Source organism: Eimeria tenella, genomic scaffold, assembly GCF_000499545.2.
Source record: "Eimeria tenella Houghton genomic scaffold, Eth_scaff25, whole genome shotgun sequence".
NCBI classification, from domain to species: domain Eukaryota; phylum Apicomplexa; class Conoidasida; order Eucoccidiorida; family Eimeriidae; genus Eimeria; species Eimeria tenella.
This window is the reverse complement of record NW_013542365.1, coordinates 161,417-279,769: the sequence shown is the minus strand read 5'-3', so window position 1 is coordinate 279,769 and position 118,353 is coordinate 161,417. Positions and strand designations below refer to the sequence as shown.

Sequence of the window (118,353 nt, the reverse complement as noted above, 5' to 3'; positions counted from 1 at the left end):
CGCCTTCCGAGGAGTTGGCACGAGAGCTGATCAAGTGTATTTTTCTCGTGCGTCATGTTCCTAAGGCCTTATTTGTGCCTCATTTAATATCAGAAACGTCCTGTTGTTCGTTGCCACAAAGAAGTTCAGAAGATGGTAAAGGCAGCGAGCGTGCTACTCCTCCCCCTCGTGGCCGGCCATGTCTCGGCCGTGTCAATGGAGCATGAACACACGGCGAAGCGGCTGCATCACCATTCTACTCGACTAGGAAGTAATCTTGACTACATAAGTGAAACGTAGATTCGTGGCGCCCATGAGATTGTGGACAGGATATGTTGGTGCTTTCCTCGAGCTCCTGAATCCAGTTCCTCAACTGTCGAGGAACCCAGAGAGGCTGCTGACGGAAGAGCAGCGCGCTTTCCTTGAGACTACAGCAGGTATGTGTAGTTTGTTTTATTCTAGTTGCCCCGAATCTCACCACCAGCTTTTGCACAGATCCCCGCAACACTTACCTGGTGTGGCAAGGCGCAATGAAAGTCGCAAAGGAAGCCGGAACTCACGCAGACTATGTAAACCCCGAAGTACTCCTGCCGCGCGCACTCCATCAAATTGTAAGGCTGCAGTAGCTTCTCGAACAATGAAACAGAGCTTTAACTTTTGGCACTTTAGGAATCAGCCACAAGGGCAGGCAAGTTGAGAGACGCTGTGCACTCGATGCCAGACAAACTGTCAGTCGACCACAGAGCAGTCCGGCGACTTCCAGAGAGCTCGCGACCTTCGCCAAGAAGCTGCAGTTGACATGTCATTAGCTATGAAAACTATGGGGTAAACAGCTTCACGCCAAAATTCAAATCTAAGTGGCTTTCAACGAAATACCTTTGCAGAAATCTACTTGGCATTGAGAATCAAGATCGTTTTTGGAAGAAGTGCATCACTAATGTAAGGGCGACAATACGCCTTAGTACACAGGACGCCACCCTACTTTGAAATATTCTCAGGGAAAGTCAATGTGGGATGGTCGTGACGACAGTGTGAGCAAGCGCAGCCTGTCTTTGCTTGAGACTGTTGAATCCCTGTAAGTTCCTACCGGCCTGAGTACGCTTGCATCCCAGTGGAAAATGCAATCTTCTCTCAGGTTTCACGGCTCGGGAGCCCGCCTGCTTCAAACTCGCAGCCAACGCGAACAAGTGAAGAGAAAACTAGACAAGATTTCCGCTGTTCACACAAAAATCGACGAGCTTCGTGGCCACGCACCCGATACCGAGGAATTCCGCACTGCCCTTGGGAATGTGTCTCAACTGCTTCAAGAGGCCGAACAGGTGTGTCATATTGCAAAGAGTCTTGAAATTTCGTAGCGTGAGCAACACTGTCTCAGGTGACGGCGTGAGCACTATCGTTAACAACAGCTTCGGCAGTGCAAAGCGGCATCTTTCCCAAAACTCCAAGTACACATTTGTGAACTTTTCCAATGCCTCACTATCGAATGCGAAAGTTCTTGGTAATAGAAGTTCGTGAATCTATAGCGTACAGTTAATACTTAAACAAACGCGTTGGTAGGCATGGTCATCATTATTTGTAGTGTACAATTAAACAATCCTGAACAGATGCTGGTCACCACGATGACCGCATCATACTTGTCCTCATCACATGTTAACACAAGCGACCCAGACACCGCTGAAAAAAGCCTGTAATAACGTCGCTGTCATCAAAGCATGCGCAGTAGTTCATGGGAGGTCTTCAGCAAGACCAACTCCACTATCTCGTAGAGCTCGGTACATGCTGCTATTCCCCTGAATAACAAGCAGACAATCCATCAGGCGGGGCGTTCTGTTCAAAAAAAATTCAAAGGCATAACGTTGACCACAGGGTCTTCCTCGTCGTCACTGAATTCCCCTGTGTCTTCGCTCTCATAACCGCCTGAGAAATGAAACCAAACAATTCGTTAGCAAACGTGATACATCTTTTTCCTGGGGCTTGATCTTGATCGAAAAGGATTGAGCAGCGAGCGTGACCTACATGGAGTATCATAAATTAGGATAGAGCCATCCAACGCGCCAGAATATGCTTCGTTCCTGTTGTCGTTCCACGTCACGCACACAATATCATCTGTGTAGTCGGATGAAATATGCTGCAGTGCTCCCGAAAAGATATCAGACGCGCAAAGTACCCGGCCTCTTCCGTGAATTAAAAAATCGCCACTTTTGGGTATCGCAGCCTGAATCCCCCAAATTGAGCAGCTTGCCTTCGTAGCTTGCATTTTAGGCTGCCTCCCTGGTCTTGACAGCTGCTGGAGAGGAATCCCTGGAGACGAACGGCTGCCCGCTGAAGCAGATACGCGGCAGTTTCCGAATGGGATATCTACATTCATGTGTACAAAACAGTGACAGCCACTACCAGCATTCCACAACCGGATGCGTCCATCGCTTCCAGAAGAAATAAGGTATGATCCGTCCGGGCTTTGGAGGAGGCAAATCACTGCTCCGTCGTGCGCGTTGGTTTCTGAGCATTCAATTGGGCAGTGTGCGGGGGAGCGGTCTGCGCCTGTTGAACTGTCCCTTTGCACCCCCATGAATCCGCTCATATTCTCCGTCAACGCGCTCCCCATCTCCCGACCGTTTTCCAGCGTACACAGCAGCTGGCCCGAGAGTGATGAAGCCTGGCTTCCACTCCCGGGTGAGTCAGTATGCACTCCTAATACGCCTTGCATGGAAGTTTCGGAGGACAATGGATCACTGTATGATACTGACATGCCCCTCGCATTCAACGTTTCGCTAGCAATTTTGAATGCCTGAAGAGATCCAGACGCTGACTTTCGCATTGTGGCATACGGGTTGCGGGCTTCACCGTGTCCTCGGACACTGCAATATTCCCTGACATTTTTTCCGTATTCTTCCAGCAAATCTGTTGAAGACCCCAGCTGTGCGGGCATATGCACTGGGTCCCAGTTACAACAGCGCATGTCCCCTGGACATAGTTGGAGGCTGGAAGGAGCGCCCGCTGCCAGGCAGTGAGATGCAGGAGGCTCCGTTGGATCATGTTGCCTTCTTGTTTTCCTCCTGTGCATGTCATCACTTGTCTCATGAGTGTGCTTGTTGGAGACATGACTATCATTAGCCGCGTCAGGTTGTGTCACGCTCCCCTTGTCATTTCGACTAGATGCAGGAAACTCGCTGGAACGGGCGCACTCAAACGCCGCTGATGGCGGTTTTGACTGCAGATCCTGCCTTGTACCTTCCTCCTCACAACAAAGAGTGCTAATGTTTCTCTCAAGGCCGCTCGTATGGCCGCCAAACGACCGTCTTGTTCCACTGACTGACGACGGATGCCGTTCGCGCGTTGTCTTCATACGTTTCGCTTTCTTTACTTCAAGTCCAAAGTCAGCCACCTCACTGGCAAAATGCGAAGTGCGTTTTGTCATAAGAGCCTGAACTGGAGAATGGGAGTTGGTTGGAGTGTGCGCTGCTGTTCTGTCGCGAGAAAATGGCAAACTGGTCAACTCGAAATTTCTTAATGAGAATGAAGGCTCTTGAGTAAATGTGGCGCGTGCTGCTGCATCCATCACGCTTTCCATGGTGACGCCCTTTCTATCGGATGCATTGACAGTGCGCCACAAGAATGGCTTAGGTATTTTAGCTTCGCGTAGCAATGCTGGCTCGACGGAATAACCTCGCCCCAGGATTTCTTCACTGTATAATAGCTGGCGGAACGCTGACGACTGTGAACACCGATTACCTGACGCGCAGCCCGCACATATTCATATTCAGCAATTCCAATGGCCGTTTCTGCATGGCAACTTGCTGCCTTTTCGAATCTAAAGTAGGTGAAAATGCCATGAGATATGAATGCAAACAATCCATCAAATAACTAACTGGACCACGGTGGCTGTGTCGCTAAAATCGTCCCTGGAAAAAGATAACTGCGCGCACGCGATATAGCGTTGTATTGCTGCAAGAGCGTGCAGCAGAGCCACCACTTTTCAAAAAGGTTGCAGCTCACGCAAGAAGTCAAGGTCTGGTTTGTCCTTGTCAAACATCATCATGCATGCATCGTTTCGTCGAATATCCCATTTCCTGATTGACCTACACAACAATGAACAAAAAGACAGGAATTGACCTGAGTACAGATCCTCAGTACGTTACTTTACATCAGCCTACTCACAGTTGCGCTCACCCGTCGCAAGAGCCTGAAAAGAGTTGATGTGGGGTACATGAATCCCATACTACCGACACCACCGCCCCTGAAAGATAGTCGCAAACATTGTCTCAGTGGTGCCCAACATCTCTGTTCGAAGTTCGCATTACGTTTCGAACGAAAATGCAACTGTGGTGGACAAAATGCCTGCCAGTGCATTCGTTGCCATGAAGGTATACACAGTGTTTCACCTACCAGTATGGCCCAACAGGGCTTGCTGCGCAACCCCGCACCTCATGTCAAATATCCGAATACTACCGTCTTGGCATCCCGCTGCAAGTGCCAGATCTGCGGGTATCTCTGCAGAACGGGCCACTGGTCCTCGACTGGAGTGTTTTGAGGGGTTCAACGTCTTCGACTGGAATGCCACTCGGTCAAAAGCACAACAAAGTATGGGGCTTTCGACGGGTATATCGAGAACGCATTCCCATGCTCGTGTATCCCATACCTGATCATTTGGCAACGCACAGCAATATCTGAACGTTTCAGCGGCGTGAACAACACGGCGCATTTTAGGGCAAGCTAATGGCACCCAACCAATATGCAGCGTTCACGCACTAGCCAGACGCCACGAGTATGAGAACTTAAAGGCCCGTATGTGCAGTGGACAGTGGCACGAAGTTCTTGTAGTAGTACCTTCAAGACCTTGTCAAGCCCTGTAGAAACGAACAAACCGTTGTCTCCTGGCATGAATTCGACGCTTGTAATGGATCGTGAATGACCTGCATGAGCCCTTCTAGAGCCGTTATACCCGGACTCTGAAGATACACTGTTCCTCATGACCTGGCCTGTCACACATGCTTTCGGTGATGTTCTAGGTGCCGCTGGCTGGAAGCGCAAAGGGAGTAAGTTGCGCCTGGGAGGCCTGTTGGAGGCGAAACAACAACGAACAGTGAAGAGGGAGACTGCAGATGTCGCTCGCTTTCCATCAAGCACCGTGCCGTCAAAAGCTTCGTAGACTCGATTTTCCGTTGCGGCCAGTTACCGTGGTTGAGGCGCCTACTTGTCAGGCTTTCTCTGGACGTAACCAACGGGGTGGACCTTTGGCTCTGGGCCAAACCCCCCATTTAGGTTCCATGCGTCATCTGCCTCGAGGTCGAACAACGCGATTGTGCCATCCCTGCTGCTACTTAGCATGTAACGCCTGCACCACACACAGCATTCTACATGCGGCTGGCCCTCGACAGAAAGCTGGTGCTTGGTTTGGCTGTGCTGTTGCAAGAGCTGATTGAAGGCTTATACAAAAACCTTGCCCTGTATGATCCAGTGAAAGGCGAGAAATTGGCGCAGAGTGACAGCGTGACAGAGTTCGCCGGGGAGCAAGCGACAACGACAAGATTCCTGCCGCCTGAAGAGACCGTAAGGAAACCTCAAACCTCACAGAAATATGGCACTCGCTGAATGAGGCTCACGGATGTAGTATATGCTTAGAGCTGCCGGATTTGCACGTCCTCTACACGATGACTCAGAATTTTTTCTCTGCAAAACTGGCGGGTGCATAACGACAGGCTTGCCTCACGAGAGCGCTTCAACTCTTGGAAGTCTTGAAGCCTCCGAACGCCGTAACGTCGGTAGTCAACAAAAAGATTGCCCGTAAGCTTAGAATTCCGCGTCCCCCATGAGGGGACTGATCTGTCATGAAGTGGTGGTCCCAACAAGCTCAGCTGAGAATAATGTCCCGGCAAACAGCCCGTTGGGAGCGCCCAATCCTCTCCCCCCATACAAAATTGAAGACTTGGCACAAGTGACGTTTCTACATCCGAATATAACTTGGGCGCGACTTTGCAGGAAATCAATTTCTTCCTATTGTGTCTGCCTCGTTCAGCTATCCAATTGTAGGCTGTCACAGGCGGCATGACTGAAGTTTCTGACGCTTTCGCTAGGCAGTGGCAATGTGGAGTGTGGGAATTTGCCACAGGCTACAAGACAGGGTTCTCCTTATGATTAGTATAAGCAACGGAGTGAAAAGGCTCTTATCTGCGGAAGATGTCCGGGTGCATACGCGAACACAGGAAGATCCAATCGACAACGTGAGGCAACTCGAAAGCCAGCACATTGTGAGTTTAACACATTGCCTAGGAGCTTACTTTACCTACTGCATACATATACTGAGCGAAAAATTAAGCTACTTCACAGGGGAGCAGTAGATATTATGTTTTTGTCTCGGCTACACCGCTCTGCAGCCGTGAAAGCTGATAACAGAGCCCCTTGGTGGCCTTGCGGAAAATAATTTGCTTCGTGGTAGTTCACCCTAAAAATATCAACAGCTTATCTTTATTTGCATTGCTATGAAATTTGACGCTGTGGTTTAGACGCTTTCATTCAGGCAGGCGTGTAAAAGCTTATCCCCTAGAAGAGAACACGGGCGAAACTGCCGCCGTGTGTTTGCGAGGTGACAGAAATGAAGCGCTACGCATTCTTAGCAAGTAGTGACCTCACATGACGACAAAAACAGTTGGTCTTTGGATAAGGAAACGTGTGAAGGAACATAAGGACTTTATTTCCCCTGGGGTTGCTTACAGTCAAGAGGAACTTGCAATGGAACGCGCAGCCCAAGCACAATGCCAGAAATGCCCTCCGAACGAGGTTAATCTGTACATTCTTATCAATAGAAAGTTTTTTATCAGCAGTGATAACGTCTAGTCATGACAGCTTTGGAGGATACAAAGCTTCATTCTTATTTCAATACTAGCAGTCTGGCGGATTCGCCTCATTGTTTTCCCTTGATACCTGTTACGAGGGATGACGACACAGTCTTCCACGAACAAGTAGCTTGCGTCTAAATTCGACGTCCCAAAGCAAGTTCAGCTGATGGCGCCTGTTGTTTCCCTTGGTTCCTCTGATTTACAAAGACAGACTCCTCTTGTGCACTTGTGAAGCTACGACAGCCGCTGCGTGCGCGAGACCTTGACCAGTAACTGCTCTCTGGCAGCTAATCAATGCCAGTGAGAACGCTTAGGCACATAAATTGGCATCCCGTCTCACGGACCGAAAATACTGTAGCAGGAACCTGCTATTTCCGAGACACTGTTCGTTTTCAGGAACTGGGCTAGAGAGTCATCAAGTTTTCACAGCCTCCGTCTTAACATTCAGTTAAGGCTTGGAAATTATGGCTTCCCAAAAAAGTAGAAAGCTATCCGGCAGCTACGCTACATACAGAAAGGACTGCTTCCACGATATCTTGAACTCGGCTATGACGTTCCACACTTGGTCATTTCCATCTACCGAATCTGCGTTAACTACGCTCACTGGGTCACCCGAATGTAGAGAAAGATTTCTCACTGTTACGCAGTGGCAGAACGGATTTGCCTGTTCTGTCCAGAGCAAACACAAGTTTCACGGCACACCAAAGTACAAAACCTAGTTAGACACCTGTAGCTCCAGTCCCAGCGGCAAGGCTGCCCTCGCGTGACTTAATACGTCGCCAAGGCCCCAACCTTGGAGTCTCACTCGCTGAGTGGCTCATTGGGTGCTACATTGTGTCCTGAAAAGTGAAGGCGCGTGTTGTGTGTGGAGTGTTGTGCCGGGTTGCCACACTTTCGAAAATAACACGGAGTTCAGCTGCTAACAGTTGCCACCTATACTGCCGTTAAATTGCGGAACCGACCGCCCTTCTTGGCTGGTCAAATGCTATTATTCTTCTGCAACAGACAGAAGGCCATGAAAAGTTGGAAGTCTCACGGATCGACTCCACGCTCTGCGTAACTACGCAGAATGGCGACCTTTTTAGCGCCGATAACAATGTCTACGTCTAAGACTTTGCGGCTGATGAAATCAAGTACTCCGTCCTTGTTTGCCACGTAGTCCTTTTTGATAATTTCAATCTCCGCTTTTGTCCTATCTGCGAGTTCGTTTGTCAGGGAGTCATCCTGACCCAGGCGCTGAGTGTGCGCACACACGCTGCTCAAGACCCGAAATGAAGAAAACAAGCGGTTGAATCCTTGTCCAGTTTTGCATTTTGTTGGCAAGATTAGCTCCATAGCAATCAACTCAGGCAATAAGGTGCGGCTTCTCCCTCACCTGTTCTACTTCGACCTTGAATCTTTCTTCCTCCTTAAGGCGAAAGGCCCTGAGCTCCTCCTCCGCTGAGGCACGAGCATCCTTCAGCATCTTTACACGATCTGCACAGGCAAAAGAAGAAAAGAAGCTGTTGATAGCAATAGCGAATACGTCAAGTAATTCGAAGTCGCGGACTCAAGCTGCAAGGTAGACAGTAGCGTGCATATTTCTAGCTAAGCAGTTCAGGAATCACCATAATGCAGGACCATTCGAAAGGTGAGATATATACAAAAAAGCAAAGTGTTCCACTTCCACTGACAGTTTGCTGTGAATCTAAGTCCGTTTAAACCTTACTTTCTCTTGCTTTGTGTACTATCTGCTCGGCTTCCTCCTCCGCCCTCAGCAATTGTTGAATCAGCGCGTTGGAAGTCTTCATGTTGTTTGAACTTCAGCTATCGCGAAGAAACCGAAACCCTGGCTACGGGGCCAGATACCACGGGCGATTCGGCTGGAGCAACTCCAAGTCTTCAGCAATGAAGAGGCGCCCGTATATCTGTAAAGAAATGTAAATGGATAGAACAACCTCTGTAAGACGCACGTCGGCCGCTGCATGGGGTTCCGTCATGATTGTGACAATACGCCCCACAGGAAGGCACAAAGCTTCGGGATACCAGTGTCTACAGCACGCATATCTCTTCTATAGACCTCCAACAGTTTATTTCTTGTTTATTTCCAGTGAAATAAAACAGCGGTAAACGCCCTCAGGAGGCCTTCTACCCAGGTGTGTGTCCTCCGTGGGAGCTACGGCCCTAGCTGGTCCGCGTGATAGATTCCAGAAACGCTTCATGAGGAAGGCCCTACTGAAATGTACCTTAAATGGTATTCACGGCAAGTTGATGCCGGTTTCTGAACGTCAGGTTGTAACGGATGGCTCCGCAGAAAGTGCTAGCGCAGTGGCGTATGGAGCTACGCCTCACAGCCGAAATTACCGTCAAAATGCGCTATATAACACAGCAGGTCTGATGCAAAACATGTATGCATAGTAACGGAACACTATCAAAAGTTCTAAGCGGCGGTGCACTCCAAAGGTGGCCCTCTAGGGAGCGCATGCATCTGTGGGCTCCAAACTACGCCGCCTGAACATCAGTATCCTGCGTGTTATATTGAATTTGCGACGTTAGCATAAGCTTCCCTATTCAACTTGTAGCCGCGTCTCTTGCCGCTGGACGCCCTCGATCGCTGCATCAGTGTGTAACTGCTTGACTGCTTATTGTTCACACTACGTCCAGGCCCAGACGCTTTTCCGGAGCCTCACTAGCAACAAGCCCTCAAGGTAACGGCCATTTATTGGCTGCTGCAACATTTGTTCGAAGCTTAGACATAGTTTGTGGGAGCGCTGCTGCTCGCAGCCACGGAACAGTGCGACTAAACACGTTGTCTCAAGCTTGGCGCTATCTTGCGGCTGGTGGCACTTTCTTCTCGCTACGCCACTCTACAATGGCCCTGGGGAGCCAACAAGGGCCAACGACTTACTGTGAAACGCAAGCGGACAGGGACGATGCCAAGGGGACAAGCCAAAGCCACGACGATTTCGATTCCCTCTTGGAGCCTCTCCACTTTTCGCGCCAATCAAAAGTATCTGGAGAGGCAGAATATGCTTGCGCTAAGGGTGACAGCAAGGAAAGGCCTTTTGTCGCTCGCATAGGAGAGCAGCTGTTTTCGTTGGCTCAACTCGTCCAATCGATTGGAGTTAGGGCCGAAAGGCAAGCGAATGAGGGATCTAGTGAAAGCCAGTCAGCCCCAGACCCGCAAACAGCACACCCGCTGAAGTATTTGCCGCTAGCAGCCGGCGTCCTGACGTGCATCTGGGGATGGCGGGTGGCTAGGTCAATAGAACGTGTGGTAGCACTCCGTTACTCGGACATCGCCTACCAGATTCGCCGGCCTGATGCTCTAACTTCCCGCATAAGTGCTTTCAAGTTCCTCGTGCTAGGTGGACTCGTGCTGCCGAGTTCGGCAGTTGCGTTTGCCAGCTGGCAGTCCCGCATGAAACCTGTAGAGCCAGCTGGCCTCTCGAAAGCGTCAGAAGACATGCACACGACATCTCAAGAGCTGCCGTCTCCTAGACGATTGCTTCTTGGGGACATGTTGCCCGTAGCAACGCAGGCTGAGCTGCGTCGACTGGTAAGTATTTGGCGCATATTTCCACTTCAAGTATCTGGTTCTGGGCAGGCGCTTGTAGCTAGGCGAAAGGATGGCAAGTGCGTTTCAGTCATTTGATTATTGTGTGTTGCGAGGCTGTTTCGACATATAGGCGCAGTCTTTCCATAGGGGCTTCTCGGAGTTCGTAGAAGCTGTCGCCCCGTCCAAGGAAAAATGGGCAAAGTGGGCGGCTGGGGCTAGGGCGTCGCACACGACAGGGCTGCACAATCCATCGGCGTGGACTTCACGCATACCAACATTTACTTTGCCAGATTCAAAAGCTGCCGACTGAATTGTTTGAAGGGTTGACTACATGTGGCAGATGCACTTGTGGCCTTAGCAGGTCACCGAAACAATATGGACAGAACCGATTTATTGCATTTGCACTGAGTGCAAATTGCACAGCGTCGAATGAGTTGCACTGCTCATCCACGCGCAGTGTTGAAGATGAGTTGCCTGCCGTAGTAAATCCACCGTTTTTTTTTTTTGTGAACGCTGCATGCAATTTTGAAGAGTACTTCGATGGCTTTTCTTTATTGGAGCATGGTTACATCGGCGCCCCCAAGAGCTGCATTTGGTAGGAGGGGGGAAACTCAGGACAATTCGAGCTCCCGGTGGCTAGTTGCATGTAGCTTAATTAACTCCAGCGGAGTTTGCATGTGTGCGTGTAAGCAAGAGTTTGCTGGGAGAAGGTCTACAAGGCAGTGGCGCCCCCTTTAGGCGAAGCGTTGAACAGCTCGGGATGATTACTACGTGCACGCGGCAGTGGCGCCATGTGTAAGAAATCTGAAGTGTTGAACAATGCAATTTAGGATGGTTCGTGTTGTAGCTAGTCGTACGCACTGGAACACGTAGAGACACCGTACAAGGACTGCCCAAGTCGTGCTTCAGCGTTCTACAGGGAGTCGCATACACACTAACCTGCGGGGAGATACGTGGAGGTGACTCCAGGGCTAAGACGCCACGAAACGTATCTTCAATAAAATTTTTAGCTTTGCCGAGACAGAGGAAGCTTGATGAGCACTATTGTAGACGAGTGCTTATTGTATCTGCGCTCTGAGAGTAGCTGGTTATGTAGTCTGGCACTGCATGCGTCGGGTCCTAGGGACCCTTCATTGTCTGCGTCTTTAAAGAGTCAGCATTAATCAATTACGACTTATGTTTCATTTTTCACTTTTGAATTTATTTAACGGCTGTTGGCGTGACTCGGTTTCCCTGAGCACTGTGGTGAGTAGGGCACCACGACAGTTTACTTCGTGGAACATCCACTGCTTGTAGAGGAGCTGGGGATCTGCTGGGCTTATGATGCATGAAGCTTTATAAGGAGAGGTGGGTAGCCACTTCGTCCTCCACCTTGTCTAGGGAGCTGAGAGGCTGCCGGTCATGTATATCCAAGTTTTGCCATGCCGGTGCTAGCGAGGTACACAAGACACTCCCGAGGGTCCATGTCGGACATGTTTGGAAATGAATTAGCTGCTGTTTGCGCATATGAAGGCGCAGACAGCTTGACATCGTGATTTACGTCAAAGAAAGCAGTAGCGCCCTCACATTGGAGCTTCAACGCAACTTGTTATTTCGAGTTACTCAGGCCCGACAGCTCAGCGCAGCACGCTACGATATTGATGCTTTTATTTTGTTTTTCTGATGCCCGGTATGTCGAAAACTAAGACAGAACCCATTTTTCCTACCTCCACTGCAGTGGATGCCGAAGCTTCGTCTGAAAGTACTGCGCCTCCGGCCTCGGGCACATCCAAACAACACGCGCTTGCGGTTCGTAAGTCGGGCAGTTCAAACGCTATCAGCGAGCCAACTCGTGAGACCAAATTTGAGGGAAGTAAGCAACGAAAGGGAAAGCAGCATGGGGGGTCCGCGGTTGCTGTAGGTAGTGCACCACCGCAGCCAGCGAATCGTAGACGCCCACGGGGGAGCTCAGTGACGTTCGCTGCTGATTATTCAACGCCATGCGTGGCAGCATCCACAATTTCCCGCCCTTCCTCGCCGTCAAATGATGGCAGTCGCTACAAGAAGGCTTCCGTAGGCCTCCAAAATGCTCCGTTACCTACTGGAACCTCTATGAGCAAGGAGGAGAAAATCAATTTGCCTTCTGCAATGGGGAAGTCCTCAGCGGGCGTGCCCACAACCTCGCTGCGCGTGAGCCATCGAAACTGGCAGAGCAACTGCATGTTGCTGTACAAGCACATCATGTCGCACATCCTGGAGTGGCCAACATTATCTGTCCAGTGGCTTCATTCGTGCAATCCGTACGTCATCCAGGGAGCTCAGCGGATACTCACGGACGCAAATTGGACTAGCTCATTATGGCTGAAAGGAGAGGGCTGTATGTTACTTGCTCGTTTTATTTCGAGTCTAGAAAGGCACCACGTGCGCTCCATTTGGAAATGTGCACACAGCCGGGGTTCTTGATTATTTCAGGCGCTCTAACGGCGAGATAGGGCAGACATTGCTTCTGTCGACGTATACGAGTGGCGGCGCTGCAAATTACCTACTGCTCATGGAGGTGAGTTCATGTCGATTAGCATTTCGCTTCTTCCTTGGGCCGTTGCCAGCGCGTTGGGGCGTGCTGTAGGTGCGTTTAACTTCCTCTGTACCCCTTTCTTTGCAGGTTAGCCTCCCATCCGAGCCCATTGACGCCTCTGGGCTCCACTATGAACAGAGACAAGGTGAGTCCTCACAACTTCCATTTCCAACGCACCTCTTTATACCGTTGCATGTAATATTGAACCAAAGGCGGCCGTGGCCAGAGGCTGCGGTCGTTCTTTACATCGACAGGACATTGCTGTCTGGAACTGAACTAGTGATGTCGAGCAGACTACCAAGGTTTTGAATTCGGCGATGAGGACACGCGAAAATTCACCATAACTGCGCGCATTCCGCATGAAGGAGAGAGCAACAGGTACTTTTCACGAAGCTTCTCAAGTTCGCTTGATTGCCTGTAGGTGCCAGTTGGTGGTGGCACAGTGAAGGCTGGTGTAGGGTGTGCCGTCGTGCAGTTCGGCTTGCCGATTGTCAGCATTTTTTCTCAGGGCTCGCGTTTTTCAGGGCAATGACACACTCATCGCAAGCAAAGCGAACGATGGCTGTGGTGGGTTACGTTGACTGAAGTCATGTTTACTGACGAAGGATGTTGCCTTCCCTATAGTGGCAATGCTCTGCGTGTACATAAGATTGCATCTACGCCCGCATGAATGTACCTTGCCGTGGTAACTTGTCGCAAACCCATGATCGAGGAAGTGGCGTTCTGTGCTGTTTTCAACTGTGCAGTTTACCTGTTTGACTCTTGCAAGTTTGGCCCCGAACTATGCGCAGCCGATGTGGAATCTGACGAGAGCCAAATCACCTCAAAACGAGGCCAGATGGCTGCAAACGCAGAAGCTGTCCTCACGGGCCACACAGCGCAAGGGTGAGGCAATTCTGCAGAAAGGCAAGCCGTTTCCTCTGATAGTTTAGAGCTGGACCGAAAGGTTTCCTGCCAGATTCAATGTACTTGCGGCATTCTCCTCAGTTGGGGCTTGGAGTGGAGCCCAACAAGGGAGGGATGGCTTGCCTCCTCGGGTGACGATGGACTTGTTTGTATTTGGGACACGAGGTCGTCTTGTGAGTCTTTCGAGTAGCTACGCCTCTTGTGTGCTTTTTGCACATGTTGAATGTAGTTTTGTGCGGCGATTGCCCTACATTAGGAGCTACACGGCCGATGGGTACTCCACACTCCAGGTAGGCACAGATCTTTTTGTACGGGGATTTTCTCTGCTTCATTGAACATCACTCTAATATCATGTTGCATTTGTTTCAGGTGGAAAAGAGAAACGTTTGGGTCCTGTTCACTGCTTGATGGCCTCGAGTGACCGCAGACCGTTGCAGGTGCAGATTGAATAGGGTGCTGAATCCGGCGGAGCTGCAACACTTGCTCTGCGCAGGCCGGACGCGCCACATTTCTATACGCGGGAGTGTTGCTGCGTGAGTGTGAACGATTTTGTTGGTAGGACGTGGCATGGAAACGCGGGGATGGCGCGGGAGAAGTCATCGTGGCCGTCGGTGACGATGGGCAGCTGAACATGTAAGATGCCAGAAGGCGTTCCTCCCCTCTACTGTAGTCACAGTTGGAAAGCCCAAGTCTTCGTTTTGTGGAGTTATTGCTCTGGATGTGGGCATTCGAATTCGTTTTTGTTTGCTGCTGCCTTCAAGCTGGGACTTACGTGCGGGCGCGTCGCCTGTTCACCGAGTAAGCAGTTTTGGATGGGAGGCAAAAGCAGTTGTTTAGGATATTTATCTAGTATTCAAATATGCTATTCTTCGTAGTGAAAGTGCACTCTTCAGCATATCAGCTGTCCACACGCCATCCCATGCGCATCAGTCCTGTCCCAGCTGTATGCGTTTTGCAGCAATGCTGCAACAACGCGTGTGCGAACGTTTTGGCTTTGAACCCCGTGGCCCCAAATGTTTTTGCGACTGGAGGAGCTGACGCGGTTCGTATGCCCTCACGAGGGACTTCTTTACGTGTTCGAAGTGGTCATTGCTTACGTGTCTCCATCTACTTGTTTCTGACAAGACTGAGACAATTCATTCATCACTGTGTCTAAGACATATTGGACGATGGGGCTCTTTTTGGTGTGCTCAGGGACTCAGTGTCTGGGACTTTCGAGACCTCCGCCGACCAGCTCACCGGCTTTTATATCTAGAGGATGAGGCACTAACAAGTCTCAAGTGGCATCCACAAAACAAGGCCGTGCTCGCAGCAGGTACACTTGTATGTCACTTTCCAGTGCTTCTCTGCTTCTGAAATCTGTGCCTTGTGTACCAGTAGCAGGGGAGTGTGGACTCATGACACCTTGCCTGAGAATAAGAACTTCCTTTGACTACAATTGTTTTAGGTGCAACTGACCGTTACGTCCGCATTTTTGACTGTTCACTGATTGGCGCCGAGCAGTCGCCAGAGGAAGCGGAAGAAGGAGCTCCAGAAGTAATTTTTGTTCATGGGGGCCACGTCGCGGGCATCACGGAGATTGACTGGAACCCAATCGAGGATAAGTTCCCATGGGTAGGAGCACTCCATAGGCCAAAGCTCTTATTGCGCCTTGTTTAGAAGAGGCTGCCAACTGCAGCTTGTCGGTCAGTGTGGCTCTGTGGCTGATTCTTGTAGGCTATCGCGTCCGCTTCCGAAGACAACGTACTGCAAATTTGGCAGCCGGTAAGCTGCAGCTGGGATAAATGTACTCAAAGGCTCCAGAGCGTGGCTGATTACACGAAACCTAGATTATGTAGCTAGAGATGCCATGCGTGGCCATCATCCGTGAAGGCTACATCGTGCCCGTGACTAAACCATTCATAGGAAAATGCGGCTTGCGATGGAATAGATTCACATGCAGCTGTACGAGCCTTCACGAAGCTCAAAAGCCATCAGTAACATGCTTATGAAACAAGTTTTTGCCTTGCTTCGCGGTCGGCGTTCGCTGCAGTCGGTAAAGACATTTGAGCCGGAAGAGGCAAACTTTTTGTACGAGGAGGGAAGCATGGACGAAGAAATTCTCGATTAATGCTCTCCGCCATTTCTCATCAAGTGCACGCACCAGTTTAGAAAAAGCGGAAAGACAGCGCCTCTATGTTGCCTCCAAGTACGCGCGCAGCGTGGCACTGCGCCGACGCAGTAGCAAACTGTAACTACCTGCGTTGCATGGACCTGTCGTGTCAAGTGATTTTACGGCTGCAGTGGCGTCCCGTAGGTATATGTTCCTCAGTGAGGGGCCTGCTGTCAGTCAGGAAAAACTGCAGTTAACGAAGTCAGCGTTGGGCCGCTACAGCTGGCACAAAAACGCGTAAAGTTCTAAAGTTCTCAACTAATCCCACGGCGGGTATGTAGCCCTAAGAGTTTGGCGTCCGCAGTAGCACACGCATAGGGGAGAGCAGGCCATGAGATGCATCGAAGCATAGAGGGCCTCTGCGTTGGGGCGTCTTGGGAAAGCTATGGCCCGCGTTGCCCAGACGTTGAAACCCGCGAACCAGTGGCCTCTGGGCGCCAAATAGGGCTGGGAGGGCGTAGCTTAACTTGTACTAGGCCTCCGGGCGTCTACGCAAGAATGAATCGATCCAGATGGCGTCCTGAGACCATGAAGCACATGGCAGCGACCGATATCAGTAGGCGCCTACAGCAGTAGTTGTTGCGTAAGGCAATAGCGGTGCTCCATAACTTTGTGGAAGGCCATATTCATATGTTTTCTACTAAGTCCCCAAATACTTGTACTCCGTCTGTGTGTCTCTAAATCTTCACTCCGTCATTCACGAAAAACATAAGGAGAGGCAGTTCCACCAAAGGCAGTCGAGATCAACATTGTAGCTGCAGCACGCAGTTGTGTACTTTACCTGCAGCACGTTCGTTTCTTTTCTGTGCTCCACAGGTTGCCATGAGACGTCCGTGCCAATGTCCAGTTCTGCGTGCCTCATAGGAGGAAGTAGCCCTTGCTTCCGTCGGCTTCTTAGCGCCAGCTTGTTGGGCCTCCGTGCTCGTTTGTTGCTCCCTGGCTCTGGTAGAGCTTTATTGCTGTGAGGGCTGTCAGGGGAGGCTGGCGATGCTAGCCTCGATGCTGGGCTAGCGGAGGCCTCGCTTCCGGCAGCTCTGTTCAGACGGGCACAAACTATTCGGTCATCGGCAGGTAGTTGTCTTAGTTTTCCCATTCCTGCAGCACCGCAGCCGCTGAGCTCACATACGGGGCGCTCTACGACTCGACCGTTCGCGCCATCTTTCGCATGCGTAACGGAGGCTAGACTCGAAACGCGGGCGCGCTGTGATTGCGGGGAGTGCATAGAGGCATGGGGTGTATGTAACCCGCGCAAAGTCCGGAAAAGCCAGGTGTCCTCCTCCGCGTCATCGGCGTCCCCAGCAACGGTGACAGCTTGGGCAGCCTCCCGGCTGAATCGCAGCTGCCCTTCTGTCTGCGGTTGGTTTGGCTGTTGCTGCATCAGCTGCGCCAAGCTAGCCTGTAGGCGTAGTGCACAAACTACAAATGAGCAAAACCCGTATCTGTGTAGCTGTCAGTCTTCGACAAGATACCTCCAAGCGCTACATGGCAGCAGCACCGAACTTCCGAGGAAGGGTGCTCACCAGTTTACTGCATTTATCGGCAATGAAACTCAGGCATTCTTTGCCTGTCGATAAGAGGCTGTCAGGAGATGCGGATGGTGGCTGCCGCTGTGCGCTTTCCATGATCCTGAAAGTTGGGTCTCGGCGAACCGTTTCGAGGGCCTTAACCCTTTCAGTAGCGAGGAGCAGCTGCTGCTGCTTCTTCACCAGTTCTATTGAAAGCTGAACGCAGGCATTGAGCACAGGGCTGAAGCGCGTAATATTCCAATTGTGCATGGAATGTAGCAAATGGACCGAACGGTGGCAACGGCTCAATGACAGCCTCTGGCGTACGCTCCTGGCCTCGGAGACAACGGATTCTTCCTCCTGGTGCGCTTTGCGTGACTCTTCGCGCTGTTGAACAACTCGACCTCTGAGCTCTTCGATTGCAGCCTTTGCGTCGACTTCCTCATCTGTTCATTAGACAGCCACAGGCCCGATGCAGTTTGAACACAACTACCCGCCGTGGCCTCAAACTTCGCCTCAAATATACTGCAACAGCCGCCAGTAGAAACTCAATTTACCATGTACGCTGGTAACTTCTGATGCCATCTGAGTCAAATTTACATCTGCTGCCTCGGCGCTGCCGCATGTGCAGTGGTAGCCCCGCGAGAGAACCTGCCAACGGTCTAGCCATATCTGCCACACACAAGGAAGTCCACACTAGAAGAGTCGATGGCACTTTTCGCAGCAAAAGAAGCATAGGCAGGAGTTGCTGGCACATATAATGCGGAACAGTCACTCTGCGCACTGTCCTACCCGTCTCGAAATCGACGCCAGCTGAAGGGCAGAGGCACTGAGCAGCGAAAGAACTAACCTCGAAAACTGCCATCCGGCGCTCGTGTACACTCATAAACGCAACTGCCTGTAGTGCAGGATGCTTAAGGAGTTGTTGTGTCACTTCCGCTGAATTCTGCTGTTGGTCGCCGCAGTCTGGCCCATATGCTGCTGCAGCATTGGCGGCGGAGGTCTTGACGGCCTGAATAAGGTGGGAAATTTCCTCCTCAACTGCCATCTTTGCTCCTGCGCGGAGTTTGCTCAGCAGTGCCGATATCATTGCCGACGGGCCCCCTAGGGCACGAGACAGGCAGAATGCGCATGTGGCATTGACAGATGCGCAGAATGCCTCTCCTGCTTTGAGGGCCGCCCAGTCGCAACTGAAAGATCCGTCGGATTGCCAGAAATGCGAGCTTGATGCGTCTTGGCTGGGTACAGCCGGAGGCCACCGAACACCTTTTGGCAGAGAGAGTAGCCCTACGAATGAGTCCGATAAGCCTGATGCATCTACACCATTGGAATGTGGCCGTTCAGTCTCACTGGGTGGGCGAAGATGCGCAGGAGGCCTGTGGAGACGATCAGTTGGCATAGAAGGGTTTGGGAAGCGTTGCTCCGGCTGCTGGGCTGCATTTGCTTCCGCTAGTTTGCTGAATAACCCTGAGGAATGGAGGGAGGAAGCGTCCACGCTGCTACGAAGATCATCAACGGGTACTGTTTCTGCTGGAGTCGTCGCCATTGCTGCTCCCTCGTCCCGGTCGTGGGGTACAAAATTCACTGACGTCTGGGACTAGCTCAGAGATGGCGCAGGGACTTCAACCTTCTCTTCAAAATGTGTGAGAAACGTGGAATCCCGGCGGATTTGTTACTTTCGTCCTTTCTTGAATCTCAGCGAATGCCAAGCATTCGCGATGCATCCTCCGCATTACTCCGTAAGGACTGGGTGTGCACGAACCCTGGCAGCCGGTATTATTCACGTGCCTGCACTGTTTAACCTCGAGGCCTAGAGATAAAGTGAACCACGGGCACTGAATGCCACATCAGAAGTCCGGGTGCACTCATGAGGGGCTTCGATATTGCGGTAGAACAGCAACGTATATTGCTTCCGATTGATATGCTATGAAAGACAGAGTTACACCTGGCTATGTTCACTGGGGCTCCTTCGGCTCCCCTCCTGAGGAAAACTGAAGCACGGGTCTTGGAGCAGCAGTCCAATTTCTGGTAGTCAGTGTAACCGGTAAGAAATGTCGTTCATCTACGAAAAAGAATTAAATTGATGCAAAAAAGTGGAGGGCATGTGAAAATTGGTTTTTTGCTCTGTCCCCCACCCCCGGACGCGAAGCACCAACCGTCAGAGGTACAGGGTCAGGTGTTGCTAGCTGCCGCTTGGGAGGGGCCCAGGGGCCCAGGGCCCTGCGTGCAGCCTGTGGCGGATCATAGTCTCTACTGGTACCAAGCAGAGTTTCAGAGAAATGGATATATATGTATTTGCATCCAGAAAAGTATCTCAATAAAGGCCATGATCTTTTGCCGAAGCCGCGCGTTCCACAGTGGCGAAGTCTCATGCCTGCCCACGAGCCCTGGCCCATTGGTTCACGGTTCTCCTATCACCTGTTTCAAGGCACTTGCAATCACAGAAGTTTATTGTGTGAGTTACAGTCATTAATCTTGTGTTGCTGCCGAGAGGGCCTAATGGGGTTCTCTCTGGGGTGCTGTCAGCCAACACATCATCATTGCTGTGGGCTTTCGGCCAGTCGAGGAGGGACGTCGTGCACATGAGTATATCAGGCAGCAATGCAGCGGCACTTCTGTGACTTGTTCTCAACCCACGTCCTATATTGAAACTTTCTGGATAGTGAAGGCTTAAAGGATGCGTGCTTCTGTGAAGCCAGCTTCGATGAATGCTGCAGCAAACAGAAACCTTCAAGCAGTCTAACTGATGAAAATTTGGCTGGGTTGGAGGCATGGAATGCAGATACTACGGGCTCTAGGAGTGCTGAATTGCCGTCTTTCGTGTCCGATACCCACAAGCTCTTTGGTCAACACCACACACTGTATCTCTTGCCGTGCAGCATGCGAGGGACACTCATATTTGTGGACCTCGTGCGCTCTTGCTCTCAGGACATTTTCTTGACCGACTTCAGGAAGATCGTCCTGCCCGTCTACAACAAGCCTTAGGATCACGCTTCTCCAGCGACCCAGAGGTAGACCATAAAGTCCACAAGCGAGAATGGGAGACGCTCCAGAGAAAATCCATATAAAGAATTGCTACGGTCAGCTGAGTCAGAAGTAATTACCGCTGATGTTTAACAAGTTCCCAGTTTTATATCAAATTTATTATCAAAGACCTTCTGCAGGTCAGGAGACGCTGCGCATTTTTAATAATTGTCCTCTTTGTAAGCTTACTAGCAACCAGAACGATCCTTCTCTTTGGGTGATCACAGCTGAGCCATGGAAGGTCCCGTATTCGGATATTCGCTTGGCAAGCAAACAGACTGAATCGGTCGGACTCGCCTGCAGCTACCGATATGTTGCTGTGAGCCACGGCCTGGCCCAAAACAATTTTTCTAGCTAGAGCACGGGACATCCCTGTATGTGTATCATGTAGAATACGAAGCCGAGACATGACGGAGTGGTAGTACGCCTGTGTTGCAGTGGGCAGACTGCTGCAGATGTGTCCTGAAGCACGAGGGACTGTAGAACTGAGGAACAATGCATTGCAATGGGACAGCTAGCAGGCTGTGCTAAAACACTGTTTTCGCAGGCTCCGTGGGATGTCGGTGGGGGTGGCATGATGGGTTTGATCAACCTGTCGGATTGTGGTCGGAACCCGCCTGTGACAAAGATAAAGGGACACACAGGGTCTATCCAAGATTTGGCATTCAGTCCATTCTACGAGTCGATTCTCGCATCAGGATCAGAGGGTATGCGGCGTACCCTGAATTCACATTTGCACACCACGCACTGTCGTGTATTGAATCGCTCCGCATCCGTGTACGGCGTTTCACAGCTCACTTCTTCGAAGGCGACAACTCGCCTTTGAACAAGCGAGCTGTACAGATGTGCTGGGCTTTTATATGAATGCGATATTGGCTGCGGCTGCTAAAGAGAGGGCCTGAGCTTCCTTGGTAGCTCGTGTGGTGCCACTAACTGGCTCTAAAGCAAGTTAGGGAACTACCAGTGGAGCAGGTTAGGCTTATTGCGTGGGGACAATTCTGTGTGTCTGCAGACATGACAATACGCATATGGGATGTTCCCAGCGATCCACCCCCTGGACACGAGCTGAAGGACCCTGTAGCCATTCTTACAGGGTCTGCCAAGAAATTGATTGCAACAGAGTGGAACCCGGTAGCGGACTTCATTCTCGCCTCCGGTTGTTTTGATGGAACTGTTGCACTTTGGTGAGAATTCTGTTGAGGCCAGAGAAGTCTTTTAGAGCTCGTTGTTGCAGCACGGCTATGCAGACGGCCTGCTTGATTCTGTTTTTGAACTTTTATATTGGAGAATAGCCACCAAAAGTTCCTGATTGCAGGAGTTAGGCGTGAAATGAGTTGGGATTTTTCCCCAGTGGCCTGGCGTAAGCATCAGAAACCCGAGGTCGCTTGCTTACTGGAGCAGACTTGTTGTTTTGATTCTTTTGAACGTTCCAGGGATGTCGACTCGGCTTCGTTAGTCAGTTCTATCTCACTGAGCGATGCAGTTCTATCTGTTAAATGGAGCAATTCAGGGTGAGAATTTCAACATCGAGTCCGACCTTTCCGCAGTGTGTATAGTCCATAAGACTCAATGCCTCTGTAAATTTCTGTGTCGAGCAACACCAGGCACTGCTGGCACATTCTTGCTTGTTTTTCGTGCGGTTGTATTGGCCAGGGATACGCTTGCAAGCACAAGTAAAGACAAAGCCCTTAGCATCATTGACCCCCGAGCAAAGAAGATTGTGGCCTCAGTTAATTGTCATGAGGGCCCCAAAGCAACAAAGTGCTGTTGGGTTGATGGGTTTGCCGGCTCCCCTGGTCACATCCTTACAACAGGTTCCAGCAAGTCTAATGAAAGAGAGTTGCACCTGTGGGATATCAAGAGTTTTACTAAACCGTAAGAAGGCAGATTCAGTTTGCTCCGTCATAATCCGCGATGCATTTCCACGTTTGTGTGCGTATTCTGCTTGTGCTTCCATTTGCACTTCTGATGTTTAAACAACTCCTGCTTAGCTGCGCGTGGGGTTCAGTAAACGTACATGCTGGTGACTGATAGTTTGGTGGAGTCATGTTATACTGTGGTTGGGTGAGGAAGGTGTTGGAATTTCCGTAATGCTTTGGCTTGTCTTCAGATTGCTTCGTGTGGAGATCGATCGCGGCTCGCAGCCTCTCTACCCAATTTTTGATGAAACGCTTGGAATGCTTTATGTGGCAGGCAAGGTATGGAGCGTCATTGCTATCATCTGACGGCTATTCAGTTTAGTAGGCAGCAATTACCTGATCGGATATTCCCTTCCTGTGATGCAATTTGTGAACCCGACGAAAGAAGACACACAGTTGTCTCATCAGAATCCTAAATTCTACATTGCCCTATTTGAGCTGTACGTGAAGATTATGAGCTACATATGAGCATGCTCGTCTGGTTGATCGCATGGATATTCAGGGAGACGGGAACCTACGATATTTCCAGTTTTACGGGGGTGAACTGAGACGTGTCGACGACTACAGGTCAAATGTACCAATCAAGTCCTTTTGTTTCGTCCCGAAGCTGTAAGCCGCTTTTAGTGTTCTGTTGGTTGCATCTGGAGTACGCTGCTTCCTTCGTGAGAGACCTTAATAGCAGTGCTGCCAGTAGGTTGTCGACCTATTTAGTCTCTTGATCTATAGACGAGCAAGTACTAAAATTTGCAGAACAACCTGAGGTGAGTGTGGGGAGAAATATTTCGCTGGAATAGTGCAAATTGCTGGGAATAGTGCAAATTGCTGCGTTTCTGAAGCGTGGTCGACCAGAAGCGAGCAGAGATTGGCAGAATGCTTAAGAACGAAAATGGAAAAGTGCTTCTTCCAGTATCCTTTATTGTTCCCCGGAAGAACCAGGACGTTTTCCAAGCAGACCTCTACCCGCCTACACCGGGCGTTGATGCAGCCTTGGTAACTCTAGCCATATTGCAAGATAAGAGTCATCTGGACGTCAACGGCGTTAAAGAAAGTAGCTTAACAAAGTAGCAACTTTGCAGGGTGCTCAGATGACACCGTCTTCTCAGTTTCCCATTCAACTTAATACCTAAAAGCAATGCTTGCAATATGAGTTCACAGACCGCAAGTGAGTGGATCTCAGGGAAGAATGGAGTGGTCAAGCGCATAGCGCACCAACCCGGTAGGTGTCCACTACGTGGCAACCACGCACTTTACTGAGTACGAGGCCCTCTCCTTTATGAAACGTAGCGTCTTGAGAGTTTTCTAAGTCGCTTGTTCTATTAACAGCGCTACTTGATAGTGCGTTAACTGCACAGGGAATATTCCACAGTTCAAAGGGGCTGCTAAGAGTCAGACACCCCAAGCAGGAGGCATGCGACGGCTTGAATCAACTCGAGTCGTTTCAGAGCAGGCACCTTCTGTGCTTCAGAAAACCGTAGAGAAAGCTCAAGATGAGACAAGGAGGGTAAGGCATTTTGTGCAAGCTTAGACCTCATGATCACATGCATAAGGCTCACGAGGCAACCAGGAAGTATACTCACTCGCGACACGGATAAGCGCCGGTGAAATTGTTCGTGTGATTCCCTGTCGCAGCTTGATGCAATTAACAAGTCCCAGGAAACGAAGATTAAAGAGTTGGAGGCCCGTGTCAGAGGACTTGAGCCCGTACAGCACACAACAACATGCCCTTCCCACTTCGTTCAAAATACTCTGCTTTCGCTTTGTGTTTCTTGTGTAAAGTCTCAGGCGTTTTTGTATTACAGATGCCGCCTAATCAAATGTCTGCACGTGTTTATCCATTTTGTCAAGGAGAGCAACTGATTAGTGTTATTTTTTTCGCAGCTGGAAGCAAAAGTAAAGCAGCAGGAGGAAAAAATAAAATTTCTCGAGGTAATTGTGAAACCTCTGTTTCTTCCGTATGCAGCTTTAGTTGGCATGTTCATCTGTATATTTATGCTTGTAGTACCCAAGAAAGAGCCATGTGCACGTCTTTTGGCCTCGTACCCATGGAAGTTTGACTCTGCGGCGGAAAGTATAGAATCTTTGAGCTGGATTCAGGCGTTAGCAGTGACTCCCTTAGTGTCGAGCGTACAACAGCCGTGACGTGGCTTTTCTGCCTTTGTCTAACTCAGAGCAAGGCGCAAAATACAGTGCAGCAGGCCGCCAACAGCAAAGTAAGTTGGCCATCCTAATACTTAGCTTTTAGCCAGGTTGCATTGAGGGTTGCAGTTGCTCATCACTCACGCACATAGCGTAGGGGTGTTTGGCTGATGTTATATTGCTGAGTGTACTGCACTGTAGAGTAAGAAAAGACTTGGGTTAAAGAGTGCTGGGCGTGCGTGATTGTTCCAATGTTTGCTTACTGCAGCCTGGGGAGTTGGAGGAGAAGATTAAACAACTTGAAGCAGACAACGTTTCGCTGCGCGCCCAGCTTGAGGATAGTGCCTCGAAAGTGGTCCAGGCGCTTAAAGAGGCCAAGGCAAAAGATGCAGAACTGCAGAAGATTCAGAGCCAGTTAGAAGCAAAGGAAAAGCAACTTGTTGAGCTGACGAAAGCCCACCAAGAACTTAGCAGTAGCATGGCAAGGGCAGAGGGCACACTACAGCGAGCAGCTACTCTCTCCGGATTGGATGAAGGTGTTCGCCAGGAGTTCAACGAGGTCTAGCTTTTATGTTCGAATACATTTTGGCGTGCAGAACTGCTCTCGTGTGTTATGTGCTTTTTCGTACTCTGTCCCAGGCATTGGCATTATTTTGCCGAACCTCCTTCTGATGCTGTGATTCGGCTCGCAGATGAGGGATTTCTTTCGAGAGATTTTAGATGGGACCCTAACAGAACTCGCCAAGGAGTGACAAGCGATGGCCCTCCATATTTCAGAAGCACGCCGAGTGATAACCCGACAAGACATCCAAAAGAGGCACTAGTAAATGGCACATTGCCCGCGATACTCTTCTGAGACTCTATGTCACGCACTTGGCGAGAAGATTTTTCTGCAACGGCCATCTAGACGCACTTCGTCTCAAATTCAGGAAACAATGTGTTCCCATTAGAACGAGACTTAGTGGCACCCACCTAGACCAGAGGATCGCGAGCTTGAATATGGGATGCCTGTGGCAGTTGGCGTACCTTTGGCCTAAGACTCGTGCAAATGTGCAGACCAGTACACTGCTATTTGCAGATTTACTAGTTAATTCTTGATGTCGAAGTCTTCATGGTACGCGCTTCTTAGGCAAAATAGCAGTCACTGCTTGGTAAGAGGACTCGCCATTTTCCGAATACGTAGGAGCACTCTCCATGCAAGTTATTGAAAGCCAGTAAGAAGTTTGTCTGTAGCTATACGGTTTTCACAACGCTTTTACATCCCCACATGCAGCAGGAGAATAGTGCCTTTCAAAGTTCCTACAGGAACTTGACTGATTTCAGAATATTCATAACCATAAACCGGTCGTTTGACTGAGGCTGTGATCCTGCGTAAAGCACGCAGCTAAACAGGACCCAGAAGCCCAGGCAGAGTTTTGAAATCTTACGCGAATGTAAGATTGGATTCAACGCCGTCAGCTAAAAGTCACTCTGAGGTATGCAAAAAGTGTCTCAGAAGTGCCGACCTCAAAAGTAAAAATATCTTGAAAATTCTCAGTTTTTGCGTCGACCTGCGTCATATGCTGTTGCTCGATGCAAGGACCTACAAGCCGCTCGTGCCGGCATGCGTGGAAGTGAGGAGATTGCGTGAAGAGGCGCGTTGGGTCTTTGCTTAACGATTCTTTAGGTTCATAGCTGCCTGCAGTTCCTCGTCTTCGATGAAGAGAGGCGTTGAGAGCTAAACGTATTTGCTTCCGTTGAAGTTACACTCTCCCTGCACGCATCAGAAACTTTCTTGGACCTCGTAGTACGCTGCATCTGACTCGGCTCATCGCTGAAGCCCTTCGGCGCCTGTACATTTTATTGGTGGCACCAACAATGCGGCATTTTAGTCGCCTGCAGAGGGCTTGTATAATTATTGATGATGCACTCTGTAATTTCACCTCAGTCGTACTTCTGCCAAAATTTTCTTGCCACACAGGCCTTCTTAGAATGTATGCGACAGTACTGAGCCGGCCAAAGCATCCCCTGTGGGAACCTTCAGTTGAGACAATTGGAGTGCACTAATGAGGTGCAAATGGGCTTTTGAAGTGCTTTTTGAAAATTGTCGGACAGGAGAAACGGCTATACACACAGAAATGAGCGTGGTTAATTGCGTACTCCTTACTAGCATTCGGCTAGTTCTAGGTACAAAAGCAACGCGGGCTTGCCAACTCATTTATTCCATAATAGACTGGGTTTTCAGTCTGAATTTGTAAAGCTAACTTCGGTGTAAAGGCCTCAGACGAAGCTGCCGTGAAGCGGCATGCAGATGCTCACTTCACGGGTCACCGCTAAATACGGCGAAACATGTGTTTCGAAAGCTGTAACTGTGTCAGCTCCTGTAGATCCTCAAACGAACATTTAGCGCCGCGGACACAAATAGGTTCCTGAAGGTGGTGTGTTGTACTTCTGTGTGTGGATTAGCCTCTCAACTTGAGGTGCGAGCGTAATGAGGTCACACACTTATTCCCCGAGCGAAGTTCCCTTTTGCCTGCAGGAAAAACCGTGTTCTCGTCTTGTGTTCTGTGCCATAGGCTGAGTTCGGAAATATTCTTCCTAAATTTACTTATTGATTGTCAAACAGCACTAGCTGGAGTCGAAGTCAGAATCACATATTTCATTATGCATCCTGTATTACACAACCTGGGCGGACGGTCCTGGCTATCGCAGAGATAGGCTTGTGGTTAAATGCAGTCCCCACTTGCTTCTTCCTACCGACAGAAAATTTGCTTGTGCGAAGAAGGGGCATAACATATTTCACAGAAGCTCGGTGACGTGCATAATTGGAGCCTGGTGCCCTGATGCCATTGAAGGCATGGGGAAAGCTAAGAAACTTTCGCTTACCGTTTCGCGGGCTTTCTAGTGAACTCCTGTAGGATCTACAGCGCATGGCCTTGCATATACTCGTTTGCTTTGATAATGCGTATTCTCTGGGGGTTTTCGGGCTAGCTCTTGATGAAGTGTGGCATCCTTTCGTGGGTTTTCTCAAGAGTCAATTCGGCGCCTTGCTCAAATAAACAAGACGCCATATGCTGATGGTCCTGATTTTCTCGGAGATAGTGCATCGGTGTGAAAGAGTCTTGAGTAAGGGGACAAGTTGCGCGTAACTGCACTACCCTCTGTTTTTCAACTGTTTGCGAGAAGTAAACTTGCGTTAGATACGGTGACCGTGCCATCCACCTCGTTTCCTGCAAGCGCCCAGCGCTGCGGCTACAATTTTATAGTCATCCTAGCAAACACCTCAGTCCAAAGTTGTGCAGCGGCACATATTTTGTTTCATTCCTCTCCCATGTAACCTAACGCTGCTGTCAATTTGATATCCTCTGTACAGAAAAGCTTGCACACGTGTACTTTGTCTTGAATGCGTAACACAGTATCGCAACTCTTGCAACGCCAAATTGGCCGAGCGTATCAGTAAAAGTCGCGCTTGGTTCTTTAAACTAAATACAATGTTTAGCTATCGCGAGGGTGGTGCTGCCTTCGCCCGCTCTCATCCGTGATGCCGAGATTGCGACACGCCAAGATGAGGTGGGGTTTACGCTTCATAGCAAGTTAATCAATTCAAAATGAGCCTACTATTAGTGCACGCGCCTGAATTCACGCCTATATCTTTGGTCTCTGTTGCAAACTTTACTCATTCTGGGGAGCTCAGCTTGTGGTTCTCGCAGCAGGCACCCGCTTTGTGCTTGTGCCTGGAACTGGCTTTTGCTCCCAAAGTAATACGAAGAATTGCCTGAAAGATGCTTAGAAACAACCCTCAGTATCTGCATGGATTTCACGCAGAACAGACGTAATGACGATGAAGAAGCAGTGGAGGCGTGTCGGTGTCTGAAGACAGCATGTTTTTCTGAAGGCATTGTAGTTTAATTTTGCTCATCTTAACTCAGTACTATTGATACCTGCTACGCCAACTTGTTGATTAGAGGAGATAATTTCGTGTTTTAGAGTAGGACACTGCCAATGACTGAATGGGCTGGGGCTCCGAGGCCGCCAACGCCCAGCCGCCCGCCGGCTCCTCCGTGTCGCCAGCGTCCAGTTGAGGGCATTTGCAGCTTAACAATTTTAATGGCCACTCTTTAGATCCCATTTACGGAGCCTTCGAGCACATTAGCAAGTTGAAGGACCAGTTTATTCTGTCCTGCGGGGATAGCTGCATGTGCAGGGGCGTCCATCCTCTGGGCCCCTGGTGGACGAAGCGCTCGCCCTCTCGGTGGCTATACATTTCAAGAAATTAGGAGGCTTTAAGAGCGTCTCTTAAAGAGTCACGGCTGAAACACCACGAAGCGCAGGGAGGGCTTGACGGGGGGTAGCATCAGTGCCCACTTGCGGTAGAAACAGGGTTCGCGTCACTGCTATTAGGCGAAAGTATAAGGTTGCGTGCCTACCAGGTCCTACGGCACGTGCCTGTGACTTAGAAATTGAGTGCGCAGCGGTTTTTATGCACTTCGAGACAGCATGGCTGCAGCATGGCAACCGCATCGGTGTTCCATCAAGCTTCTCGTCTCGTGACATCTTGATTCGACGCAGTCTGCGCACATGCCATGGTTCGTCTTTCTCTTCTGCAGCCGGATAAGAGCTTTTGGTGGGCGAATTTATCTGCGCTTCGGCTTCTGTCGCATCCAGCTGACAGATTCTCCGTCAAGTCTTGACGTAGCTTCCGAGGTGCCACCATAGGTCATTCAACAGAGCAAAGGAGCTAAGGCCCAAAACTGTGAGCTGACTTCATTTCCCCCGACGTATGGCTTTGGGGATGGAGGAAGAACGTTGCAGCATCGGGGCTATCCGTGCAGAGATCACGGAGGTGCCTCTGGTGCCGACAGCGCATGCTGCTAGCCAGCATCCAGCGGATCAGGTAGACCCAGTGGTTGCTTCGCACTCGAAAGGATCTGAAGAAGACCAGAAAAACTTTGAATCTTCGCTGTCCCAAGAGAAGAAACCGCAAGACAACGGCAAGGAAGCCCAGGGAGGCGGCTCCCCCGCAACTATACTGCAAGAACAGGTATCTGCGGCACCAATGGACTCCGAAGCCAAGCAAGACAGTGGAGCCCGAGAGGCCAGTCAAGCGGGCTGTTTTGGATCAGGGACTGAGGCGGTTGCAGCCACATCGGGGGACACGGCAATGGATGTTGAAGGGGATGCGGGAGACGGCGCCACGCCACCTGAGTCATCGGATATGGGATCTCTGCCGAACGGAACGGCAGAAGCAGCAACGGAGATTGCTACTGTAGAAGCAGACGCCATGGCAACCGAAACAGGCGATATGGGCACTGTTGCGATGGACGAAGCAGGAGATACGGTGGAGGCGGAGAGCGACGGCAAAGAGAGCAATGACAGCGTTTGTAATGAATGCGGTGGTGGTGGCGAAGTTGTGTGTTGTGATGGATGTGTTAAGTCGTACCATACAGACTGTCTGCCTGTGGTCGCAAGGCCGCGACTTCGAGCAAGTGCAGATGATTGGTTTTGCCCAGAGTGCACTGCAGCCAACGCAGCGCCTCCTCCAACGGCCGCTGTTCCGTCAACTGCTTCCGCCAAGCTACCTCAGGCGCCGTCAGACCACCGTAGCTCGAGGCAGAGCACTGCTGTAGCCCCTCCTCCGGTGTGTCCTCCTTCCGCCCCAACCGCTCACTGGTCCGCTGTGCCATCTTGCGTCCCTTCAAGGCGGAGAAAGGCGAAAGTGACGGAGGATTATGAGACCAGAATAAACGTGGGACCAAACCACCAGGTCAGTCAGCTATTTGGCTAGGTTACGCAGCTCACGGCCTCCATCACCGCTCCTCAATTTCACTGACATGGGGCAACTTCGCAGAAGGCTACAGAATCATGGAATTCCTGCAAGATGATACTTCCTGAGCGGCGGGGTAACAGTGAAGCATAACATGTCCTCTGCATCTCAGGTGCCGCATCTGCCGGATTTTTTTTTGGCTCGGGGAGATAGTGACTGTTTGTCCACGCTTGCTGAACACTCGCTTAACGATGGTGCACAAAGTCAGGCACTGGGGCCGCTGCTTGTCTATTCGCCCTACCTAATGGAGCGTTCAAAACAGCAATGCCTGGCAGAAAGAGCGACGAAGTCATGCATCACGTCACAGAAGGACCTGGCGGAGTTTCTAATCAAGTTAGCGCCACATTTCTTTGTAGCAAAGTTCCGAAGCCTCACCGAGAGAGCTGAAGATGCATTTCTGCATGCGCCGCGCTCGTTCTCGTTAGCAGAGCTAACAAAATTGCCGGTTCGACTTACTGTCCTGTTGCAGGTGCTCAAAGAGGTGGAAGGTTCGCCCTGGATGGCAGCCATTCTCCCCTGAATTTGCTTACAAGCTACTACATCGTGCAAACTACGACCCCGAGAGAGCTTTGAGAATGATGGACGACTCCGCATTTTGGTGAATCGGATTGCACTTGACTCATGTGTTCAAAAGTGTAATTTGCTGGACATCAGCCTACATAGCACCAGGTAGCCACATGAGTTTCGAACTACCTGTGAGGTGGGGGGTCTACATCAGAAATCGTTGCACCATGCAAAGGTGTCGTTGTGCACTTGCTCCAATCAGTAGCGAACACTCCTCCGGAGAGCACTTTAGCTTAATATTTCTTTTATTTAAGCGGTGAGGTGTGTTGTGTTTTCAGCTTCCAAAGCGTCTGCGATCCGCCACTACGAAAATACGAAAACAAATGGAAGCGCAGGGACAAGCGAGGGACGTTCCCGAGCTCGCCGTATCCTCCTCCAGTGGTGGTGCGTGGCTATTTGAATGAGAAGCAGAAGCAGTTGCGTATGGGCCGATGAAAACAACGAAAATGAGTCTCGACGGAGTGACGCCGTGAATGGTGGGCGTAATCAAAGGGAGATCGGCGCTGTAGCTGTAACCGCAGTGTGGCACCAAGGGAGCAGTGGAGGACTGTTTTATTTTACGATATCAGCTTTTAAGCGGGTAGTCCCCCGCCGTCGTAGGAAGTAGACTTTTCAATCTCAGAGGCGTCTGATGCGGAAGCGCTCATGGGACAGCGCTACATGCAGCTCGGCGTTAGGTTGTCTGCTAGCACTCTGCCTGCCCACCGTGCAAACCACGCGACACTGGCCACTTGATTTTGCTCGTGTTTCCACGGAACTAACCTCTAGCAAAAACGCTCTCCAGTATCTCAACCCTCGGTTTAGCTCTAGCAGCCGGTTGCCGCACACACTTTCCCGCTAGGGACTCGTGCGGTGACTACCTAGGGAGCACTCCATTTTCTCGAAGTTTTTGGCTTTGGGCGAAATAATTGGCTCTACCTATGTCGCACTCTCATGCTCAACCCGAACACTCAAACCCAAAAAACTTCAACTCGCACTAGCGTGACTAAGCATCTTAGCGAGTCTTCCCAGCAATTAGCCGTTTCGAACAACTTCTGCAGCAGCAGTAACAGGACTAGATCACAATGTTCGTGAAAAAGCGACCTCTGTAGGCACCCAAATGGGCTCCACATCAGGGGTTTTGACTGCCACCAGCTGTTCAGCGCGCCCTTAGAAGAGGCGGAACTGTTTGCGCACGTTACCAAATACTTGATTGCTCTCAACCTTCAGCACGTTGAAGCGAATCGTCTTCGAGAGGGGCCTGCGCGCACGCACATCAAAAAGCCATTAGACGCAAATGGCCCACACAATTTGTGAGCATGCGTGCATTACACGCTGATGCAGGGTCCTCAAATGGAACTAGAGAACGCACATAACCCACCTGCACTGCCCAGCGGTGACAATGTCGCCTTCCTTGACTTGTTCGAAGCAGGGGGAAAGGTGGCAAGTCACGTTCTTATGGCGCTTCTCCACACGGGAGTACTTCCTGACGAAGTGCAGGTATGTGCGACGGATGACCACGCAGCGCTTCATTTTGGCGGAAATCACCATACCCCTGTAAATCATGAAGCGGCGAACCCAGCCAATTTCAACATGCACCAATACTCCACAAACACTTCTGAGACAGCGCAACTACAGTAACCAAACTAACCAGAGTGGTAACAAACGTGCACTGTCACCGCAAACAATCTCACATGCTTTGATTGAGAAGCGAGCCCCAACCATGCCTCCAACTATGTAAAAATAGGAACAGTATGCAGTGCTCACTTGATGATGCGGCCACGAATCGAGACGTTGCCAGTAAATGGGCACTTCTTATCAATGTAGGTGCCTTCCTTTGCAAGACGAGGCGTAGCAAAACCTAAGCCTACCTCCTGAGGGCCAAGCAATCCCACACGGCAGTAAAGGGGAGTAGCCAATCTGAAAATTTCTAGTAGTGGCGTGCTACGTTGTTGTAGGAGAAGCATCTTCATGTCCAATCAAGTGCCAATCCAGTGCTTTCGACAAGCGCCTACCCTCCAGTATCTCGCCTTCCCCCTTTTCTTCGAAGACTGGGCCAATGCCAGCTGAGACGCCCCGTGCTGGCGCTGAAAAGCCTTCTCTGTCTGCATCCATAACACAGACATGCTGAGTCAACACAGTCCGCCGCCCACCATCCGTCGTTGGTGCGACGCACAATGCAGCGCCTTAAGCCCGTGCATCATCCGGCCATTGATGATACTCAACGAATGCATACAAGGCACTCAGTAGATGTGCTCGAAATGCAACGCTAAGAAAGCCAATGACCCCACTTCAAAAGCACAGTCATGACTTCGCATCTAAAACAAACGCTACAGCAATTATAAATGCAGATAATTTGTCAACGATGGCCACATAAAAGCTACATTGGGGCGCTTTGCCACTTCTCCAAGCCCGTCGGCGGCCTCTGCTTCGACAATGTCCGCTGAGGTACACAGGATATACGCTAAACCCAGAATTTAGGGCCTAATGAAGAGCATCTCCGATCTTCTCCAAAAGGTTAAAGGGCGAATCGTCCAAAATACAGCGATTTCACGGAGCCTCGAGAAGGGCATGGCCTAGATTGAACGCACCTGGACATCCTGCTGTGTTGCCGACATCGTCTGTTGCACAAATTCACTCTACTCCTGGTAGCTGAGCCCAGCTTGAACCAATACCAAACGAAAACAACGGCAACTTTCAGGGTCCCACAGCCTCACTTTCCAACCTGTGTTGTGGCAGCCCCCACAGCCTGGGGTGCGCTATGCAGCCCCAAGCCAGCCTACGTATCACATGCGCCGGTGCGATGTGCGGAGGCAGTTGACTACTCGAAATAGGGGGTCTAAGGCAACTAGGCAATACGGGAGGGAGACTGAATTCCCAAAAGAAACTTGGCTTCCCGTGGCTGTACTAGTAACGTGATATCCGGCTGCCGTTGGTATCTCCGAAGCTGATCTACCGTTTTCGATACCGTTTCGCTACGGGCATTAAACTGCACTATGTAACTCACAGTCGATGCTTTGACATAATCAGAGTGCCTGACAACGACTTTTGTAAACGTTTCAACTACGAATCTAGCGACTAAATCGAAGAACACGTCTCATGAAAAAGTACCGCGGGGAGCAAGGGCACGAACAGTGGATCGTAGAGCTGCCACAGCATGTTGAATAAATCAAGTTTAAAATTTCACTATGTCTCATTCGAACGCGATGCTTGCGTCTAGAGGTGGACTGAAGGCCAGCAAAACAAAACTAAGATTCGGCACCAATAGCATCCGTGAGCATGAAGAGGAGCATCAGTAAACAGTAGCCTTGCTCTCAGAAAAACGTGTCCCACCGGATACAGAATCAGACTCCTTAAAATACAGACAGATATAGCTAAGGAGAAAAAGGCGCACACAACACCAGGACGAAATGCCTCTGCTCACGATAGCTCAATGCCAAGCGGCGAAAAGCAAAATGAACCTCGTTAAGAAACCGAGTCGTGTGGCCCTATCGTATTGCATGCAAAGATCTGAATAACCATGGATGGTCGGGCAGTCAAACGACTCCACGAGCCTGAGCGGTGGTAACACAAGATTCCCTGGCGGAGCCCAACATGATGAGGCACCATAAAGCAGCCAACACAATGGTAGACCATGCTCATCCAGCTGCAGCAACCAGAATAGCATGCAAACTCATGCCCTCAGCATGCCCCTGGAAGAACTAGACTTATACGCCTTGGCGCGCTACATCAAGCTCGCTTTGGCCCAATGGCCTAGAAACGTATCAAATGCCAATTGAGTTACTGAGTGTAACACAACAACTCTCCTCATCTGGACTTCAGTGGCTCTTGGCCTTGAGGATTCGCTGCCCTAGCTTGTCGTCGAAAAGATAGGATGCGGAAAGACCTAGTTATTCAGAAAAACACACCAAAAACGCTATTTCCACGGTAGAAGATTCTGCCGTTTTTTTCAAGAGACACCTTGATCACCGATGCGAAATCTACCTTGAACAGGATCGTTGCATACAGTTCAGCTTCTTACTAAACTATTTGAGTGCAGCAATGCATGAGCGCAAACAAAAAGGATAGCTACACGAGCAGCAGCTGCTGCTGCTGCTTTAGCGCCCTCGAGCATAGCAACTCATCAGTAACCGCTGCAGCAGCGGCTTTAGATACTGCTGCGAATACTGACGCAGATGATGCCTCTGGCCAAGATACAGCTGCTGCTGCAGCATCGCCGATGCAGCAAGGACAGCTCATGGTCTTCAAGTAAAAGGCGTCTCACTGCGACGCGAACTATTCCCTCTGCTACTTCGTGCATTTGAGACCCCGCACATGCTTTTTGGAAGTGCTTTTGCGTGCGTTTTGCTGAAGGTGTTGAAGATCACGGAACTGCGTGGGCCCTCAGAAACCTTCAGAGAAACTCCACCATTGGCTGGCAAACATAACGATGCTCTTGCTGCTTTGTATTCTTCTTGCTGAAGGAAAAACAGCACCACAGAGAGCAAGCAACAAAAGTAGGGTCAGCTGCCACCGTTGGGCTCTGGGCACACCGTATCGGCTTGCCGACGCTCTTACTCCAGCAGTCTCCCGTATCGTTGACGACAGAAGCAGCAATGGCAGCGGTGGTGCAGCAAGGATGCAACAGCAGAAGGAAGAAGCAACGCAGCTGGAGTCCTATACAGCGAATATATTTCTCAAGTGGCCATGTTGAATACCTGCTGTCTCATCGGCACCTGCATTTCACTGCCTACGTTATTGTCGTGCAAATTGCTGTCCGTGTAAGCTCAAATTCTTTTGATTTTGCATCTGTATCTTCCTTTCATTTTACCGCTGCGCGTGCCTCTTTGCCCGTTCCTTTTCGTTCCCCTTCCTGCCTTTCAACTTATCTCTTTATCAATCATTTGCTGTTGCTGCCTGTGTGTTTTCCTTCATTTGATTTTGTCTTTATCATGTTGTACTCTACCAGGGAAGCTTGTGCTGCCGCCGCTTTGGCTCTGGGAGTCATTTGATTGCCCGACCATCCATGGCCATTCCAGCTAGGAACGTTGAGCACGGTGCTGCTGATTTCGTTATTGCTAATCCTACAGGGGCTTTTAATATTGCTTCTGCTGCCAGTAGTGCTACTGCTACTGGTGGTAGCGCTGCTACAACTGGTGCTGCTGCTGCTGCCACTGGCGCTGCTACCGTTGCTGCTGCGTGTTAATGGCTGCTTACAAGCTTTTGTGTGTCTAGCTGCGCATCTACAACCGCTTGAGGCTGGTAGTCTGGCCTGAATGGCCTCTGCATGCGCCGTTGCTCCTGCTTATGATGCTTTGTGGCATCGACCAACGGCGACGCCTCTGCCCATAACGCAGACCCCAAGACCCTCATCCAAGCTGCTGCCTTGAGAGCTGTTCATACAACAAAACCAGAGTTCTGCATGACTCAATTGCATGCGAGGCTCATTTCACTCGTAGGCACTTGCGTGTATTCGAGCTGTCGCGAACAGCTATGTATTCAGACTGGAGTTGTCTGTCCTTAGCTATCACTGTTCCTGTCTCAACGGGTCTTTTCTGTATCTGTCTTCACGTGCGTCTCTAGGCTTTTCCTGCATCTGCCGCTAGATATAATTTTGTGTTTTTCTGCAGGGCATAAGTTGTTCTATCCTAGCGTACAGTTAGCTTCCTTGGTGCCAAACATATTTTTGAGGTTCGTAAGGGCGGCTTCTCTGTCCATAACCTGACAAAGATACATTCGCCCTATAGAGCCTCAGCCCAAGAGTGTGAACTCAACAATCTGTCTAGAAGCACTTAGATGCAACGAATATCAGTGACACCTTGATACAAACTTTGCTAGCCTCCTAATACACTCTGAACATACACACAGGCATGCATGTTTCTTCGAATACATCATTGTTCAATGAAACTCGTGTAGGTATTAGTTCTATTTTGACCTGGCAGAGGTACATCAAGGCATCATCGTAGCGAATGAATCCCCTGTGAGAGCCAGGAGGAACCATGAGGCGATATAAGACGTAATGCTGCAGCAACTGCGCCTCGCGAGCCAAACCCATTGTTTTCCCTCGGGCGTACAGACACAAAAAATCTAGAAGATCTAGATTGCCGTCCCCGTCAGAGTCCGCCTCCCTGAAGGCATAAACTAACACTAACTACTGCAACGGGTGCAAAACCAGCTGCAGTACAAGAACGACTCAGCGGTGGTTATTGAAACACGAGTTCGAGGACAAATGGCAACTGCGTTCACTGCAGCAATACTATGGCCGATTGCAGCGCCCCCAAGTGCTGCAGCAGAACCGGTAGTATTAGTAACGCCAACACATAACGCAACACCTATATCAGCGTCTACAGCGCACGCTGCAGCAACGGCAGCAACAGTTACTGAAAGGACTCTAAAATGGCAGCTGTCCGAATGCCTTTGGAACTAATTTCGAAAGCTGCCAGCCATCCCATGGATTAGGGGTCTGGCATGCTGCGTTTGTGTTTAGTTGATATTGCCCTAACTTGATTGCTTCGAGAAAGGAGGAATTGATCTCACAGTCTACAATAGCTCCTGCAGCTGGTGGTCGAATAGATTCTACTGGTACTACCGCTGCAGCTGCCACTGCTATTATGCCCCTTAGACGAGCGTTACAAGAGCTACTGAAACAGCTGCTGCTAATGCAAGCGCAGCGGCCGTTGATATTGGTCATTCCGGAAACGCCGTTGGTATTGCTTTCTCTTGGACAGAAGAGAACTGTCGGCACCTCACCACACACATTCTTGAAGTTGCGCAAGGGGCAGCACTATGCCATCTTGACGCATTTCTCTGGCTATGTCACGGGCATCAAGTCGCCCGTCTTTGTCTCTGTCAAATTCATTGAAGAGCAACCGCAGGCGAGCTATCTCAGCCGGCAGCAACTGTGAGGTCAGCGAAAGGCCTGTTTCCTCAGGCAGCAGTTGAGCGGGGCCACCGGAGCGCCGCGGCATTATAACTGACCGAAAAAAAGATGCAAGAGAGGAGCCCACGGGTCTTCCACAGAATTTAATACTGATTGATGCAGAATGCGCAAAAGCAAAGTTGGTGGCAGGAAAAAGCTTCAGTATAACACGAGCTGGAGCAGCACAGCAAAGTGTCGCTGGAGATAGTGGGCTGAGGCAGCAGCAGCAAGCGCCGAGTCGGCTATTGATTGGGAATGAAAAGTAAAATAAATGATCCGATAAAAAGATAAAAGAAGCGCACAAACGATGCGGAGATAATCCCACAGGGTTGTCGTGATTCAGGTGCAACGCCGAGTTGCTGTGCGTCCCTCTGGTTCTATGGCTTTCCGTCGATATCTCCACAGCGCATGTAAAAAAACACAATAGAAAAAGAGTATCAAGAGGTTGAAAAAATGGATGACCGGACCAAAGGATTCCGTCTGAACGCTGCAAACAGGGGCTCATCGAATCAAATACAACACGAGCCATGTGGTGGGGCTTCCAGGGGTCACTTGCTGCTGCCCTTCTTGGCCGGGGGACAACGACGCTGTTCGAGTTCAAGAACAGTTCACCAGTGCAACAGACATTATGTGCGAGATTTCATTTTTTCTCGAGACGAAATGGCTACCGAGTCATGATTTCGAGGCACACTACTGCGGTCGACCGTGTGGCCCTCCCTTATCAGCAGAGTGATCGTCTTTCCCCGGTGATCTCATCGTAACTGACCGATTTCGGCTTCTATGGAATGTGACACTTATTGAAATACTTTACTGGGCCATTCATCCCCTCGTGCAAAAGCCAGCCCACGCAACGACGAGCAAATTGACCTCGGAAGTGCGAAGACTACGAGGGAGTAAGTTCGCAAACGCTGGCCCCAGGAATTAACAACTTCATGCAGTGAGAATTTGCTCCTCTTAGAAAATAAGGATAGGAGGCGAGGCCGTCATCGCATCCCCGTCAAACAGTAACCGCCGAATAGCAAAGGATACTTAATTTCTGTATATCGGCAAGCACTGCCTTTCAGAAGTGGTCACTTCCCAACGGAAGGCCGGAAGAGAGCCTATGCTCCTACAGGTTTGTCCGATACAGATTTGGATCGATTCCCTTGGGAGACGGCAACTGCTATACGATAGGCCGTGGCTCCCTAGGACACTACATGAGAGTAACACTGCCATGCAATGCGATGTCATTCCCCACGAAACTAACTGCGATGCTCTTCTTGGCTACCCAAGTCCTCGTGCTCAAAGCAGTACTGATTATTTTGGCCAACCTACCCAATGGTAGGAAAATTGAACTTGCGTGGTTGGGTTGTGACCTGCGGGCAAACAGACTTGGAAAGGTTAGATCAGGAGAGCAACACTTCCATGCAGTGTGCCATTACTCCTCTCAGGAAGTACGGATATGGCACGCCATCTGGCAGCTTGACACTGTTTGCTGTCGTCCCACTGGAAATACTATGCAGGGTTTTCGTCTTCACTTCATTTTGGTGGGTATACTTTGCGCCATACTCCCCCAGGCTACTGACCCCAATATCCGCTTCATTGCACGATGCCGAGCTGTCCAGTTCATCTATGAATTGACGAAAGGAAACTTACCAGGCCTTGTCCATCGACTAATTTTCGCCTAATTGCCCAGGCAACTGATTCCCAAAACTAGTACAGATAAAATTAGGCCAACTTACAGCGACTCCCTGCAGGATTGCTTTCCACCACTAATCCCAACTAACGGTGCCTTGGCAGAAACCTAACCGCATGCTGCCACCGTGCGAGTGGCGTGGGCGACTTTTGCCCCGGTCTTGCAGGCTTTGCAGTGGTTTGTTGCAGGGAAGCATACACTGCAATAGCCTACGTCGTGAAAAGAGCAGCCACAGAGCGACAAAAGACCCTGACCCTGTCCCTGCCGTCGCTTCGAGCGAATGTAGGAGATCTGCTGTGCAGTTTTACAGCTGAAACCCTAAATCCAACGTTTTGCTTTGTCTTACGTTCAGCCGCTTTCCATGTTTAGGCTGCTGCTCTTCTTGCCTGCACCTGCTTACGTTTGAATATATAAAATTCCTTCGTTTCCTATGCTTGCTCACGGGCTGCTATGCGCCCCATCAGCAAGCATTGGAAACACCTGGATGTACTAAAGAGATGCTGCAAATAAGCTGCAGTTACCCTAAGTCCGTCCAGATGCCCATACTGCGGCTGCACTCACACAAGAATACGTCAGATAAGATGCGGCTAAGGATCTTGTGTCTCAATGCAAATGCACGACCTGAACACCCCAACATAAATGCAACACTAATTACAGCCGCAACCGTTCCTGTTCCCAGTGCTGCTACTGCAGTCACAATGACCTCCAGCTGGTGAATTTACTGCTTCCAAGTCCACTGGGTACTAATGTTATTTTGCACCAAAGCAGCTGCACAGGAAAACGAGAACGAAGCTAATACGCACCGTACCCTCCAGGCAACACTTCCGCAGCCTCAGTAGCAGTCGCAGCAGTAGCAGCATGTAGAATCTAGGTAAGAATGCTGGTACACCGGGGGAGTCCTGAAAGGCTACGGCCAAGAGAACCCTCACCCGACATTTGCCCCAAACAGTGGCGATAGCCCACTCCGTAAATTTCGTCTGGAGAGACCGCAAGCTTCCAGAGCTGATATCGCAGCAGCTCCTCCCCAAGCTGCTGTTCTTGCTGCATTGTGCTGCTGCTAGTGCTAAGTCTGGTCGTCGCCTTGCTGCTGTTGGTTGTGCTGTTACTACTGTTGTTTCTGCTTCTGCTGCTGCCACTGTTAAGGCTTCTAAGGGCTGCAGCCAAAGCCCTCGCTGCTGCGACGTTGCACCAGCCCTCCTCGATTTGTTTGGAACCAGGACTAAGCTGATTTATAGCGATAAAAGCATGCAGCAGCTCGTGTGCCGCATGCTGCTGCAAAAGAAGAGCCGGGAGACCTCTGACGAGACGAATGCATTTAGCAAAACGGAGCTGAAGGACATGAGGCACCTGCTCCTCCTGCTGTCTTTGCTCTTTGCTGTCAAGTCGCCTAGTGCTACCGAAATTAATATAGCTCAGCATTTTGCTTAAGCGTCGAGCCTCAGGAAGAGGGCCCCCCACGCGCTCCTGCTGCCGTTGCTGAGGCTTCACCTGCAGTGACTGCTGCCGCTGCTGCAGCAACTGTAGTTGCTGCTCCTGCTGCAGAGAAGGAAGCGACACAGCCCCTGTGACTTCTGCGGCAAGCAAAACCAGAGAAAGAGGAGCAGGGCGAACCCGTAGCTGAAGTACTTCGCAGCTCCCAAAAAGGTGAGAGCTGCCACTGCCACCAGGCGACACCCCGCGGCCAACAACAGCACTGAAGCGAGCCCTAGCGCCAGTTAACGACCCAAAATCTTCGAGAATCACGGGGAGTGCAAGGTCACACAGATAAGTAACTCTTGGCTGTCTTGCCAGTGCAGCGGGAGTTGCAGAGATGGCACTAGGATTCGGTCTCTTCGCCCCCATATTTTTTTCGGCCCGCCGTTCATGTTGCTCCTCGTTGCGCATTTTATCGAAATCAAGCAGCTGCTGCTGTAGCCGCCTCATCGAGCTCGAAAAACGAACCCCGTCCTCCTCAAGGGCCAACAAGGCGCGTCGTACCGCTGCAGCTGCGGTTTCCTCAGTATCCGCTGCCGGCAAGCAGGCGCAGCGACCACACAAGACCGCAGCTGCAGCAGTGGTATCAGCAGCAGCAGTTGCAGCTGTTGCCGGTCGCTTGCATGGCGTATAAGGCAAACGAAACCTGCGCATCACCGCTTCACCTGCTGAATTGAGAACTCTGGGGAGAGTTTTTCGCTCCCCATCAGGGTGTGCATACACCGCAGCTCTTCGGTCACAACAGAGACACTTGGGGTATCTCTTGCTACAGTCCAAACAGCAGCAGCCTCCATGAGCTGCGGTGGAACCAACGTGGGGCTTCGCAGCAGCAGCAGCAGCAGCACCAACCTGCAACGCCGTCACTAGGGGCTGTTGCCGCAGCAGCTGCGTAGACGAGAAGAACGCATGCGATTCAAAGCGCCCCACAAGGGGTTTGAAACAGCAACAGCAACAAAAGCAGCTGCTGTGCTGTACCCCTCCCGATCCATCTATGACGAAAGCGCCGCCCTCCAGCGTTTGCCCACAGGTGCTGCAGCGTGTACACCGTGCGTGCTGAACTCTGTCTTGTTCGTTGCCCTTAGCTGCTGCTGCTTCTGGTCCTTTCAGTGTTCTTTGTGGTGTCGTTTGCCTATTCAATGATGTTACAGCTTTCGCCTCAGGCTTTGTTAACGTGATGTACTGCTCAGAGGGTTGCACCACATCTCCACACACAGTACACCTCCGTTCTCTGCATGCAGCATGATATATCCCGCAGGCGATGGCCTTATTCCAAGGGACGCCCGCCGCAATCGCCACACGTGCTGCTGTATGGTCGTAAAGGAGCCTTCCAGAAGCAGCAGCAATGGGAAGTCCGCAAGCATTGCAGCGCATGCAGGAGGTGTGACAATGCACAGTGGCTGCGTGGCCCTTAGTAATAGCACCTGGATCTGTTCGTGTTCTCGCCGTTGTTGTTGCTGTGGTTGATTCTGTCCTCGTTGCTGCATGTATCTGTAATTGCAGCCGGTGCTGCCGCATCTGTAGCTGTCTGTAACGCTCACTTGACCGGGGGCTCAGCGGCAGAGAAACAGCAGCGACGGACTGACCCCGACAAACTGGAGCACCACATATGCCACAACAGTCCTCCTTGCACGCAAGAGGATCTAGTGGCACCTTCTGCCGCTGCTGTCGCTGCGCCTCAAGAAGGACGCGACCCTTCACGCCACCAGAGGGGAGACACGAATGACACCCTACGCTTTCTCTTTTCAATGCTCCGGCGAATTTTTCTCTTGCACTTGCCGGTTTGGCTGATGAAGGCGTTCCCGTGGCGGTTCCTGTAGCCACTCTTGCTGCTGCCTTTGTTGCTGCCCTTGGGGCTCCTATGGCTATTACTTGGGCCGACGCATGATGCAGCTTAGACAAGGGCTTAGAACTTGGGTGGCTTCCCACGCCGCCGGCGGAGAGACGCGAATAGCACCCCACTCCTTCTTTTTTCGATGTTCCCATGGTTGATCCCCCTACATCTGCCGCCTTGGGGGATGAGGGTCTTTCTGTGGCGGTTCCTGCAGCTGCTCCTGCTGTTGCCCTTGCTGCGGCTTTGGGGGTTGCTATTGCTGCTATTTGTCTTGGTGTATGCGGCATTCTCAACGAGGGCGGCGACCCCGAAGCACCGGAAACGGCACCATCCCCATTCTCTCGTGACAGTGCAATCAAGGCAGCGGGTGCTCTTCTGTTGCTGCTGTTGCTGTTGTTTTTACACTTGCTGCTGCCATTGTTGCTCCTGCTGCTGCGAGGTCCTGGGTCGCCGCTTGGCCTTTGCAGCCTCTGCTGCTCGTGGGACATCTCCGTTCATATAAACCCCGACGAATGGCGCAAGTCGCCGGCCTTCGACGGGTGCTAGCGGCTGGCGACCGACGCTTGCTAGCTAGGCAGCTCAAGCTAGCATACAGATGGCATGGTCAATATTGGGCAGGAACACTTTGCTGTATCAGCTGCTGCCGGTGCCTACACCGTGTTTTTTTTCAGGCGTAAAAGCAGCAGCAGCAACGGCAGCGGGAATGCGACTCGAAGTGCTGCCGATAGAATTTGTCGTGGATGAGCTGCCGCTGGTGCTGCTTCTACAGTTGCAGCTGTTTGCGAAACAATGCCTTCATAGACTAACTCAATTAAATGTGTAAAAGTGCACTTCATATTGCTGCAATGAGCACACGGCGTTACGAAGGCTCGGCTGAAGCATGCAGGGTTCGACCGCCGCAGCGACACCCACAGGAGCGGCTGCTGCCTCGTCCATAACCACCTCCAAGGAATTCACTGTGTCTTCTTTTCCTCTTAGTGCGAATAACTCATTATAATTATGGAGTTTTGTTTTAAATAGCACCTAGGGGTGCTTCTGCGGCTGCCACTGGGACAGCTTCAGCAGCAGCAGAGCCATCCAGTATTAATCTTTTCCCGGCTCCCTATGCGGTTTAAGAGTATTAGTGCGCCACATTTATGGCAGATTAAATTACTGTATCTCTTCAGGCCCCCAGATCGTCTGAGCAGCGGGTACGTTGGTGCAGCCGCCTCCCCGTATCTGTTCGGGAGTCTTGCTGAGCCTGGTCTTATTCCTCCAGCAGCTGAGGCAACAGGCAGTACCAACAGGCGATAGATCTCAGCACCGCATTCTCAAGACACCAGAGATTTGCCCACCTCATTCTGCCGGCAGCGACACTCCATTCCAAAGAGTGGGACTGGGAAGCTGCTGCTGCCATCAGACGCGCTGCAGCGACAGGCTCCCGCAGCGGCTATCAGCATCAGGAACTTTCTAGATCATATATGCAGTTGGGTAACCTTCAACAGCACGGCGTCGGCGCTGCAACGGGCAGAAGCATTGAACCGTTGTGGTGACAATGGCAACGAAAATGAAGCGTTTTCTGGCCCCGGGCCCAGGAACTGCAGGCGCTGCAGGAGAAGAGCCTGCGTATTCTTTGAATGACAAAAACAGGAACAGTGGCGTTCCGAAGAGCGACGCTCCTAGACCTGTCATGAAAACTACTGACCACAAAGGCGGCCTCCGTGACGTGGGAGAGGATCAACCGCAACAAACTGCAGCGGTGGCGCCAGTAGCAGCAGCCAATTTTGCAGCAGGAGAATTAACAGTGGCAGCAGCACAGGAGGAGGCGGAAGCGACAGGTGTAGTGCGCAATTTCAATGTTTCCCAGGACATGTACGGATGGGGAGGCTTTTTCTCTCGCGAGGCTTTGAAACAAAGATCGGACAAACCCAAGGAAACTACACAGACAATAAAAGACTCCCTTAAGGTAGCCTGAAAACGCACCAGCAAGGGCAGTAGTGCAGGCAGGATCGGCAGTGGCATGAGCAGCCGCCTCACTTGGTACAACTGTTGCTACCGTTGCGGCTACTGTTATGTGCATAGCTTTGCGTCATGCGCTGATGCTCCATCAGTTGATTCTCCTGCCCGTGTTGCTGCTGGAGAGCGGCAGGATGCTGAAGGGCGTCTTGTGGAATGCTTGCAGTCCGTTGCTAGTCATCAAAAGCCTTATGTCTCTGGTGCGTTCCACAAATCGTGTTTGTTGAAGCAGACTTTGGCTCCTGCTCTTACTGCCACTTCTGCCGGTATGCTTGATGCAGCTAGGGGTGCGCCTGCTACCATTTGGACTGCAGCCATGCTTGGGGGTTCGCCAGGTCTGTGGGTCTCCTCGTCACTTCGCCCTTGTCAGCGACACGGGCCAACTTTACATCTTGATAGATCCGTGAGCTAGCCCCTTCCCCTACAGCTAGAGCATCAACTAGCTGCCACACAGCCATCAATGTGCAGGTAGCGGACCACCTAGCAAGCTACATAGTTAATTAGACAAGTGGCAAGACGGAGGATCCAACCCTCCTTTCAGTAAGTACAACCACCAACGGTAGACCTACTAACATAGGTGCTCCTGAGCTAGCAGCGCACTCCTCAGAGTAGCGATTAATAAATAGGTAGCCGGCTAGCTACGTTTGGCGAGAAACGACTGGTCTCCTACCAGTGTGCTTGGTGAGCTTTACCCTGCAAACCATTCTGAAGGAAGAGTTAGTTCTGCTGTGTGGATTGCATGCTGCTCCCGTTCGACCTGATTGGCCTTTTTCTGTTGCTGCCAGTCGTTTTCGCTTTAGGACTTTTCCTTGGCAGGAGGCATATGGGGGTCGCTGGCACTTGTTGCCAGCGTCGCTGCATCGCCCGTTTACCCAAGTGTCTATCACGTCGGGACCACTTCCGTCTGACCCTCTGGCCTTTCTGAATGGATCCACAGCAACAACAGCAATGTCTTCCCGTCACACGAATGCGCAGAATGTAGATAGCGCGATGCTGACGAAAGAAGAGGGAACACAGCAGCACGAGCTGCAGCAGCAAGGCTGCAGTTGTTGCTGCAGCCTGCAGGACCCCGCAGGGCACTTTTCTTTGGGTGCCCTCGACGGAATGGGCGGCCTTTGGCTGGGATCAAGCACAGCGTGTTGTTGCACACGCGTCTCCACGGCCATGCAGCAGCATCGTCAGCACCAGCAGGTTAACGGCAGCAACACACTGGACATTGGGAGAGAGGATTTCCATTGGAATACTGACGTTGTTGGGGGAGGTCGGTGCTTCTGCCACATCGATATTGGGACCCTCACTTCTGCCTATAGGACCGGCGCTGTGGATCGCAGCCGCTGCTGCAGTAGCAGCAGCAGCAACAAAGCCAGCAATACAGGCCAGCAACTGCAGCAGCTGCACTGCCCGTTGCAACGCGAGCTAGGCCGTCTGCCGCTGCAGCAGCAGAGCAAAGGTAGGTGTGTGCTGGTAGCAATGCGGACACTTGTGAGGTAGCTTGAGGCCTCGACCCTTTTTGGTGATGCAGCATCTGCTGCTAGCCTTTGTTCACTTGCTTTTGTTGTAACTACACTTGCTACTGTGTATGCGACTGCAGCCACTGAAAACAACGTCCCATGCGTATTTGTTTCTTTACCAGAAGAGGAGGCCCTAGTAAGGACCGTACGGTGCAACAGTGCCTCTTCTGGACAAGTCACAGCTCCATTGAGCCCAACGGCGCCGTCGCTAGCGACGGATTCTGCTGCTGCAGCGACAGGAGCAGCCAGTGCATCAGCCTCACCTGCAGTGCAAGTACCCTCATTGCCCGCAGCAGCTGCACAAGCAGCGGTGACAGCAGCAGGAGAAGGGAGTCCAATAAGGCATGCAGCTGTCTTTAGGTCTCGTCTTTTTCCTTCTAAGTTCGGTCTTGTGGTGAAGGGTCGCCGACAGTCACGGCTTTTTTGTCCCCTTCCTGACAAACCAGTGAAGGTCTGAAGGCTGCAGTTGCAACTGTTGCTTATGTTGTTCTCGAAGCGCCATCACATTTTGCCCTGAATAATTCCGTTGCGCCGTGACCTGACTTCTAGCTGATGAGCATGCCGTACCGCTAGTAGCTGCCTCTACGGGTGCTGCTACCGCTGGCGCAGCCATTACTGGAAAAGCTACTGTTGCTGTAACCGAGCACAACAAGGTCGGGTCTTTTTGCTGCGGTGATGCAGGTACTATGTGGCCCTGGAGCCGATTCAGGTTTGTTGCTCCTGGCGGGAGGACAACTACTTCAGTGGGGTCTCCGTCGCTCAGCATCACCTTGTCCCAGTCAGCGGGCCCCTAGCCTCGCCCTTACTCAGGTCAGTTGCTGCTGCATGACTTGCTACTGGTGCATGCTTCTCTGCTGCGTGCATTGCTAGTACCGTTCCCGTAACCGAGCAAGAACTCATACTACTGTTTCATTAGGCCTTTGGTCTTTACTCAGCGCTGCAGCAGCTCGATCAGACCTTTGGTCTGCACGCAGTACTGTAGCATGGACCATAAGCGTTGTACTGGAATCTAGGCGCTGCAGCAACCATGGAAGTCTTGGTGCTGCAACTGTTGCAGCACCTTCTGGTGTTGTGTCAGCTTCGTCCCACTTGTTGCAACTTCGATTTTTGAAGCTTCTGCTTTCACGTCTATCGCTAATGCTTTCAGAGCAGCTGCTGCCATCACTTCTGCTGCTGCGGCCAAAATCGCTACTGCTGTCTGTGCTGCAGGTGCGCGGTTGCTTGGAGGGTCGCTGTGTAGTGGATATAGCGCTAGGGTTTCGATGTGGAGCCCAAGACGGCAGCAGCGCCGTGGATGCCTTCGCTGTTTGTAGCAGCGGCGTGGTGTATGAGTTCTCGCTTGGTTGGGTTGCCAACGAAGTTGTGAGGGGCCCGTACTTGCGGTTAAGGCCTCCTGTTCCGGAGCCCATAGAGTTTACCCCGTTTTGTTTTGATCTCGTAGGCTGCAGACACTTTGCAGCTAAAGGTGTTCCTGCTGTTGTTGCATATGTTGGTGCTTCAAATGCCGTTGAGGACGCACACGGTTGCTACAGCTCGAGCTTCTGCTGGTAAACTGGTTGTGTTGCTCTTCCTTTTTGCCTGCAATACCTCCACTTCTTCCGCTGTTACTGCTGCTGCTGCTGCGGATGTACTTCTCACGTGCTGCATTGCCTTTATCTTGACAGTGCTGCTTATTCGCATGGCCTTCATTGCGGGCCTTTGTCTTTGTGCTGCTGTTGTTGAGTGTGTCAGTGCTGCTGCGGTTTGTGCTGCTGGTTTCGCAGCTTTACGGACACCCCAATGCAATGAATGTGAGGCTTCCGTATTCTGTAAATAACTTCAAGCGCCTAGTGCAAGCTGTGCCTGAGGACGAACTGGAGACGCTGGTCTCAATCTGTGGTGCAAACCACAGCAGCATTGGCAAAGGCAGCAGAAATAGCAACAAAAGCAGCAGCAGTAGCGCATTTCGACGCCTTGTTCAGTCCTATTGGTTGCGGGACGCGGAAGAAGAGTTACTGCAGCCTACTACCGCAGCACCGTCACAGCCTGCTGTGTCTTCAGAGAGAGCGCAGGCGACAATAACAATGAAAGGACCAGCAGAGAATTCTCTTGCAGCAGCGAGCGGTTCGAGTGCAGCTGCTGCGCTGCAGCCAATTAAAAAGCCGGCAGCTTACGTAGGGGACTTCCCTGCAGCTTCCCCGCGAGAACAACAGCAGCAACAGCCATCAATTCATGGCTCCGGAGAGGCCGAATCACACGGCGATGCGGTACCCACTGCTACTGCCAACAGTGCTTGCAGCATCAGCATTAGCGACAGTAGCAACAACAGCAGCAGCGCGTCATCGCGCACAGCCACCACGAGCCAACTCAGGCTTGGGGATACTTCTAGTGGTGTTGCTGCTCCTGGCATGCCTGACGCATTGTTTGCGGCCTTTTTGAGGTTGCGTGAAGAGGAAATTAATACTTTGTACCACACAGCAGGTGAAACAGCATCAGCGGGTCGCCTTTCGGGAGCAACCGCAGCAACAGAGGGACAAACGTTAGCAGCAGGGACAGGGAATGCCACATCATGTGGATCTGAAGCAACTACAGCAATGCTGACAGCAGCAGCATCAGATCCACTGCAGCAAGTGTGGTGCTGCGGGGGCTATCTGATTTTTTCAAGGGCAAGTGGGAGGCTTCTGGCAGCCCCTCGGGGAACAGTCTTTTCGGGTGTATTGCGTCGCCGTTTGAGGGTTTTTAGCACGACCGGCAGCATCAGCAGTACTAACAACAGCAGTGCAGAGCTTGGAACGTCTGGTGAGGCGCCCCACAGCTTGTTCGAGATTTCAAGCCATCACATTAAGCAGGTAAACGGCTTTATAACCTGGATGGCATACAGAGTTGTTTTGCTGCCGTCCCCCGAGTTGCTGAAGCTGGTGCCCCAGCTGTTCCTGCCATGGCTGCTGCGGCAGCAGCGCTACTGTTACGTTTTCAGCTGCGTAGGCCGTTAACAATGCAGTTTGCGCTTCACCTGGTATTGTTGCTATCCATGGTGATGCTCACTCTACTTTAGTTGTTGGAGGTGCGGCTGCTTCTGGTGCATCTCCGGGCACTGCTGTGCCTCCCGTTTATTTGTGTCTTGGCTGCTGCCCTGCTGCAGGCTATGGAGCTGCACAGGCATCTGGGGCTGGGTATTTGCCTGGGTGAGGGCCTTGCTGGGAGGGCTGTAGGGTTGCTTGGGCCTCCCCACGGCTTCTCGCCTCCCTGCGAGCCGCCGCCACAAGATGAGCTACAGCCGTTGCTTTTGCGGCTTGCTTCTGCAACGAAGCCACCGTACTCCGTCTACTGCGGACCAGCAGGCCTGATCCTCTCTGTCAGCGCGGTTTGTCGTACCTCCACCTCCGGCTGCAGCCCAAGCAGCAGCGGCAGCCCGAGCCCGTCTAGCAGCAACAGCGACTTTCAGCAGCTACTGAAACCCGGGACTAGGACAACGGCGAGCCCACGCAGTGTCCCTAGGTCGCCTCCTCTGGGACATTTAACAGCGGTCTCAATGCGTCAACTTACAGAGGCCATCTGGAGCTACTGCAGGCACGTGGCGAGGGATGCAGCGCCAGTGCAGCAGGTGCTGCTGCAGCTTTCCAGAGAAATGGGGGACCTCGCGCAGCAGCATGATGAACAGCTGTTCCACCTTCTGCAGCAGCAACGGGAGCAGCAGGATAGCTCCTCCCTCACGGCGGCTGGTGCTCGTCACACCATACAGCGGAGGCAGGTTCGTCTGCAGCAAAAACTGCAGGCGCAGCTTGCGTCGTTGCTGCTGCTGCTGCTATCTCGCGTTTTCTTAGCAGAGAGAGCGGCTCCCTCAAGCGACCCCCACTTGCTGGAGGTGCTACAGCAGCTCCGACAGCAAGACGATGGGGTGCCCCAGCAGGCGAAAAGGCGCCGTTGCGCAGCGCATGCAAAAAGAGCAACACAAGCAAAAGGCGAAAGACGGCCCCCTCCCGCTGAGACGCATAAACTAAAGGAAGAGGGAAACTGAGCAACCTACCAGCCGTAGCGATTGCAGCAAGTACTCGAGGACTAAGCGACACCGAGGAAGCAGTATAGGCACTCCAATTTGACAAGCGATGATCTCCGTTTTTGTGGGTTGTTGGTAACAGACTGTAGATAGCACGTATGCAGTTGACCAGCAACCCCACCGGCGCAGCGGCCAACTATGCTTTGGATAGGGCTTGGCTAGTACGCAAACCCCCCGTAGCGTGAGCGTGTGTCCGCATCGCAAGAACGCCTGGCACTTATCGGGCCTATCTGGGCGCGGCTAGCATAGAAAAAACCGTTCCTCGGCAAACGTGGAGGACAACGCGAATCGGACGCATGCACTCGCAACTTTGGGCACTAGATCCACGTACGCCAGTCCCCATATATCGATGAAACTACGGTCGCACGTCCCTGAGGCACTAAGTCCTTGCCCTCCGCCTAGAAATGAGTCCAGCAGGCCGTACATCGCTACGCTCTAGTTAGCTTGCCAAATAGCTATTTAGGTCGTTGCCGGGGTGTACACAGGCATCCACCCAACGACTACGCACTAGCTCCATTAATCTGGTACATCACTAAAGCAGTTGTTGCAGCTGCCGCACAAGAGCTTCGGGACAAGCTGAAGTTTCTTTCTGTTGCTGAAGCCGCTACAGGATGAATCCCAACAGCTAAAATGATGGGAGTTGTACATGACCCCCTCGAGCTGTGTTGCTGCGCCCTACGATGCACATGCTGGATTGCTTGCATCCACTTGATTTCGCAGCATGCGGCGGCGCGCCAGCACCAACAGAAGGGCCACGCAAAATGGCACTGCTTTCCGCGCTGAACAGCTTGGTTAAGGTGGCTGCAATTTTACCTTTCACGGTTGTTTGGGCGCGCCCATTCCACCTGAAGAGCGGCATGCAGTAGGGAGAGCAGAAGCGCCATGAGATCATGTAGCACGAAGAAGTTGGTCGACAGAACGAAAAATACATAATTAAGGAAAGCCACCACAAGCAGGCGATAAGCAGAAGCACGGGCAAGTGCACACACACAAAGATCCAGTTTGGTAAAGACGATGAAGGACGAAAAAAAGGGGCCGATGAATAAGCATGGAAGCAAATTACGACGCTGAGAGGGTTGAATATGAAAGAATATCCAGAGGTAGTGACAAACATACAACAGACTGGTGACAAAAACAGAAGCTGGCACACAGAAACTGCACATTCACCGGAGAGAATGAAGAAAAACCGGAGCAGAACCACACGAGCATACGCGGAACGGCAAATATAAGGAAAGAGACGGGACTGTCCTAACATACATTGAGTAGCAGATTGTCATAGCCATGTCTGTTGAGTTTGCGGATGGCTTGGGCAGCCAGTTCTCTGTTGGCGTAAGTGATAAACGCGAAGCCCTTGCTAGCTTTCTTGTCCCTGTACAGAGGCAAAAAAATTCAAACCCAGCCACAGAAATGCTTCTAAAAGAACTGTGCAAAGAAAGCTATGAACAGGAATATGTATACGAGCGAAAGTACCAATCAAGCAATTGAAATATGCGCACGCATTGACGTCAAATAAGTGTGGCATTCGTCACTGCCTCTTCCCAACACAAACTCGGTGTTTGTTTCTTTCGGAAGTGTCTGCTCGTCTCAGAACCTGTATATCTGCCCGGCCGCGTAACAACTTCACTGCGAGTGCAAATATGTGTGTGAGTATGCATATGCATTTTGCCGTCTCTTTGGGCGTAACGGTTCCTTCTCCCTCTACCTCGTAGCCTATTCGTTAGGTATGCAAGATCTCTCTACTCTGTGTTTGTTTTCTGACTTGTGTTTGGCAAGAAACACCCTCTCAAGTTTGCCGATGTTCCCGAAAAGTTCGGCCAAGTCTTCTTCCTTTGCGTCTTCACTTAAGTTCGTCACTCTAATCGTCGCTTCTTCTCTACGACGCGCCTCCAAGTCTTTTAGAGCATCGCCGCCGCCACGCAAGCGAGACAAGCCTCTAAGAAGTGAAAAAAACACTCCTCAAGTGTATACGTCGTACAAAACGGAATGAGGACGCACAGACGTGCAAATACATATATATATATATATATATATATATATATATATACATGCACAAACACATACATGAAAGTGTACAGACGTGAAGATGCATCTGCGTTATGGGCAGGGCGCAACGACAGTTCGTTTGTACGCCGACGTTTGTTTGCTTGCATATGTGTATGCATGGTTTTTCAAGCCCAGATGTGGTCATTCACGGCCATGTGTGTGTGTATATGCACTCACTTGTGTTATTGCATCTCGAGCCATAGTTGAATATGAAGGTGCACAGAAATGTGTACATACGCAGTAAGCTAGGGATGCTGGCATGTTGAAAGAAACGAAAAGTCAGAGAGAAGAAACGATGACCGAGCACTCAGACACTGGGTTCACGCAAGCACATAAAAAAGCGGAAGAAGCGGCACCGAAGGCTTAGAAAGGAACGGCAGTAAACTGCTGGGGGGTACAGCAAGTTAAACAAGAAAGAAAATGCACAATGATGGACACAAAGTAAGGCCACGAAACGCAGTGAAATCTGATTCCAAACAAAGACAGGCCAAATGCACACGGCCGAGATAGGACGAGAACTGACTTAGCCCCAGGTACTCCAAGCCGTGAACCCAACGGATCGCCTTCACCAGCATCAACCTGCACACCAAAGCGCAAGGAACGCAGGCCAAGCAAATGTATGCTGTCTTTAATACGCAGTTGTTGCGATTACTCCAGTTGAGGTTTCTGTCTTTACTGGCCCTCCTGAATCCCTACGGGTTCGTCGTCGTTCTGCAGCGACAGGAATTTTTGTCTCAGATCTCGGGAAGTCTTGGCTGGATTCAAATCCTGACGACAGCACATTTCAAATGCAAGCAGTAAGAGGTATAAATTCAAAACATACCAAGACACACACACGCATTCTGCCATGCTTTTGACGGGGTGACGGTAGGATCAAATCAACTAAAACGCAGTAGAGCAGAGCAGAACGCGCTCAATCCGCATCATGCAGCTGCATAAAAACAAGAAGCACCAAAGTAAGTAAAAACAACAACAGTATCGCCTCCACCTCTACCAGAAGCAGCATAGCGCGAATTGTCCATAGGCAACAGGATACGCAGCAGGGGAGGCAACAGCAGCAGCAGTGGCCGGCAGCAGCAGCAGCAATAGCTAACAGCTGTGGAAATCAGCAGCACGCAAAACCATAAAACAATAGGGCGTTCGGCGATATGCCTATGCATCAATTCTGGCATGTTTGCTCTGCATACTGCAAACTGGATATCTTCGTCATCTTCGTCCTCTTTAAATTTGGCTCGCAGCAACGTTTCCTTCGATATTTCCAAAGGAATCTCCTCCACAGACCTGTGTAAAGAACAACATACAGGCTATCCCAACTCTTACAGTTGATCATGTCGTTTCTACTGCGTTGATTTCCAGTGCTCGTGCTGACGTGCTGTTGCCGTTCTTGCACGTACAGCTGCTGCATTTGAAATTCAGTCTTACCTGACAGTGAACGCCTTTCCTGTGCTACCCTCTGCTGCCTCAATTCCAAAGAGAGGCAAATTCCTCCGCTCATGCACAGCCTTGTTTATGCGGTGCACCACACGTGTCACTTTAATACGCTTCACTATCTGCAACAGCGGCAATAGCGAAAACGCTTGAATATGCCTTTCATGTACACCTGCCTTCATACTGCCTCAGTTTCTCCTTTGTCACTATGCAAAAGGCTTGTGCTTACTTCCGTCGCCGTCTGTTTTCGCGCGTGGGAACTACATGCTGTGTCACAGCAGTTCAATTTTGTGGCTATATTACCTTGAGCGTTTCGCCCTTTGCATTTTGCAGATAGTTTGTGACTGTTTTGATACCGTCACTGTCTGGCCGAGTTTCAAAGCCTCCTGGAGTTGGCGCCAAATCGCCCAAGTCACCATCATCCTCCAACTCGAAGTCTGCCCACTTACGATCTGTAGGCGCAAAAAACGCTTTTGCATGTTTGCCCGTTCGGGAATTCTTGTGCATTGAACATGTACATACACTCACCCCCAACGAGAAAATACTTTCAAAAGGGCCGGGAAGAAACACGGGAAGTCACTCCAGAAAGAGGAGAGCAGAAAAGCGCATTCAAAACGAAGGGGAATGCAACAGCGACACATAAAACAGAAAAACGAGGCCATAGAGCAGCGTAAAAACGGATATATACAAGCTTGGCAGCAGCTACTACATAGATCCCATTTTCGACACGGCAGACCCCGTAGAAAGGCACGTTGCAATTTGAACAGAAGCAGCGCCACCCTGGCATCCATTTGACTAACATTAAGGAGCCGCAAGCATACGAAGCACCTGGTGGTGCTGCCCCAACGGCAAGCCGGTGTCGTCGTAGTTGTGTTGTGTGCCTATGTTCACCTGTCGTCATCTTGGGCCGACAGTAACTCTTACAAAGAGAAAAGAACGTTTGAATCTGGAGAAGGAACGACAGATCAAAGGGCCGTGTCACCTGTGGGGGCTCCTCGGGGGCCCAGGGAACTTGGCACAGGACTTGTCTCCTCGTGAAGTCGTAAAACGAATGCAATATACGATAACAAGATTAAAAAATGCATGTATGCTTCTCTGAATGCGGATAAACTGAAGGCGCAGCCATGCATGCACTTGCAGTATTGCTCCTTTGGGACTGCAGCTCAGAAGCACACTTCAGCAAAAAAGAGGCGCCCTTCGAAATCTAGCGACATAATGAAAGCAAAATGGAATAATTCAGCAACAAGAAGACATACACAGCTGTTGCCGTGGGAAATCAACTATCAGATGAGGGTTAGAAAGCAGTATTGAAGGAAAATCGGCGTTCCTCAGCAGCTTGGCAGACAGTGGGAATTGTAGGACGGACGTAGCAGCACTTAGCTACGAGTGAGCTGAACATTGGGAAGTGCCACGTCTTTTAGCCATCTGACTACTGTTGTGGCATGTACTGGGGCATTATTGTCCCGCTACCAGCGGTGCCGAATCAGAGCACTCCAATTCCCACCCTAGCAGTGTCTACCGTGGATTCTGACGGTGCAGTTCCTTGCTAACTTTGGCGCCGTCTTTTTGAATAAGAGTGCTACCACAATTCTAGCGAGACTAGAGCCTGCGATAACCGTAGGCCTGCCTCCCTGTGGTTATAGGTGGCTGCCTAATGGCAGCCACCCGATTGTCTTGTTTGGTGCCGAAGCCACGGAATCTGAAATGCTCCGAGCTAGCCAGGGCTGGCTTGCCGTCCTTGTTTTTAGTACATTTAAGCGAATGATGCGAAGTGCATGGTGCATGCTAAAGCGCCCTGCGAGTCTGTTTAATTTTGAATCATATTGGGTATACATTCTCCTGAAGCCTGTACACAGATGTTGGTGTACTTGTAAAATTTTCCCGATAGATGTTCGATGCTTTGCTATTCCGTGCAACTGCTTGCTTTAGTAGGGCCGTAGAGCCAAATTGCTGTCACTTATATTTCCTGCCCCTCTGAATAACATATAATACAGTGCCAACCGCGCTGCGGAACGGTGCTAGAACTCAAGACCCAAAACGAGCACTGCTGCAGCCATTGCTGCAGTTTGAAACAGTAGCCGGCCCAAAAACAATGAAAGCATCAAAAGCAGCCGATCACTCAGCTCTTCCTTCCCCACTATTGTTTGGGCGACCGCATTTGCAGTGCTCCGTTGTTCCCCGCGCTTTTGTTAATCTACATCTGTCCTCTGTGGCGCTACACTCTATGTCGCTGCTCCATGCTGTCCAATGCGCTTGATTTCCCTTTTCGTTGCCAATTCAGACAAGAGTTGGGAGGAAATAAATACCAATCCGAGGTAGAGAAGGCGTTCAACAGGTTTTAATTGCCAAGACGGACCGGGGGAAGAAGGGTTTCAGTTAGATGCATCAAAGCACTGCAGCTACCTTCCACATGGAAGGTGGCAAGCACCCGCTACTCTTGGAAGCTCGAGGTGTCAATGCATCGATCAAAGATGAGCTTTTACAGAGTTATGATCTAGTCAGGCACGTAAGGTTTATGTGATAAGTTCTCAGGATATCCTTGAATCATCAGTTCCACCTCGAATGCCGAAAACGCAGAAGCAAGTGATTACCTATCTCGGTTATGCTTTCACTGCTTGAGACAATAGAATCCGCAGCAAATTCAGCATAAGCCATACGCGTGGGGCGACAGGTTTTGAAAAATGGGATCCAAGTACTCTAGTTCCCATGTGCGACGAACTAATGCCGTTTTCACATGGGAGAAGATTTCGCCAACGTATCTCGCCCTCTCATCGACCTACTTCCGGAAGGTGCTTCTTCCTCAGCAGATACTCACACGCACGTCGTACAAAGCTTTGAGCAACTACTGACAAACTATGCGGCGCATCGAGTCCAAAATATCACAAAACCTTTTTCATGCAAGGTCGCGTGCTTCTGGACTAGCTCCAGTGCTTCGGCCACAATCAAGACAGATTGTCTTTTTAAGGTGCCACGTAGCACAAATAGCCTATCTTCAGCCACAAACTGCTAGCTTTAGTCACATTTCTGGACACGTGATGCCACTGGTTATCCTCGTGGTGGTCACTGTAAGCCATAACTGTACGATTATTACTTACTGACCATCGGGCTCTGGCTTGCCTGCAGTGTCTCGGCACTTCCAAGCATCTAAGTGGTTGCACGGCTCTGAGGCTTTGCTTCATAGAGGAGCTCCAAGGCCTTATGATTACTCACTAAGGACTGAACAAAACTAGGTGTCCGATGCGCTGCAGAAACGACCCTGTTCACCCGAACGGACTGCCTTGACTCTAAGTTCCAAACAAAAGACTATTGGCGTCACCGAAATCTGTCATCGAAGAGCCTCAGCAGCATCGCTGCATCGGACTTTCTCCCAAAAATTACAGAATGGTCGCGTGGAAACGTTCGCTTACGCAGCCGCCGCCTCACGGTTTCCCGCTACCTCGCTGTTTCTATACTGAGGACCTACCCGATCCGTACCTGAGGACCTACCCGAGTCATGTCTGAGGACCTACCCGATGCTGTCCCACCGACGTCTCGTGCACTCGAAACTTTCTTCCTCTTGGCCCTTTCGACACTCGCTCTACAGCGCACATCAGCGCCACAACCCGAATTAAGTCAGGTATTTTCGTGAAACCCTTTATTGCAGCCACTATTGGGTGATCAGTTATCCTCGAGCCACATATGGTACAGATACAAGCAAGCAGGATCACTCAACTAATGTCTTGCAGTCTCTGGTCCTCCTCACATTTCGAACGCTCATACTATTGCATTTGAATTCAGTGCATGTGGCGCATCGTGGGTCGCAGTTTCCCAACTCCCTTAAGCACGTTCCATAAACTGCACGTGCCATATACCCACCCAGACTACGCATGCCACAGACGGCAGAAGAAGAATGCTCATGTTTTAGGGAAACACGTCTATTGGTCAGATATGCTGGTCTACAGTACGGCATACGTTGAACCGCGCATACATTTCAGGGCATCTGATGGGATCAACTAGAAGCCAGAGAGCCTTTATCAGGAGTTTATTACTCCCTCAAGCTATCGAAGCCACCTCTGTTCAGACTGCGCTACGAACCTCTCCCTAACTTTTGCTGGTCCACGATTCTGTGATAGTGCTTTTCATGCCCCTCAGTAAGATGCTCATATCACTGGCACGAAGGAAGCATGTGCAGCAGCACTGACGGCCCCCTTTTTGAGCACTTTATACATGCTATCACGTTTTTTTCGCCATCTCGCTATCATGTTCGCCATGTAGGAGCACGGCAAGAGGTTGCGAAGACTACAAAGCCTACATACCTAAACTAAATGCAGAAAAAACTGAATTTTTGTCCTTCTAGCCTTGAGAACACAGGAACTCAACTAACGAGGCACGATCACTGCAGCTGTATTCCAACCGAAAGTGGAACAATGTAGCTAGATCAAAGCAGTGCAACAGAAGCAGCACGTGGCGTAGCAACAATGGCAAGTGTTTCTCGTGCTACGTTTAAAAGTGGGGCTCCAGAAGTGCGCAGACGCTCACTCTGTAGCAGTTAAATGTGGTAGCAGAACACCAGTGGTGGCAGCAGATGCACAATAGCCTGCAGCAGTAGCAACAGGGGCCGGCAAAAGCACCAGTGGCAACTGCCACATCATTATCTCCCGCAGTAAATGCACCCTTTGGCGCAGAGTGAGGCGCTGTAGCGGCATTGCTACCACCACAAGCAGATGCAGCAGCACCAGCTGGCCTGCCTCCTCGCGGGTTGCTCTAGGCCTTGCCTTTTTGTTTCCGCGCTTTCGCCTATGACTCAATTCCGCATCAGTGTATACTGTGACGTGCTTACTCTTTCTCAAATCGCGCTACGGCGAACCAACAGGCAGAATGCTTCCAGCCCTTGAGGCTATAAAGGCGCTCGCTGTCTGTGGCCCATAAGATCTGTGGGGCTCGAATGCAGCTCGCTTTCTATCTCGTGCAACTGATAAAATGCAATGTAAGCCCTGAGAACCTCAGCAGCAGCCAAACCTGCCAGCTACATTTTGCTCGCCAGCGCGGCATGGCAGCAGTCTCGCCTATGGCCTGTCCACTTGCCTCGGGGACCTTCAGCTGCAGCAACCTACGTCCTATTTGAGTGTGCTTTTGTTAAGACTGGAGTATTTTGACTAACATGGAGTGAAGAAAACCCCTAAGAGCAGCGGATGGCCGGTGCCGCCTCACTCTGGTTGTGCTGGGGCTGGGCTCGGGAACTCTCGGCAGGATCACCAGCTCCCTTGCTACCATGGAAGATACAGCTTTGAGTCTCTATGCCATGCTCTTTCTCAATCAATTACTTTAGAACACCCGCTGTGCGCAGTTGCTGCAACGAGCACCTCAGTCTCCCCTAGGCGCTCCGGAGCGCAACACTACCAGTAACTGTAGCATCAGCGTAGACTGCAGGAGATGCTGTGGATGACGAGAAGCAGCACGACATCTCATTTCTCAGATATTCCTATATTGGCAGCTCTGTGTTGGGGCTCTTATAGACCTTCACCAGGAACATAGCGACGCTGCTAGCCTCTGCTGGGGCTGTCTGTCTCCTTGCCCACTCCGCGACCAGTCAGTTCGGTGCTATTCCTCCGGGGCTTCTCACTGCTTTCGTGGTCTCGATGCATGTTCTGCCAATTTTAGCAACGAGTGCAGACTGCAGCATTGCTAGCATCAGCTACAGCAACGGTAGCAGCGGTTCAGTTGCTGATTCGGCTGACAACGGGCCGTAACGGCAACAAAAGGCACTCATGACTGCGATGTTGAGTCGTTGCAGGGGCGAAACCAGCAGGGGACTTAGCAGCTGCAGCAACTGAGCTACAGAGCTCGTCTGATCTTTGATGGGGTGCAGCGCAGCCGAAGAGGCAGAGCCTCAAAGGGCTGCTCTTTCGACATCTATCCGTTACAGAAGCGCCTGCCTACGTGCCGCTGCTGGTGTAACATTTGAGGTCTCTGCTGCTGCAGGGGCTGCCAATGTAGGAGCAGCAGGGGCACAGGCGAAGCAGCGCTGCCTCGGTGCTGCTGCCGCAGCAGAATGCACGGGCAGCAGGCTGTACTCGTATCGGGGGCAAAATCAACACGTAGCAGCGATCAGCGGCAGTTGGACCAGGGCTTGTGTGTTACAGTAGCAGGAGGTGGAGCCGCTTCTGGTGCAGAAGATGGGGAGGCGCCAGGAGCACTGACTCAAGGAACGGCATTAACACGGGAGCACGAGGGAAAGGATGTCGGAGTATCCGCGGGAAACGCTTGTGTTGTGCCCACGTTTGTTACGTGTAAATCATGCAGTAGCAAGGGCCCCAACAGCGGTGCGACTCAGGACGAACGTCTATCTTTCGGCAGCGGAAGCAGCAGTACCAGAAGCAGCGCGACACTCACCAGGAACGGCAGCAATATGTGCAGCCTTTTGATCGCGTGCAGCAGCACCGCGACTAGCTGGACTGATAGCTATGCAGGCGGGCTGGATAGCAACAGCAGCAACAGAACGGATAGTGACGGAAGCGGTGGCGAAGGAAGGGACAGCAGTGGCGCTGCAGATATCCAGCAGGAGGTAACGCTCCCAAAATCCTGTGGACTACCCCCCCTATCTCTGTTAAGCCAGCTCATTCTTACCCCTTACGAAGATAGTGCAAGTGAACAACTTGGCCACCAGAAGCATGTCCAGCAGCAAGTGCTGCTACAGGAAGCGGAAAGCGAGAATGCCGAGGGAAGTAACAACACATACCAAAATGCCAGCCCTGCAGACGAGCAGCTGCGGACTCCACCGTCTTCCAGAAGCCCCATGGAGGCAGCAGTGAAAACAGCAGCAACAGTAACGGCTTCAGGAGCCGCAAAAATAGTTGCAACTACAATAGCAGCGTGCGTTGACGAAGACTTCTTGAGAGCGAGGAGCCATCCAAGGCGAGCAGAGGACAGCGAGGAGACAGCAGACGTGGAGGCTCTGCTACAAGATTTTGCTTCCAGGAGAGGCAGAAAGGGAGTTGGATGTGAAGGGGGGGAGATTAGCAAGGAAGGAATCAGAAGCTTTGACAGCGAAAGAGAAAGTGACCAGAGCAGAGGAGCCAGGAGCGACAAGTGGTCACACACAGGGGATGAGCTTACAGGAAGTTCTGGCAACAAATCCTGCCCGTCTCACCAGGATGGTTTCCCTGACATTGTTGCTGGACTCCCGGTCCAAGTTGATGCTGATAAGGCGCACACAGCATCGGATATGAAAACAGCTGCCATGCAGCAACTGCCCCAACAACAGCAGCAATTGCCCCAGGAACAAAGGCAGCAGCTGGAACAGTTACAAAAGGAACAGGAGCAGCTTGGTGAGTCTTCACAGCGGGAGCAGCAGCATCAGACAGAGCAACAACAGCGGTACGTATTGCAAGCTTGCGACGCTGGCGAGCCACGTGGGGACGCCGTTAAGCTTTCAAAACATAGCAGGAGCAGCAGCTTGAGAAGCAACAGTATAACCGGTAGTACCACCAGTAGTTCTTTGCAGACGCCCCTCAGCTTAGAAAAGAACGCTGCAGGCGCACTGGAGAAACTAGTTGGTAGTCCCCTTCAGCAACACCAGCAGAAGCGGCACGTTGGCATTGCGGAGGAGCCATCGTTGGCACCTCTGGCGGGGGCAGTTCATTTGAAGTTGCAGAGTGGCGACTCAGACCGCGGAACGTACTCTTTTACAGACGCTGGAAAAGAGGTATCTACAGCAGCAGAAACGGAAGCAACAGCAGCACCGGTAACAGACACTGATCGTGCGGGTGGTGTCACGAACATGCCACTTTTAAATGACAGCCAAGAGGCGAGGGTGGATGACACAACCGGAGCTGGCACGAACGGGCGTAATGCCACACCAGCGGCAGCTGATGAAGTTGGCGTAGAGGCAGCCGCAGCAGCAAAGGAGCGTTTGATAGGACGCTTGCGTTTGTTCAAGGATGGCTTTCCGGCGCGGCTACGCTGCCGCATTTGGTTGGCTTTGTTGGATGTGGGCGATTTGGGCCCTTTAGAGATGCAGCGGTTGTCGACTGCCATCCAAAGGACGTCCCTTGACGAGCCAAATCAGGTTAGCCTCATGCCTCTTCGGCTTTCGATGTGAGGCGTCGTACTATTGCTGGAGCTGCTATTGCTACTAGTACTTCTGGACTTGTTGCTTTTCTGTCATGAATGTTGTAAGGTTGTTTTGTGGTGCGCAACGGTAGGTCCGTGGCGTTCATGTGTTTTGGAACCTACATATTCCCTTTTAGTTCATCGAAAGTCTATTGAGCGCTGTTTATTGTTTGTTACTTTGGTTGCAGCGTGTAATCAAGAGTGACGTGGAGAGGACCCGCGCTGGGCTGGCTGTCTTTAGAGATGCGAAAACGCGCCGTATGATGGAGCAGATGTTGACTTTCTACTGCAAGTCACACGGGTTGAAGTACAAGCAAGGACTCAATGAACTCTTGGGTGAGCAAGAGAACCAGAGCCACTGGCGCGAGAAGCACCAGCAGAATTGGAAGTACCAGCAGTAGCAGTAGGAGCACTGCATACAGCACCGAGGAGAATGGCAGTAGGAGTGGTAGCAATTCAAGAAATCCGCAGCAAGGACCCTTGTGGGTCCCCGCGTAGGCATTATAAGTGAATAGGACAGGGAATGCATGAATGAAAGCGATGCATAGTTGGCGACGGGGTCATATATATATTATAGTATAAAAATGGAGCAAGAACTGTTTAAACTAAAGAGCAAGGGATATTCCAGAAACTGCAGTCAAAACTAGAAGTAGTGGCAGCTGCTAGCTTTTCTTACACATGGTAGTTTCTGTTGCTGGCTGCGGTCGGGTGTGTCTGTTCAATGCAGAGTAGAGATTAGGCTTTGCGAAGTTAAGTGACTTTCGTGTGCTTCATTTTGCATTATTTATCTTGGGTATCCGCATGACTGTATGCGCTTGCCCAATTTTCTGTTTCTTTCTCTTTATCTGAGTATGTATGCGTATGTGTGTGTGTGCGTCTGTGTCTGTTAAGCGCCGTTTCTTTATCTACGGACTTCCGAGGGAGGGTTCGATGAAGCGGAGGCCTACTGTTGTTTTGCTGCCTTCGTGCAGCGCTTTCTACCGGCGATGTTCTCAGACGATGACTTCACGGCTCTACAATGTGCCTTTCACCACTTCAAGCTACTACTACTCTATCACGACCCCACCTTGGCCACCTTCCTAGGTGAATCAGACACAAGTTTGTGCCCTTCATGCTTGCATTCATGCATGCTCGCATGCGGGTATGTCTACAGACAAATTCCATTGTACGCATGCCTGTATGCATGAATGTGTATGCACTCCTCCACGTGGGCGATATGATAAGTTCAAAAATGTCTGTATCCGTATTCCAGCAGCATGGTTACGGTTGCTTGATCACAGGGTGTGAAGGCGCCAGGATTGTTTCGCTTTCGGCTCAAGCGGAGAGCAGTTGAGAGCGTCTGTAGGGACCGCCCTGAGAAGTTTCTGAGTCTTGTATTTCTGGCTGGTGCGTGCAGAGCAGCACTTCGCGACCCCCGAGCTGTACGTGACCCCGTGGTTCCTCACATTGTTTTCTTCTAAGGTGCAGCTGCCGGTCCTCTTCGTGCTGTGGGATGGCTACCTGCTGGAGGGAGACAAAGTCTTCTTCTGCTACCTGTCCCTCGCCATCCTCATCACCAACAGGGGCATTCTTCTGCGTACGGAGATCTCGCAGCTCCCCGAGACGCTTAGCAAGCTGTCGATCGATTCCATCTCAGAGCTCAAAAGTGTACGGCGATTTCTGCTGCTGTTGCAGCGCGTTTCTTGCAGCTTGTGCTGCGAAAGCTGGTTCAGCAGCGGTTGCTGGTGCCGCTGCGACTGTTGCGGTATTTACTTTGTGTCTAGATGTGCAGCAAAGGCAGGAGAGGGAACATGCAATTGTGGAGAAGCAGCACCAGCAATTAGAAAAGTTGAAAACCTGCAGCCAATGCTCCTTCTGCTGCTGATGCAGCAACAGCACTCGAAAAACTGCACAAAGAGGCTTCAGATTGTTGCTGTCGTTAGCTTTTCATCCTTTGCGTTACGGAGAGACGTCTGGATGCCCTAGATTTCAGTGCATAATCTCTTCTCTCTATGTATTTGCTGCAGCTGTGGCGCCTGGCGATGGAACTTCGCCAACAGACGCCCCTAAGTTTTGCCCACATCTTTTGTGCCTATCAGGTCAGACTGGAGTTCCTAACTTGCTGCTGCTAGTACCGCGACTCGGTGCAGGTTTGGATATTGCTGCTGTTGCGTCTTTCATTATTGCAGTTTGTGCTCTCTGTACAGGCCCCCGATGTTCGTGTGTCTTGCCGTGTTTGAACTTGCTTCTACCGTTGACCTGCATGCTTGGAGCTCTTGACTGAAATGGTCACAGGTTACCTTATTGTTGCTGCCTTGTGCAGACCGGAGGTCAGGAGTCTCATGTGCAGCCACTGCAGCAGCTGGAGTCTGAGGGAGCTTTTTTCATGTTGCCACAGGAAGTGTTGAAGTAAGTCCGGTCTTAACGGTGTTGCTGCCCGTGTGACGAGTGACAATTTGGTTCCACTTGGGGATTGCCTCTGCACACGGCGACATGTCTGTGAAGCTCTATACAGCATAGAGCTGCATTTGTCGGCTTTCTCACCGTGTAACGTCTGCTTTGGAGATCCTGCACTCTGCGTGATTCTGCTGTGGCCGTTTTAATCACCGTTTTGTGTTTCTGCGGGGGCATAGAGACCTACCGAATGATTGTCAGGTGCGTCCTTCTTGTGTTGCTGCTTACCGGCTTCCCAGTCACGCCTACGGCCGGGCTTCAAAACCGCTGTTTCATACCTGTGGAGCCAGTGGATCGGGGAGGCACTGTAACGACAGCAAGAGGAGCGGCGTGTTTTCCGGGGTCCCACGTGCGTTCCCTAGCCAGCAGGAGGTGAAAATTCGCCAGTACGGTGCTTTTGAGGCTTCTGGGTCTCCAGGAGCTCCCCAAGCACCCCCACGTTGGAAAGTACTGCTGCTAGATCTGCGCCCGCAGTGGCAGTTCGAGGGAGGGCGGCTACCCCCAGCCATTCATGTTGATGCATTGGGCGACTGGAAACAGACCCTGCCTGCCCTTGTAGGCGCTGTAGACCCGGCTACCATCTCGGAACCCACCACAAACGCTGACGCCACCAGTAGTAAGCACGAATAAGTTCCAGAAAAAATAGCAGCAATGGCAACAACGGGAACAAAAGCAACATCGGAAAGTGTATTTAGGCTAACTTGACGGGTTGTGGACTGACCCCACGGTTTCTTTCTAGCTGCTCCGTCAGCAGCCGCAAGGGCAACAGCGACAGCAGACCCATTAGCAACGCAGCAGCAACTTACTTTGAATTTCTGGAAGACGCTGTACTTGTGGTGCTTGCGGTGCAGTGAATGCAGGGAACCGCAGCGGCGCTTTGTGGAGCCCTACAGTCGAGCAGGCTGGGAGTTCGGGCGCACTGGAGGGCAGACGGCTTTCGCGGAGTCGAGGTGCTCGACTGCTGCGGTCTCTCAAGTGGCGAGGCCACGTTGAGGAATCGAACTGCCCTTCTGCTGTTGAGAAAGGGTTCGCTTTGTCTGCGGCAGAACCACCCGCAACATCAGCATGCATGCACAATCATGGGAAACGGGTTCCCTTGCGTACAAGGTCCGCTATTCATGAAGCTTTTGCTGGATACATGCAATCAGCCGCAGCGTCACGTCGATCCTGGAGCTGTGGGACGGAAAGAACTGATCATCAGCAAAAATGGAAGGTTCATATAGCAGCGAACCGCCACCTCAACTGCCGCTGCATGTCTGAACCACTTTTCGAGAAGGATGTTGGGGTTCCTGGGTGGACAAATACGCCGGCCTCTGAGTGGATCCAGTCAACTGTAGGACGACAGCATCCATCACTTGCCGCTGCAGCTACTTTTCCAAGGGCAGCGGCTGAAAGAGGTGATGATGAGTCCACAGTATCCGAGTTGCGCTCCTTGAAGAGTCATCCGCTGTCTCTGGGGCCACTTGCTGCAGATGCAGATAGCCCAGGCTCGGAGCACTTCGCGGACACTCCGTTTAGTCACGCCGTTTCCCATTCAGCAGATGGCTCTCTTCTTCCACTAGTAGCACCAATACGAGTGGAGCCAACACGCGCTTTCACGGAGTTGGATCGGTTTAGTTCAGACAGTGGGATGGAGCACAGGTTGCAGATAACGGGGCCTCCTTATGCGCAGCAGCGGATTGAACAGCAGTATCATCAGCAGAGTCATATCGAGTGGCAGCATAGAGTTCAACAACGGCACTGGAACCCAACGCAAGGGCAGTGCCAGCAACACCAGATGCAGGAAAAAGGCTGTAGGCAATCTACGGGCGCTCCGGCTACCGTGAGATCTCCTGGTAACGCTCTGCGACATAAAGACGAGCGGAACACCAGCACATCGACGAATGCCAGCAGTGCTGCACGCGTTGAAGGTAGCCCACAAGAAGAAGACAAATCTGGAGGACCTGCTGGGCCGTCGCCTGATGCCTGCACTGAGCACGAAATATTCTGCTGCACTTCCTTTACACCCGATGAAAACAAGAAGGCTTACCGCATTCACAGGCTGCAGGTCCCAACCCATCATGTCTGCTTGCTGACGGAGGACGGGACTCTTGACTCGGATGCCGTAGAGATCTACCATTTCCTAACAAGGGAATTGGCCCTAAGGTGAGTTCGTCGCACTCGAGAAGGTATTACATGCTTTCGTCAGATTTTTCGGTTCGCTAGTTCGAGTTGCTATCCGCATCAGCCGCTGCAGCGGCACGACAACAATGCAGCGGAGCTGACAGCTAGGGCGTTTTGGGACTGTGAAGTAGGACTGAAATCGCAGAGCTGTTGTGCAATGCCATACGCCGTTATGTCACAGCATTCATGCTGACTCGGGATGGTTTGGTGTGTGGCGATTCTTAGGTGGGTCTCGTTTGTTCGGGGGGGCTATGCGGCGTGTCACTGGCTTGCTGTACAGCAACAGCTTGAGCTAGTGGATCATACAGTTAACACCTGCGTTCTCTGCTACGGTGAGCAAAAGCGCGAAAAGCAACTGCAGCGCCCAGTCGATAACGCACGGCAGCTGGGGCTTCCCCGACGCAGCCGCCAGTCAGTCCTGTCCAGAGCCTGGAGCTCTTCTACCCTTGCTTCAGAGGCCAACTACTCTTCGCCGATGATTCCTGCAAGCAGCCATCTTCATGCTTCTTCTCCGTCTCCCGGTGTTGATCATGTACAGCAACTGCGCCACCAAGAGCCGCAGCACCAACCGGCAGGCAATACCACTGCCAGGCAGGGCGGTGGGCAGGGTTTAAACCTTGGGGGTATTCTAGGTGCTTGGAGGCGGTTGTCTAGCGCGAGGTCTCCTCGAGGCTCTCCTTGGAAGGGGCGGAAGCCAACAGCCGTGTCGGCAGCTGCAACATCCAGAGCGATGGCTCCAACGATGCCATCTGGGGACTGCACGACTGCATCTGGCGATTTGTGCACAGATTGCATACGCGGGAGCAACAGCACACGTAGCTGCAAGAGTGGCAACAGCACTGACAGCAGCGCGGTGTTTTCTGGTTGTGCTCCGCGGCGAGAGGCCCCTGCAGCGCTTCAGCTGCAACGGCTGAGCAGCAGCGACGAAGGGCGGCAATGCGTTTCATGTGGGAAACCGCTTGCTGTGGGGCTTCACAGAAAGCTGTCAGGTTCCGCGGCTACTGCTGCGGAAGATGCTTCATTAGTCGCACCTGCCGAGGCCCCCGCACCCCAGCCACAATTTCAGCGATGGGCTTCATTGCTGTCTCTACCTGCGCACCGCCTGGTGCTCCTAAGGTCTCCCCGCAGGGCGCTGGAGTTCTTCTTGGAAACTGCTGACGTCGGGAGGTTCCCCTGTTTTATTGAAGCTGTGCTGCAGCCGCCACTACACTTGTTGCTGGAGCAGCTTGCTGTTGCGGAAGCAGTGGAATCAGTTGAACAAGATGCGAGCAGAAGTGGAAGTTTGCCGCTGATTGCCTATGAGACGCGCGATACAGGACAGGGCCCAGCAGGCCGCGGTAACAGCTGTATCAACGAGAGCAACTGCAGCGCCGCAACCAGCCCGGCAATCGCTGTAGAGATGAACCTGGATTCTGGAGTTTGTGGTTCGCCAATTGCACTTCTCTCAAGTATCGCCCGTCGCACGTCACCGGCTGAGTGCCCCTTGCAGGAAACATCTCTGATGCGTCGGTCGCTCAGTCTGCTGCTGCGATGCCATTCCTCAACACCCGTGAGAAGCAGACTCATGAACAGTTACAAGGAGCATGGTCAACAACAACAAGAGCAACCAGCTTCAAAGGTTGGCTCCGGAGGCGTATCCAGCAAGTCCAGCAGCTGCAACTCCTGCCACAGCACCAGCGATTCAGCAGCTGTGGGGATCTCGGTGACGGAGGGATATGAACATCTATCATCTTGGCTCTTCAATGCGCCCGACAAGAGACTTTGTGAGGTGATAATAACACCTTATCGACTTGTGCTTGTCAGCGGCGCGCACGAGCGGCACCGCAAGCACCAAGAACTTCAGCGGAAGGAGCACCAGCAGGAACAAAAACATTCACAAGGCGAAGGCGAAGCGGGGGTTGCCGACATAGTGGGCATGAACCGCTTCCCGGAGAGAGGTGATGGTGGCTCATCAGAATATCAAAGGAAGGCTCAGTGGAAAGTGGTTGCGGACCTTTTGGGAATCCGTCCTTCCTGCCATTTTCAGAGTGACATACAGCAGCAGCAAAATCAGCAGCAGCAATTGCAGGACTCGCAAACCCAGCAGCAACGCCAGCAGCAGCAAATGCTGCAGCGGCAAGCTGACATCACATGGGAACAGGATGATTTAGTAGACTTCTATTCTTCGATGGAGCTGGGAGAAACGCATAAAATAACGAGTAGGAAGAACGACCCGAGATTACTGTGCTTCTACTTCAATGCGACGAAGGTTCGCCTAAACACAGCGGGACAGGGTTTGGGCTCTTCGTCTCGTCAGGCATTATGGTTTAATTAGTGTGATGTCTTGTTGCATGCGTGAGTACCTTGTAACTTTGCTGGGTTGACTTTTCAGTCTCAGCCGCTTATGATATTGAGGTTCCCGGATGACGTCTCTGCCAAGGGCTGTATAGCACACGTTAGGAGTGAGTTGGCTTTATGAGGAAGCAATTCTGCAGCAGAGCCGCATGTATCGCTATTTCCTTCTCCCCGGCAGTGGAATCCTGTTAGGGGGACGGTAGAAGAGTATCTTTGAAGAGGGTGTGTGCATTAGGACAGTGCTAGCCGGAGCTGGGACTCCTCCAGCAACTCGAATCTGTTTTTTCTACGCTTTGTGTTTGCTGCTTCCGCAGAGATGTACCGCGCCTATCGCATGCGCCGGCATGAACAGCAGCCGCAAGTATAGCATCAGGAGCTAAGACAGGGTACATCGAAATGCGGCAGTTAGGTACGTGGGACGCTTCCGCTGCCTCAGTCCCGCTAATTTTAGCTGGAGACGATGGAAAACCGTTAGGGTATTGAAATAGCCGATTGTGGCTAGCTTTCTGAATTCGTAAACAGACGCAGCACCAGATATTGTTTGCAAAAGATGCGCAGCGGACCCTTGCCGGGCAACGTAGAATTGAAACTTGAGCTGCCGGCGTTGCGTGGTCCCTCCTCTCCTAGTTGAAATTGCTTTTGCCTCCTCTCTCCGTGAGATACAACTCATGACTTCTTTCAAGCATTTTTGAGGCTTGGCGTTGCTAGCTTTGAGCATATTGTCAGCAGGCCGCCCTGCAGTTGGTGATGTTAGAAGGCTCATACTGCTCCAATGGTTACATCCAGGCGCCCACACCAATTTGAAGTATGACTGCCAGCATCTACGCTATTGTTTATATTCCTGTTGTTCGTGTATAGCAGCCTGAGATGCATCGATAATCGTGGCATTTTAGGCCCACTTTAACTCGTACGGTGAGAGGTTCAACAAGCGCTCAGAAGCGTTGCCTACATGTTTCTTCGAGGTTTCATAGAACAGTTACCGTTTCACTTTTTGAAACTGGGCACTGCTTATTGTAAACTTAAATATTCAAAAAGGTTTTCTGAAATGTGTGGGGTTGTAATGATTGAACAACGATACCCCGCGATATTTGCAAGAGAGGCAAATGCTTTTGAAAAGAGCAGCGAACGTGTAAACAGCGGAAGCAGCTGCCTTCGATGAGAGCAGTGCAATTCTAGGCACCTATAGTGGTGGCCGAGCTGGGCCAGCCCGACTAACCCATAACGGGAGCAACGTATTGTATGGTGTGAACTGTGTTTAGTAGTAGGTGAAGCTTTATTCACATTTACTGGAACGTTTGGGCTGCCATTGCAGCCGTGGAATTGCCTACGGTTTGCGATGACGGTGTTTGGTAGGACAGTGAAACTGCCCTTGGCAGGGCGTCTGTGCTGGTGCAAGGAGTTCGAGGGGCGGCGGGCGCCTGCCCATTTTGTAGTGCGACCTGAAGACCTGAATTGGCTGGCTGAATGGCAGTCCAAAACGTGCGTAGGTCTGGACTGCTCTGGGTGGACACTCCATATGTAGTGCTAGGGAACCACTCACCCCATTAGTCCGTAGCCCCTGGGGTTTCATTGCTCTTATTATTTGGTTAATTTTTGTGACGATGGACCCTCGTATTTTGACAGTTGGAAGACCTTCCAACCGTACCGTTGATCACAATCACATTTGCAGTCTAGGTGATACCGCATTTTCCCTATATATCAGGTTGCAAGGTCTTCCTTGCAACCTGATATAGAGGGAAAATGCGGTGGGTGTCTCCTAGACTGCAAATGTGATATTTTAGGTGTAGAAACGGAAGAAACACAGAAGGGTTTTCTCTTTGTCCGTGACCGTATAGTGTTGTCGACGCACGCACCTGAAGCGAGACATGTTTCATGGTTGACGGCGTTCAGGAAAGCCCCAGTTCTTTAATGTCAAAGCTGAAATATTAGAGTCTTCGCGCGCGGAAAAATATCCCATCCCGCCTGCTCTGGAGGCGCAAGCCCCCCACGAAATAGGCGGGGACTGCACGATAATTGTACACTAGGAAAGACTGCCAGGAAACGCGACACCGCACCCTACTTGGCATCGGATGCAAAGCAGCTGTAAGTGCAATGTCTAACGATTGGGCAGAACCCTTGGCGCAAAGAGCAAAATGCGGTGGAGAGACGCATTTCCTCATGCCAGATTCAGAAAGAGCCCACTGCCATGTAGCAAACTTGATAACAGGGTAGCACGCTTCGCAACGGGAAAGACCACGCTAACTACAAAGCTATGAGGAACAGCAGAGAAATTAAGCGGCTATTGGAGCTATCGATATCACACATTTGACTTAATCAGACAATCCTCGGCTTCACGGGAGGATGCGCAGCACCCACACCGAGCACTTAATTTGAAGGTATGCATACACTCGTCTGAAGTACGGCGAGGAATGGTTCACTGGCGTACGCATCTTGTCGCTTCACTTACGCTTTTAAGCTACGGCATTCCACCTGTGCTAGCAGGTGGCACTGCTAAATGCTTTGTACGCAGCAACCAGGCTTTCAGCCTAAGAGGAGAGGTTGTAGCCTTAACCTCTGACATAATTCCGATATGTCGTCGTTTTGCTACAGACCTACAATATGACACGTGAAAACATAATATCGTGTTCTCGCTCAAGCGTGGAAACTTTCTTCCCCCTTGCACACAAAACTAGATTTGGGATATTCTGCGCCTACCGCTACGTGAATTAGAACTGAACAATATCGTAATTGAAGCCGTAAACGCCTGCCACATTAGGATATCTCTCCCCGTGACCACTTATGGAGCTACACACGAATTGGCCTTCCTCTACAGGCGGCTTGTTTGTCGCTGTACTTGGTTGTTCGTTGTTAAGACTAACCTCACCCGAGATCTTGTCTGGAAGGGAGCATCGAATTTGGAAGTCTTGTTGGTTTGTCCGACTTTTGGATACAAGCTCTTCACAGTTACCGCTGCTCGTCAGTTGCGCAATAGGCTCCCTCGGTAAATTATGGTTTTTCTGCCCCATGTCGGGCGGTAGCACGTCGTATTAATTGGGAACCGCTATGGGACAACTCAACGTGGATCGATGGCTAAGAGGTGGCTCGCCAAAACGAACTGAGAAAAGGAAAGGCAAGTACTAAATTGCGTGAGTTTCCAGATTTTTGCCATATTGAAGCCCCTTTTAGTGAAAATGATGTGGGTTCAAGACGTTTTTGGACCGCCCAGGCTCCAGTCTAACACACAACGGGGCGTAGTTGGTGCTCTGTACCTGCGCTGTGCAACCGGGATAGAAATCCGAGGCAGCTCATCAGAAGTAAAAAACAGAGGTAGAAAGAAAAGCACCGTAAATAAGGGATGAATGGAATCATGCCAACGCAGGAAGAACGCCACCTATTCTCCTTTCACTTACTTAATCCTTCTGGGTACACACAATGCACGCTTTCACCCTGTTGCTCGCATCCAGTCGCTCCACGGTCATGGCGCATGTCTCACTTGGAACGGTATCATCGACCAGAGTGACACAGTGCATGCTGGCGTTTTCTGATGGTGGTGAATGTGAAGTGTCTTTCCTTGTAAATGCGCAGTGGCAATTGAAGAAAACTAGACCTACGGCGAGCGGCTTGTTGAAAGCCCTACAGCAAGCCAACCTTCCGCAGGGTCCATGCATGATGACTAACGAAGACAACTGAATTTAGTAACACTGGTGTTCTTCTGACGGTGAACTACACTTGCTGCTCTAAATTAAACGCAACACACTTTTTCCCCCTCTGTGGAAAAGGTAAAAAGCCACACAGAGGTATTGCTCACTGGTCTCTCAAAGGTCATTAAATTTGATAGCGTGTTCCCAGAAGTAAGGCCAACCCAGCAGAAACACCGCCCGCAATTTCGAGGAATTGACCTCACTTCTTTGGACAGCAGGAGCTACCTACCTCAGCACTAGCAAGCCCCGGAACATTGGAAACCAAGCTCAGCACTAGCAGGCCCTGGAACACTGGAAACCGACCGCTTTGGTCCCACGGGCGAGCTAATTGAAGTCCTCAACACGCCGTGAAATCCCGAGGCAAGCGGTAAAAACGTGCTCTGCAGAGGGAAATTTTATGTTACTCTACTTGTTCTGACCTGGGGATACATTTATTGGCAATAGCGTCGGCTCAGTGCTCCCCCAATTGAACTGTGGTGTAGCTTACACGCATTCCCCAAAATCCGGATGGGTTGAGGGGCGGGAACCATTAGATAGCCTGTTATTTGCATTATTTCCGGCTGCTGCCTTTTCGTTGAGGTTTTCGTGATTTGTGCCTCTTCCTTAAGTGTTTCTGTCTGTTTCTTCTTAATGGTCTCGTGGTCCTGAACGGCCGCGTTTTCCCCTCCGGGGTTGTTTGAGGCATACCGGAACGGCTGGAGCTGCTACCAGCATTCGCGCCCTTCAAAACTGTTGAAGCGCTTGGTTGAGATAGTTGGGTCTCTTGGTTCTCTGAAGATTTCAAGTGCTCCATGAACCCGCCCACCGACAATGAGACGCAAGATGCAATTTGCCATGGGGAGGCTGCCGCTTCTTCAGCCGACGGCGGCAACAGTCGTACGTTCTGCGTCCACAAGCAGGCGTCAAAAAAATAAGTGCATTTACACGTATAAGGTAATTTTATTACTTACACTGCAACGGGCATCAACAAAACGGAACCAATGAAAAATCGCGCACTACAAAAGGGGGATTTCAGGCACTCATAACAGATAGTTGGGGGCACCTACGGGGCGTGACGTACCTGCATGGGCTCTACTGCATGGTCCTGTGATAGCTGAGCTTCTGCGTTGTTCTCAACGCCTACGGAGACGTAACATGAGGCTGCGCGAACATCGACACGTTTGTATGTAGGGCATCACATTACCTTCGTAAATGCCACAGCTTGTGGACGGACAGCTGGGTGAAAAATACTCCACACATACAGCAACTTACACTAACTACATATAAGGGCTGCCACGCTACCTGGATGCTTACAGATAACCCTGTTTACGTGCATTACATCCCTTGCGGGCACCGACACACGCGCCGGAAATGAGACGTACTAGCGCTCCCGGCTGCATTCCTGTGGCGCTTGCTGCTGCTGCTGCTGCCTTTAGTTTGAGAAACCAAAGTTCTAAGACCGCCTTCCAAAGTTGGAGTAGCTGCTGACTCTGCTAGAAGTTGGCTGTGTCGAACGTGGGTAATGTGCTCTCTGATCTTTTCGCGGCGCTATAGGGGGAAAGAGCAAGCAGCACAGGCACTACAGCAAAGGGAAAGTCGACACATAGGCAGTCACGAAAATCCTCAAGACTGATAATTTTAATAAAAAATTGTCAAGAACTTCAAAGAGGGCTTTCAACTGCTGTAGAGGCACATCGGGGCATTGGACTTTGGGGGTTGTACCTCTGCTCGCAGCCGCCGCCTTTCTTCCTTCTGCCTCTCAATGGCACGAATCTTTGCCTCATTCCTTCGCTGTTCCTTCCGTTTCGAGACTCCTGTAACGAATTCTCTGCACAAAAAGGTAAACACCTCCAACTCAACCAAGGATACGACAACTGCCCTGGGCCCATAAAAATGCAGAATGGTTGCCTAGGAATGGCTAAAAATGGTACACAAAAAAGCACCAACAATAACTGTTCAATCGTTCGGTATAGCGCCTTCGACTGGCGGTTCAAGTAGTGTTGAGGCCTCACCGCCTCGCAGCAAAATCAAAAGTTACCACAGCGTCAGAAGTAGTCTTCTTTGACCTTTTTTTCATGCTGTCAGAAATTATACTAAAAAATTAACTTAATTTGTATTCATCCTTGTCTTGCTGCACATTGATGACTTATTCATAGTCCAGAATCTAGGGGCCCCACAATTTGCAACTACGTTGCGCTGCAGAGACCTCGAGGGTTTGAGGCGTAATTTCTCCAAATAATAATCTAGAGCCTTCACTGGGTTTTTGGCATATCTTAAAGTCAGTTGCACTTCAGGATTACTCGCACGCGAACGTTTACAAGGCCATTGTTACTGGGGCTTTGCAGTCAAAGGAGCCACTCAAGACTCTCTCAAGTGTAAGGTGGGCACACATGCAAACGATAGAGACAGATTCTACATGCGCTCCAATGTATTTAGAAGTGCATTGGGCCATTTTTGGCACGTACGGGCAGCGCTTTGCCGCTTGGTTTTTTGCTTGTGAGAGCCTGCTGCCTGGTGCGTTTTCTTGGCGGATAAAGGCTAAGTATTTCAACAATTTGATGGGCCTTCCCTTAATCTCCGCAAAGCTCGTCTTCAGTATTTCTGGTTCCCCTTTGTCGCCAATAAATATTTTGGCGCTCTTCAGGTGGGGTGTCCGGATAGAAGGGATGAACGACTTCGAGGACCGTCAGGCCTTGCTGCGGACGGGCGACAGCGTGCGATTTTTCCACAACTAGTGTAGCGCAGGCACAAATATGTCAGTGTCTGAACACAGAATAATAAGTAATGTAGCCTCAACGTTGTCAGTAGAGCAAGTGGGTTGGATCCTACTGTTCTGGTGTTCTAGGGCCGTTCTGTGATTCCCGTTGCCCAGACAATTCTCTGAAGAGATTGTGTGCATATCTGTGCCTCGCTGAACTCAGCAATCACGAAGCTAATGAAAGTTGGAGGCCTTCTCGTGTTGTGGCGATGGCCTTCGCGACTGCTGCATGCCAAAGCGCGCACGAACAGCACCCATGATCTCTAGATCCTCTCTCTACCCGACTATTTGGCTGGTGTTTATACTGATGGGCCGCCGATAACTTGTGCAAATGGGCCTTACTGCGACTTCGAATCTACTTTTCCCTCCATATTCCCCTCAGTGGACAGATTTGATAGTGCTCGTTTTTGCCAATTTTTCTTGTCGCACTAATTTTAATTTGCCAAAAGTTATGTATGCTGTTTCTGTATCTAATGGTGCTTTTCTGTAATGTTTTTTAATGCAACGAAAGACCACAAGAGCTCTATCGACGGGGAGACGTGCAGTTTTGCATGGTGAGGGATATGTTTTTGTCGACACAAGAGAGCAGCTTCAGTGAGCACCAACCTAGGACCTAATTTTTCAAAGAAAATGCAGGCCCGGGGGCGCCTCAGCGGGGACGGAAGCCCGCGACACGATGACATCTTAAGGATAGCTAGGAAGCTGTAATGCGTATTGCCGAAGGTGTGGAAAATCCATCGAACTATACTGGAAATTGAACGCTGTAGTCTCCGTGCTTGCCGCAGTGCTGCAGTGTTTGGCGCGCCTACTCACTGCCCCTCCAGCTGGCTGTTCTCCGCGTTTTCTACAATAGCAGTGTGCTACGGTTTGCGGAGAGGCCCGTGAAAGACGGTGTGATGCTTTTATCAAGGCCTGTTCTTGGTTTCGAAGGAGCTTCCCGATAAGCCGAGCATTGATCGTCCCAGCTAACCAGGGGCAACGTAATGTATCTGAAGAAATATGGTCTGATTCAATTCAAACTGCAACAGAATGTCGTCTAGAGGATGCCCAACTTGCATTCATTTAGTTCGCTTGTCAACCAAACTGAGAACAGCTCACCCTTTCCAATGGGATTCTTCTCCAAAGAATTAAACGGTAAATTAGGCAGTCACGTTGCTCGTGGGAATGATGGGGAACCAGCAATCAATCTTCCGTTAGAGGATGGGAGGGACTATTGCCTTAATAGCTCCGGTGCACATCATCACAATCTAGTTATGCAGCTGACGTATTGAAAGAATGCGAGGGATGGTTGCCTTTCACTCCGCAACAAGCCGGGTGTAGAGTCGACAGCTAATTGGGTCTATTCTTATGCGACTCAAAAGACACTACGCACGACCGGCATATCTCATGATGTCACATACAGCGGGCGCCAGGCATCACTACTTTACGTTCGGGTGCTGGCGTTAGCAGAAAATTTTCTCAAACCATGCGTCGAGCTGTGAACGTTCACGGTATCAGCAGAACACGTTTTATGACGCCGGCGTGCTGCTGTTTCAAAATCCGCTGGCGGGCATCACTAATATCAACCTACAATCAGCACATGTATACGGTACAGCTCATCCTTCATGCATTATTCCGGAAGGCTATCCGTAATACTGCAAAATACTTCTTAGAAGAAATGAGAGGGACCAAAAAGAACAAGACTCGTCTGTACTTTCTGTTGACAGCCCACTGCTCCACTTGATGACAAACACAGTAAAAAGTGCTTTGCAACTGTAAACATGACATCACTAGTTAAATTCCAACTGCCGATCTACTACACGCCGATTAGCACGCAGGAATCAATCTGTAAAACGCGAAGGCACGCTGAATGTTCTACAATACACTGCATGATGATAGCCACCACAGGCTTCAACGTTCACCCTCCCTAGACCCAGGGGGTCTTTTAAAAAGTCCTATGGACCGTTTAGAACTAGGCTTCGGGCTTTCGACTGGAGTTTCTGCTCGAGCTGGATCCGAGGGATCGATGCTTTCCCTTGTTGTGCCGATAGCTCTCTTTGGGGCCGGCTTCGACCCTCCTGTTGTTTCAACCTCCGCTGACTCTGCTAAAGAACCAGCGCTCCCGATACGTGATACTCTGCGGCGTGAGAGCGGATGCTCAGCACCGCTTGATGGCTCTGCTTTTATCGCTGAAGGCGTCAATGGGGAGGCCATTCTCGCAGTCCTTTTCGGCGCTCTTTCCTGGTCATCAGATGAAGGCGCGACGTCGGAATCACCTAGACGCGAAGCACTTCTGACAGTCCGCCTACTGCTTTTAGGACTGTTGTCCCTTTCTGAACCAAAACTGCTGTGCGTTTGCAAGGTGCGCGACCCTTGTATGGATGCGTCACTGGGCGTACGGGAAAGCGAAATCCGTCGAGGCTGCTTGCCTTGTAAGCCCTCCTCAGATGCCTGCCCTCCCATTACATCTAACTCTACGCTTATCCGCCGGCGGCTAGCACCAGATCCTTTTTCTCGATCATCGGAAAAGCCAACAGGCGATACTCTACGGCCCATGCCACCATTAGCGTCGTGCAGCCACGTAGGTGCCAATGACTTACGTCGCTGTCTGCCTTCAGAAGCAGCTTCAAGGGATGAAAAGCTTGGACGAAGCACACGTTTGCGCTCCTCTGCTAAGCTTACACGCCTCGACCCCAACTGTTTAAGACTCCTCTTCGGATCTTCCGTAGTGCCCTTACTGCGTGCTTTAACTTTCCTATTCTTGTCCTTCACAACGGGCTCTAGGTACTCTAACCGTGCTTTAGCCTCTTTTTGCCTCTCAGCGACTTCATCGAACGATTTAAGGATATCCTCGAGGTCTTCACCGTCCGCTTTTTCTAGTTCCATCTGAACCCTTTCAGCCACACAACGAACCGCGCGCGCATTGAGGATGCAATTGACCTCCTTTTCTATATCCATCCGTAGGCGTGAATTTTCCGCTTCGGCCTCGTGCAATACTTCCACCGCAAAGAAAAAGTCAAGGATGTTGAAAGAGGCTCCGTCTCCATCTGGAGAGCCAAATCGACTGCGCAGTGCCTCGCTCAGCTGCTGAAGCTCTGCCTCAAGCTCTTCGTTCTCTTTGCGCAGAGCTGGCATGTCAGAGCTGCTTGCTGCGGCCATCCTTTCGCGGTACCACATATGCAGCCGTCGGAGTTGTCCTCGTGGGATATACCGCATTGACTGCACTGCAACGTACAGCTCCATGAGAGTAATTGGACTGTCGTCATACACGTCATCGTCAACCAGCATATCTAAAAACTCCGCTTCAACTTCATTACATTGTGTTTCTGGGTCTAGAAGAATATCATCATCTCCTTCATGCTCCTCGACGTAGCATTCATTGAACAAAGACGGTCTCATGGCATCAAATTCCTCCAAGTCAAGAGGCTCCTTATTGCTGGCCGCGCGATGCCTCATCCAAAAACAGTAACAAAATGCATAACGAATAGTGAAGTCCAGCCAGTCTCCAGGTATGGTGAACTGACACCAGGAAATTACCAGCCGCGAAAGAGAGTCAGTCAGAGCAGAGACAAAGTACGTCCTGTTTTCATAATTAATCTTCCGATAATCTGTGAGCTTCTTCTTTCTCTGGATCATTCTGCGAATGTGGAAGACCCTTGACTTCGCTGCCGCCTCAAGCACCATCTCGTTCGTGATGTAGTTGTAGTAGACTTTCGCATTACCTCGAGTGTAAAGTCTAGCGAGAGACCTGGTCACTAGGTTAAAGTATCTCCACGGCGACGGCAACCTTGCCAAGTGAGGACGCATAAGTACCATTCTTCCCGCCTCTACAAAAAGGTTCCAGAAGACGTACATGTGAAATAGCCCGCACGTGACGATAGGCAGCGGGCCCAACCATTTGAAAACAGAGAAGGACAAGCTGCCCTGAATAACAATACAGTTAACGACATTGGTTAGCAGGCCCAAAAACTCAACTCGATTCGTCAGGTTGTGGCTCCGTCTATCATATGGCTCAATCAACAGTTGAGAGATCAAGCACATGGTGACGATCAAGAGGTTCACGGAGTTCCGGAAAACCTCCTGAGTCCCAGCAGCACTCATGTGCAGCTGTAATGTGAGAAGGCACGCACAAGCCAGTTTGCGTGCCATGAGGAACATTTCCCAAGCTCGGTATTGAAATTCATATCCATTAGAGAGAAAGCCATAGCGATACCTCGCCTCCAGCTTGTCAGCATTGTCCGTGTATAGCATCCACACACAAAAAACGATGACGCTGCTGATCCCCCACACCAAAATGCCACTGGCCCCCACAACTGCGCCAGCCAAAAACCATGGCTCATCGAGAGAACACACTTGTTCTGGAAGGGCGGTAAGAACAAATAAGGAAGGTTCATTCTTGTATGATATCGACACGCACCCTAATAGCTGTGTGCATTCAATAACCAGGAATGGCAGGTTCCAGAACCAGATGATCATGAATGCTGGAACTAAGTCCCCAAAAAAACGAAGGATTTTTTGAGAACGCGTTGCCCCGGAAGGGGATATATAGTGAAACAGTCCAAGGCACCGCATGTCTTGGATCTTTTCCACAGTACGCATTGCCCAAATATCTCCTGAGTGAACTTCCTGAGCGTGACTGAGCACCAATGAGACTCTCTGTATTTTGGAACGCCTGTACAGTTTGTAAAGAATTAAAGAAATACCGCATATCACCGTAATCAGGCAAACGTCAACGACCGGCACCAGCAGTTGAGCAAACTTTTGAAGATACCAGGACCTTTTGAAGTCCAACGGGAAGCCTAACTGGTCAAGGATGCAGAAGACCTTCGGATATTTGTTAAAGAGAAATATTGGATAAGTAAATACGATCCTGTAGAGCTGAGCCCAATCCGCCAGCGCAGACACGCTATTCTCGGGGAAAAAGCCGAACAGATAAAAGAGAAAGAGGTTGGACAACCATATTCGAATTAGAATGGGATGAATGCATGCAGGGTTTCGAACAGCTAAACAACTAACTGCTGCAATTACCCACACGATTAAGCATAAAATGAATCTTGAGCCAACAAGGTAAACGAATTCATACCAGACAGTCTCGCACTTCGTACAAACAGCTCCGTGATGTGCCATATCGTATCCTCTCTCACATGTGCTGCACAAATAACCCGAACCACCTTCAGAACATGAGTTTGACGGGCCGCCATGGCACCGGTAGTCAACAGGACACGGGTGAATGTCAGGAACTCGGTCGTGCGGGTCTTGCAAAGAGTTTACGCTAGGGCCCTCGTCATCGAAAGCAATGGCGCCTTCGAAAATTCCTGCTTCCTCTTCCAATGGGTTCACTGTGAAGGGCAGCCACCGAGGCCTCCACGAATCTTCAGAATCGAGCTTGAATGTTGCAAACCACCCCTTCTGCGGATACGGAATAGTGTGGTCTGCAATCGTGATGTTGGTGAAGCTCGGGTTCTCCTGGATCGCTTCGATGACGCTTTGCTTGAAGCCGCCCACGCAAACCCCACCGGTAATACACTCGACACAGCTGAACAGGCCTTCGGAGTCCTCTGTCTCCACTGCATATCGCCCCACCTGGCAAAAGCACTGGCTCTTGCTCACTGCTCCAGGGTATGTTTCAGCATCTTTCATACACCGACCCGAACACGGAGAGTTCTCCTGCAGTTCCTTGTACGTGCCAGGAGGGCATTTGCTGCACGTGAAGTATGAGTCAGATGACACAGCAATATCAGATGACCTACCATAAGCATAACCAGCCAGGCAGAGGCACTTTTCAACTGAATCTGCATTCACTGTAGACTGTGGGACGCTAGAGCCCTCAATGCACTGCTGCGGAGGCATGTGAGTAGAGTTCGTGGGTGGGTCCTTCCACAGGCCTGGACAAAACATTCCCGTGTGGCAAGGCATACAGACTCCTAGCTCCACCACCTTCTCCAACTGTTCTCGAGTCTCTTTTTCAAGCCATGGCAATTGCCTTAGCTGCAATACTGATATTTCGCCAGCAACATGTGGTTCCAAGTCACCGTGCTTGCTCAGTTCCCGAATCGATCTGGCATGAGAAACTGTCTCCAGCGCCGCAGGTTCAAGTTCGACTGGTTCATCATTGGCAGCAGCCTCTACACTCCTAGCTCTTCGTAACTGCTCAGAGTCCGGTGTAGTGCCAGCTGGTGCCATGTACATGCCAGCTTGACAAGCACATTCGTAAGCACTTGTACTTGCGGTGATGCTAGTCGTGAAAAATTGTGGGCACTCAGTGCATGCAACATTCTCCGTGGTATTCTTGTAGAAGCCCAATTTGCACTGTTCGCAAACATGCCCCACAGGCTCCCGGCCTGGTAAGCACAGACAGTGCTCCCCAGAATATGCCCCCGTACTCAATGTCACTGCATAATCTTGGCACTCGAAAATACTGGCATCCTTGTCTCCAGGGCAGAATGCGTTTTGTGGACACTCAACATAGCGAAACCTTTGCCAAGTAAGTTCGTCCTTTACGCGTCCCACGACACACGCCACCTTCTTGCCAAGCTCTACCTGTAGAAGTGCAGCCACACAATGAAAAGGAAGGTTGCAATATACGCCAGCAGCGGGTGAATGCGCGCAGAAGAGAGTGCGTCTGCTCTAATAATATATGCCAGGGCCCGTTTGCATCACTGGCCCGTTTGCATAAACAGTTAGCATCTGAAATGCAAAACATTCAGACTTGGCGTACTTCAGTGCCCTCCCAAATATCGTTCCAATTCTCGACGTCTGCTGCTGCGGCTGAACCGAACATATAGAGGTGGCAAGGCCAGTATGCATAGGTATAAATGCCTGTGTAGTTCATTATACTGTTAGTGTAAGTCGGAAACCTGTCCTCCTTGGAAAATGAAAAGCTGGTGCAATACACATTCTTCAAGCAAGCGGCCTGACAATCTTCAAATGACAGTGTATACTGCATGGTAACGAATTCCGCCATATCGTAATCTTGCACTGAAGTGGCGTTCTCCTTGCAGAAAACATTAATGGCTAATAGGTCTTCTGCAACGAAGGACTCATAAGCCAGCTCCACGTCCTTAGCAAGCTCAACAGCTTCCAAGAAGGTATCTGCATTCGGGCTAGCTGAATCACTCCCCTCATCATCAGAAAGAGCCTGTAAATTCTCCAAGGCACTGAATCCTGGCATTGCAACACAGCTTGTGATGCTGGACGACATAGTAGATTTAGTCATAGAGTTAGATGGACATGGGATGCACTCAGCGTCTACGCCTTCCATATGCTGGAAGTAATTGACCGGGCAAGGCGCGCAGGTTAGACTCAGATCAAGAGGATTTCGGCCCGTGACCCTTCCGTACCCCTTTGGGCACCTGAAACGCATAGATAAGGTAGCAATTTACACAGTGCTGCAAAAGCACTCGAAAGACACGTATGCAACAAAGGCAACAACTCATGCTGTCGTAACCACTGCTTAGTTCATTTATTGAATTAGGTAGCCAGTTCGACGTACTTGCACTGGAATACACTCTCAGCCCCAACACCAGCCGTAATTGAGTTGTTCTTGCAAGACATCAACCCCAGCAGGAACCCAGGACAATAAAAGTCCTTCTTGCAGGGTACGCAGCCCCCAACTGACACGGAGTCAAAATAATATCCGCTGGCACATACTTCGCATTCTGACTGCTGAGAGGCGCCGCGCTTGCTTGAAAACATCGATGTTTGGGGATCAGACGTGGCAAGGAGAGGGCTGTCGGCTGCAGCGCTGGAAGCCGGCTGAGGACACTGTGTGCATGCTTGATCTCCAATGAGTGGCTTATACGTGAGAACATCACAAGGAACACACTCGTCGCCCTCGCGGTAGTATCCAACCGTGCACACACAGTCACTAAATTTCGTACTTGCTGTGCTCGGCGTTGTTTGATTAGTGGGGCACTGGACGGGTGGAGACAAATCGCCTGCACAGTAGGTTCCAACCTGACAGCTTTTACAGCCACCCTCCGTCAGATAGAAACCTGGCTCGCTGAACGCAAATTGGACAGAGGAAAAATGTTTTGGTCCGAAAAGATAAGTTCACATCAATCGCCGACTTTCAGGCACAGTTTTCGGGGAGCCATCTCACCACTGGCAGTTAAGGTCTTCCAGACTCTCTGCTCCTGTCTTTTCGCTGTACATATGCTGAGGGCAACGCCCTGTACACTTCGCGTCAGCTGCTATAGCTTTGTATGTACCTACGAAAGCCCAAAACCACACAACAAATCCGAATAAGAAATAATATGATCTCAAATACAATCTGCAGCATTGAACCAAGGCACTACTGCGGGACGCAACGGAGAGATTTTCCGCACCTGCAGGGCATGGCTGGCAGTAGCCGAGTTGCCCAATTTCGAAGCCTTTAATGCAAGCGCACTGCGATAAATTTGTAGATCCGGTTTGTAGAGTGGTACTGTATGCCTTGTGGTCCTGGCAATGCTGTAAGTCAGTTTCTTCATCACGGAATGTCCCCACGGGACATGGCTCACACTTGTTAGATGTCTCGTTGAAGTACTCCCCTGACTGGCATCCTGCTTCGAACTCAAAAGACCATGTGTAAGAACCCAATAGATCACCTCCAACAATCACCACTCGCGATGTTACAGTCGCCGTAAGGGTTCCCTGAATTTCTCCTGTTTTCGAGTCAAGGGTAAAACCAATTGACTGTAACGGATCTCCTGCTTCTGCATCCTCCTTGAAAAACTGGATGGCCTGACCTGATAAGAATAGAAAGAAAACAATATATTCCCAATGCATTTTGCTGCGATGTGCAATGGCAACGTAAGAAACGTCGTGCTGAAATTTTGCGGGCCTGCGGGAGTAGCAGCACCACAGTCTAGCATACCTGTTACCAAGGGTAAAAAGCGGTAGCGCAGTCCAGCTTGCAGCTTCTTGCTGAAATCCGGGTAAGTAAAGTAGACGTTGTCAATCAGCTGGCTAAGTGTAACATATGCAACTTCGGTCCGCCCAAGCTCTTGTTCTACTGACCATTGTTTTGACGTCAAAAGCACGACTTCATCCATGACGCGCAGACCGGTTATGAATTTTGTTGCCCCCAAGGTAATCTGCCTATAAAACGAGATGCTCATATTGTCTATGCTCAAAAAAGTTATTCGATCAGAGACGAGCTGCACGAACAGGAAAAACACAGCTGCTTCAAAGCTGAAAAGCGTTTCAGGGGCACTCCGTGCAGTTCCGTCAGGGCACCTCATCGCTAATGGCTTACCTCTCCAACGACAAGCAGAGGATTCATATTTTCCTGCATAGAATATGGCGTGATGAACTCTGCAACGCAGAACGGGCGGCTTACACCCTCCGCACTGTTGAAGTCAGACTTCTGTGTTCCGAAAACTGAAGTCCATTCTCTAGTTATCTTTCCTCCATGAATAGTCTTTTCCAGGTCATCTGGCAAGACCTTAAGCCTGCCTATGATGCCCCCCACAGTGTCGGCGACAAATACAGAAGTTTCACTGCCATCAATGTTTTCTATTGCCTAGAAAAGCAACAGTGCAAACACGACAGCCAGAGGAACTTTAAAATCGCAGTTCTACTCTTCCTGCCAAACAAATGAGCCTCAAGTGGCAGGAAGAAGGACCTTACACAAAGCTGAATGCGCAAAAAGTGAACTCTAACCTGGATTCCTCCAGCTGAAAGCAGCGTTGGATTCGTTGGCTCGTAAAAAATTATTTTTTCCGGGTTCTTCACACTAAATGACGTGATCAAGTGACTATCAAAGTTTGTAACAAAGACTTGGTCGCCCGCACTGGTCAAATCCGCTGGGTACAGTACACCATGGTTGACCAAAGTATGTGACTGTGGCTGTTTCGGGTCGAGCACCAGCATGTGCGTTGCTCCCAAAACAAGGACCTGCTGATCCTTCGTTGCGTGGCACGCTAGCACGTTTCGCAGTTGCTAAATCAAAAAAGCAAGAAAGTACGCAAGAACAACGCGCCTGTTCCCTGAGAGGCTCAATGACAACTCGACACAACCATTTTTTACGCAGTATATCTTTTCTGAAAATCGTGATCACTCCCTCCAACGTACCGGCAGCTCGCGGAAATTCTCCGAAGGTGTTGGATGGACATGCAGCGTTGAGTACTCCGTCTCTGTCCCCGGATTTCCTACAACGATCTCCGCCATCCACAAGCCAGTACCATCTGGCAACCAAACTAATGGTACTTCCCTTACTTGCTCCTTCTGGGAATCTTTCGTCCCTGTGACGCAAGGTAGAACAAATGTCCTGTGCGTATCATACATGTCCATACCGGACTTCAGGAAATAGGTAATGACCTCGACCGTCCCAGCATCAAAAACTACAGAAGCACTGGTATTCTTGATGCAAATCTTGTGCCAGCCCGCTTCTTGTGACGGCTCCATCCTGCGGACGACACCAATACGTCCAGAGACGCAAAATATAATCCCAGTGGGGATCCGGCCAGCCCTGTTCTGCGTTGCCACGTGGGAAGGAGTCTATGTCGAAAGCTCTTCTACAGTGCTCAGGTCGAATAGGCACCTAATGAGCAGCTAAGTAGCCGGTTAGGCAACACCCAACAAAACTCCGACTCTAGAGCAGGTTTCCAGGCTCCGCAAGTGCCTACAGTGGCCTCCTGACGGCTTCTGCTCTTCCTCTTGTGAGCAAAGTGTGGCGAATGCTGACTACTTCACAGAGAGCGCTTCGTTTATTCGTCCGAGACTACTTATTTTCGTGAACAGCAATCCATCTAAATACACGTATCTGAGAACTTCCTACGCTTACCGAAGAACCATGCGGTTTTCCGACACAGATGCAGTGGTTATGCCAATACTGCTCTGTAAATCCGGATTTTCAAATATTTCAGAGCACTCCCTCGTTTCGCGGCTTAGTCCAAGCACTGGTTCATATGTATCAGTAGCATTTATGACTCCATTAATCACTACTGTATCTTCGTGTCCTAGAACCACGTTGTGGACGCCTTGTTGAAAACCTGAGCCGACAGACAACAACGCCCCGCGAAAAATTAAGAACCTGCTGCTCAAAGAACAAACCTGATTTATGATTGAAATGCCCTTGGAGGTAGCAGCCACAGAAGCTGCTTTAACAATGCACTTTATACGGTTTAGGGAATGGGGAAGAAACGTATACCTGTTTGCGAGAAAAGAGACACAAAAAACCAGGTCTTAGAGTCAGCCGCCGGTGCCGATATCTCGTCTAGAGAGGCCAGCATATAGTGTTCTGGTTCGAACGGGGGAGAAAAATCCGGCCCATCTTTCTCTGTAAAATTTCTTCTAACACGTAACAAATCTTCAGTCGAGACGAAGCTTGGAGCAACTCTCGAACGCGCCATTGATGTTGCCACAGACGACGTGTCATCACCAAAAGACCAGCAAGCAACATACTGTTTACCCACAGCAACCGTTACGGAGAAATACTGTTCCGTTCCGTCCGAGTTTACAGCATCAGGGAACGTCGTAATTCCTTCGTTCAAATGAAGTGCTGCAAATACGTGCAACACGCAACGCATCCCAGCATTGTGCAGACACAGCGCAAAGAGCGCAAACTACTCCGGATCCCCGCCCAGGAAAGTCGATACAAATAGATCGAAACGAAATACTTACGGTCTGAGCAGATACTAGCCTCTTCTTCCGCAGTTGTTTCCCCTTCTTCTGCATACTGAAAATACCTAAGAAGGTTCCGTGTTGACAGATTTGTCCCCCGGACTATAAGGTATTCTCCATGCTCATCAGAAGCTGAGTATTGGAAAATAACGCAGACAACAGCACGATAGAACGCGGAAATCTTGCTCAACTGGGCCCAACATGCACACATCGACGTCAGCAAAGATACATCCAAAACAAAGTGGAGCACAACATGCCGGCATGAAGAAACTCACCAACCAGCTCGACATTCCCCTTAGAAGGACCACGCGTCTCTAGGTATCCAGCTAGTACTGACACGCTTCCCGCAGACCCGCAGGCAGACTCCGTTGAGGTACAATAGCATATTTTCAACCTCCCTTCCACTGATTCCTTAACGCGCATTGCCCAAGAAACCCAAATCAATTCCGTCTCGCCCGTAATCTTATTTTCTGATTCTGAAAATGCCTCAACGGTACCCAAGCTGTTCAACGTGCGACCCTCCTCAGACATTATAAATTCAGGGTCCATGTTTTCCGTTCCAGCTTCGCCACAGTTGTCATTTGGACCGCGAATCGTAATGGAATCACTGCTTTGAAGCGTCGGTCCTGTCAGCTGCACGGTAAAGTAGCTGCCAACCACTATCTGTGGTATAATGAAAGCGGGACCTGAAAAAAATCGAGAGCGGATAGCTTGTGCATACAACGGGAGGCATATTCCTCCATTTTCACCCTAACACTTAAAATGTGTACTGCAGCACAACGTACCTGCTACGGCAAAACGGCCAAGCTGTATAGTGAAATTAGCTGCAGCTGAGCAGTCTTCACCAGGACACCAACAAAAAAGTCCCTGTTCGATTGAGAATGGAGGATAGATATCTTCAAACGTTGCCAAGGTTCCGCCATTCGAGACGGTGCCGATGAATGTGGTCATCAGTGGCTTCTCTGAGCTACGACAAGTAAAATGAGTACCCGTAAGAACATCGAATGACGGTGACAGCATTATTACTGGATTTTCGCTCAAACGAACCCCCTCAATGCCGAGGGGGAATCGAACACCTGCCCGATAACGTGGAGGCGAGTCGTATTCTAGGGGTTTCGGCCCTGAGACAAGCGAAGCATCCGTAAGTGACTCAATACCGCTTGGGGGAGCTTGCCTCTCAGAGCAGCAAAAACATCAAATGGTCACCCTTGTGATTTAACCAAAATCCTATCAGCTGAGCCCACCCTATCATCTTTGCTGTGCAACGCACCTGACAATTCCCAGGCCTGTACAAGAACCTGGAAATGATCTGCTGCTGAGCACCCCATTATGTTTCCGTCACAGAAGCAAATGGCAAACAGGTCACCCACGGCGGCTTTTGTTGATAATTCGTCAACGATAACGAGCACATCCTCCCACAAAAGAATGCTGCCCATCTCGCCATCCTTAATGCCTGTAGGAGGCCCTGTGGAAAGTGAATCCTCAAAAGCCTTCGGCGTAGAATAAAGGTCGCTCTGCTGTTTGCAATCATAATTATTAAAGATGTCATCCCCCTTGTAAGGGTACGCCCGGATCCGGTAGTTTGCTGCTTCCTCTTGGGAAACAACGGTGCTCATTGCAACTTGGACTCTGAAACTTTTGCCAACCACAACTGGCAATATCTCCTCCGATGTAAATGGACCTGCAATTGGAGGAGGCGTACGAAAAAGCTAAAATATGAGCAGAATACACGGACTGCCACATTGATACACCGTGATTATGCCATAAATGTAAGCTGGCTGCACACGTAGACTTCTTCTGAAAGGGCGCGCCCTTCAGGTGACCTGAGTTTGATTCGACATACCTTCCACAGTGAAGGTCCCGACGGCCACACCACTTGTGGCGTTATCGTGCTTCCAGCACATTTGATACCTTCCTGCTCCCAGGTCCACATTGTCATGAAACATGAAAACAGACTCCCTAACTACGTAGGTGATAGGATATTCCGCGTCTTGAGATGTCACTGGCTCGCTGGCTGCAGTGTCGCTAATGTAGGAACCACCCGAATGGAGAACCGTCCCATATTCTCTGCAATCCTCCTGTATTAGTTGCAAACAGCCGCACGGTGCTTTCGCATGAACACATTTTCCAGAGGGTGAGGAAGAGGCTAAAACGGTGTATTTGTTGTTTGCTTCCCCATAAGGCTCTGTTGACTTACTTTTTGCAGGTAAATCTGACTTGACGCCCACTGCTGCCTGGCTGCGCCAGAATCCACTGCAATGTAACGAATAGTGATGTAGCAGACAGACCCTCGGCGGCATGTGGATGGCGTTTCTTGAACAAGTGGGCCATTTACGAAGACCTGTCCCACTTTCAATGCGTACATTGATGCGTCTCTACAAACTGCATCAGAAGTTTGTGAATCCCCAAACGGATCTGACAGCCCCGCAACCGTGTCGTGGCACAGGCACACCGAAAGAACACCCTCGCCTTTGCTAAAAGGCGCCCATGTTGCCACGCCGTTGCTGATCGGTGCGAAGCCCTGCAAACTCCATGCAGGGTCAGGTGCACCTGTTTCACAACTGTCCCCCTTTTTAAGCAGTAAGTAAAACTTATCATCGAAATCTCCGTTCAAAGGCAGGAGAATGTCCGACGCTGCAAAAACTTCCACGTGGCGTGCCTTTGAAGCTGGACCCTTCAATTTCAGCGTTCCTACAGGCCACCCGTAGTCTTGCAATTGGGTGCACTGAGTTCCACTACAGCCACATATTTCGAGAGAATCGGTACCCAACACTGCGTTACACACACACAACTTCCCAGCAGCACTTTTTCCCTCAAGGGAGAAAAATACTTATGTAGTGCATCCTCAAACCTAACTAGCGCTCACAAGGTCAATTGCTCGTTTACATTACAGGAGGGGGAAGAACAATAAACTGAGTACACAGAAGAGGCGCGAACCTGGAAGAATTTCTGGTAGCGAGACTGATATATTGCTGGATTCTACAGTATCCGTATGCATGAGCCCGCCCTCAGGAACTCCGCTCCATGCAGTGCCCTGTGTGCCGCATCCTCCGTGAAGCAATGCCACGCCTTCGCTGACAGAGAGGTGCTGACCTTTGAGACCCAAAATTGTGCACCTCTCCCCGATGTAGCAAGTTGCATTTTGGTCAGGAAATATGCCTGAGAAGCAACTTGTACTCACAATATACAAGTCCTGTGTATCTGTGAAGCAACTGCAGATCTGTAGCTCCATATGTTTGCTTAAGAGCAATAATGAAAATACTGGTGGGAAATTCCCTCACCTGCGATTAGCATCGTGCCAAATTTCAACGAGTAAGCAGTGATAGAATCCCTCGACTGCTCCATATCCCTAACTGCCTTCCAGCAAAGTTCGAGTCCCTCCTGCATTTGGGCTGCTGAAAGCTGCAAAGGGTCTGTCCATCTGAACAAGATGGAACTTGATCTGCCACGGGCGGCTTCTGCAACCTGACTAAAGAAACCAACGCTGCCCACGTGCTCCTCACCACAGTGGGAAACCAAAGCTACTTTGTCTTCTTTTGTCCAATTCACCACATCTACTGTGGCCTCGCAGGCGCCGCCAACACGACAGTAAAACTCATAATTATCCTTCCTTGGGCCTGGTAATGAGCAAGCGAGAAAAACAACAGGCCATGGTTTTGGCTTACTGAGTCAAGATGCGCAAACTTGTCTACTTGGAGTTCAAACCTACTGCACGGACTACTACGCACCTGAAGGGATTAGATAGGCGATCGCGACATATGGAACTGGCCGACTGTCGACGACGTCTTTAGGAAGGCTAGAATCGTAGTACTCGAGGGTGGCTGCATCTCTGGATTCCCATGTGTCCTTCGCGAAGTCCTTGAAGCTAAAGCTACACGAGTCGGAATTCTCTATTTTGCAGGGGAGAGAAACGTCTCCCCGCGTAACCACTAGCTTGCGCTGGCTATCTTGCTGATTCAGTGGACTCTTCACATTGAAAGGAACGCTGACACGGCTCAAAGTGACCACCAGCAACTCGCCGTTCCACACGTCTGCACACACACAGAAAGCGTGACAGTCACACTTCCAACAAGTGAGCTGAAAATTAACGGTCATGATACTGCTCCATGGTGTTGAAATGATGGTAAGCCTCTCTGCAAAAAGCACACCGTTAATTGTCAGCTGTCCAATATCCATCAGACGGTCCGGCGTGCATACTGTTGAATCAGTGCAGTAGCAGATTCTCTTCTGCAACTGCGGAATTCCACTTAGCGCCTTCTTCCGATTCACAAGAGAACTGAAGCCATAATAGTGCTCTTCAGACTCGGTGGTCGAGCGTGTTGTCCCACCCTTTGTTGTTTGTGACCGCAAGGACATCACTCCACCATCTGGGAGCTCAGCACTTGCCGACTCTTCTGGAAAACATCACAGAAGGCGCTTTAAAACTGCGCTTTTTCTCTTTTTGCGGGCCCGTGACCTTTACCACATTGTCTGGATTAGAAACTGTTTGGGTAAAGATTTATCTCATTGTACGGTAAGCTGCTCACCTGAGCAATTCGACCGAATGACAAGCTGTGGAGTGAATGACACAGGCTTCCTAAGAGGAATGTCGTCGATACGCATGAGACAAGTGCTGTCGTAGGTACATTCGTGTGATACTCCTGCGACTGGACTATAGACCTGTAACTTCGTAATTTCAGAGTTGAAATCTTCCTCTTTGCTGCAATTCGTGTGGTTATCATAGCACCAGCAAAGGGAGAGTTGCTTCATGGTTGTCAGCTTGACAATATCTGATGTTGCGAAACTGATTTGGCTCTTTGATTTCCCTGAGAAGGAGACAAAGCAATTTCACGTGTGAACCAGCTGCACATATATACATTGTTGGTAAATGCCGCTCCTAGGCTCAGATGAAGCCTTGTTCGTGAGCTTCAGCAAGGCTGCTGCGGTTCCGGCGTACCTTTTGATGTCTCTACTGTCTGCGCAGCGAGAGGGACTGATATCGTAGATGGTGAAAGTCCGCACTTGTCTGCATCCCTTAGGTAAAGCTGGCGTAGAAAAGCAGGCAAGCTGTCGGCTGACACTTGGCTCGCAGCCATGCCTACGACGGCAATGCGGATATTAGCGAGTAAGCCAGCATAGAGAGCGTTAGAACTCTCGTTACCGTCAACGTAAATCAGGTTACCAAGGAACGAGCCGGCCCAATTAGGAATAGTACCACCAAAAGCCCCTTCCTGTTGAATCCAGCAAATTGCCAGGGCTTTGTCAACAAGGCCTACAGCCTGTAGTTCGCTGAACTCGACGCTGAGCTCAACAAAATCATCTACGATAGCCCCTGTTTCTGCTGATATTCCAAGAAGCGGAGTGACACATGTCGATGGTGAGGCGCTGGTCATTTGGGAGAAATATATGTATGCCTTTGCCTGCATAGTGGAAGGGAAGCGTATCTTGCAGCGGCCGCTTGAATTTTTTACGCACGCCACTTCCAGCTGCTGCATCGCTGAAGGAAAAATACAGAGCAGTATCCAGGTATGAACCATTAAACGATATCGCCTGGACGTTCCGTAAGTGCCTTAGTGACCCTACTTGTCTAAGGAATAAACTACTGTGGTTTTCCAGCTACGGTACTAAACAACCAGCCATATGCTACGAGGCAGCAGCCGCACTGTGAATTTTTATGACTCACACTGAACCTGCAGAGATCCAACGCGTTCGCTGTAGTTGGTTGTTTGACAGCCAGGCGTCGAAAATTCATCGCACCAACACAGTTCATAGGTCGTAAGACTCGGCTGCCCAGCTTGTACTGGTGATGGAAAAGAATACCTTTCTCCCTTGACTCGGGTGAACTGCCCTGGAAGCGCCCAAATAAAAAAGAGACTGATCTTTAGTACACAATAAACAAGCGTGGCGCAAAATCAAGCTTAGCAACACAGCTCAGAAAAAAACCGTCTTGTATTCTGCTAGGCAGTGTTCCTCCGCACCTTGATTAGGGAGCTCAGTTGGTACGCCAGCTTCATCTCCACACATTCCTTTGAAAGCCCTTATTTTTGGAGCGGCAACAGTTGAAAGTGTGCCCTTTGAAACAACGTTGATGTTGCACAATGAGCCGGATGTGCAGAACGCAGTGATCTCATCCACACCTGCGTAGAAGTATCACAGCACGCGGAATTCATTCGTATCAACTGGCAGTGAGACAGTAAGATACCTACGGAACGGCTACTGGCTTCTCGTAGGCTGGTCAGCAATACACTGCAAACTACTTGCGAAACAGCACAGCTTTGGACGAAAGACTGAGACGGAACTAGCCAAAACGCCTACCGTAGCCCAAAGCCACGCCGATTTGGAGGGTAAAATCTGCCAAGTTGTTCGTTGGCGTGCGCAAGGGGTTCCAACAGACAGCCAAGTTGGCTTCTATTGGCTGAGGCGCAATTGCGGTCATGCTCTGAACTGAAACACGGTCTTCCTCCTCTGCCTCCTGTACAAACGAGACGAAACTGTTCTTGATTTGCTGCCCCCTCTGTAACCGCTTATGCGTCTGTGACTCTTTTACTCTCCAGGCCTCCGCAGCCCTATACCCGAGATCCAGGTAGCTTGGCGCGTCACCTAAACACCTCGGAATTAGCAGCACAATTGATAAAAGCTCCCTACAGGAACAAATGCCCCAGCCGCTCCAGCAGCAGCAAACACACTCCAGAGGCGTTCTACTTGCCCGGAGTGGGGCTTACCAGCTCTTGAATTGTACCCTCGAGGATACTCCGTTACCAAGCCAATACCTGGTCCCTCGGAGCTCTGCAAATGCACGGAAAAATGGCCCTCGGAAATTTCGCGTGGTTTCAAGGTCTTAGCTAACTTGCCTGCAGAATGCCACTACTTGCCGGCTCACCCCACATGACTTCACAAATGCCACCCGACTTTGCTGGTGATTAAAAAGCGCCAAATTGAAGCCAGATACGATGAATGCACAAGGCTCAGATAGCCTGCACCTAACTACAGGGAGAGGGCGCTCAATGAAGGGGCCTGAGGTGCAACCAGATATGCCAAAAATCAATGCAGCGGCTCGCGCAGCGGCAATTAGCACAGGCTGCAAAGCACTGGTGCAAAGCACGGATGTGTAGGGGAGACGAAGGGACGCCGCTAATGCTATCATTTAATATTATACGGTGACTATGCAGCACAAACCTCTAAGGGGCAAGCTGACAAAGGATACGGAATCGGTTTTACTGCCAAGGTGATTTTTTATTACATGACTTCACACTCTGAAGTCTCTTAAACGCTCACCAGACCAGAGGAGCACTCCGACCTTTTTTGTGCATGGCCTCGAGCCGTTCTTTAGAGAGTCGTTTAGGCAAGAGGACATTGTCCAACACAGCGTTGCTCCAGCCAGTGACCGTAGCCATGTTATCTGCTCTTCAGTCACGCCAAAAATAAGTGTGTCCACTTCCGGGGTCTTAAGCACCAGCTTAGCCACGTCGTTAGTTGGGGTTTCAGTAGCCGTGGCATAGGACTCATCCGTCACGCTAGAAGGGCAAGCGACATTGCCTCGTAAGGCGTAAAGGTTTGAATGCGGATCAAGATAGGGGCGCTGCGATAAATCCACAAAAAGGAAGTCCCACTTATTGCTCTTACAATTAAAATGGGACCCCTCCATCGTGGCTACTGCAATTACTTCCACCACACTATAACAGAGATGAAGCGACCATCACGTCTGCAGACCTTTGTCACCGAACGAAAGAAAGCGGGTGAATGCTCTGCTCACCAGGTTGTCAAATGCATCAAAGGAAGGGCTTCTCTCATCTTCTTCCGGGACGCGATTGTCTAACGTGTAGTAAGTAGATACTTTTTCACCAACAAGTTTCACTTCGCATGGTTGAGTGGGGTCATCCGAACAGTTTGCTTCGCCGTCAGTAAGCCCTGTGGGAGCAGAATTCCCCGGTATGTTCCCTACGTACTGCCTGAACAGCAAATGAAAACACACTTGTTCTGCTCCACTCTGCCCCAACTAATCCTGTGACAGGAAAATCAGCACAAGGAGCAAATGTCCGTAAAAACTAACTGTTGCAGTCAACTCTCCTGCTGTGGCAACTCAAGCAACACAATGCATGTGAAAAAGTGCCACGCGTACGGAGATCCTGTAGTCGAGGCATTTGCATCGACTGCAATAACGCAAAGCTTGTGGCTTTCAGTTGGAAGCTCCGTTGAAAAGGACAGTTCCATCGTGGAGTTTTCCGTATTCCACGTCGACGAATGCGGCTTGATTGCATGCATATCCTTTATATTTAAACCATCGCATGTGTCGTGCCCATCCTGCTCAGCAAGCACTAGAGTCAGAGACTGTCCATCGCGCATATCCTCCTGCGCTCCCAGAGTTATTTCCAAGCTGCAATGAGTCACGTCGTCGTCCGGACAGAAAACAGCTTGATCTGCAGGACAGTCAGTACAAAACGCACACAAAACCGACAGGCCTAACCAGGCGTATCCCCGTTTATATGCGTGTTGCCCCGGTAGGGGGTACCACGGTGAGTGCCTTGGCTATTTGTGCCCACTATGAATGACACATAGTGGACCTTCGGCTGCTACGTGCCGCACTAGCAGCTTCAAGCGCAGAAAACGTAGCAGTGGGGAAACTCACCAATGATAGTCAGAAGAGGCAAGATTTCTAATGTTCCTAAGGACTCTGAATACGCTGACGGATCTGTGTTGCGCGCGACCTCCGGATTCCAGCAAATATGGTACAAGCCAGCCGCGCCGTAGGGGACCCAGAACGTAATACTATCGTCTGAAATTCCGTCACTATTGGCAGCGTTATCTTCACTGGCCGATTTGGATGTTTTGAAAAGCTCCAGCATCATTGGAACCATGCCTTGTTCAACAGAGCGCTCGCCGTCTGTAGACACTTCTGCTTCTGAACAAGCAAGCACCAATAAAGGCTGTCCCTTACAGCCGCTGTAGCTCGATGTGATTGCAAGTGCGTTGACGCAAGTAGATGAACTAACTGCCAGTTTTCAGACTTTTGAAAAACCTTTTGTCTGTCACATGGTCAGATGCGCACTTCCGTCGGTGCGCTTCGTTAACTAGATGGGTAGCGTACCGAAACAATGATAGACTCCCACCAGTTTTCGAGAGCCAGTGTCACCGCATGTGTCCGGAATCATCAAATGTTTGGAGATCATGTGAACCTCGCCAAATCTGATGGGCTCTTGAGCCAACGGCACGAAATTGCAGCTCCTTCTTCCTCTGCAGTTCATGTTTAGAATGTCAGCCACGTCCACCTCGCCACAGAAGTTTCGTGAGTCCACCCACTTGGCTTCAATAAACTCCAAGGCAGTGCCGCCTTTGCAGTCAGTGCGAAACGCCTTTCCAGGCAATGCCCAAAAATGCACTGAGGGTATCCCAGCAGACGTACATAGCAGTACGGCAGTCCACTGAAAAGTTTCAGTAAGCTCTAACGAACTACAGGGCTTGCAGTCAGCAACAAAAGTCTCGCTCGTTTCTCCACTATGGGGCACAAATATGAAAATAGACGAGTGTAAGAGCTATGGGCATACCAGGCTGCAAATCCCGATCCGTCACGAATTCTCTTCGCACGCTAGACCCTACTTTTAAAAAACTTGTAGACCCAACGTTGGCCGACCGCAGCTCTGCTGTTCCGATGCCCTGCGCTGTCCCGCAAGCCTGGAGTATAGCCACCCTACTGAAGGAATGGTCCAACTCCGTGAGGTTCTTCCCTTGAATTGTAATTGGGCATGCAGCATTCTGAGGGCACGTTACTTTTAAGGGTTCTCTTGGGTAGAGAGGTCCCAGCCAAAGTGCTCTTGCAATTTCAGTTAGCTTGCGTGTTGTGTCGTCCCTCCAGCATATCGTTGCTGAACCATTCTTGGAAAGCCACTTCCTTGCATCTCCGAAATTGTAAGCCACGTAATCGTCTGCTTCGAGCTCAGCTGAAAGACGCAAAGCCGCGTCGGCGTCCACCTGGGAGAGGTTCGGGGCCGCTGCCGTCTCATAGATATTGCTATCCTCATCCGGACACCCGGAGTCCCCAGGAAGCAAAAACACACTTGCTTGGCTGGAAATAATCCATGGCTGAAGTTATGCAAATTGGGAACAGACACGCAGTGTCAGAGTGAAAATAGTACGCATAACGGGGCAGTCTACAAGCACAAAAATACTGGTTTTCGGCAACAGACGTTAGTCTTTCTTTAAAGATACGCAGTACGTCTCCTTGTGCACTGACCTCGTTATGAGGAAAAAGCGAAGAGTCATTAGGTTGTGAGGGGGTTACACTGAAGTAACAGCTGGCAGAATATGCTGTGCTTGACATGCATGGAACGAAACCCAGTGAGACGGCTGTCTCCGATCCCGTCCCTCCTAGTTTCGCCGCGACGGGCCCCGGGACGCTTATCAGTGGTGTCCTGCACAAACAGATTGAAAAAATAAAGCCACTTATGTGTGCAGTGTGACTACGACGTGCAGACTAAAATAATGGAGCTTGTAGAGTGACAAACAGGAAGGCCAGGAATCCATTCGCGCCTCACCATGTTGTGTTCAGGACTGTGGATTTGGGACCGAAAAAAACAGTTTTCCAGCAATACGTATATGGCTCTGCAGCTGACTCCACCTCGAAGGACATGACGGCCACTGAAGCGTTGACTGAGCCATTTCCACTCTCTTCAGCTGAGCCTTCACGGCGGCTTCGGACAGGTTGTATCTCGATTGTAGTCTCTTTGGGTTGACGAAGAGACAATAGACTGCTAGAGGCACAGTTGGAACCGTCAGTAAATGGCGCTCTGGCCATGCCGCACCAAATACCCTGATCTGGTACCTGACGCCCAAACGCTTGAGCTGCTTCTTTAACCAAAAGAGCATTTACTTCAATAAAGACACTGGCCGCAACCATGGATTTTCTGGAGATAGAGAGCCCTGTGGTGGAACAGCGACAGCAGGTAGACTCAATGAGCGGAACACAGAGTCATCTGGACTAAAAGTGCTGGGCTGCCATACATAGCTCCTGCCTGCTGACTCCTATTACCGAAACACAAATCGATGCCTACCTGTTATGACGGGAAAAGGCGGGAATGTGATGGTAGTCAGCTGCAAGTTAAAGCGCGCCTTCTCCACCGTTTCAGCCGTGGAGGGCTGCACTCCCTGTACGTTCTTGGCATCCCAGCAGACCGCCAATCCCGAACCCGCTGTTGCAGGTATTGCAACAGTTGCTGCTTTTTGTTCTACACTGATGGTCTCTCCTAGGATCCAAATGTCTGCGGCCGCGTCCTGAAGATTCCAGCCAAGGACATCAATGAAAACAATAAAAAATGTACACCCAGGAGAAGCTAACCCTAGTTCTGATAGCCATACACGAGTTGTTAGGGATCTTACACCGCAGCGACTGGCGACCGCCACTCTTGGGGTAGAAAAGTCCACCGAAGTCATTTCGAATCCCGGGATAGTGATGTTACACCGGCCAGACTCCAACTCAGTGCAAGTTTGTGCACTCAAGCTCGTTGGGACGATGGGCCCGATCCATTTGGCAGTTCCAAGTCTTTTCACGCATTTTCCAGAGTCAGGGTCTTCGCAGTTATTATTCTGTACACACAGGGCTCCGGAGCCAAGTTTCTGGAGGATAGGAGAGGAGCGATTGACGGAAATTGTCACGGAATCGACAGTGAACGTTCCGGAGACATTCTCTGCAACCAAAGCATCTTGCTCCGGAGTCGTAGCGGGGGTGACAGTCCGTAGATCAGATGGGCAACTGTCAGAGGGAACCATCATCACAACCATGCTTGTAGGAAGCAACGCAATCTGCAGTGAACACAAAAGAGCAATGCAGAAAAAACAAACGCTCCAGTCTAGGGTTTCCTCACTTCAATGGAAGAAAAAAGTACCTATAAGACAAGCCATTCGTCAATCTGTAGAAGCTACAAGTTGACTCACAGTCTGTAATGGATCCCCTTTTGCATTGAGTGCTGAAGATAACTGGAGCGACGCTGTCGCAGTGCATTCTTCTTCTGCAAGACTGCACACTGCTTCGAGGTTGGCCGAGGGGACTTCAACCCCTGGGAGCCTTCCAACGTAACTCCTGACGGCGAAAAACCGAGACGCAAATCCAAGAGGCACTCATTCGTGCCAAAGTGAGCTCCAGTGACTGTCGAGAAACCCATAGAACAGCTAAGGCAGTGCCGAGCTCACGTAAAAGGAGTGTCCTGCGAGACGCTCCCTGGGAGCAAAAACTCGACCCAGCAGACGGATGTGGTTGCTTTGGGAACAGCAGATACGACTGTTACTGTAAGCGTCTCGCCACCCGTTTCTGCAATATCACTGATCGACAAATAGGATGAAATCATGCCATTCTCCGCATCCCTTGCAAAATTGCAGGTGTCCACGTTCTTGTCTGTTGGGGCATCCTTAAAGTAGACCTTTACGGAGCCAAGGATTTGCGGGCGAGTCAGTGCAACGTCCACTGTAATCTTCATGACCCTCTCCTCTATATCCGTAGCATCCGCAGGGACTACCTCCACAGCTGCGCGATACATGAAAAGCATCCGCGTAGTTGCAGCAAACACGAAAACCTTCATGAGTAAACACGCTCATGTGTGAAAAATGTCCACTCAGCTCGACTGTTGGCTACATCCTTGCAACATTCGACAGTGGGCTTGAACGCTAGCTGCGGAGCATTTATCTGCAACGAATCTCCAAGGATGCAATTATAGAGAAGCCGCTTTCCAATTACATGGATCCGAAGGTGAGAGACCTAACAGTTGTGAAGCTCGCTTCGTGTCTGACTCACACCTCAACAAGGGGCGGTTGACAAAGATGACGTGGCCTACAGATATGGTGTGGTCCAGAAGATTATGCATTGGGCCGGTTGAGGGGTTCCAGCAAAGTTCGAGTGAGTCGCGCGCCGTCGTGGAATTAAGAACGAAGACAACTCTGGCAGATGTGTGCCCAGAACTTCTTGCGCGAGGCATGTCACCGAGCAGCTCACTATCATCATCTGGAGATCTCTCTAAGGCTTCTTGGAAGGCAGCAAGCGCTGAAGCATAGCACTCTCACCCAAGCCTTACAGCCCTACATGATGCCAACAAAAAACAATACGAACAGCTCTTCTAAGATCTAAAGAAGGAAGGCTCCCCTCGTCTAAACGTGCTACAAGTATCCGTTGTAGTCAGATATCAAAGCAAGACGCCCAATGTCAGCCTTCAAAAGAACTGCGTTTCAGCAAGTAAAAGGGAAGCATACCTCCAGCAGAGTCGGACAAAGCGCCACGGAGCCTTCCATTCAAAGCACCGGCGCCGTCACTTGAGGTCTGGATGAAGCTGCCATCAGATGGCTTTGAGAGGTCTACGGGGTCAAAAGTACCAGATATTGGCAGACTTCCTTCCCCAGAAATCCTCTGTGAAGCACAAGGTAAGATCGAATGAGATGTATGCACCAAATTGAAGAAACCTACGCTTCACTTTCAGAAAATGAATTCCACTCAACAGAGAAAACTCCAGAGAGCCAAAAGCCGTTTAGTCTCCACGAACTGTATTTAGGAGTAGTAGAAGGCACTGCACCAAGCAAGAGTGTCTGCATAACTCCAAATGTTTGGCCAACTCTTCCGAAAAACGCGCTCACCCCACATGTGTCAAGCGCTGCGAGTCGACTGAAGTGCATACTGAGAAATTCCATATTCTTTCCTTGGACTTCGATGTTGCACGACTTTCCGCGGGAACAAAAAATAAACTGTTCATACCCCTTGGTTGGGCCTGAAGCAGCCGAAGGCAAAACCCACCGCAAATATTGAATCTACATGCTCACAAAAGCCCTGCAAATTACAAAAACACATTTAGCTTGGGCACGAGCTGGATCATAGGTATTGTGGAGCCCTCAGCTCAGTCTCCCCTCTGCACGCCCGCTCGTTCATAAACTTCCTTTAAATACCTTCTTACCTGTCCATCTCATATACCCAAGCCGCATTGTGCACATTTCGTTCTCCCAGCACGTATCTGATGGGTCTTCCAGCCCTTCCTGAGTCAAGCAAATGGTTGCCTGTCCAACCTCCGCAACCCACTGCTTAAGCTCGTCTGGGACGGAAAACTGTAGCATGCGGTCGTCAGCGTTAGTCATCGTCATTGAGAGGGCGTTCGCCTGCAGAAGTGCAGAGGCGTTCTTGGGATTGCCACCAAAAGCATCGTAAAGAGGGTCTGATGGATCCTGTGGGCACTGTACTTGCCCCTTAAGCAGCTTGACGGCAACAGTGCTTGGGAAAAACGCAGACTGCAAGACATCCACCCTCAGAAGTAAGATTTCCCTGCTAAGTCAGCCAATTCCAGAAACAAAAAAATACATATTGTTGCTAGCTCCGGCTCCGATTGGAGCGGATTCGTGCTGTGAAGGTAAAGAACGTCCTCGTATTCTGTTGGTGGCTCTAGAAAAATCAAGAATTACGACTCACATATGGCTGGTCTACTGTTCCTGGGTCGGGGAATAGACCTATAACGCAGTCTCCTTTCGGGGCCAAAGAGCACCGAGCCTCTGCAGCCGTAATTTTTTCCGGTTTAGTGGGTACGGGAATCTGCCCCAGCGACGTGACGTCCGTGTAGAATGAGAAGATAGGTCTTATCAGGCACAACTTCATTCGCACAGTTGGTGCTGGAATCGTAAATATCAGCAGCTGTTCTTCCGAGTTGTACTGGCCCGTATACCTGTCGCCGTTGGAAGCCAATTTGCCAAGGTATCCATCACAACTCGTGTCATGCGTAGAATCGGCCGTTACAACAATTAGCTCAACAGCGTCGGAGTTCGAGCTAGAGCTAAAGCCCTCCACTGCCACATCAATGAAAGCATTGTTTATCTTGTTGTCTGGAAACGTGACGACAAAGTCTGTGAACTCGCAACACCAAAGCCAGCTCTCTCAATGAGATGGACAACGTTGACAGCAACAAAATCAGCAGCCATCTGTTAAATCATTGCGCTACCAATAAGAAATGCATATTCACACGCTCCAGGGCAATTATAAGCCCAGCCACCCATAAAAATATAGATACATTTTAGGAATTCCATCAGCTCCGCCATTCACCAAAGCGTGGATATATGGAATACGAAAAAGCGATGGCGAGCCCTCAAGTACACCCATCAGGAAAAAACGGAAGTTTTCCCACTGCCCACCAAAGTACCGATGTTCTTACTTTTAAGCTGAATGCTCCACCTCCACCATTCTGCAGTGACAAACATAGACAAGAAACACACACAAACATGCAAACATGCATGAAGCGGACGCATAAGTATGGGGAGCATGTGAAGGTAGACCAGGAAGCTGCAACTGACAGACGGTCGGGCATTGGTAAGCAAAAGCTGGTTAGAAGCCGCTGTCATTACCCACAGGTAGCACGGCACCCATACACCAAAATACAATGCATGGCTAAAGAGTTTAATAGACCAGCCGCTTACTCGCTTGCGCAAAGCTGATGCCGTCTGAAAGCGACAAAGAGATGGAAGCAATTAGGCGGACACACACACAGACAAACAGGAATACTGTTTGGTCACTCACAACTACAAATGGCTCCCTAAATGGCATCTACATACTTAGCTGCCCTTCCCCTTCCCTACGCATCCCAACAACTGCACCCATATGCTTAGCCTTCCGACTGGCAGGCGCCGCAGCCATTCACTGACCAGCAAACTTATCTTGCCCAGGTGTTATCTTTGCTGTAAGTAACAAAGAGACAGCCGCAACAGCATAAAACTAGGTTTTATGAAAGAAACAAATTGGTAGGAGCTGAAACCGACCAGTCTCCTACTGAAAATATCCGGTAAAAAACGGGGTCCGCTAAAGCCCACCTGAAACAATCAAAGTTCCCAGTATAGATCCGTTTCCGCAAATCGCGTACTTGAAGCTTGTAGGGAGGAAGGGAGTGACCTGAACCTCTGTTTTTCCGTTGACAGAGACCCTCATTGTGACTCCAGGCCTTGAGCACACGGCCGCACTATCTGCCTGATCTTCCTTCACAGGAACTATGGATAGAACAAGAGGCCTTTCCGAAGGGGCCTCGCTGTGGACAGTAAATTTGCAAGAATCATTCGTGAGTTTGTCTCCGCCGACTCTGCAGAAAACTAATTCTCCCGATAATTCGTTTGGATGGGGCTCTATCCACAAGTCCAAATTTGACACTGCGGCAAAACTCTGCAGGGGCCTCAGGGATACTTCTGGCAAAGTTGCACGCGTCGCCGTGCCTCCTATGCCGGTGCTCAGAGAGGCATTGCACTGCTCTTTGCTGCTGTCAATCTGAAGAAGCCCCCGAAGATAGCCAAACTCCTTACCATCGACGCAAGCTATGGCTGAGTCACCAACTTGCACTGGAGAGCAGTAGCACACTTCATACACACCAGCTGGCAAGGCCTGGAAGGCGTTGTCCTCCCCGATGGCAATTTGGTGTTTCAGAGGCCAAGGGCCAGCAAGCAAAGCCCCAGACCCACAAAACGTCATGAGAGCTAAGTAGCCCGTCGAGAAGGGCTGGTCCCTCGGAGGACGCAATGCAAGTGTTTCGCCCCACCAATCCACTGCTGGAAGCTCCAGAAGCAGCCGGCAATCTTTCAACTGTGTGCACCTCACCAAGGGCAGGTCCCTGGCCCCACGGCTTCCCTTTGACATCATTACAGGGCCTGCAGCGCATGCAGAGGACTACTGGTAGATGGTTGGTGCTGAAAACGTCCGCTACAGGCCGTTGACCTTCATCGCCGTACGTACACACTTCAACGGATCGCATTACGCCTTCTCAGAGAAGCGCAACACAGGACGAGCTGTCAGTAAATGCAGGTTGAGAATGAAGACCGCACCGGAGACAAACGAATGCTTAGGCCTTCACTCATTCACACTCGGCGTACCTGTTCTTAGTTTTAAAGAGCAGACGGCGGAGTATGATGCATCACAGCTTCTTGCGTGCAAGCAAGAAAGCCCCAGCTCCTCGTGCTTCACAGATGCACAGTCTGCGAACTTTCCGCCGCTCGTGACTTCTGGGTGACCGTTGCAGAAAAGAGGATCCCACCTGGACGTGCGCATACAAAAAAACAGTCTGCTTGGTAACCTCCCCACGCCGTCCAGGCACGCCGAAGGCTAGTCATGTATGGGAAAACAGGGACTCAGCGTAGCGCTGCTAATTCTGCTTACGAATAGAGTTATGGTGTGCACCCTGAACCCGCCCAGTCTCACCCAGGTTTGCGCCCTCCTTCGAGTACTGTTCTCCACGCTGGCCAGGTCCGAGCTGCTCTGCAGGAGGCGACGATGTTGCTAAGGCGAGAACCCGAGCTGTCTGACAATTTCAAGACCTCTTCTGGACACTCCCCTTCTTTGCGTCTGTACAAATTAGCATGCCCAGGAGAGACCAGTGGAAGCTGGCTGGGCTGAAACAAACCGATCCAGGATTCTTCGGCGCCTGCCACCATCTCCTGAATGCAAAATTACAGCGCAGCCGCACCAATAGTTGGTGTGCTTTTCGGGCAAAATGCCGTGTTTCGGGACACAAGAATGCATCTGCTCTCCACAAAGCACAAGTTGCTGTACCTATTGCTGTAGTTTCACAAATGGAACATTACAAGCAACACGAAGCGTCAAGGATGCAAAAGCAAGGCATCGCATCCTAAAGCGGGACCACCGACGCAAAAGACAAGCTCTAGGTTCCCTGCGGCTCAAGAAATCCTGTGGTGAATGTCACTTTCCCATGGAGCACGTACAACCGCTTGTAAACCCTAAGAGCAATTCCAGATGAGTGTGAAGCAATACAGAATCTCTGACCGTCCTAACTCCTCATGCCCTGTGCGGCTCCTTACCCCGGCAAGTTTAAGCTCTGTGTCGTTTTCAATTAGAGCCAAACTGGCGTCGTTCTCGTTGAATCCCAAGCCATCTGCGAGATGTCTGCATTCCTCGTTGGCGGAGAAGAAATCCCACCGGCTGCTGACTCTTTCGTCTGTCTTCAAAAAGCACTTGGAGCCCAACTGTAGGGATCCTCTCCACGGGCAGTCGCTGCTTGTGGGAAGCCCATCAATACCTCTCGCTTGTGGATACCGCGCAGCGTAAAACGCCACCTCCCACAAGCCCTTATCCAGGCCCCTAGCCACTCCGCAAGGAGTGCCTATTGTCACACGAGTCTTCACTTGCAGCGGCTCTATAGTGGAGCCTTCGACAGGCACTCTCTCTCCTTGAAATATGCGTCGCGAAACGCATAAATCGAAACCCTGGGAGGCTCCGTCGAAGTCGGCAGGCGGGTGCGCCTTCACGGCAAGGACGAACAGGACACCAATGGAATCACGGCACGTGCGACCCGGTACCATGCCAAATCGTTCTCTGCCCGTCTCCATGTACCGGAATATGCAAATGGCCTGAGTCGTAGACTCCCCTGTGAGAATCTGCGCGAGCTGCGAAGCGGCAGTCTCGTCAGAGGGGCTATAGAAGGTACTTGTGACAGACCAATCCACTCTTTTTCCCACTGCTAACGAATCCCAGTAAGATCCTGGAACTATCACAGATTCTGCCAGCTCCTGAAAAGTGCCTCTCTCTCCTGATGACGCCACCTTTCGAGTTATTACGTGAAAGCGCATCAGGCCTGACTTGCTCAGCAAGTGCAGAACTTCACTCTCCGGAAAGCGTGTCTGGGCCCTTACAAGCACTCGTGAGTCTGATACATGCACATACAATAACATGAATACACGTGAGTGATTAGTACACCATATGTACACTGTACGCGTAGCGCAGAGTACAATATGTGGGAATGCATATGTGTAATCGTGTAAGAACGCATTAATACACACGTGGTATGCTGCAGGCCTTTCGCACTAAGCAGACTACAAACTAGCCCTTGAAGAAAGGGTCATGCTGTTAAAAGGTAGGCAGCCTCAGTACCCACGAAGCTTGTGTACCAGTGAGGCCTTACCCACAACCCCTTGAGCAGTTGTTGTTACTAGCACTGCTATTAGTACTGCTACAGCTGCCGGCAACCGCCGCACTAATGGCTACTCATTCTGCAACAGCGAAACGAGTGTGACTTACCGGTAACGTGAGTACTCTTGAAAGAGCAGGAAGAAGGGACACGTTCCACAAAGGACTGCCACGATAGGTCACCACGGTGGAGGTTAGTGAGCCAAGCCTGCATCCCTCGACGCATGCAATCCTCGCTGCAGATGCTCTTCTCGAAGTCTGGCTGCTGCACAGAAGGCGGCGTGAATCTGCAGTGCTGCTTATACTCCTGAGGCATCCAGAGCTCCGACTGAAACTGTAGGACGCAGCTGTAGGGATCCGCAGCCGACGAACAAGACTGGCCATGTCTGTAGGCGCATCCACCCCGCGCACCGACAACCCAGCCAGCGCATTCGGTCCAACGGAGTCTTCAGTGACATAAAAAAAAGACTAGCAAATGTGTGTTTACCCTCCTCTGCAAAGCCAGAAGAATTGGCGGGCAATTCTCAAGCAAGAAAAAAGCTATGGGGCAAACAAAGCCCAACCATGTGACATAAATTCTAAGACTAGACCATTCAACAAAGGAGGGTTTCAACGATTACTTGTGGAGAAGGGCTCGACACAGACTCCGGCAATTAGGTGCCTCCGACGGCGTCACCGACACTGTCCCGTCCGTCTCCACGTCGCCGTAGATAGCACTGCTACAATAAATTGCCGGTATTCTGTCTGTCCGCCTGGATTTAGCAATTGCCCAGGCGATTTTTCGATTTTCAATCAAGTCAATGAGAGACGGAACTGAATTTCCTGTGTCTGTAGACGTAAAACGTACAAAACTGCTTCGCACCGCGTAAATTCCAGCTCGAATTCCTCCGAGACACGGGCGTGAAGCACAGTCCTGATTATACGGGTTAAGAATAACTGCCCCAGTCGTGGAAAGACCCCCCATGTTGCCACCATATGCCAACAGTGCATAAACCCCACTTTTACTTCCCAGCACTTGTGCGGATGACAGCTGTTGTGAGCTGTAAAGGTGCCACAAGCTACATAACCCACAGCAGCGCTGTCAAGCGTGCAGTTGAAACGCATGGACACCCCCAATAATAGCATGGGCCACCTAAAAAGAGCGTCGTGCCTGTTTACCTCTAATTAGAGCACTATGTCCCTTTACAACACCCTTAGGCTCCTTCTTTACCATGCGACTAGACACGTGGGCTTCCTTGTCTGCTTGAACTCCCAAAAGACTCTGACTAAGGGTGACAGCTACGCAGCATAAGACAACGAAGCGATGCATACAGCCCCAAGAGTGCCTCCCGCTGCGAGTCCCCCCTCCACGGCGAGTTATGAAACTGTAGGAGCGCTGAGACACCGCCTGACGGCTAAGGCTTGACGCAGCTGCCTCTGGTGCAGCAAAAACTGGGGCTGGCGGAGTTGCATGACCCCGTGACGCCGAGGTTGCGGTGACAAAACCTGAGTTGCCTGAAGCGGAGGCAACGCCGAGTTTGCGATGAAAATTCCCTCGCGTGCAACGGCTCCAGCAAGCAGCGCCCGAGGAGGCGCCCTCCTGGGGGAGCGCCATCGCTAGCAATTGTCTAGGCCGAGGCGCAGTGTAGCTGCTGCTGCTGCCGCACGCTTGTTGACAAGAAAAACTGCTGTGCAGTGCTAGGAAAGGAAAACAAAGAGGAGCCACTGGACATCCCACGCGTGCATTGTTCCCTATGGGACATGTACAACAGGTTCGTTGTGCCTCACACGGCCGTTCGAGTTAGCGAAGCGACACCCCATGTTCCTTGCTTCTCTAGCCCCTCAATTACTCTTTCCTTCTGAGAAAGTAGTGCGGCCAGGAAACGTCTTGCCAGCTAAGACGCAGGACACAGCAAACATGCAGGAGAGCTAGTTCACAGGATGTGCCTGCAGCTACACTTCACGGGTAGCGAAATCCCTTGGTAGTGTAGTTTCAGTTGTAAAGCAGGCCCTACTTATCCTTAAGAGGCGAAATAGACTCAAATAATGAAAAATCTCTCGCAACGGGCCTCATGCGCATGCAAGGGCCGTAGTGATCACAGTCGCATGGACGGGTGAAGAACACCCGAGCTGGCCCCAAAGATATTGACGAAACGCAGCGAAGACAAACCAAGAAAAGAAATAAAATGTTACAGTGAAACTGCTTATAATTTTCGACGTTGGGCTCGACAACTCACAAGTTGCTTTTGGACGAGCCGCCCGTGACAATTCATTCACATGTACTACGGCGCCAGCGGTGGTTCCCGCCAAATATGCACAATAAACGGCGACTATAAGTGCATACAGAATTAATAAATTGCCACCGATCTCAAAAACAAAAGCAATCGGCCGCAGTCGTGAGACTTCAATCAAGCTACACAAGCACGGACGTGCATCTTGAATGTGCGTGCACCCAATGCATGGTTGCACCCCTCACCTTAGAAAGAAGAAATTTGACCGTATCGGCTAGCATGCGTTGGGCATTTATAAACCGAAGAGTCAACAGTTCGGCCTTCCCGTCTTGTTGCCTTACACACATTTCGTGTAGATGTGTTCCACTGGTAGCCCGCGGACGACCAGTGTGATCGTCAACGTAAGGGAACTCCACACCTAGGCGTATTGCAGAGCAATCAACTCTCCAATACAAAGAAAGGCAAATGGATACAGTACTAGCCACCATTCTAGTGTTGGTGAGGGACTCGAGGGGCCTCCGTGCGATGCGGAGAGATCCACAGAAGAAATGCCCTCAAAAGTCAGTGATCAGGCAGAACGGGAGCACTAGCCCTCCAGTGAATTCGCCATATTGAGGAAAAGTCCTTCACCACTCCACAGAGTGAGTAAAAATTCAAGTACACTAGGGCTTGGGGAGCAGCTGAGGCTCACTTCTCAGCAGTGCGACAACCAACAGCATATTGAGGCACACCTTCTGCAACGTTGAAACCCTGTCATGGCGGAACACTGGTAAGGCCCTTCCAGGAGAGGCACAGCGCCGTCCACCGCCACCGGGACACAAAAAAATATGCGCCTGATATTGCGTTGCGACGACTCACTGATTTGGGTCTCTCTAGGCACCAATTTGGTAGGCATTGTTTCTCTAGGCACCACTTCGGTAAGCAACTAAGCGCAGGCCGAACCGGGTGCTGCAGAGCTCAACACCGAAATTATGACTGGTAATTGCTGCGTGCTGTATTACCGCGTTCGTTTTCGACTCATGCAGATAACTTGCCCCATGCAGAAGACGCTTGTTCTCTTTCTCAGGGCGTTTGGCCCCTCACGTGCAGTGTTTCTAGGTGCCACCATTGCAAAATTGTTTTCTGTGAAGTTCACAGAGCAGACACATCGGAGCTAGAAACAACAATCCTAATCGGCTTCGGTCTATGCAAGCCAACACTTAGCCCCGACGGATGCGTACTGAATATAACTGGCTCAAGCATCTGCTGTACGTAGGCTCTGCTGTTTTGTCGTGAAGCGATGAAGACTGTGGAGCTGTGCCTTGGTGGAGCTCAACGGCAGTCTAGCCCACCAGTTGCAACTGATGTGCCTTCCATTTACTGCGCTGCAGCAAAACAAAAACTTTCCGTGCAAAACAAACCAATCAATGGAGACCAAAAGGGAACGGTCTAATGCATCTATGCCACTCAGTGTCGCACCGCAGCGCTACGTAGACAGTACACCTATCCTCAAGCCCCTTGGCTGCGCGTTCTACATTTTGCGTTGCGGCAAGTTGGAAGGGGACTAGAGCCACATCTCCTTAAGTTCTCGTTGGGGCCTCCCAATACCGGGAGAGACCCTCTTCACTGTCCAAACAGCGACCACTTTCCCCGCCAAAGTCAAAGCTGTGCAAATGTACCTGCCTGATTACATTCTCAGCTTAGAAAACTGCGTTACCAGCATGAACTGACAACCGTTGGATAATTCGTTGGAGCTCAGCAGCTTTCGACTATGTACAGGAGCCAGTCTTTCCCTGGAAGGGCCATTCTAGTGCATATATTTGAATGAATGTGCCCGTCTCGGAACCGGCAACGTAACCCTCTAGGCTCAGTGCCCTAGTTGGTGAACGCATCCGTCTTGGCGCTGGTCTGCTAGGCGGCTAGCGCCATTACCGGGCACTGCTGGCAGTTGAATGCTGATCACCACAACCCGACGGGAATGCAGATCACCGCTTAAGTGCAAAAAGATCTAACTACGCAGATTGGTGCCAAAAAGAAGCCAGTGGCGCAGCGGCAGAGGGCCCATCCTCGTGCAACTACCTTATGCAATTGCGACGAGTTCCTCGTGGAGTAAAGATCCTCGGCCCCTGTACCGTGTATTATTATTATTCTTTTATCTGTTATATCCGATTTCTTGGGCAACAAAAGGCATAAGGGGCGATAAATGTAAACATATGTTCACATAATTGTGCACAATGAGCTGCGAGGACCACCTGGAGGCTCTGGCGGCTGCACTTGGCGGATGCAGAAGATGCGGACCTGCGTCAAACATGCAGAACAAGGAGACAGCTGGCGGAATGCCTAGCTTCCTTAGCATGCGGGAAGGAGCCAATAGAGCCATCCCGCAGACACACAACGACAGGAAGCAAACAAAGACAAATGCCGAGACGAAAAGTCCCTGGGGCGTCTCACGCCATGGTGTCGTGGCTTACACGTGGCCTTTCAATCATACAAAAATCCTAAATTTAAAGCCTAATACGTGCGTCAGTGCAAAAAAAATGTAGTTGCATGGACACTGGCAGTTCTCACTTTTTCGTAGACCAGCCTGAGAACCCCAGGGCACGCACGATGATTGGTCAGCGCCATGATGGTACCTGCAATGCCACGTAACCGAACAATGCCGCGTAATCCAACATTACATGTGTCCCGAATAGAGCCTAATTGTACGGTTGATGACAAAGGCACACGCGGTTTAACAAAGGCCAACGGGCTTGCCACTGGATTCCCAGGCTCTTTACGAAACGGGCCCTTCATTGTGGATTCAGGCGAAGTTACAGAATAGTAAATATTTAATTCTGCGTTCACCGCAGTTGAGCTTTAGTTTTCTGACATGTGGAAATAACCGATGGCAACTACCGTGGTAAGTATTCCCTGGCGCCCATGCAGAATTGCGGCAAATTGCTGGCCTAGCTTTAACCTTCCACCTAAAGTCGTAGCCCGAATGCCCCAAATACCCTCAGCTGCTTTAATTCAGAGGGTAGATATTCAAAGTTGATGGCCGTGATGTGGGACATACCATCAAGCCGTCGGATACTTGCTTGAGTGTATGGGCAAGTTTGAAACCTGAGTTTGCAATGGAGCAGAAGTGAGCACAACAGCAGTTACCTTAATCAACCGTACGCTCAGTTTACCGTATTTTCTTTCTACGTATACCCTTTCAAACTGCATGCACGTCCCTCAAAAGTCGTAATGCCCAGCCATGAATGTTCGTTTTGGTGTCACTGTCACACAAGACGGGAATCTAGATGCAGTTCAGAGCAGTCACCTGATTTTCTGCAGCTGCCAATAAAGATAAGCAGGCACAAAGAACTCCGACAAAGAAACATTCATCCTTAGGAGGGACCACACGACGAAGAATAGACCAAAGTAAACTTCCAAGTCCGCGCGCAGCTGCAGAATTTGAAACCTCTGAAAACGCAAAAAGGAGAGACAAATCATGGAAGAAGTATTGCAGACGCGGAATGCGCATTCCTCTCCATCCCTCTTTGGTCGCAACACGGCAAAACACCTCTGCATTTCTCTATCACTGTCTGTTGCTCTATCGCTGTCTCTTGTTTGCCCACCTTTCGATCCATCATTGACGTGAAGCTTTGCACGGGACCGATGCTGCAATTAAAGTGCAACAAAACAGTCACACGCAGAGCAAAAAGATGAATACTGCCATCATAATATTTCTGGTTCCATTCGATCGTAGCTCCTTAGGCAACGAAACAGTACACGCAAAGTAATGTCTAGCTATCTGCAACAGGCACCAACACACGCGCTGCTGGAGCTGGTTTCCCGACATACGCGGCGGGATAAATTGACGCCTGCTGTTGAAAATAATGGCAGCGCCTATAGTAATAAAAACAGAAGGACTCACTTTTTTAATAACGACAGCATGCCACTGCCCTCGCGCAATATGTAGGCCGCCACTAGACTGCCCGTCAGTAAAGGAGAAGCCAACAGAGGCAACGAGTTCGGCATGAGGCCCGTAAGTAAAGAGAACAGGACGCCATGCATGGCATCGTTTTGTAGGACGCGCTGTGACGTAGCATCGACGAAGCATGTAAATGCACAAAGTAATCCTATATGGAGGCAGCAATTAACGTGCAAATTAAAAACAAGCATAACAAACAGTACGGACGGGTATCAAACAACCCACAGAAAGAACGATATATAAGTACACAGACATACAAAACAAGGTCAAACAATTAGTATTGGTGAAGACACGTGAAAACTGCAATCGTGACCACGTCCATCATGCCAAGATGAGCTCATATTCTTCCTTCTTTCTGACACAACTACAACGCGTACTGCGTAATCATACCTACGCCATACTTCTGTTCAATGTGTATGGTCATAGACCATCAAAGCTCTTGCCTGCTACATACGCTGCCACTGCAGCTACAGCAGATGGTACTGCTGCGGATGCTACAGTAGCACGCATGCGCCATCAACTCGTGTGTTCGATCAAGCTTTGGTATCATACCTCAAAGTAGGGCACGCCTTCGTTGGCGATCGAGTCCCCCAATTGGGACAATGGCCAAAATTTGATGGGTGGCAGACCAAAGCAGCCGTACAACCGCAGCAGAAGCGCTCCAGTCAGCAACAGGGAGGCCATGGGATCCTAGAGGTCAAAATGACACAACATTTACTAGTTCAATAACGCTACGCATCGTCTTGTCTCAATGCACATATGGCCGTAAATACAATGTGTACGTAGCTATTACGCACGATCCTAATTGTTAGGCGTTTTGTGAGTTCACGCTGGTGGTTTATGGAGCTTAAAAACCAGCACATGCCGTTCCTCCAGTTGCAACCGTTGCTGGTGTCACTACCGCTGCTGCCACAGCTAATGCCAATGCTGCAGGTGCTCCTGTCATTACTGCTGTATCGTTCACGCCCCAGATATAGCTGTGGCTAACGCTGCCGTTTCTGCTGCTTAAACTGTCTCACTCTACGGGACGTAGCAGCAGCCAGCACAGTCTTGAGCATGCCGGCGACGAGGCAGAATAGCGTCAAAGGAGAGAGCACTTTGAGAACAGTAGCAGAGGGAGGAGAACCAATAGGCCGTGAAAATGGAGGCATGCGAGGGCCACTGTAACTACCGCTGCAACTGCTGTCGCCTGAGCTGACGCCTGGGCTGAAGTTTCCGTTCAAGACGTCATCAACTTTTGTGCTGTTAATGTCGAAGGCCGCGTCCTACAGAGACGAATGCAGAAACAGAGAAAACACAAGGCCAATCAAGCGTATACGCACAAGAAGCATAATCCAGAGAACTTCAAGCGGTCAGATGATACACCAAGGGTGTGAAGTTTACGCATAGCTGACCTGATGCGCTTTGTAAAATTTTTTCTTCCATTTGAGCATTTTATTCAGAGGAGGGGTAGGGTACAGGCTGGCGAGATACTCCTGCCACTCTTGACTCGCGGACCAGTCAAAGCAGACGAACTTCTCCTCAGAGGGGCTCAGGCCCGCCGCCTTCGCTGCCTCCCTCAGTGCCTCCAGCTTCTTGTTTGACATTTTGGTTCCTGCTAGTCACGCGGGGCAAACTGAGGCAAATTGCGCAAAGTCGCGGGCCATGGGGCGACGATCAAGAAAGTCTTGTAAATACTCGGTCAGACGCACACTAGCGCTTTTGAGTCTGGGTAGCACTGTGACGAGCTCGAAGGGAGAAGTGTGGAGGTGTGAGAGACAAAGAGCAACAGGAAACAATGTAGAAGAAGCAAAGTTGTGGGAACGGAAAGAAGGGTAAAGAGATTAATCCTGCGCCACAGCCACTTCTGTGAGTCCCTCAGGTCCTGAAAGATTCAAAATGGACAGAAACACAAGGCAAAGAGCACCCGCTAATCTTTTCATTAGCAAAGAAAACAGCAGGCAGACCACTCTGCACGAAACGCCAAACTGCACGTAGTCGCCAGCACTGGGCCCATATTCCGTTTGGAGAATAATTTGAATACATTATGCTGCTCACAGCTTTGGGGCAGCTAAACTAGTATATTTCAAGCAGTGATGCCATAAACACGCAAGGCGTCGGAGTGTTCAAATCCACAAGACCTACATGTCCAGGTTTTGGCAACTGCATAAGCATTTTCAGAGCTTCACAGTAAGTGCATGATTCTGAAACCAAGTAACTTAATATCCAATGGCTTCAAACAACCGTTTCTTACTGATGAAATTCAAGCCGAGACGACTGCGTCTGGCTGCTTGAGGAGAGGCAGTTTACCGTGGGGTGTCAGGTGTTCAAAAGTTACATTTCAGCGTAAACTCGCCGATTAGGAGACTCAACGTATCTAATGCGTAGAACACAAGGTTGTTTCAGGAAACCCCGGAAGACATGGGTCGCATGCACTCCAGGCCCACCGTGAAACAGCCCCGTGCTTTACAAATGCTGAAAGTGAATTCAAATAGAACAAGGAAAAACCATTTATTTTTTCCCCTGGTTTTTGGGATAAATAAATGTGATGAAGCGCTCAAAATTGGATGGGAGTAGGCATACAGTCAGGACAGCAGTGCTCGCCGCCGACGGTGTTCGTCTCCTGCCTCTTCCCTCCTGTGGCTGTTGAGATTTCTGCCAAATCAGAATCACTTTAAATACAGCAACCCAACATCCGGACATCCCGTGCATGTCTCCATTCCTACAGCCCCCCATTCTGCTTCGTCATCCACGGTGTGATCGAATAGGATTCATGCTTACGCTGTGCTTTATTAGTTTCTAATTTTCCCTGAGCACGCGTGTGCGGTCAGTGTCTCAGTCCAACTAGTCAAAGGCTGCCTTGGTCCCTCCTGATGCCGTCAGAGCTTTCAGCCAGTGCACATAGCTCCCAACACAATGAAACCCCACAATTTTCCCCTCCTAGCGGCAGCTCTGGTGTTCCCACACCTGCAGCAGCCAAAGGAGCTTCTACCGATGAGGCTTCCGATGTGGTGATGGAGACATGCGCAGCAGTATCTGCTTACTATCGTCGTATGTTCCTAGATGCGCTAAGCACCGTTGAGGGCCACAAGCTGTTGGTGCTTGAGGACAGCCTGGCCTCCCCTGTCTCTCACATTGTGGACGCATCATCCCTGCAGCAGCATGGCGTAGACCGTTGCTTCGCTCTTAAGGCTGTTCCCATTTGTTTGACTTCAGTACCGCAGCAAACAGCAGTGGCACCTACTGTCCTTTTTTTCTGCCGTCCGCGCCTTTCGCGCCTCCCACTAATTATACAGCACATAAACTATATTGAAAGTTCCTTTCCTCAGGCTCAGGCCTCATTAAAAGCCGCTGGGGGGCTTCAAGGTGTGGCTGCCCGCGCACCACAGGGAGTGTCCCAGCCCACCAGCAGCGACGCTGTGCTGTGGCGGTACCCCCTTCCGCCTGTCTCGTCGCAAAGTGGACGAAAATATGTCGTCGTTTTGGTTTCTGAGCCGTCGGATTACATAGCAAGTGAGCTTAGGCGTCTTTTGTCTGCTTGTACACCTGCAGCACCAGCAACAGCAACGGGCGCAGCAAACGGTGCCTCCTCCCTGCCTGCTGCTGCGGCTGCGCTCATTTCAAACCTTGGGAACAGCCTGCTCCCCCTTGGTGCGACAAACTCGGCAGCCGCTGGAACCCCGTTTAGCAGCAGCAGCGGCAGCAGTAGCGTGAGTCCAGACTGTGTGGTGGTGACGCACTGCCCCCTGAAGCTCTTCCCGGTTGACCGTGACGTGCTGTCTTTAGAGATACCGAACTTCTTCAGAGCTTACCACGGCCAAGGGGATGTGTCTCTATGCCGCAGCGTTGCCGCTGCAATAGACGTGCTGCAGGAGCAGCAGCGGCAGCAGCTAATCCCAAACCTGCGCTGCATTGGCAGCGCCGCGAAAGCCGTGAGTGACTTCCTGATTCTCAAGCGCAAGCAGCAGCAGCAAAAGCAAAGGCTACAAGACCCTTGCCTTAACCTCATTGCAAGTCCCAAGGAGCCGGTGGCCCTGCAGGTACCCCCTGTATATTCTGTCCTAGACGCTGAGGACTGTGGGGTCTCCCCATCAGGCGTGTCGGCAGGCTGCAGCTTGGCTCTGGGCGCGGAGGTGGGTGATGCAGCAGCAGCATCAGGTTGCACAGGACAAGCGGCTCTGGCACTACCTCACTTACTGCACATGTTAGTGCTTTTTGACCGTCGAGTGGACCTCGTTTCTCCTCTCTGCACTGACTTCACCTACCAGGGACTTCTCGACTCCATCCTAGGAGTGGACGGCACAGGCGTAGAAGTGCCCAAGCACATCCTCCAGCAGCAGCAGCAGCAGCAACCGCAGCAGCAACAGCAGCAGCCGCAGCAGCAGCTTTGCGAGCCGCTGCCAGGGAGCGGCAGCAGCAACAGCAGCCCTGGCCCAGGTAGCTCAATTTTGATCGAACGAGGCCGAGGACAAAGGGTTTCGCTGGCTGGGGACAGTCTCTTTATGAGTCTACGGGACTGCCACCAGTCGCTCGTGGGTTCAAAGCTACACAAAATAGCTAGTGAAATAAAAGAGACATACACTCAGAAGGACGGCTTGCGGACCATAGAAGATATAAGCTGTTTTATGACCAAGTTCAAAAGAAAGCAGCAAGAACATGCATCACTCAGTTTGCATGTCAAGCTAGCTTCCTTCGTCTCAGCCGTCTTTAAGGACCCCAATTTCCACAACAGGCTTTGCCTAGAAGACAAGCTGCTGCAGGGCTCGGGAGGCGGAGGCCCTGCAGCTCTCCTGCCCGGGCAGCAGCGCAGCAACAACTTAGGAGAGGCGTTTGAACGGCTCATTGACGAGTCAGCAGCAACCGAAGCTGCTGCTGCTTCTGGTTGCTGCTCCGCCGCTGCCACCACACTCCATGAGGTGTACAGACTTCTCTGCCTCGCCTCTGTCACCGGGGGTGGCATTAAACCGACGCAACTGAAGCCGCTTTTGCACGGTCTGGTACAGCAGCACGGTGTTCGCGAGCTGAGGCGCATAGCCTATCTGCAGCGAGTGGGATTGCTTCGCGAACAGAACTCACAGAAAAAAGTGAAGGGCGCTGCAGCGGCCGTGGGACCCGAGGCATGGAGGTTCGTCAGAGACAAGTGCCAACTCATGCTCGAAGAGAATGAAGCCATGCAAGGCATTGCGTACGTTTGCTCCGGGTACTCACCCCTGTCAGTCAGGTAAGCTGCTCAGATGTATAGCAGCAGGGTGGTATGCAGGCAATGTGTTACTATTGACTCCTCCGTTTGGATAGCAGCTGCTGCGCTTTGTGCAGCGAATGAGTCGCGGTGATTCGCTGCTGCTGCTTCTCCTGCTGGTATGCGCTCTACGGGCAGGCTGCTGCAGCTACTGCACGAGACGCCTCTGGGCTGGCGTGCCATCCCTGGTGTGCTGAACAGCATGTGGGGCCCTGCCCTGGAAATCAGGCAGCAGCAGCCGCAACCGCCAGCGCTGCAGCAGCTTCAGTCACCAGTGACGCAGCAGAAGCAACAGTTTCAGGGTGAGGGCAGTAACACACCTTCTGCCCCCCCGCTACTGGTGCTGGTGCTGTACATAGGGGGCGTGTCGCATGCAGAGATAGCGGCAATACGAAGACTGAATGAGTTGGAGAGAGACGGGAAAGTGAAAGCGGACAGGAGGCCTCCCAACACCAGGATTCAATACCTGATCCTCACCACAGAAATAATCAACACGAGACAGCTATTCCACTGCATGCTTGATGATGTAGACTAGGCGCACCGGTCAGTGTAGCTGAGGGTGCAGGAAACATTACATACGGGCAAGAATTGGACAGATGAGACTCTGGCGGTGAGACAAACAGGACGCACGAACAACAGGCAGCAGACACAAAAATAGAAGACAAGCATCTGTAAAAAACAGACAAATCCACCAGTATATTACGAAAGCGCGGCAAAAACAAAGTGATAACTAGCAAGGATAAATGCAATGCAGGGCATTGCTTTAAACTAGTTACACAAAGACGCTGCTGTAACAGCAACCAAAGGAGAGGAGGCGCAGCGCAATGCACCTGTTCAGGTTCCACTCTCGATACCGACAACAGGTATAACAGCGACAGTAACGGGAGCAGCGGCCGTTGCTGATCATGATATTGCACTGGCGGCAGCTGCAGAAGCAACAATAACTACACCAGCGACCTGCGCCAGCAGCAACTGCAGCAGCCGCCGCGAGCCGTTGCGGCAAACCAGTGTGCTGCAACAGCGGATATGCCAGTAGCTGCAACAGCAGGAAGACCCTGTGTGTGCAACGTTTGCCTTTTTGCTGTTGAGTTATCGTTTATAACATATGCGCTCGCAGCAAAGATACTAAATTATACCTGGGGCGTGGAGCAACGCTCCGTCAGCGTATCTCTGCATAGAGGTGCACACCGTGCTTTTCGTCTTCGTCTCTTTGCCTCCCCCTGCCGTTGTCCGCCTGTCAATTACTTGTTCTCACGTATTCGCTTTTAGTCTGTTGTTAGTTCGGTGCTAGCACCC

At 50.7% G+C, this 118,353-nt stretch overlaps 16 protein-coding genes across 16 annotated transcripts; 7 read left to right on the top strand and 9 right to left on the bottom strand.

Moving 5' to 3' along the window:
* Positions 1 to 1,810: 1,810 nt before the first annotated feature.
* On the bottom strand, positions 1,811 to 5,891 carry ETH_00024830 (WD domain, G-beta repeat-containing protein, putative; the record flags this gene model as incomplete). Its single annotated transcript, XM_013375077.1, has 9 exons — positions 1,811 to 1,896; positions 1,996 to 3,711; positions 3,976 to 4,058; positions 4,150 to 4,216; positions 4,366 to 4,618; positions 4,807 to 5,035; positions 5,174 to 5,314; positions 5,424 to 5,518; positions 5,685 to 5,891. The coding sequence occupies 9 exons, from the start codon at positions 5,889 to 5,891 to the stop codon at positions 1,811 to 1,813; spliced, it is 2,877 nt and encodes a 958-aa protein (XP_013230531.1).
* A 1,956-nt stretch (positions 5,892 to 7,847) lies between these two features.
* Positions 7,848 to 8,605, bottom strand: ETH_00024825 (vacuolar ATP synthase subunit G1, putative; the record flags this gene model as incomplete). Its single annotated transcript, XM_013375076.1, has 3 exons — positions 7,848 to 8,051; positions 8,191 to 8,291; positions 8,524 to 8,605. 3 exons carry the CDS (start codon positions 8,603 to 8,605, stop codon positions 7,848 to 7,850), a joined length of 387 nt encoding a protein of 128 aa, XP_013230530.1.
* A 1,061-nt stretch (positions 8,606 to 9,666) lies between these two features.
* ETH_00024820 (uncharacterized protein) lies at positions 9,667 to 10,663 on the top strand (the record flags this gene model as incomplete). The annotated part of the gene is made up of 2 exons (XM_013375075.1): positions 9,667 to 10,353; positions 10,484 to 10,663. 2 exons carry the CDS (start codon positions 9,667 to 9,669, stop codon positions 10,661 to 10,663), a joined length of 867 nt encoding a protein of 288 aa, XP_013230529.1.
* A 1,352-nt stretch (positions 10,664 to 12,015) lies between these two features.
* Positions 12,016 to 15,923, top strand: ETH_00024815 (WD-40 repeat protein, putative; the record flags this gene model as incomplete). Its single annotated transcript, XM_013375074.1, has 15 exons — positions 12,016 to 12,632; positions 12,805 to 12,889; positions 12,995 to 13,052; positions 13,201 to 13,285; positions 13,416 to 13,474; positions 13,654 to 13,792; positions 13,895 to 13,986; positions 14,183 to 14,250; positions 14,373 to 14,446; positions 14,575 to 14,611; positions 14,772 to 14,855; positions 15,008 to 15,128; positions 15,261 to 15,427; positions 15,530 to 15,577; positions 15,846 to 15,923. 15 exons carry the CDS (start codon positions 12,016 to 12,018, stop codon positions 15,921 to 15,923), a joined length of 1,812 nt encoding a protein of 603 aa, XP_013230528.1.
* Positions 15,924 to 16,437: 514 nt separating this feature from the next.
* On the bottom strand, positions 16,438 to 19,016 carry ETH_00024810 (uncharacterized protein; the record flags this gene model as incomplete). The annotated part of the gene is made up of 6 exons (XM_013375073.1): positions 16,438 to 16,485; positions 16,747 to 17,361; positions 17,486 to 17,686; positions 17,798 to 17,916; positions 18,028 to 18,142; positions 18,321 to 19,016. 6 exons carry the CDS (start codon positions 19,014 to 19,016, stop codon positions 16,438 to 16,440), a joined length of 1,794 nt encoding a protein of 597 aa, XP_013230527.1.
* A 1,491-nt stretch (positions 19,017 to 20,507) lies between these two features.
* Positions 20,508 to 25,301, top strand: ETH_00024805 (Coronin, related; the record flags this gene model as incomplete). The annotated part of the gene is made up of 16 exons (XM_013375072.1): positions 20,508 to 20,550; positions 20,722 to 20,813; positions 21,042 to 21,201; positions 21,507 to 21,678; positions 21,928 to 22,005; positions 22,148 to 22,369; positions 22,605 to 22,692; positions 22,916 to 23,022; positions 23,250 to 23,403; positions 23,569 to 23,629; positions 23,766 to 23,914; positions 24,043 to 24,114; positions 24,292 to 24,339; positions 24,582 to 24,623; positions 24,818 to 25,108; positions 25,242 to 25,301. 16 exons carry the CDS (start codon positions 20,508 to 20,510, stop codon positions 25,299 to 25,301), a joined length of 1,839 nt encoding a protein of 612 aa, XP_013230526.1.
* Positions 25,302 to 29,320: 4,019 nt separating this feature from the next.
* Positions 29,321 to 31,351, top strand: ETH_00024800 (PHD-finger domain-containing protein, putative; the record flags this gene model as incomplete). Its single annotated transcript, XM_013375071.1, has 4 exons — positions 29,321 to 30,292; positions 30,465 to 30,685; positions 30,822 to 30,950; positions 31,195 to 31,351. 4 exons carry the CDS (start codon positions 29,321 to 29,323, stop codon positions 31,349 to 31,351), a joined length of 1,479 nt encoding a protein of 492 aa, XP_013230525.1.
* Positions 31,352 to 32,065: 714 nt separating this feature from the next.
* On the bottom strand, positions 32,066 to 33,513 carry ETH_00024795 (40S ribosomal protein S11, putative; the record flags this gene model as incomplete). The annotated part of the gene is made up of 5 exons (XM_013375070.1): positions 32,066 to 32,156; positions 32,277 to 32,450; positions 32,663 to 32,769; positions 32,911 to 33,000; positions 33,487 to 33,513. The coding sequence occupies 5 exons, from the start codon at positions 33,511 to 33,513 to the stop codon at positions 32,066 to 32,068; spliced, it is 489 nt and encodes a 162-aa protein (XP_013230524.1).
* Positions 33,514 to 37,620: 4,107 nt separating this feature from the next.
* Positions 37,621 to 37,842, bottom strand: ETH_00024790 (EF-hand domain-containing protein, putative; the record flags this gene model as incomplete). Its single annotated transcript, XM_013375069.1, has 1 exon — positions 37,621 to 37,842. The coding sequence occupies one exon, from the start codon at positions 37,840 to 37,842 to the stop codon at positions 37,621 to 37,623; it is 222 nt and encodes a 73-aa protein (XP_013230523.1).
* A 2,493-nt stretch (positions 37,843 to 40,335) lies between these two features.
* Positions 40,336 to 43,260, bottom strand: ETH_00024785 (uncharacterized protein; the record flags this gene model as incomplete). Its single annotated transcript, XM_013375068.1, has 1 exon — positions 40,336 to 43,260. The coding sequence occupies one exon, from the start codon at positions 43,258 to 43,260 to the stop codon at positions 40,336 to 40,338; it is 2,925 nt and encodes a 974-aa protein (XP_013230522.1).
* A 1,046-nt stretch (positions 43,261 to 44,306) lies between these two features.
* On the top strand, positions 44,307 to 50,275 carry ETH_00024780 (uncharacterized protein; the record flags this gene model as incomplete). The annotated part of the gene is made up of 8 exons (XM_013375067.1): positions 44,307 to 44,717; positions 45,049 to 45,170; positions 45,568 to 46,217; positions 46,359 to 46,729; positions 46,960 to 47,088; positions 47,488 to 47,715; positions 48,042 to 49,106; positions 49,400 to 50,275. 8 exons carry the CDS (start codon positions 44,307 to 44,309, stop codon positions 50,273 to 50,275), a joined length of 3,852 nt encoding a protein of 1,283 aa, XP_013230521.1.
* Positions 50,276 to 51,123: 848 nt separating this feature from the next.
* Positions 51,124 to 54,686, bottom strand: ETH_00024775 (eukaryotic translation initiation factor 3 subunit g; the record flags this gene model as incomplete). Its single annotated transcript, XM_013375066.1, has 9 exons — positions 51,124 to 51,159; positions 51,572 to 51,683; positions 52,074 to 52,247; positions 52,881 to 52,936; positions 53,054 to 53,125; positions 53,545 to 53,638; positions 53,780 to 53,907; positions 54,089 to 54,237; positions 54,677 to 54,686. 9 exons carry the CDS (start codon positions 54,684 to 54,686, stop codon positions 51,124 to 51,126), a joined length of 831 nt encoding a protein of 276 aa, XP_013230520.1.
* A 5,130-nt stretch (positions 54,687 to 59,816) lies between these two features.
* Positions 59,817 to 69,173, top strand: ETH_00024770 (TBCK protein kinase, related; the record flags this gene model as incomplete). Its single annotated transcript, XM_013375065.1, has 11 exons — positions 59,817 to 61,832; positions 62,065 to 62,212; positions 62,768 to 62,959; positions 63,273 to 63,523; positions 63,883 to 63,954; positions 64,179 to 64,264; positions 64,549 to 64,925; positions 65,161 to 66,454; positions 66,698 to 68,720; positions 68,844 to 68,913; positions 69,121 to 69,173. 11 exons carry the CDS (start codon positions 59,817 to 59,819, stop codon positions 69,171 to 69,173), a joined length of 6,582 nt encoding a protein of 2,193 aa, XP_013230519.1.
* Positions 69,174 to 77,113: 7,940 nt separating this feature from the next.
* Positions 77,114 to 106,656, bottom strand: ETH_00024765 (cysteine repeat modular protein, putative; the record flags this gene model as incomplete). The annotated part of the gene is made up of 51 exons (XM_013375064.1): positions 77,114 to 81,742; positions 81,921 to 82,554; positions 82,695 to 83,204; positions 83,304 to 83,412; positions 83,530 to 83,931; positions 84,060 to 84,342; positions 84,441 to 84,707; positions 84,848 to 85,126; positions 85,259 to 85,592; positions 85,971 to 86,178; positions 86,337 to 86,687; positions 86,810 to 86,941; positions 87,085 to 87,495; positions 87,595 to 87,930; positions 88,080 to 88,490; positions 88,653 to 88,887; positions 89,007 to 89,581; positions 89,747 to 89,968; positions 90,091 to 90,426; positions 90,538 to 90,840; positions 90,958 to 91,203; positions 91,336 to 91,614; positions 91,746 to 92,285; positions 92,472 to 92,636; positions 92,767 to 92,925; positions 93,104 to 93,388; positions 94,064 to 94,367; positions 94,542 to 94,737; positions 94,908 to 95,205; positions 95,415 to 95,687; positions 95,874 to 96,164; positions 96,331 to 96,865; positions 97,017 to 97,194; positions 97,318 to 97,702; positions 97,834 to 98,053; positions 98,159 to 98,581; positions 98,714 to 98,858; positions 98,969 to 99,299; positions 99,765 to 99,812; positions 100,019 to 100,172; positions 100,397 to 100,527; positions 100,711 to 101,038; positions 101,217 to 101,644; positions 101,950 to 101,979; positions 102,212 to 102,235; positions 102,602 to 103,423; positions 103,646 to 103,806; positions 103,971 to 104,206; positions 104,588 to 105,432; positions 105,804 to 106,078; positions 106,313 to 106,656. 51 exons carry the CDS (start codon positions 106,654 to 106,656, stop codon positions 77,114 to 77,116), a joined length of 20,046 nt encoding a protein of 6,681 aa, XP_013230518.1.
* A 3,442-nt stretch (positions 106,657 to 110,098) lies between these two features.
* ETH_00024760 (uncharacterized protein) lies at positions 110,099 to 113,425 on the bottom strand (the record flags this gene model as incomplete). Its single annotated transcript, XM_013375063.1, has 9 exons — positions 110,099 to 110,179; positions 110,450 to 110,514; positions 110,937 to 110,983; positions 111,186 to 111,328; positions 111,484 to 111,526; positions 111,783 to 111,943; positions 112,392 to 112,529; positions 112,859 to 113,104; positions 113,234 to 113,425. The coding sequence occupies 9 exons, from the start codon at positions 113,423 to 113,425 to the stop codon at positions 110,099 to 110,101; spliced, it is 1,116 nt and encodes a 371-aa protein (XP_013230517.1).
* A 1,266-nt stretch (positions 113,426 to 114,691) lies between these two features.
* Positions 114,692 to 117,592, top strand: ETH_00024755 (sec1 family domain-containing protein, putative; the record flags this gene model as incomplete). The annotated part of the gene is made up of 2 exons (XM_013375062.1): positions 114,692 to 117,039; positions 117,196 to 117,592. The coding sequence occupies 2 exons, from the start codon at positions 114,692 to 114,694 to the stop codon at positions 117,590 to 117,592; spliced, it is 2,745 nt and encodes a 914-aa protein (XP_013230516.1).
* Between the last annotated feature and the right edge of the window lie 761 nt (positions 117,593 to 118,353).